The 142,594-nt window shown below is 34.3% G+C and overlaps 16 protein-coding genes, 1 long non-coding RNA gene and 1 other non-coding gene across 22 annotated transcripts; 4 read left to right on the top strand and 14 right to left on the bottom strand.

Annotated features, from left to right (window-relative positions):
* Window positions 1-1,310: 1,310 nt before the first annotated feature.
* On the bottom strand, window positions 1,311-10,068 carry LOC128163852 (neuropilin-1-like). The gene is made up of 10 exons (XM_052827528.1): window positions 9,976-10,068; window positions 5,235-5,393; window positions 4,724-4,889; window positions 4,399-4,565; window positions 4,129-4,282; window positions 3,800-4,024; window positions 3,537-3,671; window positions 3,351-3,446; window positions 2,409-2,487; window positions 1,311-2,277 (listed from the first exon to the last, which is right to left on the bottom strand). The coding sequence occupies exons 1-10, from the start codon at window positions 10,066-10,068 to the stop codon at window positions 1,677-1,679; spliced, it is 1,875 nt and encodes a 624-aa protein (XP_052683488.1). The 3' UTR covers window positions 1,311-1,676.
* Window positions 10,069-20,187: 10,119 nt separating this feature from the next.
* On the bottom strand, window positions 20,188-21,935 carry LOC128187311 (uncharacterized). Its single transcript, XM_052857711.1, has 4 exons — window positions 21,774-21,935; window positions 21,056-21,234; window positions 20,572-20,691; window positions 20,188-20,488 (listed from the first exon to the last, which is right to left on the bottom strand). The coding sequence occupies exons 1-4, from the start codon at window positions 21,844-21,846 to the stop codon at window positions 20,429-20,431; spliced, it is 432 nt and encodes a 143-aa protein (XP_052713671.1). The 5' UTR covers window positions 21,847-21,935; the 3' UTR covers window positions 20,188-20,428.
* A 1,614-nt stretch (window positions 21,936-23,549) lies between these two features.
* LOC128157724 (fatty acid-binding protein homolog 6-like) lies at window positions 23,550-25,969 on the bottom strand. The gene is made up of 4 exons (XM_052820330.1): window positions 25,810-25,969; window positions 25,149-25,327; window positions 23,966-24,085; window positions 23,550-23,879 (listed from the first exon to the last, which is right to left on the bottom strand). The coding sequence occupies exons 1-4, from the start codon at window positions 25,880-25,882 to the stop codon at window positions 23,820-23,822; spliced, it is 432 nt and encodes a 143-aa protein (XP_052676290.1). The 5' UTR covers window positions 25,883-25,969; the 3' UTR covers window positions 23,550-23,819.
* Window positions 25,970-30,154: 4,185 nt separating this feature from the next.
* Window positions 30,155-32,634, bottom strand: LOC128157715 (uncharacterized). Its single transcript, XM_052820321.1, has 4 exons — window positions 32,479-32,634; window positions 31,763-31,941; window positions 30,584-30,703; window positions 30,155-30,481 (listed from the first exon to the last, which is right to left on the bottom strand). Exons 1-4 carry the CDS (start codon window positions 32,549-32,551, stop codon window positions 30,422-30,424), a joined length of 432 nt encoding a protein of 143 aa, XP_052676281.1. The 5' UTR covers window positions 32,552-32,634; the 3' UTR covers window positions 30,155-30,421.
* Window positions 32,635-52,139: 19,505 nt separating this feature from the next.
* Window positions 52,140-53,901, top strand: LOC128164445 (serine protease inhibitor Cvsi-2-like). The gene is made up of 3 exons (XM_052828299.1): window positions 52,140-52,278; window positions 52,744-52,851; window positions 53,796-53,901. The coding sequence occupies exons 1-3, from the start codon at window positions 52,236-52,238 to the stop codon at window positions 53,879-53,881; spliced, it is 237 nt and encodes a 78-aa protein (XP_052684259.1). The 5' UTR covers window positions 52,140-52,235; the 3' UTR covers window positions 53,882-53,901.
* Window positions 53,902-54,479: 578 nt separating this feature from the next.
* On the bottom strand, window positions 54,480-67,923 carry LOC128186459 (tektin-3-like). Of its 4 annotated transcripts, none has more exons than XM_052856238.1 (10): window positions 67,779-67,923; window positions 60,944-61,111; window positions 59,939-60,109; window positions 59,541-59,719; window positions 58,684-58,769; window positions 57,503-57,640; window positions 57,049-57,263; window positions 56,507-56,729; window positions 56,171-56,325; window positions 54,480-55,824 (listed from the first exon to the last, which is right to left on the bottom strand). In XM_052856238.1, exons 2-10 carry the CDS (start codon window positions 60,949-60,951, stop codon window positions 55,593-55,595), a joined length of 1,407 nt encoding a protein of 468 aa, XP_052712198.1. In that variant the 5' UTR covers window positions 60,952-61,111; window positions 67,779-67,923; the 3' UTR covers window positions 54,480-55,592. The 4 variants fall into 4 exon arrangements, with proteins under 4 accessions (XP_052712198.1, XP_052712214.1, XP_052712190.1 ...); XM_052856254.1 differs by lacking the exons at window positions 58,684-58,769; window positions 67,779-67,923 and adding exons at window positions 59,160-59,245; window positions 67,544-67,644; XM_052856230.1 differs by lacking the exon at window positions 67,779-67,923 and adding an exon at window positions 67,544-67,644.
* A 4,472-nt stretch (window positions 67,924-72,395) lies between these two features.
* LOC128170251 (U4 spliceosomal RNA) lies at window positions 72,396-72,534 on the bottom strand. Its single transcript, XR_008241760.1, has one exon. It is a non-coding gene; the product is annotated as a U4 spliceosomal RNA (small nuclear RNA).
* A 1,254-nt stretch (window positions 72,535-73,788) lies between these two features.
* LOC128159509 (sec1 family domain-containing protein 1-like) lies at window positions 73,789-77,179 on the bottom strand. Its single transcript, XM_052822635.1, has 3 exons — window positions 76,306-77,179; window positions 75,955-76,119; window positions 73,789-75,573 (listed from the first exon to the last, which is right to left on the bottom strand). The coding sequence occupies exons 1-3, from the start codon at window positions 77,145-77,147 to the stop codon at window positions 74,679-74,681; spliced, it is 1,902 nt and encodes a 633-aa protein (XP_052678595.1). The 5' UTR covers window positions 77,148-77,179; the 3' UTR covers window positions 73,789-74,678.
* Window positions 77,180-77,304: 125 nt separating this feature from the next.
* Window positions 77,305-87,213, bottom strand: LOC128191592 (protein limb expression 1 homolog). The gene is made up of 5 exons (XM_052863740.1): window positions 86,998-87,213; window positions 86,223-86,494; window positions 80,266-80,429; window positions 79,821-79,961; window positions 77,305-79,550 (listed from the first exon to the last, which is right to left on the bottom strand). Exons 2-5 carry the CDS (start codon window positions 86,491-86,493, stop codon window positions 79,137-79,139), a joined length of 990 nt encoding a protein of 329 aa, XP_052719700.1. The 5' UTR covers window position 86,494; window positions 86,998-87,213; the 3' UTR covers window positions 77,305-79,136.
* Window positions 87,214-88,881: 1,668 nt separating this feature from the next.
* On the top strand, window positions 88,882-94,833 carry LOC128155793 (acid-sensing ion channel 1A-like). Its single transcript, XM_052817657.1, has 8 exons — window positions 88,882-89,178; window positions 89,906-90,449; window positions 91,485-91,583; window positions 92,153-92,330; window positions 92,621-92,677; window positions 92,768-92,930; window positions 93,832-93,926; window positions 94,029-94,833. Exons 1-8 carry the CDS (start codon window positions 88,979-88,981, stop codon window positions 94,175-94,177), a joined length of 1,485 nt encoding a protein of 494 aa, XP_052673617.1. The 5' UTR covers window positions 88,882-88,978; the 3' UTR covers window positions 94,178-94,833.
* Window positions 94,834-98,757: 3,924 nt separating this feature from the next.
* On the top strand, window positions 98,758-107,997 carry LOC128156263 (farnesyl pyrophosphate synthase-like). 2 transcript variants are annotated; one of them, XM_052818327.1, is made up of 9 exons: window positions 98,758-98,806; window positions 99,204-99,410; window positions 100,748-100,882; window positions 102,705-102,785; window positions 104,133-104,255; window positions 104,623-104,787; window positions 104,930-105,007; window positions 105,430-105,564; window positions 105,894-107,997. In XM_052818327.1, exons 2-9 carry the CDS (start codon window positions 99,264-99,266, stop codon window positions 106,092-106,094), a joined length of 1,065 nt encoding a protein of 354 aa, XP_052674287.1. In that variant the 5' UTR covers window positions 98,758-98,806; window positions 99,204-99,263; the 3' UTR covers window positions 106,095-107,997. The 2 variants fall into 2 exon arrangements, with proteins under 2 accessions (XP_052674287.1, XP_052674295.1); XM_052818335.1 differs by having other exon boundaries at window positions 98,767-98,806; window positions 99,215-99,410.
* A 566-nt stretch (window positions 107,998-108,563) lies between these two features.
* On the bottom strand, window positions 108,564-109,583 carry LOC128156273 (complement component 1 Q subcomponent-binding protein, mitochondrial-like). Its single transcript, XM_052818347.1, has one exon. It carries the CDS (start codon window positions 109,575-109,577, stop codon window positions 108,735-108,737), a length of 843 nt encoding a protein of 280 aa, XP_052674307.1. The 5' UTR covers window positions 109,578-109,583; the 3' UTR covers window positions 108,564-108,734.
* Window positions 109,584-112,142: 2,559 nt separating this feature from the next.
* Window positions 112,143-113,066, bottom strand: LOC128188642 (complement component 1 Q subcomponent-binding protein, mitochondrial-like). The gene has a single exon (XM_052859815.1). The coding sequence runs from the start codon at window positions 112,995-112,997 to the stop codon at window positions 112,215-112,217; it is 783 nt and encodes a 260-aa protein (XP_052715775.1). The 5' UTR covers window positions 112,998-113,066; the 3' UTR covers window positions 112,143-112,214.
* Window positions 113,067-115,404: 2,338 nt separating this feature from the next.
* LOC128174049 (probable dolichyl pyrophosphate Glc1Man9GlcNAc2 alpha-1,3-glucosyltransferase) lies at window positions 115,405-122,858 on the bottom strand. Its single transcript, XM_052839719.1, has 13 exons — window positions 122,744-122,858; window positions 122,343-122,421; window positions 121,772-121,965; window positions 121,482-121,608; window positions 120,832-120,900; window positions 118,801-118,921; window positions 117,848-117,951; window positions 117,605-117,725; window positions 117,274-117,407; window positions 116,916-117,055; window positions 116,568-116,665; window positions 115,861-115,933; window positions 115,405-115,658 (listed from the first exon to the last, which is right to left on the bottom strand). The coding sequence occupies exons 1-13, from the start codon at window positions 122,806-122,808 to the stop codon at window positions 115,421-115,423; spliced, it is 1,563 nt and encodes a 520-aa protein (XP_052695679.1). The 5' UTR covers window positions 122,809-122,858; the 3' UTR covers window positions 115,405-115,420.
* Window positions 122,859-124,031: 1,173 nt separating this feature from the next.
* LOC128156076 (ras-related and estrogen-regulated growth inhibitor-like) lies at window positions 124,032-133,290 on the top strand. Its single transcript, XM_052818070.1, has 5 exons — window positions 124,032-124,693; window positions 129,489-129,619; window positions 130,230-130,423; window positions 131,724-131,847; window positions 132,672-133,290. The coding sequence occupies exons 1-5, from the start codon at window positions 124,639-124,641 to the stop codon at window positions 132,807-132,809; spliced, it is 642 nt and encodes a 213-aa protein (XP_052674030.1). The 5' UTR covers window positions 124,032-124,638; the 3' UTR covers window positions 132,810-133,290.
* Window positions 129,555-130,323, bottom strand: LOC128156091 (uncharacterized). Its single transcript, XR_008239674.1, has 3 exons — window positions 130,210-130,323; window positions 129,798-129,997; window positions 129,555-129,689 (listed from the first exon to the last, which is right to left on the bottom strand). It is a non-coding gene; the product is annotated as an uncharacterized LOC128156091 (long non-coding RNA).
* Window positions 133,291-133,941: 651 nt separating the features above from the next.
* On the bottom strand, window positions 133,942-141,717 carry LOC128156084 (uncharacterized). Its single transcript, XM_052818082.1, has 2 exons — window positions 139,712-141,717; window positions 133,942-134,587 (listed from the first exon to the last, which is right to left on the bottom strand). Exons 1-2 carry the CDS (start codon window positions 141,470-141,472, stop codon window positions 133,982-133,984), a joined length of 2,367 nt encoding a protein of 788 aa, XP_052674042.1. The 5' UTR covers window positions 141,473-141,717; the 3' UTR covers window positions 133,942-133,981.
* Window positions 134,703-139,701, bottom strand: LOC128156066 (uncharacterized). Its single transcript, XM_052818060.1, has 3 exons — window positions 139,241-139,701; window positions 136,280-138,188; window positions 134,703-135,960 (listed from the first exon to the last, which is right to left on the bottom strand). The coding sequence occupies exons 1-3, from the start codon at window positions 139,253-139,255 to the stop codon at window positions 135,194-135,196; spliced, it is 2,691 nt and encodes an 896-aa protein (XP_052674020.1). The 5' UTR covers window positions 139,256-139,701; the 3' UTR covers window positions 134,703-135,193.
* Window positions 141,718-142,594: the final 877 nt, after the last annotated feature.

Here is a 142,594-nt window from a genome sequence, read left to right as displayed (position 1 = left end):
GAATGTGTTTGTTTGAAAATTACTCCAGATCGTTTTGTAAAAGGTGAAAGGATTGGCCAGCAGCCGTTGCTTATTCATGGGAAATATATATGTACCAACTTGTTTTACAATATATTATGCGTTAAAATTTAAAAGGGATTCTTTAAACAGTTGTTTTGGGCATGTGTGATTCAACAGTAAAACATTTCATATTGATCAAAAAGTGATATTTCTATTTGTGTTTGTTTGTACATACACTCATATAGAAACGCAAAAATTTCTAAGAGGATTTTTTAAAGCTGCTTGGTCCGATTTTTTTTGTTATTACAGTATTAAATTTGTTTCCATACAAACCATTTATCTTAGAAAGTTACGGACTTTCTCCTATTTACACGAGCAGAATCAGTCTCCTTTCAAAGTTAGTAATATTCAAAGTAAATAAAAATAATTTCTTTTTGGGCAAACGAAAAATCAAACCAAAGTGCATCACGGGAATTCTTAGAAAAGGAAACCGTTTGGTTTCGTCCCCCGAATGATTGGGGTTATTCAACCCGCATGCTATAAATCGATTGTAAAGAAAGCAAACTTCAGAAATATTAGCGAACAAAACGTACACATGTTTATTGTAATTTGTCTGATTATTTCGACCTTTATTTAATGCGATGTCAAAGTCGTAATACAACCATACCCGTCTCGTCGTCAGGGGTGAAATTTAACATGAGGCGAAATAACGCGGTACCCTTTTATGTCGTTTGTTTGTTAGCAAATTTTGTACATATTTTTCTTCATTGAAATTTGGCTTAATTGGCTAGAAAAAACTACTGCAATGTCTATTATTATACATCTACTAAGCATAACCATCGTTTAAAATCGTGCATAAAATTTGATATAAAATCGGACCAAGCAGCTTTAAAGTAAAAGTAAGTAGTTGACATCAAGTTCACAGCCCCTTCACAAATTTAAAGCTAAGAGCTAGTGATATATAATATGCTGAAATTTCATATTCTGTGAACAAAGAGTCATATGTTGTCTACTCGAATAAACAAAATGAAAAGTTTTTTTTTAAAGGAATGCCAAGTTGACTTGATTATAAACATCATAATTCTAAAACGGTTATATATACCGATAACTATTTCATAGGAATTCATACATTGATAGTTTCTTGTTGGCGATGGTTGTAAAAGTTTTTTTCACGGTAATTAATTTAAACGTACAGAGAGAGGGAAAGAAAGAGAGAGAGAGAGAGATCACATCTTATTCTTGTAAACTAAAGCGTGTATTAAGATTCAGTTATTGGGGTTGTTTTTGAGTGGATTAAAGCAGACATATAAGTTGCTACAAAAACATGTTCTCCAAACTTAGTATTTTGATACACGTTTTTTTTTTTACAAACATTATTCCGTTTTATGACAAATCTCAATATATTTCTAAACTTGTAATAAGAAAAAGAGTACTGGAAACTTTTGAAAAAATGTTTTTAAGAAATCATCAGTTTTTATGGAAATAAAGTTTTTGAAGTCATTTACGAAAGACAATAACATCCGATACTAACATTAACAATTGATTGGCTAGGCAATAAATAACAATGCGTGTAAAGATTGGATTATATAAATATAATCAATTTCCCTGATTGGAATATAAAATTAATACTATTTGGTATATCACAGTAAATCGAGTCACTTCACTCTGCATCTGTTTTATGAATCTTCCGGTACTTGTGACAGACAGTCGTGGTAAACGTTAGAACCAGATCCCGACTGGTCTTTACTCTCTCTAAGACTGTTCTTCAACATGGATGTCGTGGTATGATCATAGGTATCATCGAACACGTCGCTCAGTTTACACTCTCGAATCACCTTAGCCTGACAATTGTCGTAAAGAGCCTCCACTTCTTCGTCCGCCTTCTCCCATTTAACTTTAAAAGATCTTAGATGGTCGTAATCCCCATCGCGTGGCTTTTTCCGAATGAACCGATTGTCGTTAAAATCCTCTTTTAATTCCTCATCAACAATGCCATAACCGTCCTCGTCAAAATGAATGGCCAATCGTTTACCATCGCAAAATCTCCTCAACGTTGTGTCCATCGTGTCAAAACTACTGATGCTTCCCGTACATGGTTCTGATTGGTCAACAGCGGCGTCTATGGCGGTATATGTGATCTCTTCGGACGGAACGAGGATGTTGCTGGGGTGGTACTTTGAACGGCCATACCTTGCTTCACCGGAAGTGGAAGCCCCTTCGTCGACAGGATGTACGCCACTTGGGCGTCGCTCATAACTTTCGTCTTGGTTGTTTCTTCTGTGAATTAAAAAGGAAATAATTGATCGATTAAACTGCAAAAGACAAACGCAATTAATATTTTTACGATAACTGAAATATAAAGTATCATTAAGAACCTGAAAAAATATTGGCACGTTAGAATTACTCACGTTTGTCGCCTTTTTGCGGCCACAGCAATCAGTACCATAACTGCCACAAAGAAAGAAACCCCTCCGATCGTGACAGGGACTGTAACAAATACAGACGAAATATTAAGTGTGATCAATGGTCGTGGCCACTTTTAGACCTAATTAATCTCCTTATGAAAAAGAATTCTATATAAATATACATGTATTTTGGCTTTAAGGTCAGACAGGACCTATCTTCCATTTTTTTTATGTTTTCCACAATTTGAAGATTTCCACTAAGTAATTCCATAATTAAGTTTTTATGTTATATGATACTTTATGAATTAAGATATAAAGTGTCCAATGAATGAAAATATGTAATATGACTTTATTTATAAGCATTAAAATGCATTTTGTTTGCTATATTTTATGGACAATTCTAACTATTCTAGTTTTGAAAATAGCATGGTAATGTACCCTGAATTTTTGGGGAAAAACAGGTTTAAATGTAAATAAATAAGGAATAATGAATATTAAAGAAAATTATATAAAATTGAGGAACGTCTCGTGTGTTTTTAAGTGAAAACATTTGAAATTTTTCTTTGCTAATGACAGGTAATGGTTGAAAATATCATATTAAAAAAATTTAAGCAGATCTGATGGATAATTTGATGACCATTCAGTCCCCCTGCCTCAGTTATAGTCGCAGACGACATATTTACTTCAGTTATGACATTCGTTGTCTTTTGCCGATTTTAGACTTTATGTAAAGAGTCATTGTCTGTCTGTCCGTTTAGGTTTTTTCTTTAACCATAATTATATTTTTCTATGAATAGTATTTATTATAAATTACAGTCATTACAATTGATCAGTCTGGAAATGTATTAGTAAACAAACACGTCATCGATAAGCAATTTCATGAACACCTCTCTCTCTCTCTCTCTCTCTCTCTCTCTCTCTCTCTCTCTCTCTCTCTGTTCTTACTCAGTACGTCTCTGTGGGATCCTTGCTGTCCATTTCTGGTATTCACATAGAGCGTGTCGTCGGGTTTTCCGGCGGGCTCTATAACTTTAGTTGTGTCTATTTATAAGTATAATGAAACAGAATCAGCATACTTGCAACAATTATTTGGTTAATAATTTGCTTTCAAACTAAGTTTCCTATCCATACTTGTTTTCAATGCAGTGCCTCCCGTAACTTTATTTGCCTCTGTGACGCCATCTGTTTGTCCGGTATCCCCAGGTTTGACCTTTATTCCAGTACCTGGGGTCAGCGGTTTATGCGTACTGTTGTCTGTTATTTCACCTGTCAATCATATTACATAAACATGCAAGAACTGGGGGGTTTTTTTTGTTGGAGTTTCGGGCTGTTGTTCATTCACATGTGATTTCACTTAAAACTTAAGTTCCATACACTTAATATTTCAAACTTACGACATTTTTCGATGGAACAAAATTCTATCACGCCCTGACTGGTGAAGCACCAGGGGGAAGGGCGGCCATCCGGGTTCCTACAGAAGTTCTCGGGTAGGCGCTGTAATTCGGTGCTGTTACCCGCATCATGCCAGGACATACACGTGGCCCCCGACACCGCAGTACTTTGTGTACCCGAATAGTCTGCCCCAGCGTCCGTTTCAAGGCACTCCTTTATCTTTTCCACTGAAAAATATTCATAATATGATTTTTATATAATTATCTATGAGAACAAATTTCAACAACAAAAACAGAATTGTTTTGGCAATTATGCAGTTATTTAGTGGTACCTTTATATTTAGCCAGGTATCCAGCCTGCGTAAAGATCAAATCGGATTGGAAGTGTAGCCGAATGCCCTTTCCGTATCCATAAACTGTGTTCGGGAGTTTGGTGCCCGATAATTTCACTAGCGTAGGAGAAAATGGATCGATTCCATTTTGTATCTGTGAATATATTTCATGTACGTTTGTATTCGTTCATTGCAGTTGATACAAACTAGAGAGAATCACCTGTTGGCAGATGATGATAATTCTAATCTTTAAAAAGAAAAGACGGATACCTCCAAAAAATCACTTGAATGAACATCGAAGAGAAGGAACTGGAGAACTATTCGCGAGCCCTTCTGGTTTAATATGGTTATGTAGTGATCGGCGTTGTTAGGGTATTCACCATGGTAACGAGGAGACGAAACCTTGCCCTCTGTATTATTAACTGTTTTGTCATAATCTGAAGAAAACAGAAGTGCAAGATATGAAAGGAAGGGTTAATTACCAAAGGAAAAGATTGTTTTTGATTTAACAAATGTAATTTATTTATATTTTTACAATTAAATAGCATGCATATCAAATGGGGTTATTAAAAGGGTTTATTGAATGAAAACGCACCTTCTTTGATCGCTGAGAATTCGGCACGAAACCCTTTACTTTCGTATGAAGAATCTGATATCATCCTGAACGCGCCTTTTGAAGATAAAATGACGACCGAGAACGGATCCCATGTTCCGCAATACTTTGTCAAGAATTTATAGCTCTCTTCGTATCTGTAGAACACCTGGCAATAAATCGATAAGTTATGTAGAGATGCGAGACCTTAGCAATTAACTAAATGACCTGTTCATAGACGTCACTGACGAAGATTTTCAAATTAACGTGTAGTATATATAAAACAGAATGCATCTTTGCCAGCCAAATATCCGTTTCATATCCCCTTTCTAACGAAGGTCTGGCGCGGATTGGACACTTGTCTAGCGAAGATGCCAAAGCAGGCATTTTTCAGCTACTGAAATATTAAAGTTTGTGAACATTTTTTCAACAAGAGTTTGTCTTTTATTATTTTAATAATCTTATTAACAGCAGATATCAATAACAATTTCATTTTTTCAGATTTTTTCCTTACTTCTAACGCGTCTAAAACGCAGTTGAAGCTGAATTGAATTGAGAAATTGGTGAAGGTGACTAAAACTCTGTCCGAGTCCGGAACATCGAACCGGTACACTGTGTTGGATGATTGCGGGTAGTTGGCGGGGAAGTTATCCGAGGTAATGACGCTCGTTGTCTTGGCTAAAACAGAAGTACAAACAGTTAACTAAAACAGGGAACGAGCAGTTAGCTAAAATAGAGAACAAGCAGTTAGCTAAAACAGAGAACGGGCAGTTAGCTAAAACAGAGTACTAAGAATGCGCTAAAACAGATAAGAATCAGTTAGCTAAAACAGAGTACAGGCAGTTACCTAAAAGAGTACAAGCAGTAAGCTAAACAAAGTGCAAGCAATTTGTGAAAACAGAGTACAAGCAGTCGGCTAAAACAATTAGCTAAAACAAAGTACAAGCAGCTAGCTAAAACTTAGTACAAGCAGTTAGCTAAATCAGAGTGCAAACAGCTAAAACAAAGAACAAAGAGTTAGCTAAAACAGAGTACAAAAAGTTAGCTAAAATATAGGACAAGCAGTTAGCTACAACAAAGTACAAGCAGTTAGATAAAACAGAAAACAAGCAGTTAGTAAAAACAAAGTAGACGCAGCTAGCTAAAAGAAAGAACAAGCAGTTAGCTAAAACAGAGCACAAGCAGTTAGCTAAAACAAAGTACAAACAGTTCAAGTCCAGTTATTTTCTCAAACAACGTAATATTGCGACCTTACAATTCACAGAAGTATAAATATGAGATAATATGTAAGAACAATTACGTCTATAAACAATATACCCATAGTGGCAGAAAAAAAAAGAATTATGGAAGGCACTGGTTGTAATTGCGGAAAATTAACCTTAAATTATCAATTTCTTAATGAGGTGATTTTTAAGTAGTTATACTCATTACTACACACATACCGAGACATTCAGTTTATACATGTAGGGTTACTATATTAAAACCTGTAAATTTCTCAAGGTTATTATACTTAAGGCTAAACTGTAAGAAAATCAAAACAATGTGTACAAATGGTGTCATAATGGAAAATGAAATTTTATGTAAAGACATTGATACTGACAACCAAAATAAAATAAATCTGCATTTCTGAATGAAATAAAATTATAAAACTCCGCACCATATCTATACCGTTTATGATTATTTAACGTCATATTATTATTTTCTAAACCTTTCATTAATATTTTCTCCATGGTTTTTTTTCCTCATTCATTTTTAATCTCAAATAACGATCAAAAATTCATTTGTCAAAAAAGACTGACCACCGAAACACAAACATGTAAATAAACAGCTGTTTCCTACAGTTTGTTTTGAGTGTCATTATATTACTTGTAGTAACGAACTTGTAGCCTACTTAATAGTATTCAAATCGTAACACCAAAATAATCTTACCTGCAGAATATAAAGTAATGGAAAAAATAAAAACACAGCCTATGAACAAAAATCGGTCCATTTTATAAGAATCTTGTCCTATTTCTAACGGTTGTGACCTTACTCACAATATAGAAAGGATGCAGGATGTCCAAATAATGTAAGATCCTGAACATTTCCGTAATCAGTGGCGGATCAGAAAGTTTTCTTTTGTTTACACATACATGTATATACTTACATGTGCATGTTTACGAAATTGATGCTTTATTAATGTAGACTTCTTAATCGTCTAAACTGCGCAAATGCATATGATTATGCATGTATATGTAGTTTTGAAGTGAAAATAAAACGGCAAATAAATAAATATCACAACCTTTTTGTCAATGTCACCCATAAAGAAGTCACCAAGTAAGGGGAAAATCTCAGTCTTAAAAATAAACAGACATCTTTCGGGAAATCTTTTCATTTGACAATGACGTCATAGTCAGTAGCCGTTGAGTGAACGATTTGAGCTGCATTCATTATACTCAACACTGATCCAGCGGTACAGGTACGTGAGTAGAGTTTGTGTTGAAATTGTTTCGGTTTAAACAGTTACACATACGTTTATATAGCGGCTGGATGCCTTACGATGGAACATGATGTATTTCCTTACCACAGATTCTTCTGTTTGATTTGTTTTAATCTCAATAAGTCACTGTGTGTGATTCTCACAAGACAAATTCTCGTGATTATGTCATTCCTGAAATTACATTTTTTTTCATACGGCTTCACTTTTCATCATGATTAGGCATGCCGCTTTATCAGTCATTATTTGTTTATAATTTATAAATTTATACATTTGCAAAAGATATAGTAGTATGCAAAGTCCCAGTCAACCCCGTACACATAGACGAGAAAAAGAAAAAACGTGTGCTGTTGTACACAACGGAAAAATTATCTAACCCATGGACTCTTACCTCCTTCTATTATGGTATGCTTATTTAACAATTCAAAGCACTAAGTATTCATTTTAAATCAGACATTACTGCCTGGTGATGAGTAAACATTTTTACACGTGTGCGGAGTAGTAAAAAGATTCAATTATTACGTAATGATCGATCCACGCTGTCTGACGAAGGATATACCCCATCTTGCATAAGAAAATCAATTATAGAATTTGTTCTCCACAGAATATGTTGGCATTGTGTGCTTAGAATAATAAATAGTAACTCTTATTTCAATTTTAAACAATTAACACTGAAGAACAACAGAAACATCTTTCCATCTTCGCCATTTCTATGGAGAATTTTTCTATGTTTTATACTGATATGCGTTAAGTTCTAGAAATTCAAAACTCTCACCTGCTTTTAATATATAAACATGTAATTAAATAGATGTACCAATTAAAGAACACAACCAGGCGCTATCACCAAATTGATGTACCCTCTTCAAAAATATGAACCAACATCGAAACCTTTCATTAGTGTTTATATCATTAATTTATCAGCATATTTATTAAAATAATTCCAGTATCGCACCATACTTTTGAAAAAAAAAACGCGCTATTTTTTAACTTTGAATATGCTGTGAATTCAATTAAGTGCACCTAACTTACATGTATATGTCTGGCGTGCTTTCAGACATGCCTCTTTATTTAATTATATATATAATGTCCGGAAATGACGAATAGCTGTTGTTCAATGATTTAGGATAGTTGGGGCGGAGGAAAGGGGGGGGGGGGTCCGTGATCCGCCACACACTGTGTCTGGGACATCGCAGACATGGCCGGTGTAAATATAAACCTGTCAGAGATAACACGAGAGGAATACTTAAGATATCTGATCTGGGGTCAGCCCTTGTTAGAACGATAATTTAGCTCCTTTTTGTAAACCAAGTGTAGCTATATTTGGGTCATAAACTCCACGAGCATACCGCAGCATGAATTTCAGTTCGATTACGTTTTAGTGGATTGTTGGTGTTTTATTAATATGATATGATTCCTTGAGCAAGATCCTTAATCATGCATTTCAGCGTAAGTATACATGCCTGTATATATTGTATATAGAAACACATTGGTGACATGCGTTGTTTTAATTGTATCTTACGGTTTATAAAAAGTTACGGAGTTGTGAATTCGTGAACTGAAATACCGTACGCGTTATATAGTGCTTGTATCAAAGAACAATCGAAAAAATCTAAAATACATGTATAATGACCCTGGTATGATTTATAAGTAATTGATAACTAATAATTATCATTCGAAATCTTTCACAAAATTGATCAATGATAGCGAACATTTGACATCTTTTTCAATTTGCCCTGCAACAGGTGCAGAATATGTGCATTTTACGTGTGCTGTACGTTCATTTCAAGAATTCGTTTGGAAATGTCTTTATTACGAGCACACAAGAAATTCTTTGGAGCGTATAGCTAAAAAATTAGATGGTTGTGGCTAGAGGTGATTGAATGCCCAGGTTTTTGCAGCAGGTCAATAATATGTATGTTTAGTACTAACCTACATAATCGGAATGTATTCTGGTCTACAGCCTAGCAGTCTTTGAATGAGCAATATATTAGTTTAAAAAGATATAAAGGTATTGACCGGTCCAAATTTGAAATTTGACATATAAACAGTACGGTTGTATAACCTCTCTCTCTCTCTCTCTCTCTCTCTCTCTCTCTCTCTCTCTCTCTCTCTCTCTCTCTCTCTCTCATTGTAAACCGAGAGATAAATATTCCAGCTAAAATTATCTACAGTATACAAGTTCATGCACTGTGTATACATAGTGACGGTAACCATGCTGAAGAGATCACAGTCAGATACAACAATTCCTAACCCCAGATACAGTGTGAATCGCTCTGTGTGCACGTTATGAATCACACAGAGAGAAAACGCATACACATATACTTTCACACACACACTCTCTCTCTCTCTCTCTCTCTCTCTCTCTCTCTCTCTCTCTCTCTCTCTCTCTCTCTCTTTCTCTCTCTCTCTCTCTCTCTCTCTCTCTCTCTCTCTCTCTCTCTCTTTTCGATTTGCCTTTTTACAAATAATGAAAAAATTCACTCTATTTTGCTGAACAGGTGGACAATAAAATGGCCACGCCTAGCAACATCCCGAGCAACGAATTTATAAAGAGGGACCAAACCCTCATTGAAGGTAAACAAAAATAAGCCAAGTAAAACCATTAGTTTACAACAATGCAAAGAGCTGTAACTCTAGATATCCAAAAATAATGATTTTTGAAATGGTGCACTGATTTAATGAATTTTCCTGATATCATAATAGCATGCTATCATTGTCGTTGTCTTTGTCGTCAATACTATATAATTGTTTCTCAATCTGAACGATGTGTGTTACATACTGTAGATATAGAAGAGGAGAAACAGCTGGCCTTGTTTGTGGGGGTGGTAATCTTAGGGGTGTTTTTCGCCGTGGTAGGGGCGGGGCTGACCATGTACTGGATCTACAGAAAGACCCACCCTGGCACCTACAGACACAACAGGCTGGATGACCTTCAGAGGTTACAGTCCACTTCCAGCACTAATGATGACGTCAAAAAGACATTGGCATGATGACATCAGAAAAAAACACCGGCATAATGACGTTAGAAAAGACATTGGCATGATGACGTTAAAGCGACATTGCTGTGGGGACGCCATTTTTATCATACTTGATTAGTTCATTCGAAGGTTGTTTATAAATACGGGTATCAACAAGTTTGTACACATAATATGATGATTGATAAATTGTTCAATATTTCCAAACTGTGTATATGTGTGCTTTTAATTTTGTTTTCGTACATCGAAGTTCCAAGGAATGTTTGTTCCATCAATTGTTCAATATTTTCAAACTGTGTGTATGTGAGCTTTTATGTAATTTTGTTGTTGTACAGTTCCATATAAGGAATGTAAATAAATGATACTTGAGGAAAAGAACTGTTATAAAATAGTTTGTCAGTCTTTTGTCGGCAGATATAAGGGTCGTGGAAGCAAGACAAAAATAATCGTAGACGAAGATTCTAAGATTACATGTATAGAAATCGTGAGACAATTTCGTATCGATGATTAAAGTGTATTCTCTTCATATATTTTTTTAATCTTGAAATAATTACAAATTTTTCTCATCATTATGGCATTCATAAATAAAAAATACATGGTTAATACTGTCTGGAAATATAAGCTATATTTGGGCGAGGGTAAGAAAACGTTTTCGACCCGAGCCCAAATATCGCTTATATTTCAAGACAATTATCATGTTTTTATTTATCCTGGAATATAATATCACATTTTGCGCCACAAATGAGCTTTATTCGACAAATTTCGCTGCATATCTGCAGTTGAAACCATGACGCCATGGCGTAAACGAAGCAAGAAAGATGACGCCACAATGCATCTGAAAGTCAGTTATATGCATAAGGCTATATTGGGGCTTTGGTTTATTGGGTTACCTTTATTCGGTCAATGCATGGGGTAGTTGCAGGATAAAAATTGTAATGGTTTTAATTTTTACAATTGAAAAATAGAAATGCAATTACCGGTAGAATCAAACATTTCGAAATGACATTGCCCATTAAGAAATAAACAAGGTTAAATGTTAACCGGGATTTGAACTTAGTTGGTCACATGATTCAATCATGTGAAGCCCAAAGGGCTGCATGATATATGGTCACGTACCAATCAATTGAATGCTTTTTTTGGAAATCGGCGGTCCCATAAGTTACACGTCAGGTCGTGCAAACAAATTGAATACCGGTATCTCGCGTTACCTCAAAATCCCTGTGTTATTCTGTAGGTAAGGTTAAATTAATGGAAGATCCACTGTAACAGCCACATTCTCATTTGTGACGTCGCACTTAATTATGCATAGAATCATTATTTTTTTAAGCGTCGAGCTAATGCTCGGCAGCCTTCTAGCGATCGTCTGGATTAGCAATCGTCCAATATTCATGCTCTGCACCGCCTTTTAAATGCGCATAAGAAATAAAGTTCCTTTAAGTATCAAACGTATTACAAGATTTTTATTCCATTTATTCAACTAAATTGTGTACAAAAAACCCATCTTTGCCTCCCTGGTGAATGACAACTGATTGTATAAGTATAAATTTGCTTAATCAAGAAATGGCGGATGAATACAATAAGGTGTAAACATTTACTAAATAGTAATTTAGTTTATCGCTTAAATTTTAATTGGAGACCGTGCCCGATAGAAATAAAATTTGAAATGTAAATTTATTTTTTATCGGGCACGGTCTCCAAAATAAATGTAAGCGATAAACGTATCTAGTGATTTTGTTGCAATAAGAAAACACGATGATGCAGTTGGTTTGGTCGAGCATTTTAGATAGCACGTGTTGTGGATTTGTTTGTAAACAATCATACCATAGGTAATCATGTTTCAAACGGGAATTGATATAAATAAAAGTATGTTTTATCATTATAATTGGGGACACACACTGTTAATTATTCAAATTATGAACCTGTGAAAATTGTTTAAAGACTGTTTAAAGCAGGAAGAGAAATATTTTTTTTTGAACTTTGATATTTCTTTGATTTTTGTATCCATGATAAGTTATTGTATTATATAAACGCATCACTACCTATTTTATAAGGAAATATACTGATTTTTAGCTCACCGAGACGAAGTCAGGGGGTGCTTATGCTATACCCTCGGCGTCGGCGTCGGCGTCAGCGTCCGGACCTGGTTAAAGTTTTTGTTGCAGGTCCTGTATCTAAGCTATTACTTGTCCTATCTTCACCAAACTTGCATGGATGATGCATCTGGACCTACTTATGGACTTGAAAGACTTGGATGCTGAATCTGAGTCCAAAATTTCAGATGCTGGATGAGGTTAAGGTTGTTGGACCAGGTTAAAGTTTTTGTTGCAGGTGCCCTTTGATAGCAATATCTAAGTTACTGCAGGTCCGTACTTCACCAAACTTGCATTAATGGTGTGTCTTATGATACTGATGCACCAGACAGGCTTGAGTGCTGAATCTGAGCTATAGGTTTCGGATGCCGGAGGAGGTTAAGGTTTTTGGAGCAGGTTAAAGTTTTTGTTGCAGGTGCCCTCTGATGATTATGTCTTAGTTACTACTTGTCCTAACTTCACCAGACCTCCATGGATGGTGCGTCTTATGATACTGATGCACCTGACAGGCTTGAATGCTGAATCTGAGCCATAGGTTTCAGATGCTGGATATGGTTAAGTTTTTTGGAACAGGTCACATGTTTAATAGATAATAGTACTATTTCAAACTTGCATAGTTGATTAAACTGTAGAATGAATGAATCACAGAGGAAGCATCAGATGCAGAGCTTGATCTCCATTATCAAGGATGCTAAAAAATATATCTTAGTTATTACAGGTCCTAACTTCACCAAACTTGAATGGATGGTGTGTCTTATGATACAGATGCACCTGACAGGCATGGATGTTGAATCTGAGTCAAAGGTTGCGGATGCTGGAGCAGGTTAAGGTTTTAATTGCTAGTGCCCTCTGATGATGATATCTTAGTTATTACTGGTCTGAACTTCACCAAACTTGCATGGAGATGCATCTTATGTATACTGATGCACCTGACAGGCTTGAATGCTGAATCTGAGCCATAGGTTTCGGATGCTGGATGAGGTTTAGTTTTTTTGGAACAGGTTACATGTTTTATAGATGATAGCTTGCATAGTTGATTTAACTATATTATAAATGAAACGCAGAGGTTGCTTTAGATGCAGAGCCTGATCTCCATTATTAAGGATGCTATAGAAATCTCCTACCTCACTCAAACCTGCTCGATAGATAGATGTGTTTGTTGATAAATGATATAACATGATTCCTATGATATAGTATTGTTTGGTATGAAACAATATTGTTTAATATTATTAAGGTCTTCCGTTTCCAACGGAAGACCTTATAGTTTTCGTACGATTTCTTATTATTATTATTATTATTATTTTTTTCCACAAATTTTGTGCACGAGATTTCTCAAAAACTATTCGACCGATTTCGACCATTTTTTCAGAGAAAATGAGTCTTGATGTAAACTTCATACGTTTTTGAGATTTTTCCTGTCGGCACTTCCGGTACCGATTTATCGGCCATTTTGTACATTTTTACGACCTATTTTGTGCAGAGCTGATCTCAGAAACTATCAGAGATATGACTATGAAATTTTCAGGATAGGTAGTCTATAGTCTGAAGTTGTGCACTATTATTTTGTTTTACGCCAGTGGCGCCATTTTTTGGAGCTCGCCTAGGCACGAAAATTGGGTACGAATTTTCATTCAAATTCTTCATACGTTTTCATCTGTATCTTTTTATCAGTTGATATTTTGTTAAGACATATATAACAAAAATAGTAGAAAATTAAACGTTCTTTCCAACAAAATCAAGAAAAAGGGGCTGGCCCCTTAAATTAGGGGCCAAGACACTCGTAAACTCTATTGCAAATAACTTAAAAACGATCAAAATTTTGTAATGCAATATAGAAGCAAAGTTGTTAATTGTAGCAATATTTATCAGGTAAAATCATTTTCACACCCATTTATGACGTAATTAGGGATTTTAAGGGGCCAAAGTACTTAAACTTTGATGCAATATATCTAGAGAAGGAGACATATTTTGTTAGGCAATGTAGAAAAGAAAATGTTTGCATTGATGATTCTAATCAATTACACTAATCAAAACTCCAAAGTCTGTCCCCATTAAGGATCTATAGGGCTGGCCCCTAAAATATTCAATCATTTGTATCTCAAAAATGAACAACAATTTTAGATGGGTGTAAGAACAAAAAATGTTAGTATTCGTGAGAACTTTCGATTGAACTCAAGAAAAAGGGGCTGGCCCCTTAAATGAGGAGCCAAGACACTCGTAAACTATGTTACAGATAACTTGAAAACAATCAAGATTTCAAATATCTTTGGTACTTAGCCTTTTTTACAAAATTGATACCAGCGAGATTTTAGTCACTGTAAGTGATTGAGACACAAACTTTTATAAATGATAGACAATCGATTGAAGATATATTTAACGGGTTTTCTTTTGTCAACCGTCACTTCCGGTACTCACCAGAAGAGTTCAAACAATTCATTTTTATCACAAGTTTACCTGATTATCTTTGGTGTTTCATCTGCTATGATTAACAGTAGTGTACACTAAACATATGTATAAAAAACCCTAGCTTTTATTTTCATAAACCTCTTTTGTTCGTCCGTTTTCGGTCTCGAGACAAAAAACCTAGATTCACCAAGATCGCAGATTTGGCAGAGAATATCGATATTTCATCGTATCATATGAAAACAAAATCGGACGGAAGACCTACTCGTTACTCGTAACGAGATCTAGTATTGTATTATTAATTTATTATTTTATCACATGATACTATTACATAAAATATTGCAAAATATAATATTGTATCCTATGATACAATATTGTATATTCTTTGATATTGTATCATACGATATTGTATAAAATGATATTAGTTTCTGAAATATAGAATTTTATCACATGAAATTGTATAATATGATACTGTAATATTATATAATATTGTATCATACGATATTGTATAATATGATATTGGTTTATAATATGATATATTATCACATCACATAAAATTGTATTGAATGATATTGTAAAACATATTATTGAATCATATGATACAATTTGTATAATATAATATTGTATTATATACTATTTTACTTTATCACATAATTTTGTATCATTTGATATGATACAATGTTGTATCAAATTATATTGTATCATATGATACAATATCATATTATGTATTAAAAATGTTACAGTATCATACAATACCATACTATATTATACAATATAATATCATATGTTTCAATGTTATGATGTATTATGATATTGTAATATAATACTATATTGTTTTATATATAATGATATTGTATTATTTGATCAAATACAATAACGTATAACACAATACAATGTCATATCATACGTTACAATATCATATCTCATCATTGTTTATTATGGTATTTTATTGTATTATATGATATATGTTGTAAATATGATAGGATGCAATATTTAATGTTATATTATTGTATTGGTTAACAAATGAACATATGATTATCATACAATTTTTTAACACATGATATACGGTACTGTCAAAACAGAATCCATGAATATCCAAGATCATAAAGTATGATTATCATTTAATATGATAAAGGTGGTCTCTTAAAGGTGAAGTCTCATAAGGGTGATGTCTCGTCTCGGTGAGCTTTGTAATCTGTGATTACCTATGTTTTTTTTAAAGCAACACAAAACATAATTAATTTGCTTTCTTATTCTAGTATTATTTGATATACGACTATAATTATATAGTAGAGAACTGGCCCTGAAGAAATTCAAATTATTGATATCATATATATTCTATATAAAAGAAAATGTCAGCTCGACGCCTTTGTGGCCGTTCCGGCCTTTGATTTTTAAGTTACAGTCTCATAACTGCAGTGGTGTGTTCATACCAATTGATAAACGCGCGTTAGCTATGAGACTATAATTATCTTTGAAGAAATAATGGTTTAATGCTTATATTTACATTTTTTAAAAACTTCTTGCCTTGTCTGCAAATGTGAATTATACCATTTAAAAATCCTATTTTATCCTAAGGTTAAGTGTGCTTTCCATATAACCGGCATCGCCGGATTTGCCGGTGTTGCCTAATTCGTCGCCGGATGCTGGAACGTGCGTCGCCGGCGAGCGATTTTGGCAACGCAATAAACCGTTGCCGATTAAGCCGGCGAGCAACGTTAATGGAAAGCGCCTAGGGCAAGATCTAGTAAATTAAAGGTGCCTACAGGTTTATGAAATTTAAGATATAAATTCTTTTAATGATGCATCATAACAATATCTTTGTTTCATAGGGTGTACAAGAGTTAAAATATTTGGTAAACACAGTGAAAAATCATGTTTTAAACAACCATTTTCTATGAAATATGAAGGGTAAAAGTAACAAATCTCGGAGTTTTGTTCATTTTTGACCAATGAAATACATCTAGATTGCCTACAGCCTCTCCAAAAACGACATTAAACAAGCTCTTGTCCTCCTCTTAAAAATGAAGTCAAATTGAATATAGGTAACGGACTTATTTTTCCGGTGATTAAATATAGAATGTCAAAATATTGTTTTATTTTCTTCATTATTCCTTTAAATTTAAAGAATTATGATGTCATAATGGTTCTAGCACCAAAAAGACAGTCTAGAATCATTTACTAGATCTTGACCTTAAGGTCAATATCTAAAAAGTTAATGATTCCAGACTGTCTTTTTGGCGCTAGAACCATTATGACGTAATTATTGATTTGATGAATCTTTTTTCCGTATTTTACGGCAAGGAATTGTGTAGAAATTAAAACAATATTTTGACATTCTATATTTAATCATGGGAAAAGTACTCCCGGTACCTATATTAACTTTGACATCATTAATATGTTTTACGGTGTGACCGTTAATTGGGGCGAGCGCAGAAGGAACCACACATCTGTCATCATTGTTAAATGCAACCCGTGGACTTGCCCTAACCAAAAAACTTTGGCTTTGTCTCGAAAACTTTTACCACCGCAAGGAACCCGAAATTATCAAACTTTTATTCCAATGGCCCCTTCCTAGTCTTATACACTTAAACAAACTACCACTGAGCATTAATAAAATGTTAAACAGACTTACATTGTATTAAAATATTTTGATAAACACAACGCCGTTTTTTTTTATGTAGATACAATTATGTTTTATCTTTTCTTTACCTTTTAATAATGATCATTAAAATCAGTAAAGATAAATTTTGTTTGTTATTTCTCATTTTGTTCCTTGTTGTAACCCGTGTTTTAATTATTTTCCTCAGTGACATTAATTTTGTTTTAAATCTTTTTAATTTTTGTACGCTATATAAGCGTTGTAGACATGTGCCCTCACCCCTTTCTTAGTGTGTGATATCCAATATTATTTGACCACATATGCAACTATATAACAAATACATGTACCGGTAGATATTTTAACAGTTTAATTCTTTTCATTTATCTATTCATTACAAAATGACGTGGCTGCACGTAGATCTAATAATGATTAGACTTTTCTTTCTTAATAATTTTTTGTCACCTACCTGACGTATGCATATATGATTAGATCAATATGACAATAAATTTAGCATGGAACCTGCATGTGTATTTACTAAGCAAAAAAATATCATCAAAACAAAACTAATCAGCCAAAGAGTCACCGTTAACACTGATACTGAGTACTTCCTACATGATCCAGTTCATATGCTTGATCCACCTCTAAATGTATCGCGGGAAATTAAAACGCGAGATCTTTGTGACGTCATAGTTAACATTCTTTTGCGCTTGACAGTTTTCGTAAATTGTCGGACAAATTCGGAGAAGGAAATGACGTCATATGTCAGCAAAAGTTCAGTTTTTTTACGTAAGTTTATGTGTTGTTTACTGTAATGTTTTTAGAAGGATTTTTTTTATTGTTAAATGAAAATGATGTATGCGATGTAGAGGTAAGAATTTACGTAGAAACACTTTCTGTTCCACCATGTTGCTATGCACCGAAAGGATCACTGGGATAGTAGAACGTTTTCACGTGGCCTCATAAAATTTTCTTTGAACAATGTGCAGATTTCAACTCGAATTTCCTCCGTTCGTACACGTTGTCTATGGAGCTCGCTACGCGAGCGGCGCTTCGCGCCGCCTCGCTGCGCTCGCTATAAAGAGGCGGTCAAAAGCTTGTTAAATGCCCGGTGTTTTTTTTTTAGAGACCGTAGGCATTCTAGATATATTTCATACGTCAAAAATAATGACGATAATAAATCATCAGGAAATTGCAGGACTTTGCAAATGTAAATGTTATTTTATAAATCAGAGAGATTTAATTTCCAACCATAAAATCCATAGTGTTATGAAATACTCAATAAAATCAACTCAATCTCACTGGAGGGCGCTGTGCTATACGCTGTTGCCATGTCGACTATGTTGTTACATAGACACGGTTGTGTGTTTGATATAAATATTACACCTTCCTGATTATTTTGTTCAGATCGATGTACAAGGGAATTGAAAATCTCCTACTGGCCACAAGACCATAAACTTTTACGACTAATAATGCTTTTATGGCCCAACACCATTTTTTATCATATTTAAAGTATGCCAAGTCCGAAAAAAATATGCTTGCCTTCACAAAATTAGCACAAGTTAATGTGGAGACCAGCATATTTGTCCAGTCGTCGCTTAGTTAAAATATGTTCTTAATCCTAGTCTGGACAACATACGGCATTTAATTGTTAAACTTTTCGATTCAAACAACGAAATGATCATCTAGTCACAAAATAAATTTCATGTTTATTAAACTTTAAGTTGTTTTTTATATATATATATATATACATGTATATAAAACTTATGATGAGTTTAAACTAACAACTACAATGTAAATTAAGGGAAAATTATTTCTTATTAATTCGATCCTAAGTCGTATGACACAACTACTTTTAACGATTTCTTGTGACATTTCATTTGAACAACGAAAAGGAAAGGATGTTTTATTGGCCTGTCTGTATCTGCAACGCTTCATAAATGTAGTTATTTTAACCAATCTCTGAGTACAATAACCCTTAGAAAGAAGCATATTTTACTTATACAGGTCTAGATTGTAGCGGTGTGGAAAAATTTAAAATCCAACTCAGGTACCTGTACTAGTTTTTCCCCTCTTTAGATAAGCACAAACGGTGCATTACATAATCCTCTTATTTCCATATTTCAGCAAAAGGTTTGCCTTTTCGCAATGACCGTTATTAGCTAGTTAATTAAAAACACGCTTAATTATTGACCATGCATGAAATAACTCTTGCAAAATGCATCTTGTTTGTGAATTCATGAAAGTACTTGTAGTTTATTATATTTATTTTGAAATGCAACCTACAATAAATGTTAACATATGTAATTCTAAACCACTTAGTACGCAACAGATTTGTGTCAACATGCAATCAAATTATTTCAACATAAAGCCTATCTACAGTTATGTCATGTTTTAATTTTTAAATTTACCGGATAGCAGTAAACTCATAATTTAAAACAAAGATACGTTTGAAAAAAAAATATCATGCACGGCAAGATAGTATATTAACAACCTTGTATATAGGGGGGAAAGTGGGTCACATGCGGTTTAGTTTTGTTAATATTTTGCTGAATGCGCGCTATTGACATTTCCTATTAAGTTTGTGGATGTGGGAAAAGTACACATATAGTATTGCTTTCAGGTGTTCGATATTTAAATCCCCCGTAGTTAAAACTGTACTAGATTTTACCCTCTTCAAAAGTCGTAACAGGAATTTTGAAATAAACGAATTCAGATTACACAGCATTGCAAATGTATAATTTTAAGTTCATTTTGGTTTTGAATGATTTTATTAAAACTGTTCAGTACTGTCTCACCAAACCTTACTAAAAATTAACAAAGGACAGGAAAAGAAATTAAACAAAGACTTTCTAATAGCTTTATATTGTACAGTGAAGGAGGATTTCGAATTTTTGAGATTAAAAAAACCTACAACACATTCATTACATGTCACAAATTTATTTTACACAACAATTTTTTCACTTGTACAGTAAACGAAACAAAACATACTTGAATTATCATTGCATAAAACATGCAATCTTTACACACTAGCTATATCTTCTTTGTCTTTTGTCATCATATAAATCAAGATTGCATTATTGTTGGCTTATTTCAGAGTCATATTCAAGGCTACTGACGTCACGTAACTCATGGCGACTGACGTCACGTTACACTGTACGTCCACTACTTCTTTCTGTACATTTTCCCTGTCATCTTTGCATTGTAGGACGGAGCTTCGACGAACTGAAAACAGATTAAAGAAATAAAAGTCGTGAATTATCTGATGTAACTTTAATTAGTCACCCTTACTAAATAATAATACTTACTACGTCCATGACATCGCCATTAACTTTTCGTGTAATGACAAAAGACCGATCTTTGCCGTCTTCAAAATTGGTCTTCTCGTCTTCTTTTACTTCGCTGTCACTAATGACCGTCATTGTCGTCTGAAACACAATTTTTGACCGTACAATTTTGTTTTGGAAGAAAACACTATTTCTCAATTTCAATTTTAGGCATTACCAATACATAGTCGTAAATAGCTAGTAATTTAGACTAACTTCAAAACCTCATAAATAATTAAATATATACATGTTACTTATTTTACTTTGTATCTATATGATACAGCGTGTGCTACTTATTGCGAAAATTAACTTATAAACAAGCGGTATGTTTGATTTAATGCGTCATTAGATGTTACTATTTATAAACATACATGCATGCCATTTAGCGATTACTGCTAATACAACTAAATATATTACACAGCTAAACATTATAAATTTACACAATTATATCATGAATGATGCAGACCTTGACATCTGATCCATCGGGGCCCTTTCCATCGAATGGTTTCCCGATTTCGACGTCATAAACCATGGGTTGGTCAGGGTACATGCTCGACAAGTAAGTAATCTTCCACTTGTTCCCGTTAATTTCGTAGGTCATTGTTGATCTCTCATCCTTGTATTTGTCCTTATATTCTCCAAGCCCTGAAACGAGGGTCGTTCAAATGAGTAGGATAGTTGTTTTGCATCAGCATTGCAAGAATTTTTTTTCAAATACACTAAATGCTACATACCCTGTCTTAAGATTTGTTTTGTTCATTTTCTTGTAATGTTTGCTTGATATTTATGTATTTTGACAAGTGTTGAGCAACAACAGTATATTTAGATCTGTCAATTTCAAACTACAGTTTGGTGCTTATGAATATACAGTGTATTTCAGTGCCTTTTTAAACAAAATTTAATCAGGGCTTATTAAAAATATGTTGGAAACTCGGAGGCATTATCGATTACTTACATTATATCATTTGTTAATGATAAAAATAAAGTATGACCGCAATACACAAATCAAATATGTGCAAATTATTAATTTAATAGGTCAATATATAACCAGTGTCAACAAGAAAACATACTTTCTTTATGACTGTTTTTTAATTACATGTATTTGAACCCCCCCCCCCCGAAAAAAATAAGATAAGACCAATTCATTAAGAACCAATTCAACTTAGGTAAAGCAATCAACAGACCTATTGCATCCATGAATGCCAATGCGCTTGGGTCCAATTCCCGATCCTCCCATGTTCCTTGGAACTGAGCCATTTTAAAAAAAACAACCGTTTTTTAAAGTCGGACTGACCTCAATGCAGAGAGAAAAAATTTCTGATCGTTAGGCTAGCACTGTGGCAATTTAAATGCATTGTAACAATCGCTGATTGGCCAGATATATTTATAATTTTCTCTAGATTACCGACGACAAATATTATGAAGCTGAACTGTTGATTTTGAATTTGAGGTAAAGGTATCGATCTTCATTACCACATGAACCTGTTGCAATAATTAAGGTCTTGCTACATGAACCTTTTATTTCTTCATCATAGATTCATGTGAATTATATGTATTTAGTTAACTTTGTCACAAAAAGTGTTAGTTTTTTGGGGTTTTTTTTGCTAGACTTTGCAGCGATGCTCTCTCTCTCTCTCTCTCTCTCTCTCTCTCTCTCTCTCTCTCAACAATGCTGCTTAAATCTATTACATTGCTTTATCAAATTCATACTGTGTATAGAATGTTGAACATTTTGACAACAAACGGATAACTACGATTCAGGAACTACATGTGTCACACACTGGTTTTCACCGTCGTGACTAATTGTTTGGGGAAATTAACTCAAGGATCAACCTGTGTCTAATTGCAAGAAACTTGCTTCCACAGCACCTGATTGAATCAAAATAAAATCCGTAAATTAAATTAAAACTGTCTTTATTTGATTGCCGCAAGATGGAAAGTGACTTTGTTAAAGTCACCTACTATTGCGGTCAATCTACGGACTTTAATTTTGACCAATCAGGTAACTTGTTTTAAAAAGGTTTACGCCCAATTTCGGCAAAATTTCTTTTGATGCTTGACACTATTAGCTGAGCCAAAGAAGGTGTCATAACAATTACTCGTATTTCCGCGGAGAAGGCCTGTAACAAAGACAAGATTAACTCGAAGTCGAAACAAAGTAAATAAGTTTATATATGAGGCCGAAATGAAATAAATAGGTTTATCTATGTGGAATTTCGGAGTGTCAAGCCAAAAGCGCAAAGGAATTTACCTCCAAAGAAACCGAAATAAGAATGTTTTTCTTAGTATTAAGTTTAAATTGATAAATTTTAAACTTTTAATGTAACACATGTGTACTATAATAAACCGATATCATGAACATCATTAAAAAATAGTCAATAAATTTATATATTTTGTAAAATACCTTTATTGCAATACTGGATTTATATGTTTTAACATTGATTTGAAGAAAAAAATCTGTGTCGCATATTCACAAAAAAGTCTCCGTTTTTCAAAAGTATTTGTATACTAGTGTGCTCATTGTTCATAAGCTACAAACATTTTCATGCCAATGATCAGTCTATAAGACTGAAATAGAATAAGATTTGTCTTGTAAAATACTGTAGAATTGAAACAAAATGTTAGGCACTTATAACTGTTCTTATTGTGCAACTCCTTCTTTCTCTATAGACAGATGTACTAGATTTTACACTTCTCAAAATTTGAAACAGGATTTTTTTTTAATAAACAATTTTGGATACAGCATTGCAGAATGTAATCTTGTTCCATCTTATTTTTCTTATTTTGAAATAATCAAAACTGTAAAGTTACTGCCCTGTTAAACGTTTCTGAACATGCAAATAGCTTAATAGGACAATGGAGTTTGTTAAAAACGGTTGTAAATCTTAATGGAGTTTTCTCTTGTTTTAAATTGTATTTTGGAGAAGTGTTCGGAATGTTTGGGATAAAAAAAACCACAACACATTCCTCACAATTTATTTTGTAAACAATTATTTCTTTTGGTGTACAATAATCAATTAAAAAGCACTTGAATTATAATTGCATGTTTATCAGGTAGATGCATAAAACATGCAATCTTTACGCACTAGCTACCTTCTCTTTTAATTCGCTTTTAATTCATCATAAAACTCATGATTGCATTATTGTAGGCTAATTTCAAAGAGTCCTAGCCAAAGCTACTGACGTCACGTTACTCATGGCGACTGACGTCACGTTACACTGTACGTCCACTACTTCTTTCTGTACATTTTCCCTGTCATCTTTGCATTAGCGGACACAGCTTCGATGACCTGAAAGCACGTTAAAAATGGAAATTGTGAATCTTGTCGGTTTGTCAATTTAGTTGTACTCTTTATAGTAAGATATTAATACTTACTACATCCATTACATCGCCATTAACTTTTCGTGTAATGACAAAAGACCGATCTTTGCCGTCTTCAAAATTGGTCTTCTCGTCTTCTTTTATTTCACTGTCACTGACGACCGTGAATACAGTCTGAAACACAAAATAATACATTGTATTTATTAAGAAAATTAAAACTGATTAGATACACCAATACCATGCACAATCATTACATAGTCGTAATCAAAAATAAAAGTCACTATGTTAGCATTTTAAAGTTCTATGTTCTTGTAATATAAAGACTTAAGTATATTTATCGTGAGCGATATTTGGCGGAAATTGATTTCATTGTAAGGAAACGTAGGTTTGACGTATTACTATAAATGTACCCTATGGTGGCATACTTACGAGGATTGTTCGATATGTAATGTGTATTGTAGCACAGCGCAATGACGCTTTGCACTGATTTAGTGGATGGTGATACTCTTGAATAGCTCTATTGAACACTTTTCATTATTTAAAGTCAAATTCAATCAAAAACAATGCGCAAATATTGTTACTGATGACGAACCAAAGGGTTCACTATTTCGAATTGATAAGAAATTTGGATACAAAGTATGGCTAACTTAACTCGGTAGGAGGCATGTAGTTGCCAAAAGAACCACAAAGAAAAAAAAAGATTCTTTATCTATTTTACAAACTTTCTCATGTGATGATATAGCAATGCAACTTCCGGTGTAAAAGTGGTACAGGTCTGAGATGTTACGAGGTCGTATACTAGGCCAAAGAAGGTAACCGCAACATCTACCGTACTCTCCAGATCTAGCTCAATGCGACTTTTTTTCTTGTTTTCAAACCTTAAAAAGTTCTTATCTGATCATCGTTACAAGTCCCGACAAGCCATTGGCTCAGCCATGATTCGGTGCCCAAGAGGTCGACCTAAATCAGCGTACAGTAAGGCATTTCAGAAACGGATTCAGAGATTGATATTACTAGTACATATATCAAACCTCGGAGAACACTTCTGAAGCACTGTAATGCTCATTTGAATGCTATTAAGATATCGTACAATACACACTGCATATCGAACAACCGGCGTATATACATGCATGTCATTTAGCGATAAACTAAATTTTCACAAAAAACCGCTAAAAAGAATACACAGCCAAATTTAATTCGTTTTTAGTAATCTATGTTTATCCCAGTTGATGCTGACCTTGACATCTGATCCATCTGGGCCTTTTCCATCGAATGATTTCCCGATCTCGATTTCATAGACCATGGGTTTGTCAGGGTACAAGCTGTTCAAATAAGAAATCTTCCACTTGTCTCCATTAACCTCGTAGGTCACCGTTGTTCTTGCACCCGCGTATTTTTCTTTGAATTCACCGAGCCCTGAAATAAGAGTTTTGCAATGACGCAGGGTTTATGTTTTGCGACCACGTGAAAGTGACCCGCCGGCATATTCAAAAGTAAAAAAAATGCTGCATTCTTAATTCATCCTGAACTGCTTTACTTTCTAAAAATTTGCTTGATATGTACATATTTTCACCGATATTGAACAACAGTTACGTCGATTATCTCAAATTAAAACTTCAGTCTTGTGTTTGACACTGTGCATGGTGAATCTATCATTTTTATCAGAAATTTCTTAAGACATACATGTATCACCAGTTTAAAGTTCCTATTATGCAATTCATAGGCTGGATAAATCGAAAGCTACGAATCAGGAATTATAAAATGAATGCTATTGTTTTGCACGTTGACGCTCTGACCATCGCCCCCCCCCCCCCCCCACCACCCCCTCCGCAAAAAAGATAAACTTAAGATCAATCGTCAAGCACCAATAAGAGTAAGGTAAAACAAATAAAACAGACCTATCGCATCCAGGAATGGTCCCATGCTTGGATCCATTTCTCGGTCCTCCCATGTTCCGTTGAACTGAGCCATTTTAAAACTGACCTCGAAGCAGAGAGAGAAAATGTTTGTTCTGTTCGCTAGCAGCGTGGCTATTTCAACACGTTGTTAGCGCTCTCTGATTGGTCAGAAAACGTTTGTGATCCCCCGAAATTATCGACGAATATGACAACTGAACTGTTAATTTGAAAATTGGGATAAAATTATTGATCATGGCATTGTTACCAGGGGAGACTGATGTTTAACTCAATGAGCTATGCTAAGAGTTCTTGTTAAGAAAGCTTTTCTTACGGAAAAAGTGGATTTTATTTTCATTTGAATTAATAGCAATTAATTACGTCATAATAAGCGTGAGACTTTTGCAAAGTTATCCAGTGATGTCAAAATGTATATTAACATAAATATAGAATATAGAACCAATTCGTAAACCAATGGAAATGTACTATTTTGAATTATTTTATCTATACATTAACATTACAAACAATCAGCCCACGACCTAGTACATGTAGCAACCCATGCATTATTTCTTTTTTCCTTCCCTTTTGAGGCACCCTAATTGTCATATTGGTACCAAGTGTTTTCATGTCCATTTAAAAGTTCAGTCATGTACTGTTTTTCGAGAGAACTTACGACTTTAGACCAAAGGTGTTAAAGAAAAGTTTTAAGTGCTCAATATTCATAAGCTGCATAACTTTTCAACGTGATATCAGCGAGAGTTACATGTGTGATCGAAATATAGGCCTATAGTTTGGATCAAACCGTATTGTATAAATTGTGCATGACAAGGGTCACTCTGTAACACTGTATGAAATAACGATCATTGTCTTGTAATTGCTAGACGTCTGAAGCAAAAAGCTAGCAAAAAGGTACATAGTATAAAACAGCCTTCTCCGTAAAAAGCATGCAACCACCCCTTCTTTTATTCCTTTGCCCCCTAATTAAACGTTAAACTATAAACATTGATAAATTAACACCAAAAAAGCAAAACTTTTTTTTTTTAATATCGTTACTGTAAGGGGCCTATAGTAAAATAATTTAGCAATAAATGGCGTTTGCAATTATTTAGAAAATTAAGATCATATTTATTTAATGGATTGATATCGTTTGTTTGCCAACCTTCTCAATATGTCAATACCAACTTCACGTGTTCACAATGGAGAGAGAACAAACATACCTACAATGGAAGCGTCTATTGAACAGCGACAAGACGGCTTCTGGCGTTTGTATATAAACAAAGATATCTTTGATTTTCTTCAATAAGTACCGAATCAAAGAACTCTCTCTCTCTCTCTCTCTCTCTCTCTCTCTCTCTCTCTCTCTCTCTCTCTCTCTCTCAGTGTGGGGGTATTTATAGATTTTATTCTAACATTGCAGAATTGCCCGGACACAGCACAAGCACTATTTTTTAAAAATAAGTTCAGAGATAAAACTTTGTCTAGACACATGAGTCACAATTTTTTTTTTTTAAAACGTGACCTCTTACTCGTCTTTAACATGTACGGACTAGATAGTTTAACGATCGATTAAATTCATTCAGATTAACTAACAAATACGTCCTTCATTTTGCACTATATCACTTACATGTATAGAATTAAGACTATTTTCAAAAATGATTTAAAGTAGTTTGCGTTTCCTTTTCTTTAATTACACTCCGAAACTCAACAGCTGAGTTTATCACATGATAGAAAAGCAAATAATGATAAAGAGACAACAGAACAAAAAGTAGGTCACACGATTTACATGTCCTAATGCAAATCTAGCAATTAGTGATTATTACAATATTCTTGCATTTACTGACAAGCATAAAAAAATAAATGAAAATTTACACATATCATTTTAGAAATAATTAAGATGTTTCTTATTCAAAAATCAAAGTATTTTGATAAATACAACTGTTTGATGTAGCCTAAAAAATAAGATCATGAACTATAGATAAGTTGATAAAGGACTGAAAAGAATAGAAGGGGTCCACGTTTTTATGAATGAAAGTTCGTGTAGAAGTGATGATATCGAACTGCTACGCTAAACTAAAAACTGAAAAATACATGTACGGTTTTAAATTCTGTTTGTCTTTAAAAAATATCTATTTTATTTTCTTTAATAAATACAGTGTATAACAAAAAAAGACCATCCAAATACATTGCACTGGTATTCCGGGCCAATCTGAAAGCTAGCTACATCGTGCATTTTTTTTTCAGGGCTACGTAATGTCTGTAGAGTCCTCTTTCAATTTAAAAAGCATGCCCAATTTATTTTAAGGTTGAAAAGATTGTTCTCAGAAAAGTAAATATACATGTATCTCTATATTAAGAACATGATACTCAGACCATGTGGGAACCTTTATATATGGTTGTAAAAGACATCTGTAACCTTTAATCAGAAGAACTTTGTTTTGTTTGTTCAAACCAAACGATCGTGCTTTTAGTATTACTAATAGAAAAAGTACACGTGTTCTCGTTTTTCGCAAGAAACCCCCGACAGGTAAAATAATTAACCCAAAATCATTAGTCATGTTTAAGGCGTGTTCATAGCTTTGTACCACGTGGTATATATTATATAATGTAATTGTGGGGGGGGGGTGCAAGTTGAGTGTGTATAATTATGGAAATATCAAGTATGTACGATGATGTTAACGTATTAATGTCGATAATCGTACAAAAATTGAAAAGAATTTAGCAATGGGTCGTCTTTAATGTCTGGGATACGAATATGATATCGTACAGCCATTATAAAACCATCCGAAACACTCCGGGTTTTTTCTAATCCATATTGCTTAAGTGAGTTTGGTGGGGAAAATAGTGCCAGAAATCTTGAGGAAACATTTTTTCGAGATGTGAGAAATATAATTTTTGATGATGTCAAACATTTAAATAAATTCCTATTCTAAATACCCGAATTCAGTTTTTCTCTTAGATGTGCAGGATTAAAGAGGAAGACTCCTAACAATATGTATGCAGATCAAGGATAAGAGAAAGATGAACCAAAACGAGGATACATGCATTACGGCTCGATAATGAATTGCATCAGAATCATAAGAATAATCTTTTTTTCATTAAGGAAAATACCTTTCACTGATTTGATTTACACGGGTCAGCATGCAATCAAATTACATAGAGTCCGAAGAGCTTGCAATATTTTCAATCAATCCTCTTCGTGTAATACATGGTACAATTTGGTATCCACTGTAAATAGGTTTTTATTTCTGAAATATTTCTAAAACTGTAACACGTTATACACTTCATTCAAATCCCCCGCTTAACTTCAACATTTTTTTACCTTAAATTATACTTCGATAAAAATGAAAATTCAACCTGTCAATGACATGGCGTCCATTAAATTTGCATAAGCGGATTACGTCCCTTTTCAGTGCGTTTAAAGAGGTAAAAAGAGAAGCGTTGTTTGTTTTTCTTTGGATACCAGATACCACAGTGTCAACATAAACTTCCCGTATTCACCATGTCCTTATTGATTATGTAAAACACATGTGTACGCTATCAGAACTTAAGCACACTCCCGGTTTCACAATATTGTTTGTATTCAATTTGACAAGATTATGTCAGAACTTATGGCATGTCTTCAACGTTGTTCTTCAAGCATTGAAATTGAGTTTTTAATATTCATAAGTAAAACTTGGCGCGACCTGTTCAATTCAAATAACATCAAACATACAGAGAGGAGAACGGTACATGTTTATCGGACTTGATAGAATTGATCATATATTGTCCAAATAGGTATAATTTTTAAGTGGTATTAATCGACTCAGGGTTTTTTATGTCCGTTAAAGTTTGTAAAAGTTTGTAAAGGATATTTAGTTGCTTAGAAAAGTTTTGAAAGCACTCCACATTCTTATATACCCTCCAGACTAATGATAGTCATTTACCTAAAGGCCCTGTCACATCAAGCTGCGTCCCCACGGCGTGTTCATGGCGTTGTAAAATTCATGGAATCGCCGTAGGACCGCAAGGAAAAATCAGAAAAAATGCAGTTTTATTTGAAAATTTTACAAGTGGAGATGTCACTGCGTCCTAGATTTTACACTTCTCATAATTTGGAACAGGGTTTTTTTTTAATAAACAATTTTGGATACAGCATTGCAGAGTTTAATCTTGTTCCATCTTATTTTTCTTACTTTGAAATAATCAAAACTGTAAAGTTACTGTCCTGTTAAACGTTTCTGAACATGCAAATAGCTTAATAGGACAATGGAGTTTGTTAAAAATGGTTGTAAATCTTAATGGAGTTTTCTCTTGTTTTAAATTGTATTTGAGAGAAGTGTTCGGAATGTTTGGGATAAAAAACACAACATATTCCTCACAATTTATTTTGTAAACAATGATTTCTCTTGGTGTGCAATAATCAATTAAAAAGCACTTGAATTATAATTGCATGTTTATTAGGTAGATGCATAAAACATGCAATCTTTACGCACTAACTACCTTCTCTTTTAATTCGCTTTTAATTCATCATATACCTCATGATTGCATTATTGTAAGCTAATTCAAAGAGTCCTAGCCAAAGCTACTGACGTCACGTTATTCATGGCGACTGACGTCACGTTACCCTGTACGTCCACTACTTCTTTCTGTACATTTTCCCTGTCATCTTTGCATTAGCGGACACAGCTTCGACGACCTGAAAGCACGTTAAAAATGGAAATTGTGAATCTGATGACAATTATTTAGTTGCAGTTTGTCAATTTAGTTGTACTCTATATAGTAAGATATTAATACTTACTACATCCATTACATCGCCATTAACTTTTCGTGTAATGACAAAAGACCGATCTTTGCCGTCTTCAAAATTGGTCTTCTCGTCCTCTCTTATTTCACTGTCACTGACGACCGTGAATACAGTCTGAAAGACAAAATTGGACAATAATACGTTGTATTTATAAAGAAAATTAAAACTGATTAGATACACCAATACCATGCACAATCATTACATAGTCGTAATCAAAAATAAAAGTCAATATGTTAGCATTTTAAAGTTCTATGTTCTTGTAATATAAAGACTTAAGTATATTTATCGTGAGCGATATTTGGCGGAAATTGATTTCACTGTAAGGAAACGTAGGTTTGACGTATTACTATAAATGTACCCTATGGTGGCATAATTACGAGGATTGCTCGATATGTAATGTGTATTGTAGCACAGCGCAATGACGCTTTGCACGGATTTAGTGGATGGTGATACTCTTGAATAGCTCTATTGAACACTTTTCATTATTTAAAGTCAAATTCAATCAAAAACAATGCGCAAATATTGTTACTGATGACGAACCAAAGGGTTCACCATTTCGAATTGATATAAAATTTGGATACAAAGTATGGCTAACTTAACTCGGTAGGAGGCATGTAGTTGCCAAAAGAACCACAAAGAAAAGAAAAAGATTCTTTATTCATTTTACATATTTTCTCATGTGATGATTTAGCAATGCAACTTCCGGTGTAAAAGTGTTACAATCTGAGATGTTACGAGGTCGTATACTACGCCAAAGAAGGTAACTGTCTTGCAACATCTACCGCACTCTCCAGATCTAGCCCCATGCGACTTTATTTTCTTTTTTTTCAAACCTTAAAAAGTTCTTATCTGATCATCGTTACAAGTCCCGATAAGTCTTTGCCCAAGAGGTCAACCTAAATCAGCGTACAGTAAGGCATTTCAGAAATGGATTCAGAGATTGATATTACAAGTACATATATCAAACCTCGGAGAACACTTTTAAAGCACTGTAATGCTCATTTGAATGCTATTAAGATATCGTACAATACACACTGCATATCGAACAACCGGCGTATATACATGCATGTCATTTAGCGATAAACTAAATTTTCACAAAAAACCGCTAAAAAGAAAACACAGCCAAATTTAATTCGTTTTCAGTAATCTATCTTTATCCCAGTTGATGCTGACCTTGACATCTGATCCATCTGGGCCTTTTCCATCGAATGGTTTTCCAATCTCGATGTCATAGACCATGGGTTTGTCAGGGTACAAGCTGGTCAAATAAGAAATCTTACACTTGTCTCCATTAACTTCGTAGGTCACCGTTGTTCTTGCACCCGCGTATTTTTCTTTGAATTCACCGAGCCCTGAAATAAGAGTTTTGCAATGACGCAGGGTTTATGTTTTGTGACCACGTGAAAGTGACCCGCCGGCATATTCAAAGGTAAAAAAAAATGCTGCATTCCTAATTCATCCTGAACTGCTTTACTTACTAAACATTTGCTTGATATGTACATATTTTCACCGATATTGAACAACAGTTACGTCGATTATCTCAAATTAAAACTTCAGTCTTGTGTTTGACATTGTGCATAGTGAATCTATCATTTTTATCAGAAATTTCTTAAGACATAATCACAAGGTTTATGAATTCGAACCATGGCTCAATAAAGTTCCTATTTATGCAATTCATAGGCTGGATAAATCTAAAGCTACGATTCAGGAATTATTAAATGAATGCTATTGTTTTGCACGTTGACGCTCTGACCATCCCCCCATCCCCACCCCCATCCAACCCCCAACCCTACTCAACCCCCAACCACCCCCCCCCCTCCGCAAAAAAGATAAACTTAAGATCAATCGTCAAGCACCAATAAGAGTAAGGTCAAACAAATAGAACAGACCTATTGCATCCAGGAATGGTCCCATGCTTGGGTCCATTTCTCGGTCCTCCCATGTTCCGTTGAACTGAGCCATTTTAAAACTAACCTCGAAGCAGAGAGAAAATGTTTGTTCTGTTCGCTAGCAACGTGGCTATTTTAAACACGTTGTTAGCGCTCTCTGATTGGTCAGAAAACGTTTGTGATCCCCTGAAATTATCGACGAAAATGACAACAGTTTATATTGTTTGTTTTCAATTTGACCAGATTATGTCAGAACTTATGGCATGTCTTCAACGTTGTTCTTCAAGCATTGAAATTCAGTTTTTAATATTAATAAGAAAAACTTGGCGCGACCTGTTCAATTCACGTAACATCAAACATATAGAGAGGAGTATGGAGGGTAATCGTGTTCAAAAATCCAGACATGTAAACTTGTAAATCCGAATATGCAATCGTGTTGATGTGTGAGCCTGAGTATGAATATGTGTAATTCTGATCGTGTAACCTATAAAACTCGGGCATACACACGTGTAAGATTTGACTCAGTTCCTTTGCATGATGCACATTTTGCAACCATATTGTTTACATTAGTTAATTAAACCTTCAACTTTGCACACTTTCAATCCGTAGTTTCTGCATTTGTAACTTCAGGCTCGGCAATAGCACATCTGACATGATACAAATTGACGTAATGTAAAGTCTACAAGTTTGTCGAATTTTGACATGACCTTATATGGAAACAGGGACGTCACTGATAGAAAAAGGCTAGCTGCAGGTAAAGGCATGCCGTAATCGCCGGAATAGGGACGGAATAAATAAAAAAAAATGTTAGGTAGGCCTATAATCATATTATCTCTGGATAACAACATTTCATAGAGTATTATTTTTCGGAAAATTAAATTATGAGATTGGTGTACATTTTATCAAGAGAATGTATAAAAGATACGAGTAAAGAATTCGATCGGCTTCAGATATCCTCTTAGAACTGAAAAAAATTACATTTAATGACTTTGTTTGAATACAAGTGTATAAAGATATATACGCATTTTTATTCATAGGCGTCGGAACCGGGAGGAGGGGGGGGGGGCTGGGGGGGGGGGGGGGGGACTTAGCCCCACCTACCACTTTTTTGCCAAGTTAGACCTAACCATTAGGAACATAGCAAAAGGGAGGATTCACCCCCCCCCTACTTTTTCCTCGCAACAAACAAAATTGTTCCTTAAAAGACATTAAAAAGAATGAAATATTAATGGTGATAATGAAAATTAGAGTCATAGTAGGTATACTAGCACCCCCACCACCACCACCACCACGGATTAGGAATTTCATGATTGGGGGGGGATTGGGCAGGTAAAATTGGAGATATTGATATACCCACGGATTAGAATTTTCATGAATATGGGAATTCTTGTCAAAATGTTTTATGATTAGTTTAGCCCCACCCCCTTTCAATTTGCTTCAGACGCCACTGTCCATGCGCGGATCTAGAGGGGGGGTCGGGGGGGGGGGGGTCCCGACCCCCCCTGGAAAATGAAAATTTATTAAATTTACATAGTAAAATTATCGCGAAAATATGCCTCGGACCCCCCCTGGCAAACACAATTATCCTTCGGCCCCCCCCCCCCCTGGAAAAATTTTCTGGATCCGCGCATGACTGTCATTAGAGTACATGCAACAAATTGTTAAAGTATATGCCTCGGCTGAATTAAGAAAATATCTCCAAATGCATCCTTATCGCTACCACAAAGTTGTGACAAGACCTCCCTCCCCCACACCCCTGCGAAAAATTACACGGGGTCGGCCAGCTGAGTTGCAAAGTTATCGATAAGAAAAACAAACTATTTAAAGACATTGGTTTTGAGATTTTGATTAATATGAAACATAAGAAGCGACACCCTCTTTAAAAAAAATGAATAAAAATTCTAAAGATAAGGTTAACTGTCGTGAAATTAAAATATGTATCAATATTATTTTTAGAAATGTTTCTTTGCATTGTCGGCAATATATAGGGAAAAAAGCATATCATGCAGGTAAAAATTGACATTTTTTTTTTATTATTTCAAGCAATTATTACGGGATATGAGTATGACGTCCTGAATGGCGGTTCAATACAGACTCACTTTGTGAAGTTGGTTGATAAAAATTTTCTGGAGAGCTATTATAATACAGCTTTACAGCCACTTGTGAACTACCTGCAGGTCTGTAGCTCCCTGTCTAAAAATACAGATGGACTATCTGGGAGCTACAGTGCCTCCCATAGTAAAACTTCATTTTACGGCGCACAAAAAATACGCACTAGTTTTATATTATTTGACTGTTTGACATAGCATAAAAAATAAGATTATGAACTACAGAAAAGATGATAAGAGACTGAAAAGAAGAGAAGGGGTCCACGTTTTTATGAATGAAAGTTCGTGTAGAAGTGATGATATCGAACTACTACGCTAAACTAAAAACTGAAAAATACATGTACAGTCTTGATTTTTGTTTGTTTTCCAAAATGATCTATTTTCTTTTCTTTAATAAATACAGTGTATAACAAACAAAGACCACCCAAATACATTGTATTAGTATTTCGGGCCAATCTGAAAGCTAGCTACATCGTGCATTTTTTATCAGGGCTACGTAATGTTTGTAGAGTCCTCTTTTAATTTAAAAAGCATGCCCAATTTATTTTAAGGTTGAAAAGATTGTTCTCAAAAAAGTAAATATACATGTATCTCTATATTAGGAATATGATACTCATGCAGGAACCTTTATATATGGTTGTAAAAGACATCTGTAATCTTTAATCAGAAGAACTTTGTTTTGTTGGTTCAAACCAAACGATTGTGCTTTTGATATTACCAATAGAAAAAGTACACGTATTCTCGTTTTTCGTAAGAAACCTCCTGATAGGTAAAAAAAACTAATCCAAAATCATTAGTCATATTTAATCATCGATTGTTGAATCATATTTACAACTGTCCTTGATAAAGCGACAAATATAATTTTAACGATATTATAACTTAAAATGGGCGTGTTCATTGCTTTGTACCACGTGGTATATATTATATGATGTAAATTGTTGGGGGTGCAAGCTGAGTGTGTATAATTATGGAAAAATCAAGTATGTACGATGATGTTAACGTAATAATGTCAATAATCGTATAAAAATTGAAAAGAATTTAGCAATGGGTCGTTTTTGTCTGCGATACGAATATGATATCGTACAGCCATTATAAAACCATCCGAAACACTCCGGGTTTTCTCTAATCCATATTGTTATAGTGAGTTTGGTGGGGGAAATATAGTGCCAAAAATCTTGGGGAAACATTTTTTGGAGATGTGAGAAATATAATTTTTTGATGATGCCAAACATTTAAATTTTGGGCGAATGCTTCCTGTTCTAAATACCCGAATTCAGTTTTTCTCTTAGATGTGCAGGATTAAAGAGGAAGACTCCTAACAATATGTATGCAGATCAAGGATAAGAGAAAGATGAACCAACACGAGGATACATGCATTACGGCTTGATAATGAATTGCATCAGAATCATAAGAATAATCTTTTTCATTAAGGAAAATACCTTTCACTGATTTGATTTATACAGGTCAGCATGCAATCAAATTACATAGAGTCCGAAGAGCTTGCAATATTTTCAATCAATCCTCTTCATGTAATACATGGTACATTTTGGTATCCACTGTAAATAGGTTTTTATTTCTGAAATATTTCTAAAACTGTAACACGTTATACTCTTCATTCAAATCCCCCGCTTAACTTCAACATTTTTTCTTAATTATACTTCGATAAAAATGAAAATTCAACCTGTCAATGACATGGCGTCCATTTGCATAAGCGGATTACGCCCCTTTTCAATTCGTTTAAGGTCAGGTAAAAAGAGAAGCGTTGTTTGTTTTTCTTTGGATACCAGATCCACAGTGTCAACATAAACTTCCCGTATTCACCATGTCCTTGTTGATTATGTAAAACACATGTGTACGCTATCAGAACTTAAGCACACTCCCGGTGTCACAGTATTGTTTGTATTCAATTTGACAAGATTATGTCAGAACTTATGGCATGTCTTCAACGTTGTTCTTCAAGCATTGAAATTGAGTTTTTTTATATTCATAAGAAAAACTTGGCGCGACCTGTTCAATTCAAATAACATCAAACATACAGAGAGGAGTACGGTACATGTATATCGGACTTGATGGAATTGATCAGATATTGTCCAAATAGGTATAATTTTCAAGTGGTTTTAATCGACTCGGTTTTTTATGTCCGTTAAAGTTTGTAAAAGTATGTAAAGGCTATTTTCTTGCTGAGAAAATTTTTGAAAGCACTCCACATTTTTATATACCCTCCAAACTAATGATAGTTATTTACCTAAAGGCCCTGTCACCCAAGCTGCGTCCCCACGGCGTGTTCACGGCGTTGTAAAAGTCATGGAATCGCCGTAGGATCGCAAGGAAAATTCAGATAAAATGCAGTTTTATTTGAAAATTTTACAAGTGGAGATGTCTCGGCGTCCTGACGGCGACCGATGCGTTCTTACGGAGCTCCCACAGCGTGTAATAGTGTAGCGGCTTAGGTCATTATTTCAGCAAGATATTTCACTTGTGGAGACAAGCACCAAATTTTGCATGAAGGTTCCTTGAACATTACTTGATCAAAAAATATCGTTGGCCATTCAAGTTTTGGTCATTTTCAAGATGGCCGCCTCTTATTTCAAATGGCGTCTTTTTTTCATATCGTTTTCACGATATTTTCAATATATTTCTGGGTAATGTTTTTATTTTCAGTGAAATTATGAAGAAGAATTTGTGTATGATATAATTTGATGTTCATTTCATATATGAACACTCTGCGCATGCATTTAAAAACATGCTGCAGCTCATTTTTGAATGTACATGATCTAATCGTCTAAAAAGTTGCACTGCAATGAGCAGTGCAAAATAATTCGGACTTGAAACATTTGCATTCCCCAGAACAACTATTATTACATCAACAATTCAGTAGTTCTTAACATGAAGCCGCCATTGGTGGTAAGGATGTCCAGTGTAAAATCCGAAAACGGTAATCTTTATCCCAACCCTATCTGGAAGGGGATGGTGAGTTTTGTCCTTTGAATAGTAACTGACTCAATGTATGTTTAGCTTGCAATACAGATTTCTTAATATGTTCTACAAGATCAGCTCCTGAGGGATCGAGAGATGCCATTGTACGGACGCTGCTTACGAGCAAAGAGGTCAAGGCGCATGTCATTTACTCTATTGGCAGTGCTGGACCGAACGTACATGATGTGTACAAATTGATTATAATTTATGTTCTGTCACACTGTCACAAGGAGAACTTAAGAATCTGTATACCTCTGCAATGCTCTCAAAGTCATTTCAGCCTGCCATGCTGTCATTGTACATGCCCCATCAAATACAGGCTCTGTATCATAATCCGTGAATGCATGAAAGAATTAAAGTGCTCTTGATCTTGGACCCACTGATCAAACATTATCATGAAGTGGTATCGATCACAAATTCCTGCCCTTTTACCCATTACTCATCAACTTTCAAATCATCAAAAACACCCACACCAATAACAACAACAATCTGTATCCGAACTTGAATTGATACTACCCAAAGCTGCATGTTTTGTATGTAGGAACATACAAGTGTCAGCTTCTTCATGGTTTCAAGATGATACAAAGTCTGTATCTATAGCTCTGTTACTGACAACATGTTTTCCTTTGATACAACTATAGTAGTTTCTGTGGTTATAGTGTAACAAAGGAAAAAATGCAAATCAATGCAAAATGCAAATGCAAAACATGCAACCATGGGTAGTACCAATTCAATCATCATAGTAAGTTCAGATACAGATTGTTGTTGTTATTGGTGTGGTTGTTTTTGATGATTTAAAAGTTGATGAGTTATGGGTGACATTTGGAAAGGGCAAGGATTTGCGATGGATACCAGTTCATGACATTGTTAGATCACTGGGTCCAAGATGAAAGCACTGACATTCTTTCATGCATTCACGGACTGGGATACAGAGTTTACATTTGTTGAGACAGAATGGCAGGCTGAAATGTGTTTGAGAACAGAGGTACTCAAATTCTTAAGTTCTCCTTGAGACAGTGTGACAGAATATATAATTAACTAGACACGATCTCGTTGCGAGCAACGAGGAGGTCTTCCGTCCTATTTTTAGAAGAGGAAATGACCTTGCCTTTTATCTTCATCAACGAAACATATCAAGAAATGCAGATGTGATCTAAAAGAGCGATGGATGAAGGATTATAGACCCCGTTGGATTCCTAATTTGAAGGACCAGTCCCACTTTATTTCATATTAAATAAGAGGTCTTTTGACCTAATAACAGTAATAAAAAGAAACCAAAGAAAAAAAAGAGGGTCTTCCTTTGTAAACGGAAGACCCTAATAACAATAAGAATAGAAGGGTGTTCCGCTGAAGACGGAAGACCATAATAAAAAAAAAACTGTTTTTGTCTAAATCTTAATTGAAGAGTGTTTTTCGACTTGTACTACAGTCCAACAACCCTTTTATGTTGAATATTTTAGTTAGAAAAAGAAATAAAAAGGAGAGAAAGTAATAGAGAGAAAGAGCAAATCTTGGCTCCGGCGAGATTAGAACACACAACCTTTGCAGGTATCTCAAAACATGGCTGACGCGAAATAATTCCCGAATTTGTCTTTGAATTTGGGGCGTTTTCGCCCGGAAGAGGAGCTGAGTTTTTGTATGAAATGAAAAACAACCTGTAAGATGTCTGACTATTCAGGTTTGGTAACAGTGCGAGGTCATTGGAAATATTGATGCGTGTTTGTGTCTGGAGGGGGTTGAAAAGACCCGAGCTTGATTTTCGTCCTAAATAAATCGAAAATAGAATTTTGAGGTGTGGATCTCGGATGCGACAATTAGGGGAAGTCCTGAAACAATGACATGCATTTTACCCATGTATTTCAGTGTTGAGATTTTTTAGCTCACCTGAGCCAAAGGCTCAAGTGAGCTTTTCTGATCACAATTTGTCCGTTGTCTGTCGTCGTTATCGTTGTCGTTGTCGTCGTCGTCGTCGTTGTAAACTTTTCACATTTTCATTTTCTTCCCAAGAACCACTGGGCAGATTTCAACCAAATTTGGCACAAAGCACCACTAGGTGAAGGGGATTCAATTTTGTTCAAATGAAGGGCCACGCCCTTTTTAAAGGGGAGATAATTGAGAATTATTGAAAATTTGTTGGTATTTTTCAAAAATCTTCTTCTCAAAAACTATTAGGCCGGTAAAGCTTAAACTTGTGTGGAGGCATCATCAGGTAGTGTAGATTCAAGTTTGTTCAAACCATGGTCCCCGGGGGTAGAGTGGGGCCAAAATTGGGGGATCAAGTTTTACATAGGAATATATAGAGAAAATCTTTAAGAATTTTCTTCTCAAAAACTATCAGGCCAGAAAGATTCAAATTAAAATGGGAGCATCCTCATGTAGTGAAGATTCAAGTTTGTTCAAATCATGGTCCCCGGGGGTAGGGTCGGGCCACAATTGGGGGATCAAGTTTTACATAGGAATATATAGAGAAAATCTTTTAAAAATTTTCTTCTCAAAAACTATTTGGCCAGAAAAGCTCAAATTAAAATGGAAGCATCCTCAGGAAGTGTAGATTCAAGTTTGTTCGAATGATGGTCCCCGGGGTAGGGTGGGGCCACAATTGGGGGATCAAGTTTTACATACGAATATATAGAGAAAATCTTTAAAAAAATTTCTTTTAAAAACTATTAGGCCAGAAAAGCTCAAATTAAAATGGAAGAATCCTCAGGAAGTGTTGATTCAAGTTTGTTCAAATTATGGTCCCCGGGGGTAGGGTGGGGCCACAATTGGGGGATCAAGTTTTACATAGGAATATATAGAGAAAATCTTTAAAAATCTTCTTCTCAAAAACTATTTGGCCAGAAAAGCTCAAATTAAAATGGAAGCATCCTCATGTAGTGTAGATTCAAGTTTGTTCAAATCATGGTCCCCGGGGGTAGGGTGGGGCCATAATTGGGGGATCAAGTTTTACATAGAAATATATAGATAAAAATCTTTGAAATTTTCTTCTCAAAAACTATTTGGCCTGAAAAGCTCAACTTTGAGTGGAGGCATCATCAGGAAGTGTAGTTTGTTCAAATCATGGTCCCCGGGGGTAGGATGGGGCCACAATTGGGGGATCAAGTTTTACATAGGAATATATAGAGAAAATCTTTAAAAATCTTCTTCTCAAAAACTATTTGGCCAGTAAAGCTCAAATTAAAATTGAAGCATCCTCAGGAAGTGTAGATTTAAGTTTGTTCAAATCATGGTCCCCGGGGGTAGGGTGGGGCCACAATTGGGGGATCAAGTTTTACATAGGAATATATAGAGAAAATCTTTAAAAATTTTCTTCTCAAAAACTATTAGGCCAGGAGAGCTCAACTTTGAGTGGAGGCATCATCAGGTAAGGTAGATTCAAGTTTGTTCAAATCATGGTCCCCGGGGGTAGGGTGGGGCCACAATTGGGGGATCAAGTTTTACATAGGAATATATAGAGAAAATCTTTTAAAATTTTCTTCTCAAAAACTATTAGGCCAGAAAAGCTCAAATTAAAATGGAAGCATCCTCAGGAAGTGTTGATTCAAGTTTGTTCAAATCATGGTCCCCGGGGGTAGGGTGAGGCCACAATTGGGGGATCAAGTTTTACAATCCTTAAAAATATTCTGGGAAAGTTTTCGGTCCAAAACTCAGTACTTAGTGTGAAAGCACAGGTTATGAGATTAAAGGTAGATTTAAGTTTGATGAAACCATGATTCCCTAGAGAATAGTGGGGCCACGAAATGGGGAAGGGGGGGGTTATAGGAATAGAGAAAAATCTTCTTACAGGTACAACAACAAAAGGGGCTTTACTAAAAAATAAGAGGTGGACAAAAATTGGCAGATTTTCAATTTTTTTAAGCAAGATCTACTGTACTCAGTTGTCAAGATATTTTGATACTGTAATGCTAATTTGATCAGAATTAAGGCAATTGTTGCTCAGGTGATTGATGTGGCCCCTGGGCCTCTTGTTTTCGTGTCGTTTTCTATTATGTTTGACTGTTCTATTTCAGCAGGATTGATAAAATCTTTATAAATGTAGAAATAACGAAATCAGTATTAAACACGTAAATTTATTCGGTAAAAATTTGATGACAGTAATTTCCACAGTTCTAACATTCATAAGTAGTTCACACGCTATCGTATATACAGACAAAATGGAAAACAAGAAATATACATGCAACAGAAATATAACGCGGCTGCTTACATCCCTTGTACTGTGTAAATTTTAAGTCTCCGTACAGGCTATACTCGTCGTTTGATCTCAGGAATTTCTTCTTAATTGTTCAATCCGCTGCATATTTGGCAGACAATAAGAATGGGGTCCAAGGTTTTTTTCTACAGTCATGTCAAGCACGCCAATCGAAACTCAAATGCCCAAAAATTTATAACTCTCTTAAAAATGAACGAATATGTCTGGTCATAAGTACAGTAATCTAGAATTGAATTAGGTTGAAAATAAAGGCTCAAGATGAAAGATCCAGTAAAATAAGGCCAGAAAAACTAAATGATTTTGTGAATAGGAAGGGGGGGGTCGGTGCGTGTACAGTGTGTAAATTTAATTTCCACGTATAGGCAACAAGCGCCGTTTAATCTCAGGAATTTCGTCTTAATTGTTCAATCCGCTGCATATTTGACAGACAATAAGAATGGGGTCAGAGGTTTATTTTCACGAATTTTCATAAGGATTGAGTGAAGGGCTTGGGAGTTACAATTTTTTTTATAGTACATGTCAAACACGACAATTGAAACTCAAATGCCAAAAACTTCATAACTCTGTTATTAATGAACGAATTGGTCTGGTAATTAGTACAGTAATCTAGAATGGTAATTAGTTGAAATTTAAGGCCCAAGATCAAAGATCAAGTAAAATCGGGCCAGAAAAACTAAATGATTTTATGAATTGGGAGGGGAAGGGGTCGGTCGGTGACTTCTATATTAAACGTAGAATATTAAATTCTAAATATCACATATTACACAATTTCTAAATAAAATACATATGTTAGAACAATGTATAAGCGTTGTTTGAAAGATGTAACTGTTGATTTTTTTTTTTACATCTATTTATTTTTAGGCTCAAACACTCATAAACGGGTGGTCTGTTTTTAAATCTTGTCGCAGTTTGTATAGTTACATGTACGTATATAAAATTCGGAGGTTTTTCTTAATACCGACAGGCAACAGATTTGTATCAGTATAATAACATGCACAAAAAAAAGAAAAAGTACACCATCTTTAATAAAAATGACTTATTAGCATTGACTTCCACTCAGTAAGAAGACAATCATTAAACAATGAATTTCAAATTATCTTAATTCATAGACATTATCCTGTAACTTGAAATTAATACATGTATAATTTTTGGACGCCAATGTACATTTATCCTCTATCCAATTGACTGCATGTTACCTGAACTAGTTCTTATTTAAATGCTAAAAACATTTGTACTTGAGAGAGAGAGAGAGAGAGAGAGAGAGAGAGAGAGAGAGAGAGAGAGAGAGAGAGATTACATAGTGTTTTATAATGTTCAGGAAATCAATATATAAGCAAACTATGTCAATAAACGCATGTATACATGCATGTGTGTATCTATATATGGGATTAAATACTAAGCAGTCCTCCTTTTTAAGCCGAGTAGAATAACGTGGGTGCATTGCTAAATGTTGTGTGCATACAGTCATTGAGATGGTGGCATTTCTTTGATGCCGGCAAAGCGACCCAGCGAACTCTAATGCGGTCGAACTGCAGGGGCACTTCGGCGGCATGTCTTTGATGCCGGCGATGCGACGAGCGTCGGAATTTAGAGAGCTGCTGACAGAAAAGAGCTCTATATTTGTACTGAAAAAAAGCCGCTTTTTTTTATTTATGACAAAAATAAAACGGAAAACATTCAAATCCATCATTTTAAAGATAAAACCATTAATCAAAACATAAATAAGAGAGAAAAAAGATTCGGCACTCAGGGACTGAACCCGGGTCGCATGGGCACAAGTCCACCACTCTAACGACTGAGCTATGCGAACCCTCGCTTCAGAACTTTGGAGTCCCAAATCTCAAGAATGCGTGGATTGATTTTAAAACAAATTTTATATTATGTAGTTTTGAGAGCGTCTCTATCGAATGAAAAAATAAAAAAAATTCAAATCCAAAAAATTGAAAAATTAAGGTTTTTCATTTCCTTCCGGTGACGACCGGAAGTGACGGCGGACGTTTGGATGTGCGAAGGGCACTGCGGCCGTTCACTCTCTACCATCTCTGAAAATTTGAAGGTTCTATCTTAAATACTTTTTGAGAAAAGTCGTGAACAAGCAAAAACGTAAAATCTTTAATATCTCGGTACCGGAAGTGACGACCAAAAAAAGCCATTGTACTTTTCTTACAAATTTTGTCATAAATAAGATCTGAAAGTTTCATGAAAATCGGCTAAAGCATTTTTGAGAAAACGTGACAGAAAAAAAAAAGAATAAAAACTAGACACGATCTCGTTGCGAGCAACGAGGAAGTCTTCCGTCCGATTTTTAGAAGAGGAAATGACCTTGCCTTTTATCTTCATCAACGAAACATATCAGGAAATGCAGATGTGATCTAAAAGAGCGATGGATGAAGGATTATACACCCCTTTGGATCCCTTATTTAAAGGACCAGCCCCATTTTATTTCATATTAAATAAGAGGTCTTTTGACCTAACAACAGGTCTTACGACCTGTAATAAAAAGAAACCGAAGAAAAAAAAGGGTCTGCCTTTGTAAATGGAAGACCCTAATAACAATAAGAATTGAAGGGTCTTCCGCTGAAAATTAGTGAGAAAATTAAATAAAAAGGAGAGAAAGAAATAGAGGGAAAAAACAAATCTTGGCTCCGGCGAGATTAGAACACACAGCCTTTGCAGGTGTCTCAAAACATGGCTGACGCGAAATAATTCCCGAATTTGTGTTTGAATTTGGGGCGTTTCAGCCCGGGAGAGGAGCTGAGTTTTTGTATGAGATGAAAAACAACGTGTAAGATGACTGACTATTCAGGTTTGGTAACAGTGCGAGGTCATTTGAAATATTGATGCGTGTTTGTGTCTGGAGGGGGGTGAAAAGACCTGAGCTTGAGTTTCGTCTTAAATAAATCGGAAATAGAATTTTAAGGTGTGGATCTCGGATTCGGTTAACAACAATCAGGGGAAGTCCTAAAACAATGACTGATGCATTTTACCCATGTATTTCAGTGCTGTGAATGTTTTTTCGTGTCGTTTACTATTATGTTTGACTGTTTTATTTCAGCAGGATTGATAAAATCTTTATAAATGTAGAAATAACGAAATCAGTAACACGTAAATTTATTCGGTAAAAATTTGATGACACTAATTTCCACAGTTCTAACATTCATAGGTAGTTCACACGCTATCGTAGATACAGACTAAACGGAAAACAAGAAATATACATGCAACAGAAATATTACGCGGCTGCTTACATGTACATCCCTTGTACTGTGTAAATTTTAAGTCCCCGTACAGGCTATACTCGCCGTTTGATCTCAGGAATTTCTTCTTAATTGTTCAATCCGCTGCATATTTCACAGACAATAAGAATGGGGTCCGAGGTACATTTACACAAAATGTCATTAGGATTGAGTAAGGGGCTCGGGAGTTAGAATTTTTTTCTACAGTACATTTCAAGCACGCCAATCGAAACTCGAATGCCCAAAAATTCATATCTCTCTTAAAAATGAACGAATAGGTCTGGTCATTAGTACAGTAATCTAGTATTGAACTAGGTTGAAAATTAAGGCTCAAGATGAAAGATCCAGTAAAATCAGGCCAGAAAAACTAAATGATTTTGTGAATAGGAAGTGGGGGGGGGGGGGGGTTCGGTGGGTGTACTGTGTAAATTTAATTTCCACGTATAGGCAATAAGCGCCGTTTAATTTCAGGAATTTCGTCTTAATTGTTCAATCCGCTGCATATTTCACAGACAATAAGAATGGGGTCCGAGGTTTATTTTCACGAATTTTCATAAGGATTGAGTGAAGGGCTTGGGAGTTACAATTTTTTTATAGTACATGTCAAACACGACAATTGAAACTCAAATGCCAAAAACTTCATAACTCTGTTATTAATGAACGAATTGGTCTGGTAATTAGTACAGTAATCTAGAATGGTAATTAGTTGAAATTTAAGGCCCAAGATCAAAGATCAAGTAAAATCGGGCCAGAAAAACTAAATGATTTTATGAATTGGGAGGGGAAGGGGTCGGTCGGTGACTTCTATATTAAACGTAGAATATTAAATTCTAAATATCACATATTACACAATTTCTAAATAAAATACATATGTTAGAACAATGTATAAGCGTTGTTTGAAAGATGTAACTGTTGATTTTTTTTTTTACATCTATTTATTCTTAGGCTCAAACACTCATAAACGGGTGGTCTGTTTTTAAACCTTGTCGCAGTTTGTATAGTTACATGTACGTATATAAAATTCGGAGGTTTTTCTTAATACCGACAGGCAACAGATTTGTATCAGTATAATAACATGCACAAAAAAAAAGAAAAAGTACACCATCTTTAATAAAAATGACTTTTTAGCATTGACTTCCACTCAGTAAGAAGACAATCATTAAACAATGAATTTCAAATTGTCTTAATTCATAGACATTATCCTGTAACTTGAAATTAATACATGTATAATTTTTGGACGCCAATGTACATTTATCCTCTATCCAATTGACTGCATGTTACCTGAACTAGTTCTTATTTAAATGCTAAAAACATTTGTACTTGAGAGAGAGAGAGAGAGAGAGAGAGAGAGAGAGAGAGAGAGATTACATAGTGTTTTATAATGTTCAGGAAATCAATATATAAGCAAACTATGTCAATAAACGCATGTATACATGCATGTGTGTATCTATATATGGGATTAAATACTAAGCAGTCCTCCTTTTTAAGCCGAGTAGAATAACGTGGGTGCATTGCTAAATGTTGTGTGCATACAGTCATTGAGATGGTGGCATTTCTTTGATGCCGGCAAAGCGACCCAGCGAACTCTAATGCGGTCGAACTGCAGGGGCACTTCGGCGGCATGTCTTTGATGCCGGCGATGCGACGAGCGTCGGAATTTAGAGAGCTGCTGACAGAAAAGAGCTCTATATTTGTACTGAAAAAAAGCCGCTTTTTTTTTTATTTATGACAAAAATAAAACGGAAAACATTCAAATCCATCAATTTAAAGATAAAACCATTAATCAAAACATAAATAAGAGAGAAAAAAGATTCGGCACTCAGGGACTGAACCCGGGTCGCATGGGCACAAGTCCACCACTCTAACGACTGAGCTACGCGGACCCTCGCTTCAGAACTTTGGAGTCCCAAATCTCAAGAATGCGTGGATTGATTTTAAAACAAATTTCATATTATGTAGTTTTGAGAGCGTCTCTATCGAATGAAAAAATAAAAAAAATTCAAATCCAAAAAATTGAAAAATTAAGGTTTTTCTTTTCCTTCCCGTGACGACCGGAAGTGACGACAGACGTTCGGATATGTGGGAGACACTGTGGCTAACGACTCTCTACCACCACAGAAAATTTGAAAGTTTTATCTTTGATACTTTTTGAGAAAACGCGTGAACAAGCAAAAACATAAAATCTTTAATATTTCGGGACCGGAAGTGACGGCCAAAAATTTGATCGATAAATTTCTTACAAATTTTGTGCTCAGTGAGGTCTAAAAGTTTCATGAAAATCGGCTAAAGCGTTTTTGAGAAAACGTCAAAGAAAAAAAAATAATAATAGGGGAAAAGAAACAAAGCAAAAACAATAAGGTCTTCCGTTTCCAACGGAAGACCTTAATAATAGTGAAAAAGAAACAAAGCAATAACAAGAAGGTCTTCCGTTGGAAACGGAAGACATTAATAAACTAGAAGCATTTGTAGTCATCATGTACGTTCGGTCTAGCACTTCCAATAGAGTAAATGACACGTGGCCTCTTTGCTCGTAAGCATCTTCCATACAATGGCATCCCTCGATCTCTCAGGAGCTGCTCGTGTATAGCATATTAAGAGATCTGCATTGCAAGCTGGACATACATTGGGTCAGTTACTATAACAAGAGGCCCAGGGGCCACATCGCTCACCTGAGCAACTGATCAAATTAGCATTACAGTATCAAAATATCTTGACAACTGAGTACAGTAGATCTTGCTAAAAAAAATTGAAAAAATGCCAATTTTTATCCACCTCATATTTTTTGGTAAATACTAAGCCCCTTTTGTTGTTGTACCTGTAAGAAGATTTTTCTCTATTCCTATATACCCCCCCCCCCATTTCATGGCCCCACTTTTCTCTAGTGAATCATGGTTTCATCAAACTTAAATCTGCATAACCTGTGCTTTCACACTAAGTACTGAGTTTTGAACCGAAAACTTTCCCAGAATACTTTAAAAGATTTTCTCTTTATATTCCTATGTAAAAATTCAAACCGCCATCACGGTCCCGCCCTACCACTAGGGACTGTGATTTTGCAAACTTGAATTTACACTACCCGAGGATGCCTCTACACGAGTTTAAACCTTTTCTGGCCAAATAGTCTTTAAAGAGAAGATTTTTAAAGATTTTCTCTATATATTCCTAGGTAAAAATTCATCCCCCATTGTGGCCTCACCCTACCCCTGGACTATTATTTAAACAAACTTGAATCTACACTATCTAGGGATGCTTCCACTCAAATTTGGGCTTTCCTGGCCTAATAGTTTTGAGAAGAAGACTTTTAAAGATTTTCTCTATCTATAGAAATTCATCCCCCATTGTGACCCCGGCCTACCCCCAGTGACCATGATTTGAACAAACTTGAATCTACACTTCATAAGGATGGTTACATGCCAATTTGAGCTTTCTTGGCCAAATAGTTTTGAGAAGATTTTTAAAAGATTTCGTCTATATATTCCTATATAAAACTTGATCCCCCAATTGTGGCCCCACCCTACCCCGGGGACCATGATTTGAACAAACTTGAATCTACACTATCTGGGGATGCTTCCACTCAAATTTGAGCTTTCCTGGCCTAATAGTTTTTGAGAAGAAGATTTTTGAAGATTTTCCCTATATATTCCTATTTAAAACTTAATCCCCCAATTGTGGCCCCACCCTACCCCTGGGAACTATGATTTGAACAAACTTGAATCTACACTACCTGAGGATGCTTCCGTTTTAATTTGAGCTTTCCTGCTCTAATAATTTATGAGAAGAAGATATTTAAAGATTTTCTCTATATATTCCTATGTTAAACTTGATCCCCCAATTGTGGCCCCACCCTTCCCCCGGGGACCATGATTTGAAGAAACTTGAATCTACACTACCGGAGGATGCTTTCACTCAAAGTTGAGCTTTCCTGGCCTAATAGTTTTTGAGAAGAAGATTTTTAAAGATTTTCTCTATATATTCCTATGTAAAACATGATCCCCCTATTGTGGCCTTACCCTACCCCCGGGGACCATGATTTGTACAAACTTGAATCTACATTACCAAATGATGCCTCCACACAAGTTTAAGCTTTTCAGACCGAATAGTTTATGAGAAGAAGATTTTTGAAAAATACCAACAAATTTTCAATAATTCTCAATTATCTCCGCTTTAAAGAGGGCGTGGCACTTCATTTGAACAAACTTGAATCCCCTTCACCTGCTTTGTGCCAAATTTGGTTGAAATCTGCTCAGTGGTTCTTGAGAAGAAGATGAAAATGTGAAAAGTTTACAACAACGACGACAACGACGACGACGACAGACAACGGACAAATTTTGATCAGAAAAGCTCACTTGAGCCTTTGGCTCAGGTGAGCTAAAAAAGGTTAAGTTAACAATACAATAAGTTGTTAAAGTTGGTTTCTGGAAGAACAGACTTTGAAAATTTTCTGAATAAATATTGACAATTTTTTTTTACTTTTTTAATCTTTAGTTTTTAAGATCTGTGTACAAACATAGAATTGTGAGCAAATCTCTGTATCTTGCTCATAATTCGAAGCTTAACACTCAAATATGGTTAGTAAATAGAAATTGTAAACAATTAAACACAAGAAACATGCACTATAACAAATAAAGAACACAATTTATTTTTTCGAAATGAATCATATATATACATGTACATGTATATACCTACATATTTCCGACATTGATATCAAAATCTATTTAAACTGAATAAACTCGAGAAAATGCCGAGCATCTCAACAAAACCTATTGCATTAATCTAACATTACGCAAAAGATAATGCCGAATTACCGATAGAATGAACTGTATTTCAGTACTTTTTTGATACATCAGAATTTGCTTAATTTGCGCAGGTAAACAGTTAACTGTTTGATTTACCGAAGTCTCTGTTTGATTTGATACGTAAAAATCACGAAATACAGACGATAGTTCCCAGGTTACAAAGCATAAATAATGAAAACGAAACGAAAATCAGAACAAGTTAACACCAACGTCATGTGTGAAAACTGTCAACGCATTGAAATATTTAGCCTCAATTTACTTCACGAAATCGGCACCAATATATATTTTGCATGTTTCAAAAATTTCCCTTCATTCGCGAACTGTTGCACAACAAGCAAATTCATCATAGTCAGATCAACCCTTTTTCGTATAATGTCATGGCTGCTTTAAACAAAGAACCTCGTTTTAGAAGTATGGAATACGAGTCTTGGTAAAATGGGTATGCAAACCCGGGCCGTGGCAAAATAAAAGCCGGGGCAGATCGGCAATCGTCAATTCCAAATACGCATTATTTTGCAGCAATATTTACAGCAAATACAAATATACTGGTCCATCAAATATCCTGAAATTTTAATGAGATTGGCAGATTGATAACTGCCAATCTTTTGTTTTGCCCAGGCCGAGTCTTGTCTACCCATTTTACCGGATGCCGAACCCGAAGCTATTAAACTGATTGAAACACGCCTTTCCTTTATTATTATTTTCGTAATAACTCAGATTTGAAACAGAATTAGACCTTAATTTTTGCAATTTATATTTTCCTTCCCATAAGGATAATTTATGCTAAACTACGTTGAATTGGAATCAGTAGTTCTGAAGATTTTTAAAAATGTACCCCCCTTTTTCTACAGTTTCAAGGTTTTCTCCGCTTTGAATACAGATCGGACTTTTATTTCTGCAATTTATATTCGCCCTCCCATAAGGAGGCTTTGTGCAAAATTTGGTTGAAATTGGATAAGCGGTTTTAGAGAAGAAGTTCAAAATGTAAAAAGTTTACAGACGGACAGACAGACAGACGGACAGACAGACGGACGGACGGACAGACGGACGACGGACAAAAAGTGATCAGAATAGCTCACTTGAGCTTTCAGCTCAGGTGAGCTAAAAAACCACAGCATCCCCTTCCAGATAGGGTTGGGATAAGATTGCAGTTTATTGGTTTCACAAGGGACATCCTTACCATCAATGGCAGCTTTATGTCCAAAAACTACTGAAATGTTGATGTAATATAAGTTGTTCTGGGGAATGCAAATGTTTCAAGTCCGAATTATTTTGCACTGCTCTTTGCAGTGCAACTGCTTAGACGATTAGATCATGTACATTCAAAAATGAGCTGCAGCATGTTTTTAAATGCATGCGCAGAGTGTTCATATATGAAATGAACATCAAATTATATCATACAACAAATTCTTCTTCATAATTTCACAAAAAATAAAAGCATTACCCTGAAATATTTAAAATATCATGAAAACGATATGAAAAAAGACGCCATAAGAGGCGGCCATCTTGAAAATGACCAAAACTTGAATGGCCAACGATATTTTTTGATCAAGTAATGTTCAAGGAACCTTCATGCAAAATTTGGTGCTTGTCTCCACAAGTGAAATATCTTGCTGAAATAATGACCTAAGCCGCTACACTAGTCGCTGTGTGAACGCAGCCAAATGAAGAAAAAAAAACTTGTTCAAACGCTGTGGATGCGCAGTGAGAGCGCAGTGAAAGCGCGATAGAGACGCAGTGAGATCCGAAAGGACTCCGTGAGGTCTCCGTGCAAGCGCAATTGAATTATCACTGCATCTATACTGCGATTAGCTTCGTTCCTTGAGCGCGCCGACGGGGCTCTCATGGCGCTGTTGGAGATCTTACGGCGCTGTGGACGGCGACCTTACTACGCTTCTACGGCGTGTTTGTCAGAACGCTGAGCCACGGCGCGTACTTTGTGCATGTTCATCCCACCGCGACGGACGAAGATGCCGTTGTGTTGTTACGGCGCTGTAGGAGACTCTACTGCGTTTACCTTGGCGTTTTACATTATTTAAGGACGCAACGGGATCGCCGTGAGGACGCAGCTCCGGTGTGACAGGGGTTTAAGTATTAATGGAAATTAACCAGCCAAGCAGTACTGAGGAATAAGTCGGACGAAATTTAAAATGTTTACAACGATGACAACAACAACAATGACTGACAACAAACAGAAGAGGAATTCATTATGATCGAAGAAATCCCGCTCCATCCTTTTCTATGTTAAGATTTACTCCACCGGTATACAGATGAAGTTCATCAATGTCATAGATAAAATGTCGGTGCCAGGAAGAAGACTGAAGGCCAGCAGATGGAATCCTTTCTCAAGCACTAAGTAACATGTGCCATACCGGTATATATATTGAATGACTCGCCCACGCGCTCTGTTAGTTCATTGCAACTGTTCTGCACGATGAAGGTACAAGTGGTTCTCCTGATCTGCGGGTTGGCATACGGTAAAAATTATCATTGGTCATTTTTTTCACGGATTTCACACTTTGGAAGGTGATTTGTCCCTACTCTTTTTCAGACATTAATTTCTGACGATTTAGAGACTTAATCTTAAAAACATTTGGTAGTTCCAATTAGATGTTTTCCCTTTAGACGAATTTAAGAATAATTTGTTTAGTTCGTAATTCTTTTTGCTCTACTGGTATTTTTAACCTTAACAAATGTTTAATACGAGGAGTCCTTTTTCTAGCAGATTTTTTTTCTAGATTTTAAGAGATTCGAGACATAGAGGACAAAATGCATAATTATGTCCGACAGAGGGACAGACAAAGCTAGAAATTAAATTACCTTCGTTTTCAATAGATAAAGATTTGTTTCAAAATCCCAATATTGATAAACTAAATCATTTCTACTTTAACTTCCATATCGCTAGTCTACGTACGTGCACGTTTCCCTTTGTGTTCGTCTAGCTTACTGTGAGGCCTGCCATTCCACAGCCGACTGTACCCTGGCCTGTAGCGATGGAACACTAGCCTGTTACCACGGCAGCTGTAGCTGTATCAAAAGCTCAGGAGCATGTACGTACAGTGTATAAGTAATAAGTACATGTATATCTCTTGGAGATATTTATACATACACAAATGAAAATTACAGTAGTCGTTGAATGTTACTCATTCAAATAAAAATATCTATATAATGATAAATATTTCAAAATCCATATGTCGTGAGTAAGAAAGGCCACTTGTGATGTGGTTAATGATCATTCATGAAGAAATTTTAAAAAAATGCGATTAATGAAACTGACATTTTATTTCTTTATTGCAAGTGTTGCAAATGTTGAAAATAACGCCTTTTTTTATATATGTGATTAACATGTTTTTTTCTGCACATGGACATAAAATAAGTTATGTGATAGGGGTTTTTCTCTTCTATTTTAAAATTAAAATTCTTGGTAATTTCAATTTAAAAATCATACCTATAGGATAATAAAATCACTCTTGCGTTTCAAATTTCACAGTATGTATTAGTTTATTTTCTACCAATTACATAGATCTATGTAGATGGTAACAAGGGAAAGAGTCGGAGTTATCATTCTTGGTACTTATAAAAGTTAAAATCCAAATAAACAGTGACAGTAGTTTGAGAGACTTAGATAATAATTAATGCTGATTTGGATTCATATGCACTTGAAGCTAATTCAGAATTGATTTTAAAGCTAATTGTAAAACACTGTATATAAGTACTATACTTATCACCTAGTCTATCGTGTAAAGTTTAATTAATATTTGGAATAACAGTTATGATTAACCATTCATTGGTCGTTTTTATAGCAATGTAGGTAATAGTACCTTTTGAAGATATGGGACTTTCACCAGAAATCATAAAACGCATGTCGGGATAATGCCTGATTTTTTATTTATTTTTTTTTTGGCTTACAAATTTTTATAAATTTTGATATGAATTTTATGGGATTAGATTATAGATTATAGATTTGACTTTCACATTTATCCTTTACCTGTAGCCTGTGTGACAGCAGACACGTGTGAAACTTGTGAATTTGGCCGCGCCCACTGCTGGGGAGGAATATGTCATTGTTTTGGTCACTGAATAAACTCATTAACCCGGAACTCGTGTATTATGTTTTATAATTGATACTAATATCTTGTAAGTAGTTATAATGTAACTTGTAGATTTGATTCACACGCATAAAACAAATCAAGATTAAAAGTTAACACTTAATATCTAATAATTTTTCCACCTTGTGGATTCATAATTTGCCATTTAGTTTAGTTTAGTTTAAATTTTCAATCAAATAACAAATGGATAGTTTTGCAATTAATACCACTTAAATAAAAAATATAACAATATTTATTTACACTTGATAGAATAATGTTTTTTTAATCTAGTATTTTAGATTATCAATAGTATTGGTAATCAATCCATTTAGTTCCCTTCTACAAGCAGATAATTCTTTGTAGACTAAATACCGGTATTTACTAAGATTGATAACAAAAGTTGATTCATATGCTTTAATGCAATACATAGTAAAACCTTCCACCCGGTCAATGAATATAATAGTATTGTATAAAAGAAGCAATTTACTTTCACAATCCCTGCACATAAGACAAACTTGACTGACACGTTCATTAACATTATTCTGTGTCTCCAGGGTAAGTTTTCTTTTAAAAAAAGACACACAAAATGATTTGACGAAGAGGTTTTTTTATTTGTGCAAACAACATAAGCATGACATACTGTGTGCGCTACCACGGTATATAATAATATATACAAAAATTAACAACCAACCGCATCTATCACAGTCACTGATGGCAAGGGGCTCTGAATTAATCTCCTTGAGCAATATTAATACTCTGCAGAACACCTTAATACTGATATGGTGTAAATAAATAAATGTTTTTGCGATTTAATTGTAATTCGATCGGGTTCGGCATTCGTAATAATTATTTTCTTGTAATTTTTTAATTCAGACATCCTATGAAAAATTAGTATATCCATATCCCCCAAAACATACCAATATACATGAGTAATATGTTATAGAATACCAATAAATAAAGTAAAATATTACAAATTTATCAACAAACATTGATTACAATCACTGATAAGTGATTATTTCATATATTTTAATGAACATCAGCACAAAGAAATCTTCCCCAACTAAATGGTATGCTCTTTGTAACAAAACTCGAGCTGAAAACAAACTAGATAGTCAAAGCAACATTCGAAAACGATTTCATTTAAATCAACAGACATAAAAAAATTAATAAAGATAAATAAATAAAACATTAGAACTATAACTATTAGCTAACAAAATTACTTCAAGTAGCAAACATACTTATCACATGTAAAACAATGAAACAATTTGATGACATTCTTTAAAAAAAACAACAAATGCAAATTGTATTTGCGACAATGAAATTGAGAAAATGAAAACATCGAACAACTTGTCGTAATTGACAAAACACAGAGAGTGTCATTGTGTACCATGGAAATATAGAAGAATGTATTCCTTTTCAACATCTTCATACAGCAAACTAGAAAAAATACACTACAAAACAGGATGTCTAAGGCATTAAAATGAAAGAAAAGTTTATAATTTTGATTGATGAAATTCGAAATAAAAGGAATACACCCTAACTCTCTAACTCATATATATAGATACAGAATAACATTTATATGTTATTTATAATACTTTACAATAACAAAGTGTTTAACCCTTATATGATTAGTTCATCAAAATCGAATCAGTCGGTGTCCAATAACTCTGAGATAAAAATTGTTCCTAATTAGTTAAAATCACCTAGCATGTTGGCATTTGAAAAACTGGGCCTATTTTAGGGTCCATGGGGAAACCCTTGCGCATGCCCATACAGTAAGATGTGTCGATCTTAACGGTGTTATCCTTGACTCCAATGTCGTGCTCCAGGGTGGCCTTTGTCTTCATCAGGCGAGCTAAGCTGAGCTCGGATGCCTTTAGCCTCTCCTTCAGAATCCTCACGGACTCCCTGATTTCGGTCACCTCTCTCTGCAGTCTGTTGAAAAAGTAAACGAAAACATCATTGTTCATATCATTTTCACATTAAAAACGTACACTTAATGAATTATAACTGTTCTTAATATACCATATACCATATACTTTCAAATATTCAGAAAAGAATCTTTCTGCGAAGATTTTAGAATCCCTGCATTTGTTTAACAATTAAATCATTCCCGCAAACAAGTTTTTTCTTAAATTTCTAAATTCTTAATAGCAAATTAGATTATTTTTATTAGAAATTTCTAAATTCTTAATAGCAAATTAGATTCTTTGCTGACTGTCGATCAGTACAGTACTTTGATTATTGGCAATACATGATACTAAGGTTCTGTTTTACGTACGATTTCATCACGGGGTCGTTACAGAGCTCCACGTTGATACGCCTGGTCCTCTCGTCCAGACGGGTCTGAGCCACCTTCATCGGGCTCTCCTTGTCCTGGATAGCCTTGCGCAACAACTCGATGTTCTTCTCCATGTCGAAGATCTCCTGCATAGTCTATTGAAGAAATACAGAACCATTTAACTAATGGTTTACATGAACGATACAATCCACCCATCTCTGCTGATATAATTACATATATATACACGATTGTATAATATAGATTTTTGTTATTTTATTTTTCAGTGCTTTTTGCATTGTGCTCAGGTTGGAGAGAATTATTCATGATTTTGCTTACTCTCTGCAGATGAGCCTGCAGTTTGTTCCTGGCATCAGTTGTCTCCCTGATCCTGGTGTTGAACGAGTTGTTCACAGAGTTGAACTGGTTCCACATCTCGTTGGCGCATGCACGCAGAGTGCTGTCGATTTCTCCTCTCAGGCGTTCAGAGGCGGCCCGTTCTTTCTGGGATCTTGCGATGTTCTCCTGGGTATACCTCACCCATGAATCGGGAATTGTAATTCTGTGAATCAAAGACGTCGATGATTGATATTGTACAGTTAAAGCACGTTCTTATGCAAAATGTCCAAGATTAGCGAGACATTTTCTGGTTACTTTTGAGCTTCTTTACTTTTTCGCATTTTTTTTAACTTTTATTTTTTAGGGATTTGGGTAATAACAATGCACCGGCCTTTTGTAAACAAAAAAATTAACAAAGCTTCAATGTTTGCATGTTTGACCGATTTTGTACAGCGCAGCCATATCTGATGAACCAAAATGTGACAAAACATCAAAGATTAAGAACTAAAACTTGACAGGGTGCCCCTTTTGGATCGCCTTACGTGTTGTCGATGCTCTCGATGCCTGGGTAGTAGCCGATGCCACTGGAGGAGTTCCTGAGCTGCTGCATCCTGTCGTCCAGGCCCTGGGCGTGGTGCTTGTCCTTGGCATCAATCTCCATGGCGTGCTGGGCGGCACGGTTCATCTTCAGCTGGACGTAGGCTTTGTCCAGAACCTTCTTCATCTTGGCCTGACACTTCTTGATGCAGTCTACCTCCTGTAAAGTAGTAAATAATAGGGTTTTATGTTTGTTTCTACATTTGGTGAGACATTTTTCCCTTGTAAAAACTTATTTGAAGTTTCGTAGATTTTGTTTTTCTATCAATTTCTTCATTGGATGCAGTGAAAAGTTTAGTGAGGTTAAAACTATTGCTACATTTATGTTTACCTAATTGACTGCTTTTAACCTACTTTGTTACACTTTTGGATTATTTTTTAATAATTCATACACTGTACCTTGATCAGAGTGCGTTCCACATCATCGTGAACAAGGTCGATGCCCTGGCGTTTTTCACGGTGCATCAGACACTCCTCGGCGATGTGGAGGGGGTTAGCAGTGTCTCCAAGAGCCTTCTCCAGGGTACGGCGGTACTCCTACAGACATACAAACAATCATGACCATCCATTATAGTACTTTAATAGTTGAAGTCATGCTCTCAGTGAAATTAACCAAAATGGAATCTTACACGTAATTTTTTTTCATTACGGTATTAATGTATTTAATGTCAAATGTTAAGGTTAATTGTGTTGAGGAGAGAGAAAAAAAATATTAGTACAGATTAATATTTTTTGTTGAGTGTAATTTATTTATCAGTATCTTTTAAAGCTTGATAAAAAACATTTGGATCATACATTTACATAAACATATTTTTAAAAATCTGCTTCCGTTACCAGCCTACAATAATATTTCTTTAACGAATAAGCAATGTGACTTTCCCTTAACCAATACATATTTTCCATTGCAATCAGAATATTAAATGCACGTTTGTGTATGTGCATAGGTATATTTATGCTTACACAAAAAAGAAGACATACAATAGATACACGTACAGAGAATGGTCAGCCATCGCTGTTGTTGTAAATTCCAAGCATTTTTGAAACTTTTTTATTTTAATTGTATCAATGTTATTGATTAATGTTTCTAAATTTCAAGTTAGGCTAGGAATTTACAACTGTTAAGCTTTGTTGAGTTAAGAATGCATGCAAAATGTATCAATGTAGTCAAGCATAGACATGTATGTTTATTGTTTAGTTTCAGCAACTGCTATGCTGCTCCCAAGTTAGGAACCCAAACTGACCCCCAAAATAGTTAAAAAATGTCTACAATTAACTTCCACCTATATTTTTTGTTGATTCTTTAAATAAGAAATGTATAGCCACATTAAAGATGTGTTAATAACTGATAGCGCACAAAAAAGGTTTTGTAAGTTTATAGTGTGTCTTAGAAATACGATAAGAAATGTGAAAGTTTTTATTTCTACATTATTAAACCTTACAAAAAAATCAGACTAAAAGTGTCAGAAAGAGTCAAGATTGGTGGAAGGTGAACTTTTTATCGCCATGACAGAAATACAACAAAATAAGTGGAAAGAGGGATTTTTTCTTTGTATTTGTGAACATTTGTCGTCGGTCGTTACCTTCAGGTTTTCAATTTCTGTTGCCATGGCACTTATCTCGTTGTTTAGTTCACTTTTCCAGAATGTAATGTCATAGACTCGTTCCCCTGATGAAATAAAATGTATGTATAACATGGTGGATGAACTAAAACAATTACCCTTCATAAATATTTCAAAGGTCTGTAAATTCCCTTCGCACTTGGATAAGCAATCGTTGAACAATTTGATTAATATTTTACACCACCCACATACCACATTTTATTGGCGAAGTTTTACATGCACTTTGAAATATCTATGATGTAAAAACTGTTCCATGTTGCAAAATTTGAAACTATGTCCTTTACAGCTTCGCTGAATAGATGTAAAAGGTGTCAATGTTCAAATTTTACGACAATAGACCAGTTTTCTACATATCCACCATGTTGGAGGAAGCAGCAGTTGTAGGAAGGAAGAACGGACTACCCATCATGCAACCGTAGACCGGTCTACAATGATACCTCTAAATTATGACTCTCCGTTTCCAAGTGACTTATTTCAGATATTAATTCGCTCTTCCAAAAAGCTATGTCGCTGACTCGCTCGCCTAGACAATTTCATGAGCAAGAAAAAGAAACAGAAAATTGTTGAAATTAGGAAAATGTTAAATACATTTTTTGTAAGAAAAAAGTTGAAAACTACTTCAATATCTATATGTATATAAAATTATTATTTTAAACCTAAACTATCTAAATATACATGTAAGAATTTAGATTGAAAGTCGAACAAGAAAATCTGTTCTTGAACCGACGAAATATAAGAATTTTTAAAATGTATAGAAAAATTATTTGGCTTCTATTCTTTGACTTGATAGCAGGTGCTTGTTTGGTTCAAGTGTTCACCTAGTTTCTTGGTGATGTCGTTCTGCCTGTTGCGGGTCCTGGCATCGGTCTCCTTGACTGCTCTCCAGGCGTCGGCCCTCAGTCTCTCGGCGAACGACCTCTCCTTATCGGAGAGGGAGAAGTTCATGCTGTTGGACATCCCCCAGTCGTTGGTGGAGTAACGGGAGTAGACGGCATTCCTGTATTAGAGAATTTGGTATCATGATATTGGAGTTAGAATGTCAAGGTCTATTGTGAAGCTTTTCCACTTCAATAACAATTGGGATGTACTAGTATACAAACGTTGATGTTCTTAATATTTATGATACAGATAGTGGGTCTTCCAGTTTGAAAAAATAAAAAGACATATATGCGTATGTACATTAAGTAAGAAATGATCTTTCAGTTAGAAAAACTACCTGGCCGGGTTGTAGTAAGCCTTGGCGTGACCCATATCCAGAGATCGTCCAGCGTAGCCGAGATGGCGGGAGATGGTTTTGTCACTGACGTAAGGGAGAATCTTGGACATTTCTGGGGTGAGGGGCGTTGCACTGCGTGAACGCATGATGTTGTAATCGTTATATCCCAGTCTTTAAAAGATAAAAGAGAAAATGTACATCTCTGAACTACTTATGTGTGTAAATTATGCATGGTGGTACCAGTATAATAGAATATAGCCGACTTTGCCTGTTGCGTTCAATAAGGATATTGTTGTTATAGTAGTGTAAGGATATTTGACAATTCGCTTTGAAAATTAAATTCCTTAGACTAAATAATGACATGTTTGTAATGAAGTGTATCTATTTTTCATTACTAAGCAATATCGAACCATTAACCAATATTGCCTAAAAAGGCAGCACTTCATGTACACGAAAACAGTTTAACTTGCAAACCATTTAAACTGAGTGTCTCTGTTTCAAGAAACATTTAGATAAGTGTTCAAAATGAAAATTTCAACGGCCATGTAACTCTACACTAGCAATTATCGGAAAGCCTTTTGGGGGGATTATATATATGAAATACGTCTTTGTAATATTAGTGAAATGTCCTTCTGATAACGGGGTTGAAAAGATTAAAGAGTCGATTTCAGAAGATGACTCGCAATATATTTGAAAGTTAAAAACGGTATATTGATATGCGTTTTACATTGAATTATTTATCTTAATAAAGACTCTCGATCATAACTTACATTAAGATACACAACTGCTTAATTATATTTTGCAGTTTTTGATAAGGTACATCGATCGAAAGGTACATCTGATCTTGTGATAATTTGATCAGTTATTCAGACTACAAAATCTTTTCGGGTCTCCAAAATTTCACAAATGTAAACAACCTTATTTGAAAATATGGCCTCAGAGAAATTCAATTTCTTTTTCAACACAGGTTCAATTCAAGATAAGATAAGTAAATTGAGAACATACCTGCTCATGTTGGTGTATTATCAAAAGTTTGATTAAATAAAACTAAAAGGCTGAGTTCTCGGTGACGATTTCTACTGTATGTACAATTCTATTTCCCGTTCGAGAGGATGCGTTGTCATAGAAATGCACCTAGCAACCTGTCACGTGTTTTTTTCCGGAGCAGGAATTCTGAAAGAGAGATGAATATCATTCGTGTAAAACTTTGTCATGTCATTAACTATTTATCAAGTGAATGGTTATTTTTTTTCGAACAAAATAACCGCAGCATGAACAATGTCTGATAAGCGTCCCTGGTAACGAATAATCCGAATGGCGCACTAACGATATGCAGGTGCAACCTTTTGACCTGCGCATAATCCGTTTTTCTTTATACTCAAATAATTTTAAATTAACGTAAGCATCGTATTTGAAGCAAACACAAAAAGGAAACATGAAAAAAATGAATGTAGTATAGTTGTACATGACAAATACGGTTTACATAGTGACAACGATATGCTTTTACTGAAATGTAATAACTCAAGACAATGACCGTCAAATACAATATATAAAACGTATGTGTGTTTTGAAAACCGTAGAAAAGCAATCTCTTGATAAAGAATAGCACTTACTACTATCATTATGAAATTTAAATGTCATGTCTATGTACTTTTTCAAATTACAAGAAAATATCCACAGAATCCGTAATGCCAAAATAGTGTAAACCTTATATAACCAGAGAAAACAAACGTGTGTTTTCCTAAATATTTCCAGTCGACCAACCGACCAAGTCAGCAGAGTGTTTGTATTGACTATAAACCTATATTTTATTTAGTTAAGGATTAAATGATTGTACAGTGAAATGTTCATTAGAAAAAGGCCAATACAATGTCAATATATTTACATTTTGTTTTATCTAACAGCAAAGAATGGAATGTAGATGGCAATTCAAATGGTTACACACAATATTAACATATTAACCTATTTCTTTTCTTTAAAAAAACCCTGTTTAAATTCAGTTAACTTATGCAGAAAAAATAAATAAGGAAGGGCGGCCTCAGGCGAAGGCAACTCGTAAGTCAAAACAAACGTACAAATAACCGTAGTTAAATGAACTATACAAACATTTGTTTCGCTGGGTAAATAAAATATAAAGCATTCGCAGTAGTGATGATCACGGGTAGTTAGGTGTGTTGTAATGTTCATGGAACTCCGTGTAATGATAAAATATTCATAGTAAATAATCATTGGCGTCGACAGACACTGAATTGGGTAAAACTAGGACTGTTTCGATCAATAGAGGCCGGAAACAGCCATATATATTGGTACCGGCAAAGCTCCTATTCTAAAAGAACTGGTTCCGTATAGTAGTCAGCAAAGGCAAATCAAGTTTTTGAAATATTAAAACCACTTTTTCGTGTTGACATAAGCAAAACCTCATTGCCTTTTCTTGAATGCTTTCAAAAATTCAGTTTCACTGTATCAAACAATGATGGCAAATATTTTGAAGTGTTTGTAAATGAAGCTTATTGACCAAACTCTCCAATGAATTCACTTACAAACTGTACATTCTATTAATTTTGTTCGAAACTTGTCTCTTAACACTTCAATACTAAACCTTTAGTTTGAAAATACATGTAATCCCATTGATTATCAATGTCGAGCAATGCAAAAGGTTAAAATAAATGCTATTAATCTCTTATTCAAGGTTTAATATGCATTTGGCAACTAATACTTCGAAATCATTAACATATTTACCTATAAAACAACATGCATTTTATTTGTTTGAAGTTTTTAAACCACCTTTCTATTCAACTCCTTGAGTTAGATGGATTTTTTTTTCAATAAAAAGAAAAAGATTTACTTTAGTAAAGGTGTAAGCTTTGGAAACGCAGCAATACTCCTCCGTAAAACCTATTTAGCGACAAAACAAAAGAGCTGCAGATTAAATGAACGGCAGTAATGCCCCGGGATTTCGAGGGGCCCAGACTAAATTGCTATAATCTTTGACCACCTGATCTAATCCGTCTTTCGCCAAACTTTTGCCGGAATCGATTGTGAAATCTAAAAGGATTCATTTGGTCGTCTTTGAAAATGCACACTGTCAACGCATTTGACGTGTGTGAAAAGTAATGATAGACTTTACAATAGACAAAGACCCCATACTCGAGTGTAAAAGGTCTTGATTTCAAAGACGGCTTCCAATTAAATAAGTTTTTCGTGTCAAACTTTTGGCAGGAGAGAGTTTTTTTTTTATCATGCAAAGACAGACGGTGGTGTTAAAGCGTACCAGTAGACAATGGACTTTTCATATCCAATTTTTCATATGCTCTAGTTCCTGTTGAAAATGAGATCCTAAAGTATGTCATTAACAAAGTAAAAAGATAATTTATATGGCCGAGTAATCATATCATTTTTTTCACATATTGATTTCGTTCAAACAAATACGAGATGAAAGAAATAAGATCTATGAATTAAATCCGCCATCAAGAGTAAAATTACGCTCAATAATTTCCAGACGAATTCACACCGTATACTCATCTTTATATCATATCCAAGAATATATCAAGTTTCACTAGTAGGTGTGCATTACCTCACTACATGTATTCCAAGTTGGAAAGAATAAAAACCAAATTTTTATCACCGATGACAAACGTAATCAATTTCGAAGGCTCGATAAATCAAAGTAATATCAATCGAATACCACTCACCCAATACAATATCAATCGAATACCACTCACCCAAATATTCAATAGGATGAACTGGGCAGGAAATATATACGTCTATGTTGCGAGAGGTAGCTAGGTGCAGCTAGACGACTGAGGAACAATTGAGTTGCACTGTGACAACGACAGAGTGCATTAAAGGATTAAAATGCACACCGACTATAAACTAGTCCCAGCATTAGGGATTAAAAATCACAATCGTCTGTTATTTATGCCGCTGAAAAATTTAATCTTTCATATTAATCTTATTGTTCTGATATTAAAATTGGTCGTCCAAGTTTCCCGAGCTAAGGCTCCTCGCCTTAACGACCTTATCAATGTCGCTTGGAAACAGGCATGAAAATGCAAGTAATCGCGGCTACTTTTTACTTGCAGGAGGTAATTAATTTAGTCACTGAATGAAACAATGCTACCGAATTTCTCCGGGTGTTGAATTTCGCTCCTTTCTCTAATAGATTTTAAACGTGTTCCTGATAGGCTCTGCTTCGCGATTCAAGAGTACATATGACATAAAATCTCTTCTTGTCTTTTTAATTCTTTTGACAGATTACTGTAATTTATACCATTGGCTGAAATTCAACCACGTGCGCAAAAAAAAAAAACTGTAGTAATATAATGTGCAAGGCACAATGCATGCCAATTACTTTGCATAATTTTTACACTAGCTAAAACAACTTATGAGGAATTTGGAATGAAATTCATTTTTTTAATCAATGGATACCGTTGCGATGCAATATCAATGGCGAGTTTAATTTGTAGAAAGTATATAAGGTAAAGTGAGTCTGATTTTTTACCCCTGGTGTTTAAATACTTCATTTTTGGACCTTTCAATGCCATTCATGTTAAGAAAAAATGTCGGAGTTGTATACATTCTTTGATACTGGATCAGAACCAGATATTGAAAACATTAAGAAAAACCATGATATATGTTCTATTCTACTAGAATCACCATAAAGATATTGAAATTTTATTTGTATGTTCACTGTAAAAGAAGCCTTATTGAACAGAGCAGATGGTGTGGATTTTCAAAAGATTCATAAAATTGCGCAAAAAACTAATAACATGAGATTTGTGAGCTTACTCTGTCTTTTATACACAATGACCAACCATTATATTTTAGGATACGATTAACATTTCACCAAGGATTATATTAGCCGTGTTACACATTAAGCTGTTAATGGAAACATACAATATCGTTTTCCATAGGGGAAGTCAAAGCATAAAACAGAATGATAGAAGTAGGTTTACAAAAGTTCCAAAATGAATTCGAGATAATAACGGTTCTAATTTAAAAAGCATTATAAGAAAACTTGAATATCTTATAAAGGTCTCAACACCATTTCAGCGACACAAGCAGAACGGTTGAGAGAACAATCTACCAGCGATGAAGCATAACTTTAAACTTGTGAATAGAGGCATAGAATACCTCAACAAGAGCTACCAAACGTTATGCTTAGGAACTGTTTTAATAGAACAAAGAGGTTTATATTTCGCCTACCCTGTTCGTTCGATAACGACTGATATTGAGTCAATGACGTGGCATAGTATGGGCTCTTTGGTCGCCCGGAACAATCGGTTAGGCACAGATGACAAGATAAGAGTTTCAAGCAATAATTGTCTCTGGGTTGCATTAAATGTGTTTATATGTTTATTAAGAAGCATTGGACGCGACGGAGGCCTAACTGCGCACACGGAGATTGTATACAGCCTTTTTGGGGGGTTGTTTACATAATGCTTCAGTATGAAGTGTTCCATAAACTAATCATCGTTTTACGGTAACTGTTTTGGAGAGAGTGATTGCGTTCAATGATGTTATTTATAATTTCGTCTCAAGACGTTGTTAATGAGCTGTCAAATTGAGAGCAAAAATACCCCAGTGTCAGTATCAAATATGGGAGAAATGCCAACTCAGCACCCAGTGGCATTAATGATGAGAAATTTATTTAACACGCATTGATTTTATTGAAGGATAGCGCAAAGTTTCCTGATGCTACCGTGGCAGATTGTCTAGCCATAAAGACTCTAGAGACACTTTGTGACGAAAAGCGACTTCCGGTGTTTTTTCATCAACCGGAAATAGGTCATCACCATGAAGATGACGAAATGAGGTCCCCATCTATTTATTTTTCACGGTTACAAGACGTATAGATATAAAATTAGTCCCCTTTACAATTGAACTTTCTTATTTTGTTTTTGGGGGTGGGGTTCACGAACTACATGTATAGACACAAAACATTAGCCAGCTGTTTTGTTTATTTGTGGCTTGAGAAGGTCCATATATTTTTAATATTCCCCAGCCCTAAAGTATACCCTATTCATGATCTTGCAACCATCGAGTTACTGTAAAACTTATGTATTATTAATTTTTACGACACCCGGTGATAAACCGAAGCCCCTTAACCTCCCAACAAAACAGACAGCCCAAATAAAGTCTGCAGAGTCAATATTGTTGCGTTATAAAGCTGACGGTTTTATTCATGTGGTTTTAACACAATGACACGAATGACACTTCTGGACTACTCCAGACATATTTTACGCTGCTAAGCTTCAAAGGGAAGGATTCTTATGACGTGTTTAAGTACGACAGAGCGACCACATTCTTAATATTACAAAACTAACTTTTGTGGGTCGGTCCCTTGTTATCAGTTCATAAGCCCCACCAAACAATTCGTCAAATTTTAAAGTTCATATTTGTTGCGTGACCGGATCTAAGTTTATTAACTTATTGTATACTTCTAGCGGTCAAACATTTTTCTCTCTAACTGGCCTTCATAACACGAAGGTGTGAAAACTTTTTGTAAGTAAAATCAATGGGAGAAAAACAGATCAAAGAACATGAACAAAACATGGCCGACCAAGAGACCAATACACACAAGTGTTATTTAAATTGTTCAATGAAAAGTCCTCCCCAGTAGATAATCTATTTAAGTCATCGACGACAGGTTTAGAGTGTTCAGTTAGATATTGAATGCCGGGACTATGTCCGAATCGTTGAATACTTGGTATTCCTATTGGTGTATTGGTAGTGGGCAGTGTATTCGCTCACTAATCCAATTCTCTTATCTTCCTAAGATCAATCAAACAAATGGATTAGATGGGGGTTAAGTCTGTATTTGTTACTGAATTGGCTTAGTCTGATCAATGCGGGGCAAATTTGTTCAGAATGGCTTTTATTGGAAAGTGCGTTCGTCTATATTTTACATACGTCGTACAAAAAGTGCACTGAACATACTCTATTTAAACAGCTTAACAACGAGTACGCGTTCTTTGGGGTTTTTTTTTATTTGATCTGTTTATATAGGCTTATATTGTTTTTAACGTTTGATAGCCTAGTTGGCAGATGGATTATCTGAATACATTGCATGGTTGAAAACTAAGTATAACAATGATATATAACAATCAAGAGAGAAATGCATAGAAAACATTGTCAAATCATGTACATGGGTGCAAAGAAAATACTGGTAAACTCTATAAATACACATTGCATGAAAACTTTTGTCTGCATCGATTTTAAAGAACGAAACTTGTGAAAAATGCTACCTTGAAAACAGTATGCTAAAGTCATTCCAATTATGAAAAATTATGTTTCATTTTAAAACCGTTTCATAGTTTATTTCATTAATATTCGTGATTATCTTATTCCACTTAATTCTCTTATAGCTGTCATTTAAATTTCATTTTTCTTTTTACATAATGTGCTTTAAGTGATACTTGATGCCTTATAGCCCTTTAAATCTCAATCATTAAAATCTATTAAATTGTAACGTTTTTCTACTCTAAAATGCATCCCCCCATGATCTTATGGCGGAGAAATAGACCAAAGTCGTCGATTATTGATAATTTTTCCCGTTAAAATTCTGATATGTTAAATTGATACTACTCAGAAACCTCGTCTTACCTTTCCCTCGTTCAGCCTTTGCAATCAATTGGTTGTCAACGACATGGCGTCCCGTTGCTACGGGTACTCGTTTCATAGACACGCACATTTCGCGCATGCAATGCAACATCCGGTCAACCCCCCAAAGTTTCGTTTCTTTAAAATGTCTAATAGTTTTGTTTTTACAGAAGCTGAATTCTTAAGGGTCATCGATTGCTGAAAATACTAATAAGTAAATGATATTTATAAAGCTTACCTTGCAAAACCCAATGCTTTCTATAATATGATCCTCGGAAAACTTGCCTTACAATTCGCCGTCAGTCGCGAGCAAAATGTTAAGGTTGAAGGGTTTTCTTTTATCCAAAACCTTATTTAAAGTCTCTTTAAACATTCAATACATATATCTCTGAACCGCTTATTGAACATTCTAGACAGCATTTGTTTAGATTAATAGTTTAATTTCTAAGTCCGCTGAAATGTGCTTGTACCTCTATTAATCACTTCATTCATACGCAAAAGTGTCCACTTTCACTCATTATTTACTCTTGGCTGTTTTTAAGGTTTCTCCAACTTGAGACATATACAAGTATTTCAAGCAATAAGAGGTTTTATCTTTGTAAAGAAAAAAATCAATATAAACACTTCATTTTTTTTTCGATAAAGAAACAGAGGTAGAATGACTCCTTCTTTGCCAACATTGTTATCTGGCTAATACACCTTTGAAACTGTAGGAAAGGTGTGAGAGTAAGACAGACACTGGAGGATACTGCATGGTGTGGGGTTACCTGCCAGTCTCGTAATTGATGGTCCTTTCTTTTCATTCATAATTTAAATACACACAAACAATATTTATATAAGGGGTTTTTAGGGGTATTGACTGTTACACACCTGTCTATCTCAAATTTCGTGTATTTCTGCACCGAAACAAAGCATACTTATATCTGGGTCACCAAGCCTTAACCTGACATCAAATATTCATTATTTCCCTTTCCGGGCCACCGCTGCTAAACCAAAAAGGGAATATCTTATAAAAAGGGAGAGTGAGGAGATCGCTCACATTAAAGCATTCATTTATTTATGAAAAAAGGAAATTTTAATCAATTCGAACGATAATACTGAGTATATTTACATAAGGTACTCTCTCTCTCTCTCTCTCTCTCTCTCTCTCTCTCTCTCTCTCTCTCTCTCTCTCTCTCTCTCAATATTACAGAATAGCTTTCAAATTGAATTTGAAATGACCGAGCTGTCCATTTACTTACATACGTCTGGTAATAAACACTGTGTATCTAGATACTAGTATTCAGTGGCACCTCAGACTAATTTCATTTTAATGATAAAAATGGGTATCTTATGAAATGGAAAAAAAACAAGACTGCAACTTGTTTTAAATGTAATAAATGTTATGTAAGGTAGTCTACACAACACCTCAAGCTATTGTCTGGAAACAGCTTGGATCGACAACTAACTTTACTCAGCGCTCAATGCAGTAATAAAACGCCATGGTCTATGTCAACAAAAAAAGTTATATGTGAACATTCTCAGTGTGCCGACTTTCACTCGATTTAAATACATGAATTAATTAGGACTTCCCTTGAAATGTTCTCTGGAAGAGAACAGAGTCCTTATAAGCGTACTCAAGCAAAGAAAAATAAGTAAACTAAACATTTACTCACAATATCACTAATGCTGGGTTTTTTTCTCCCCATTTTCTTTTTTTTTTTTCCTTACTTACATTCTATTATTAACTTTCCATTAACTTGTGCAGTAAATTATTTATTATTTAGATACAGTTAAAATCTGTAATGATCCTGAGAGAAATCATACGTGCATTACTTGCATCATTATTGTAGTCAGGATGATGATCCATCGCTCTCTTCTCACAAGAATAAGAAGAGGAGCGGGTCATCACCTACGGTCAGCGAAAACAAGAACCCAACATCAGCTGTTGTTCTTTTTTTTTTTTAATTCGATGTTGAGGTAAACGACAAACAAAATCAGAATAGGCGTCCACTTTTTTTGAGAGAAAATTTTTTTGAGGATATACATTCTTGAACTTGTATCACTACACTAGTATACATGTACTTAATACTAAATTTGTTATATTGGAAAGTGAATGCTCTAGTATAATAACAAGATTCGTATTTCAGAAAGGAGTAAAGTTCTCTTTTAAATAGTGAAGAGAACTTTGTATAAATAGACCTTGGAAGCCACATTTTAAAATACATGTATTACCGTATGTGTATATACTTTAATTTTTTTCATTTAATGTTATGGCATCAAAAGAATTAACGATCCCCTTTATAAAAAAGCTGACATCAATATTATAAGTGGAGTTTCCTAGCATTTCCTATGACTTTGTTTTAAGAGTTTTGAAAGAGCGTTAATTAAGAGAGTTTATGGTTTTCTGCCGTATTATGGAGTTAATTAATACTTTATGAGTTTAATGCTTTGATGCAAATGAAAATACCCAACATGAAATAGGTACATTTTAAGTGTAAAATCAATAAAAGCTGTAGTTTAACTTTTTTATGTTTATTACCTATATCGGTGTGTAGTGTTCAATTCCAAAACTTGTTTTAAGGTTTGGGCAAGGGCAAAATCCCGCCTCCTCAGTGTATTCGAGATATTGTTAATTCGATTGTTAAAATTCTTTTACGAGTTCATAAAATACTCTAGTGTAGTTTTATAGTTTTCTTGAATTATATCCGGGGGAGGGGGTCCGCCGAGGGATAATTTAGTTTTTCGGGGGCGGAGGGGGGGGGGGGTTTCCGAGATATATTTTTTGGTAATATAACTACATATATGATTTACCACGTTTAAATTTTCCAGGGAGGGGTCCCAACTCCTCCTCTCCTGCTCCCACTAGATCCGCGCATGAAGGGATTTGTTGAACTATACGATGACAAAAGTTCAAACCAATCTATGACTACACTGTATATAGAGAAAAATGGTTTATTTATACCGATATGTCTATAAACTTACAGCGTGGAAATGAGGGGTAGGCTAAGGTTACCGATTCTCTTCGATTCTGTATCAAAAAGGGGTGATTAAAAAACAGATCTTAAATTACAAATGAAAAAAATAAATATGAAATTAACTTTAATTGTATCTTGTAAAGCTCACCTCAACATTTGGTTTAAATGAGCTAAGAATTAGAACTCTGGAACGAGAGCAATATCCATTAATGTTGGCCTTGAATGGTGCATATTGAATAATGTAAACTTTTCAAAGGAACAGACATGTACATGTGATCGAAATAATAACTTTTATCTATTTCACAATTATTGCTCGGTTTTCAAATGCTTTTTAAGGCCAATGCCTGCATAAAAATTAAAAATTATTCAAGCACGAGAAAATAAAATATTTGTTGCTTGCAAACTTTAAAGACTATTGCGTTTTAATGAGAATATTCGATAGATAAATAATTCTTTTTCATCGGAACCCACATAAAGTGTAATTAACAATAACTATTGAGTGTGTCCTACGCGTTATTTTATTGCAAAGCAATGTTTTCACTTCACATCTGCAGACATATCTTTTTTTTAAGTTTGCACCTATTGTTACAAATCAATAGAGTGTCATTCGTCTGGTACACACACACACATATATATATATATATATATATATATATATATATATATATATATATATATATATATATATATATATATATATATATATATATATATATATATATATATTTACACCTAAGTGGTTTTTGCTATGTACGTTTTGGCGACACCGGTTGGTTTTTTTTTTCTCGCAGGCGTATAAATATTTGATAAGCTAATGATCTGCCATGTTCCCCAACATTGTAAAACAAGTTTGGAATGAGATTGGCAGAACAAATATTTTGAAATCACATAATCAAGAGAATTGACAACAACTGAGCAAGGGGAATGAATGTCCTTTCTCTGAATATAAGAAGTTGCTTTTGTAGTGAGAATGCATGTGTGTAAACAAAATGATAACAATACATTCTCCCGGTAAAGAATGAACTTGAATTTGTAAAAGAGGACGGCGAATCATGAAAGTACGTTTGGAAAGTTAATTTCGGAGGAAGAATAATAAGTCTTTCAAAAAATATCGATTTCTTTTCATTGTTACAAATGCATCTTGTTAAACAGATTATGTAACTGTATTTTTTTTTTCGATGTGAGTGTTAGTGGTGGGATATGATTAAGAATTAGTTTAGTTGGAAAGGCGTTTTGTAGTTACATGTACATTGAATAATCAGTGTCAAAAAATGTAATTTATTGACGAATCAAAGAATAAGACAAATGATAAGACAAAAAGAAAAATTAAACAAAAAATTAGCACGTCAAAAACTCACCATTCTTGTTGTGGTACTTTCTTGGTTTCAAAGACGTACGCGTAACAGCATCAGTGACGTCACAATTAAAATCATTGCCGAGAATCTTGCCAGAGTTACCTATCTTTCTGTCATTATTCTTTCACCATTTTAAAATAATAGCTTGTGTGTAATAATATTTTCACTTTTGATAAATTTCAAAATACATGCATAAATATTTGTTATTCCTTAATGGGGGGGGGGGCGTTTTTTGTACAAAGGCTCCATGACTAATATCCCACATTTATGTACTGGTACTGTACCAGTACATTATTGTCAAAATGTTATGTTAAGAAAAATCTCCAAAAATTCACTTCCATTTCTTGATATAGTATAGAAAAAAATTCTGTATGTTTTATACATGTATACTATTTCAACTTATGAAAAACCATCTGTCGCCATTCATGTTTCATTATAATAACGTCATTTCCAATATTGTTTTACGGTTCGCGCAATGACATGATTCCTGAGATGAATTTCTACGATGTGGTGTTATGTGCTTATATTCAGTTTTTATGATTGCTCCCGTAGGAGCGTTCAAAAATTGCGCTAGCGGCCATGTTTCAGGCCACTGCGCGGGGTATTGGGTATAGTTTTCAACTAGCAATAACCACGCCTCGGATTAACCTCATCGGCTATGGTACCGCCACTGCGCAAAGCTACCGAGTAATAGTTTAATACGTAATATGTAGTATCCAGCCATTTACCTGAGATGATTTTTTCAAGACTAATTTTCAAAATTTCGTGTTTATTGTTTAAATTTTTTGATAAGTTATCGTTTATTTTCAAAATAAATACAATTATTTTATTTTATTGTAAATAATTAAAACTAAAGAAATACATATTTGTGTAATTACATAAAGATTTTTAATTATTATACGCATACATTTCTAAGGGAAATAACACACTCTGGCGTGTACATATTAATGGAGTGAATGTACATTGTACTGTACATACGAGTTGTCTTTCCTGAGAAAGCAGACAGTATGACATAACTGGTACATATACACGTACACACATTTAATTTTAATGTATATAATAAAGTACTATATAGAATGTGTACCTTTTTTATTTCTTAACTTATATTTTAATTTGTGTGCTTTTGAACAATGGGTTTTTAGGAGAATTCTAAAGTGGTAGTATTTCATGCAAACAACTATTTCCACATTTGCAGGGTTTTTTTGTTTGTTTTTTTTACTGTTTTTTAATGACTGACAAATAAGCAAATAGCTTCTTGCCAAAACAAGATTTAACGTATTGTTCTATTGATACCAGAGACATAAATAACAGAGATTGGCAACGCCGCCATTAGCGTGTTCTGTTGTTGAAAAATGGTACGGGACCAACCTTACTTTGAGAACTACATAAAAAGTGTGCATATAGGTTTTAGACATTTTGAAATGTACGTCTTGAATTGAAACAAATACCCACGCAAAAAATAATTAGAATGTATTGTATACATGTACAAGACATGGTCAATTATATGTCTCCTGAATACTTAGGAACAAAGAAACTATTATGATCACATTTTATTTTTCAGGGGTGAAGGGGGGGGTGTCGATACATGTACCAACCCATCTTAATTTTCCTTCGGACCTGCTGTAACAGGATAGAGACTGTCTCCTTATTTATTGGTAATACAAGGATAACTCCAGAGCAGTAAACCTTTGCATTTGCTGAGAAAAACAAGAGATCTACATTTCTCTTTGAGCTAGCTGATATTTTAGAGAATTGCAATTTATATTTCAATTTTAATTCCTACTAGCATTACATTGTGCATAATGATCAATGACATCTGAATTTTTGTTTATGTCATTGTATATGTACTGGATTTAATTAATTATATTAACAAAATTGTGATACACAAATAATTTTACAATTCCATAACTTGTGTTTACAAGATTTTGAAAAAAAATTTCAGCTTCACATCAAATTTCGTGATGGAATCAACCTTTAAAACATAAAATTTTAAACATTAAAAATGTGTCAAGTCCACAATGCATACGACAGTATAGAACTCAACTGTATGCTAAATTTATCTTATGTCATTATATCAAATAATTAATGAAATCATGAAAGGTGGTGCGTAAAAATAACATACTTGTTTTTTATTCTCCAATTTTGATTTTTTTTTCTATAACATTCTGAAATCTCATTGCTGTGACAACCTATGATTTTGTGTGCCTCGATTTAAATAAATTTGAATCTCTTAACATATAATTAATCATTCATTTGTAACATATTAGTATCCCTTCTTAAACCCATCATTGGTTATGTGAAAAAATATATCAAATATTTTAAAAAATAATATATATCAAGGCATAAAGGTTTCATAAATTTAATCCAAACTTCAATAAAGTTAAAATCATCCTGCAAACATAGAGGTTGTCATACAAATACTAGTACGATGCATGCAGTAGTAAAGTACATGTACTATATCTTATTTTTAAAACAAGCAATCTTTTTGTTTCTGTGAATAAGATGTTTCTCAACAAGGATTTGAAACTTGCTTTGCAGGAATATGCAACTTGCATATGTGCTTTGCAATAGATTTAATGCTTCCTTAAGAAAATTCATTGATAAAGCAATAAAATTCTACAAGAACAGTTGGGCACCAGAACAAAAACAAAAATATTATACACAGTTACACTGACAAGACAGGAGAGATGCATTGATACAATTTCAAGTAAAAGTTTATTTTTTAATAAATCTTTTATACACAATCCAAATTAAAAGAAAAAAATGTTGTTTTAAAGTACATGTTAATACAATAAATAAATTACAACACATTTAAAATAACATATTTTAATTCTCTGAGCCAAGCCTCTCTAACTGCTTCAAAAATTGTGTAGCACTGGTTAAGTCACTGCAACCATACACCACTTTACGTGGTGCCCCTGCATTTGACTTGTTTTTAGCATAGTCCACAAGATTCTGATATTCAATGTAGTTGCCTCCCCCTACCATGAACACATAAGCTTCCTGGAATGGAGACTTGTTCCTGGGAATACCCGAAGAGTCTGAGCGCAGGAGTTTGGGATCAAAGTAACGGAAATCATCCACATCCTGTAGTGATTTCATGTCCATTAGAGCATCCACCACTCGAGTTGCCGGGAGATTATGTTTCTTGATGACCAAGTTTTTCACTCCCTCCATCAAGAATTGGGAGCCCTGGTTCATCAGTTTGGAGAACATTCCCACCGTTTTGGTTCCACCTCCCGCATACTGGCTCGGAGCTGCGGTCATTTTGGTATAAGCCTTCCACTTGCGGATGTAGCTGAGAGCAGATGTGTCACAGTTGGCGCCAGTTAAAGCAATCAAATATTGGTCAATCTCGGCATCGGACATGGGTGGTCCGCACAGCAAAGCGATGATGAACAATCTGACTTTGTCTTGTGGTGTCCCACACTCGTGGTCGTTTATCATATCCATCAATGATTGATCCAAGACAGATTTCCCCATCAGCTTTTCTTCAGTTTCAAAATAGACATCTAGTTTCCTGGCCTTGATCTGCTCTAGGAGAGCCGTAGCGATGTTGGTGTGCTGGTCAATGAGGCGTTTTCTCTCTAGTAGCTCTGGCAGAGAGCTCACAGTTGATGTGAGTTTTGCTGTATGGTCAGACAACATGCTTATTGCTGATTCATCCTCTCCCTCAATTCCCATGGCTGCTTTTAGCTTCTTCACTTCACCCTCCTGAGTCCTGTAATTTGAAAATTCAGTTCTTTACTTTTTTATTTCTTTTACTTAATATAAAAAATAAATCATGTGTAGATCAAGTGCGGTACTGATTTCTCTGAGAAGTAAATTAATAAGAATTAAATGCATGTAACATTATACAATTCAATAAAAGAAATCGAACTCATAATGAACATGCAATCCCTTGATATCTTTGAGCAAATATACTTTTTCTGATGGCATTTTTATGAAATTCAAATGTTTTTTATAATAAATGTTTTAATATCATTTTCACATTAGAGAAAATTTTTATCACACTAGAACATTTTTCAAGAAATAACACAATAAAGTGATTAAAATAAGAAAATCATATCTCTTTTAAGATCTTCATGTTCAAATAAGCTACCTGTAAGAATCTAATTCCACTTGGACAGCTTCTGCCACAGCTGGGAAGGGGCTTCCTTTCTGTGCCTGCCAGAATTTGTCAAATGGCTGCAAGTCATATGTTTTCTTCTTCTTGACAACTCCACCTGCAGGTGTTCTAGACTCAACAGATTCTTCAATATCCACTCTGTAAAAATAATAATTTTTATGAAACAAAATTAGTGAAAGTAGAGTTAGATTTTATTTTAGATAACATTTCCAGGTAAGAACAATTTTACAGGTAGGTCACTCTGTAAAATTTAAATTTCATACAGCTCTTGTATATATCAATAATATATCCATTTATTTATTGATTTTCATAAGTTTCTGTTACCTATTTAACTGAAGATCAAACACATCATGACTAAGAGCCTGATATGTCCAGGTATGATGAAGCATGGTGGCTAAATCTAAATTACGATCCAAGAGAACAAGCAATGGTCGCTGAAATGAAAACTGTCCGGCTTGAATATTGTCACTGGTGAAAAAACTACTTCTGGCATCTCGGATGTTCTCTCGGAGCTTTTTGTCCAACTTCTCTGCCACCATCTCTGCCGCATTGCCTCTTGGGCACCGAATGATAGGAACAGTTCCCAAGGTAACAAACACTGAAAACAAGCTGTCAACCACTGTATCCATGATGTGTTCTATTTCTGTGTCCTTCACATCGCCTTTGTTCAGGGCATAGTACGATATACTGTCTCTGTCTTGGTGACGGAGAGTGAACATGTCGTCTTCGAGAGAAATAAAATTCAGATATTGGTCAAACACTTTGGAAACTTGACTTACACAGTTACTGTGAATGGCAGCACTGGCGATTTCTTCCAGTCTTTGGCGAGATATGGCCGAGATAAAGTTAAGGTAGTATGTCTCGTACAACTGACTCTGGAAATCTTGGCCGATCCGACGAATATTGTCGTCTGTAGGCATAACAAAGTAAATAGCCGGTACGTCAGGTATAGGGTCGCGTTCCGAGTGTAATTTCAGATGAAGTGTTACACCCATGTCTCGAAGTTCTTTCACCGTCAAAAGTGGTGAAATAATATCCTGTCCAAATCTGTCGTATACCAGTACTTTCCATTGTGGTTCTGTGGTGGTAGCTTTTGTGGCAGGGACGTTAAAATTTAACATACGTTTCAGAGCTAAAATTTGTTTCTCTCGTAAGGAGGACGCCATCTTGAATAACAGCGCCGTCTGTCAGGCGACGTGGCGATTTTGACGCAAAGCTCAGGAAAGACAACCCAAGTCTTACTGCAGTTATGACCCTTAGACTCATGACCAGCTGATGACATTGCCTCAGGCAATAATTAATAATATAACAAATCAAAACAAATATGCTTATAATACATCTCTTTATTGAAATATAATTCATATATTATGCATAATCTAGATGTGCTGATGAAAGCGCTTCATGCAGAAATTATTCAGAGAGAAAAAAAATAAAATAATAAAAATCACAACACGAAAATAATCACAAGTGAGTGCAAAATCCTAATTCATAAAACAGATAGACAACCTCTGTAAAAAAAAACCCATGTATTTCTTACTGCATTTAAGGTATCTCTAAATTAAAGATTAACAATTTTTTCTCATAAGAGTCACTCATACATTTCATACATTTGTGGGTTTTTACCCCCCCCCCCCAATTTAATGCATTTTAATATCAACAAATTGTACAATAGTTAACAACAGAAGATTTTTTACATTAAATGATACAAGTATATAATGAAGCAAGTACTGCATGATTTTAACTGATTCTCCTTAGTGACATTCAAATCATTTAAAATGCAGAAGAGGTCTTAAATTAACAACAAAAATTCTTAAAGTATGTACATACATGTAAATCCAGTTTAGACCAAAACGTATTCTGTGTCTATGGTAAAGTAAGTAAACCAACATCTTCGAGGAAAAAAGAAAAAATAACAATATACTGGCATATATTCATTCACCAAATTAAAAAATAATCTGTCAAAAAATAATATTGGAAAAAGGACATCTCACCCACTCGAGTTCTCATTATATTGTATAAGAAGATATGTCAGAACCAATTTTAATATATACACATTTAAAAACATTTACGGTACAAAGTTTTTCAAAAGATACAGCTGCAAAAAATATTTTCATGGAGTGTGAATTAATTATAAATCAACACTGAATGTCAGATCTATTTTAGTTTGAGATTCTTGATTTGCCTCCTCAAATTTATTTCATTATGATTTTTTTAAACAAAAGGATGAATTGTTTATTAGCAATCAAAGGATTTTTCAACAGAATTTAAAGGTTCAATCCATCACATTTAAAACATGTTTTACCTATTAAATCTATGCAATACACCCCTGTTATTATATAGTTATATGGTATGTTTTATTCCTTTGGTCAAAGCAAATCTGAAATGCATTCTGGGATTTATACACATACATATTGCACTAAATTTTCAACAAGCACATGTATTCTTAATTTAAGAGAACAAAAAAAAAATACAACCTTGACAAATGGATGTTTATCCTAAAATAGCTGTGCACTCCAGGCTTGTATTCTTAGAGTTATAAGAATGGTACATGAGATGATATACACACTAAAACCTCCTTTGATTAATACAAGCGTTGTTCTAAACAGTTAGGCACTGATGTGTTTACATTAAGAAAATGGAAGACCTTACTTCGGATCATTATTATGAAAACAGATTTAATGGTAGTCTTGGTTAATATAATTCCGAGTCATAAATTCTACAATTTCTAAAGGAATATTAGGAAATAATGATCAGTAGCAGTAATGTTATAATATTGTTTCTTCACACACAATATCAAAACAATTGTCCATAATTTTTCATAAAACCATATACATGAAGTTCATCCCCCGTATAATTAATATAAAATCTTGTGAAAATCAATCCACATTTACTGTTTCTAAGCTGCATAATCCTGACATCAATACCATCTTTATTTATTTTTTTACAATGTACACTTCCTTGCATTGTTTATAAAATACTCTTCCACACACGTCTTCTTTATTGTATTCCTTATATTGAACTACTCTCTTAAACTAAACACAAAGTGATATTTGGGGTGAACATCAAAGACAAGAAACAAAATAACAAAAATTGTCTCAAGGATAAAATGTTATAACACAACATTTGTACATAAAATTAAAATGAAATACTTGTGGCTATGCCAAACTTTCTGCTGGCCCTATCTGACTAAGAGCCAACATTAGAATGTCTCGTTTCTCTTTGAACACCCTCAGTTCTCTTCCAGCAAGTCTAGCACTCTCTAGTTCACGTTCAGCTATTTGAAGTTCATGTTTGATAATTCCTCCTGTTTCCTGTTCACGGGCAATCCAATCTAGAGCCATCTGTGACCTCATGTCATCGTCAAGGGAACGGTGCGAATAATGAGCCAGCACTTCCTGTCGAGAACAGTTTCTGTCACGCATGGCTTTTAAGCTGCCGTTCCAATGAAGGAGCTGAAAGACTGTCATAAGTTCTTGAAACTCAAGCATTGTTCTTCCTTTGTTGGCCTCTAACATAAAACGAAATGCTCCTATACCAGTAGCAGGATTATCCGCATCAGCTAAATTCCCCTGAAATATGATAAGGAGAAATTCTTGTCACAATATTCTATAAACATATAAAAATATGTTACAATATGTTATGATTTTTTCTAACTAAACTTATATATATGAAAAGTGTATTCTCTGTCTGAATCATTAATTAATTTGTCTAATCATACCAGAGCATGCATTTACTGTAATTATACCTGTTTATCAAACATACTTTACAAAGAAATTAAATTCACTTTTATTAAGCTTCTGCAAATATTTTCAATTGTTGACATGCTCCAAATAATTTACCTGGAAAGACCCTGCAGCATCTCGTACTGCCCTCTCAATAAACTCATCCGAGATCTTCCGAGAGGGGTGCTCGTTGAATACGGAATTCATTAAGGCAATTTTAGCTGCACTACGCCTTGCCTCAGCTTTTGTTGGACAGTGCTAAAATATGGAAAAGCTCAGTCAATTTTCCTTATGAAACAAAACAAGCATTTAAATAGAACAGCGCTATGTTACCAAACAAAGAACAAAAAAACTTTGTACAATGTTCTAGCCGAGGCATTAACTTTTCAATGAGTGAGAGAAAATTAAACAGATTTTGTGTTCTGTAAAGTATTACACAAAGATAAATCTTTATCAAACTTTACTTGAAGATAATTTTCTAAAACCTTTCATCAAAAATGTCTTGTTTAGTAATTTTCTTAAACACTTTGCAGAAAAAAATCCCAGATCTATCACATAGTACCTGAAAACTGCCAAAACAGCTTCCCCCGGGGAGGGAGACAAAGCACACATAGGGAGGGGAGTTTGAGGGCTGGGACTCGTACACCACCAGGGCTCCGTTCTTTAGATCTGCTCCTCGCTCCAGCTTCATCTGCCAAAATTCCTGCAGGGCCTCCACAACATTCACTGAAATAGACAGATTGTTTGATTATACAATGTACCCTAGAAGGCATAAAAACTGGCTAATAAATGCTGAACAAAAATGTTGTCATGCCATTGAGATTACACAAAGGCCTTTTTCAAGGATTTAAAAATAGGGAATAAAATTAAGACACTGAAATTATGGAAAAGATATTTTAAAGTATCTGTTATCATGTAGGACATTTTTTAAATATATTTGTTTACATAAGTACTTTTGAGTTCATTTGAAAAACATTTTAAAATTCTAATAAACAAATACATGTATATGTGCACATATTCCATAGAATTGGCAGTTTAGAACTTTATGACAGAATGCTTTGAAACATTTCTTAAATGCTTTAATATTAAACCTCGATCGAGTCCATCCCTTTTCCTTTGTGACTTTCCCATATTCTTTGAAGAATAGTGCTTATTTTATTAATAATATATAAATAAATGCTTAAATAATAACCATTCAGTGAATTTTTGTATTAGAAATTAAGTCATAATTATGAAAGGCACTTTGCATTTCATTTGAAAATGAAATGTCAAAGCTATTACATATATAATAACATCAATAGTGCTGTTATAATTGCAGTATACTGGTAATGACTTCTTTTAATGTAAAACATTCTCTTGTGAAAATTTCTTTGCCCATCTTTCAATACATTTATTTCTCAATGACATCACGTCTGGTTTGACAATTAGATCACCCAAGTTAAGTCATGCGGACTAATCTCTGTCATAATGGCTGCTTTAAAAACCTGCACGAGAAACTTATATATGCGGGAGAATTTCCTGCATTCCTTGACAAATGTCTTTAGAAATCACCTTGAAAAGATGCACCCAAGGATAACAGAGTTTAAAGGCAGGCGAAATCCCCAGTGATTCTGTGATAACCGACTACTGTATTGAATGAACTGGCAATTGATAGTGGTTTCCCCCTAAAGGATAGCTTTAATAACATGATAACAGTTCATTTATGAAATGAAATATTGGGTAAAGATGACAAATAAATCCTGAATGGCATCAATCTAATGGACATCTAGTGGAGTACTAATGCAGGATGTCGTCAAACGGACTGAAAATTTTGTTTTATGACCTTTAATATATAGACAGTGGAATAATCTTGTGACCACATCTGTTTATCTACATTTCATCTCATTAATATACATGTGTTTGCCTAACTATTGATTAAAAGATATTTCAGATAAACAAATGTTTTATTTTAGGTCAATCTTAAAGAGTAGGAAGCAAATGACTAAATACAGTGATCCAGCTGATATCTGTAGATACAATCTATTGAAACAATCACTTAAACTGCCCCAAGTGAATAGCATATGTAAGCTAGGCCATCATTCTGATTCATTCATGATACCTCAGTGGGTTTTTCCCACCAATTTGGGACTGGAGGCTGGGGGCCTTTCAATTGGGAAAAATAGCACAACAAAACAGGAACATTGGAAAAATTCTTTTTTATTTGCACGATTGTAATGAAATTTATGATTTCTGTCATTTATTCAAATACTAATTAAAGTACAATGATTCTTTTTCTAGAGTTTTTGAAATTATTTATTACCAGGTATTCTGTTCAGTCTTTCCTGAAAATTTTGCAAACTCTATATCCATTAGTTTGAGAGAAAAAATAATTGTGGCCAATGCCCATGTTAGAAAAATTTGTGGAATTGACTTCATCGTACCTGTAATTCAACCGTATCTTATTTTTAATTTAAAGTAACTCAATGAGAGAGAGAGAAAAAGGTGCAAAGGTTTTGATAACTTTTTATTTAAAAGAGGGGGGGGGGGGGGGGTAGGAGGGTGTCTGCAGACAAATGAAGATTATTGTTCAAGCACATAAAACATGATTTGCCATCTGATCTTTATTTCATGCTGCTACATTTAAGTATAACTGAATGTAAACAGGTAATTTACTAGTGATTTAAGGAGAGTGATTGAATGTTCAATATTGTAGATGAAAAGCCATTGCTTTCTTAATTTCACTTCTGCAGATTAAGTGACCCAGATAATTCACACTCTTGACCCTCTAATCCACTAACACCAACCTTCATTATTTGATGTGTTCTGTATCAATATCAATATTGAGTGAAAAGTTATAAAACCCTCAAACCCTCCCAAAATTGAAACCCCCATGAATCAGGGCTTCTGCAAACACCCCCCTTCAACCAGTCACAAATGTGTGTCAACAAGGAGGGGGGATTATAAATACATGAGGCCCTGGATTATCAGGAAACGGCCTTTTCTTCTTGTCCCTGCCTTTGTCTTGCATTGTGACATGGGGGTAAACAAAATCAACTGGTCATTTATGTGTCCTTAATCCGTGGCTTTTAAGCCTGATTGGACTTTAATTTACCATGTTTATCTTTATTTGTAACACCAAGCTACCTGTGAGAAGGGTCTCTTTTAACATTTAAAGAGAGTGCTTGTTGCGAGAATTTCTTCTTTTTTTATATAATCACCCATTTATGAGTATTTGATGTCCTCTCAAACAAAAAAAGGTTTTATTGATCCCTTTGTTTGAAGTTGAAATTGTTTAAATTTCAGGTTCTGAAGATGAAAATTGATTCTTTATAACAATTTGTTGTTTCAGGTTCTAGGAACCCTGCCAAATCAGTCTCTAACTTTTTTACATTGAAAAGAAAACAAAATTAAGTCAAATGCCTTCACGCTTATCAAGGATATTTGCCCTCTTATTCTTATCACTTTCCCTCTAATAAATGGGCAGTAAACGAGACATTTATTACTTCAAATGTGACGATAAAACATGATAGGGGGGAAATGTCTCCATGTACATGAGACATGGAGTCCCTATTAAGTAGAATACAACAAAACTATACATTTACATATGCATGTATACCCGAACATCCACATGTTACATTTACATGTTAAGATAGCTTTCAGTAATATAAACTCCATTGAAATCATGCCTGCAGTTGACCAGACTAAACATACAATTCAGGATCTCCCAACTTACATTATAAAAATACCAATGTGCATATTCCAGCCTGTAATCCCATTGCCTATTAAACTCATTTCAAATTCAAATCAAGCTAGTAGATTCAAGTTAATCAATCTTGGAAGCTTGAATTATTTGTTCAGTCTCCATGTGGGGCAGCAGTCTAAGTATTTGTTGGAATTCATATTCACATATAGCATGTACAAATCTATTAGAATTTTTTTTTTGGGGGGGGGGGGGGGGTAAAGGAATAAATTGTATCAATAAACATGTCTGTTTTATCTGGTTTAGCTATTACCATGATCGTAATTAGTACCAGCAATAAAAAATGCACAGAATAATCTAGTATTGATATACCAGTAAGTGGTATACCTGTGATCAAAATTGCACAAATTAAAGATAATATCTATAGGCTAGACCAAATTTCTTTTTTTTAAAAATCAGCAAAAATTGCTATTGAACTAAAACCAGTGTATGCCATTAAAAGAATGCATATATACCGGTAGTAAGGAAAATATCTATTTGCTGTTGCCAACAAGCCTGTTGGGATAATTTTGAGTAAAAGGACCATATATCTTTTCTTTTCATTAAAAATCAGTGAAAAAAAAAAGCTACATGTATTAGATTAAATGGACGAGTTGGTAAATGCAAGCATTATATGTCATCAGTGCATGCATTTAATCAACTCAGGTATTTATATACCTGGCACAAAAGACACCATTATTGTATCAAAGTCTGTACTGTTAGGTTACATAAGATAAGAGAAACCTTGATTTTTTTTCCCCGTCTTACCAAACCAGGCCCCACTACCTAGAGGTAAATGGAGTACATTTTCTCTTCACCTGTTCTATGAATCAGGTGCAATTTTACCTGTATCTACCTGGTCACCAATTCATCAAAAATGATAATCAGATATGAAATTTTGATGAATACAAAGAAGCTATCTATTGAAGCTTGCCCCCTGAACAATACAACACACCTATTTTAATGATAAGTTCCATTCCTGTGTGGATTGAAAAGAATTGTCTTTCAATTGATATAAAATTTACAGGTATGAATTTGTGTGTGTTGTGCTTTAGCATTATCAACAAGGTGATAGATCAAGCTAAGTGCCTTACTGTAACAGGTGCTGAAATACACATAACATGTACTTGACTTTATAATGATGGCTTTGGCACATTTTCAATCATACATGTATAGTGAAGCCTATCATTATCAATGATATTGAAAGAGAGATAGAGGCTTTTTACAATATAAATGACATTGTAGCTGTTTATGAATAGGAAATTGGGATGGTTCATAACATGCATTGAAATATCAACATTTCTATCTGAATCTCAGCAACATTAATCACAAATAGCCTCCAGAGATCATTTTTTTTTATTTTCTACAGTTAATGCATAAAAAATCAAGCAGACGTGTGATCGCATTTCTCATTTCTCGCAGCCTCATCAAAAAAAAAAAATGCACTACATGTATTATGAAATTTATCACCTACGGGGAATCATATTGATTACTCATGTTTTATGGTGAATCTTATTAACAAGGTTTTCCATAGAGGCCATATATAGAAGAGGTCTTAAAAAGTATCATTATGTTGTGTTTGAAACATCAAATTTTACAAATTAGTTGTTCAAAAACTATTTCAATGTATGTTAAAAGGTGCAAATTGATTCTGACCTTTAATCAATATAAATTTCTTCAAAATCTGACAAAACAAGATATCTGTGAGCCAATGCTCACTAGTGATACCCCCGCTCTGATGTGAATATGCAAAATAAGCAAAGTCGACATTTAATAACAGAAAGCTGGCATCCGATTGGTACAGAAATATATCCAACAATATGGCATGCCTAAACAAATAGTGTGTTAAAATTTCAAGCTTCTGCGAAAAATAGCTGCTGAGAAATCTTTGACGAAAATTTGTTTGAAAATTTTGGCTAAAAATAAACAAAGTCGTCATTTAACAGGAAGTTGACACCCGATTGGTACAGAAATATATCCCACGATATGGCATGCCTATACAAATATTGTGTAAAAATTTCAAGCATCTGCGATAAATAGTTGCTGAGAAATCTTTGACGAAAATTTGTTTGAAAATTTTGGTTAAAAAATAAGCAAAGTCGTCATTTAACAGGAAGTTGACGTCCGATTGATACAAAAATATATCCCACAATATGGCATGCCTAAACAAGTAGTGTGTTAAAATTTCAAGCATCTGCGATAAACAGTTGCTGAGAAATCTTTGACGAAAATTTGTTTGAAAATTTTGGTTAAAAAATAAGCAAAGTCGTCATTTAACAGGAAGTTGACGTCCGATTGGTACAAAAATATATCCCACGATATGGCATGCCTTAACAAACACTGTGTTAAAATTTCAAGCATCTGCGATAAATAGTTGCTGAGATAAATGCGACAGAAATTTTTGTTACGGACGGACAGACAGACGGACAGACGGACAGACGGACGGACAGACAGACACACAAGGGTAAAACAGTATACCCCCTCTCCTTCGGAGCGGGGGTATAAATATTAAGAACATAAATTTTTTTAAAAATAAGTCTTGTTTTTAATGAAATATAGAGGGAAAAAGAAAAAAAATTGACATGCTATTGGCACAAGAGTGTATATCTGATATTTTTATATAAATATAATTATATTTCCATAACCAAGTGATGGTTTCCAGGAATATTAAAGGCAATGCTTTAAAAAACCTTTTGCCTTTGGCATGGTTTGTCAGGATTGAACAATGAAACCATACATGGCTGAGGAAAAACTGCATGACGAAGAAATTCTTATTTACTACATGTATATAAAGTAATTACCCCGTCCGTATCCATGAGAATGCTTAGCAAAGCTATTGACCACAGCATCCACTGCTTCCTTAAGAACAGTCTTGGCTTTGGCGTCTGACATTGAAGCTCCAGGCTGCTGAGACACAGACATCCCAGCTGCAGCAGCTGCCATGATTTGTGAGGGAAGGGGTCGGTTCATCTCGGCGTACATTGTTGGGGACATCGGAGAGGAAGCTTGGCGGGGTGCTGGGACAGGCTTACCGTGCCCACCCATACCTGGGTGTCCCTTATACATGGCCATTCTGAAATCATGAAACTTACAGATTAATTTTTTAACACTGTTTGAAAAGAATTCTATAAAGGACAGTTTGGACCCAATCTCTCAATTTAGCTCCATATTATACTTTAATTTAGCTAATATAATTTCATTGCGGATATTTCAAATAGTTCGATATACAAGTACAAGAGAATATTTCAATGCTTGGTTTTTAAGGATTTAACTGTTAGAGCTACGGAGATCATTATGTAAACAGCTGCATTGAGATAAAAACTATGAACATCTTCATAGAAGGTAAATAAAAAAAATCAACATAATTTCTTTTAATGAAAAATGTAAACAGCTGCATTGAGATAAAAACTATGAACATCTTCATAGAAGGTAAATAAAAAAAATCAACATAATTTCTTTTAATGAAAAATATCATGAATATAGCTGATTACTAATCCACATGATTCAGTGAATTCACTACCCTGATCTGTAAACAAAATGGAGAATGCAAACATCGAAACAATCTAAGGATCTTACCTGTCAATTTTTTGTTTTCATCACGGTTGCGGATAAAATATATCCCAGTAAATAAGTTCAACAGATACCAATCCTTCCCACGGATTCTTACATAGTCGATATACACCAATCAATAATTCATGCGACACTAAAATTACTGATAACTATTTGAAGAATTTCACTTTCATGTTGATCCAAATCTAATCTCCTTCATTGGTAAACTGCCGAGGCATTCCAAATTAAAAATTCACGGTCCATGAGTTTTCGTCTCCCTATCGTTTCGCACCGAATTTAGTTCCTCAAAACGCCAAAGAAGCAAAATTCATATTATTATAAATAAGTATTTGTTTTATATTGAAAGTTGAAGTTAATGGAAGACTAGAATTAAGCAGGTCATATTTAACAGATATCAGGTTTGGATTTGGGTATCATAGATTCTCTTTTGAGAAGTGGACAGGCATATAGCCGCTATGTTCAACAGATTTTTCCTTCTTTTTTGATTAGATATATTTAATCTGCTTCGTTAAAATATTTAATACTGCCGGATTATTATGACGGTGCCAGTGTGACTTTTTCCCCACCCGTCTATAAATCTTTTTTTACGCCGTGTCTCTGTCTCACCTGTCAGGTGAGATATTTATCTTTATAAAATACATCTGATAGAAAATAATAATTCCTCCTCACAGGGTAAAATCAAATTCGCAGAGGACCTTAAAAAATTTAATCAGGAATTTCCATTAGAAATAATTTTCCTACTGATTTTCAAACCCAATATGGAATCTCTGTTAGAATTTTATAGGGATTGATTTAAATTCCAGTATGAAAAAATGAAGAGAAAATTATTCTTCCTTTGGAGTATTTTCTTCTATCTCACCTGTCAGGTGAAACACACCCTGGGTCTAGACATTAATGATCTTGCGGAAACTGCACCTATATGACTGCTTTTCTTAAAATTGTTTTTTATTAATTTATATTTTCGAGGATTGTTTAATTCGTTACTGATCGAATCTGTAGCTACATTTTTTACATAGAGGGAGCCTGGGTTGAGGTCGGACTTTCGAAACGATAGACTACAAGTAATTTTTTTCGGCTGTCCATTCAGTAGCTGCATTAAGCATACCAGGCACGAAGCAAACATTATTTCTGAAATTTACATATAGAAAATTGAATTAACATAAACAAAGTTACCCCCACCCATCCTACTTTAGAAGAGCATTTAAAAATTGAAGTGGAAATCATGAAATTAAATTCACAATGAAATTGAAGATAGAGTAGGTATACGCTGTCCACCCCCTCCATGGGTTAGTATTTTCACTTCCAAAAACGATGCTACGTGCCTGAATCGATGGTAAAGGTAAATTTACATACTTTTACTCAATTAGATATTCAAATGAATAATTAATATATATAATTAAACTAAAATATATAGATTCCGAATTTTTTTTTTAAAACAGACAATAAAATGCTTTCTTTGGATTTTCATGAAGTGGGCTTTGTATGCCGAGAAAAATACTTGCATATAATCAGTTTTTCTGCAATGTCTGCTACCTTACACTAAAATGACCCACCAAAGAAAACGATAACCACTGATTGAAAAAACGTTTCTTACGAAATTTCGCTCAGTGATGTAAATATATATAAGAAACATAATTGATTGCTTGGTTGGCCTTTCCGACATGCGCTACTTCGATATTCTAATGAAGGCACAATCAATTAAACAAATGAAATCCTCAAACTAACAACACGACAGTATAGAGATATTACTTTGAAAATAATAATTAACGTAAGTGATAGCCTTGTAGAACTTTATAGATATTAATACAAGCTCGATAAATCAAGGGAACAATTTAAGTTGATTGTTGAAATTTATAAATGAGGTCGATATATTTCTCTTAACAATAAATTACGATTTTTAAAAATGTTACAAAGAGCAGCATTGATTGTCATTGCACATTACATAATTTAAAACTACCAAACGCGTGCGATGCTCTGAAGAAAAATCATGATTCCATTTCCAATACATTCTCAAAAATCTGATATTTCTTCAGAAAATGGTGGAGATAAAACGATAGATCATGGAGAATTCAACGAGAAAGAAAATGGCAGACAATCTCTTCGCGAGTTGTGGTGGGAATTTCTTTCGGAAACGACATGTCATGGATTAGGAAAAGTTGGCTCGATGCGCAGGAACAGACTCCGAGGGTAAGCAAGTATATTAGACAGAGTTACATGTAATTCCATTTTTCGTTATGCTGCATGTTATTAACAATTTCTAGTAAGTTATTTAAATGAAATGCTATACATTTAATTAAATCAATTTTTTTTAGAGATTGAATTTTACAATTTGCTTTATTTATACAAGGATTCTTAAACGGAAACTAAATTGTTCGTGAATTTCAGCAAAATTTCTCAAAAGTTGTCTTTTGATCATTACCTTTGAAAGTTTTAGAAAACAATTAATGAAAATATCTTTTCTCAAAAAGAGTTGTATCCCACACCAGAGGGTCATTGTACCTCAAACAGAATCGTAACTATATATACGTTATTTCTTTCGAAAATTAAGCCTTTCCATTCAAACAATATGCTAAAGATTTCTAATCTAGAGGGGAGTCAGGGGGACACCCCCCACCCCACCCCGGTAAAATTTAATACATAGTAATGTCATTAAAAACAAGCCTTGAACACCCCCATCCCTGCAAACAAAATCATCGCTCTGACCCCCTGGGGAAATATCTGGAATCTGAGATTGAAAAAACATTTGGCAAATGAGCAATGCATATGTAAATATATGGCTGACAATATCATTTAAAACAAATATTTTTTTTTTCTTTTGCTATTCAAGAAAAAGTATGAATAGTTACATATACTGAGAAAGGATATAGATAACTTGAAGTCGTAAACGTGTACACTGCACCGATTCTTGTTTCAGAATACTTTGGATGGTGTTTTTGATTACGTCAATGTCGACCATCATCTGGTTTCTGGTGGACGAAGTTCGCAGCTACTATTCCTATCCATATCTGAGTAAGACATCTCTGGAGACCTTTAAACGGATGCCCTTTCCAGCCGTGACCATCTGCAACATGGGCTCCAAGAACAAATCAAGATCCTCCAAAACAGAAAAAGACGAACTGTATTGGCTATCTATATCCAGTATGTCTGTTTTCTCCTCAAAACGAGTCAATTGGACCGACTCCTATTACGAAGAAAATGGTTATTTCGAGCCAATAAGTCTTGAGCAAGAGTTAAGCATGGGCATGGATGTATCCAAGTTCATACTGTCCAGCGCTTTCGACTTTATGGGTGAGCTTGAGTTCGAGCCCATTCTGACGTCACTGGGGGTGTGTTATACCTGGAATGGCGACGGTAAGGCGACGACAAAGATGAGCGGTTCGCTGTATAACCTCCACCTCATACTGGACATCAACAGAGAGCTGTATGAGGCGGGTTTAACCACCTCAACAGGCGTGAAGGTAAATGTTATTAAAAAAAAAAAGAAAGAACTAACAATAGCCACTGCATGTAAATCAGTGTCACAAATTTGTCATATCATATCAATATTTGATCCCTTTTATAATTGAACCACACGTTTTCCTGAAATAACAACCACTTTTGGCTAAATCCCTTGAAATGGATTCAAAATAACAATTTAATTCCATTAAAAAAGTAAAAAACTGTTGGTGTTTTCTATGCAAGAGTTGCCTGTTCTTTGTAAGAAAAATCGTTTAACAATTTTTTTTCCCTAGATAATTGCAGTATAAAAATGTGTGCCACATGTCACTGATGTCCTTGTTATCATGATTATGTCTTGAAGTTATTTTTGTATATCCTTGTTATGCCTCCAGTGGGCCATCGACTGAAAAAAAACCTCAATTATAATCTATTGATTTACACATAAACAGGGCCGCTGCGGGACGTATATGCTAATATAATGTCCCTGATATAAACTACTTTTAAAATTCGCTGTAGACTAATATAGATGATTTAATATATTTTTAAAAAATATCTTACTACTTACTATAGATGAAAAACACGTGAAATACTTTGAATTGACCCCTACCGCGTTTTTTTTAATTCATGCACATTGTAAAATGAGAAGAATACTGCTTTTGAAGTAATCAAGTGCCAGTTAAATTAAATGCACTCTTCTACATAAAAGGACACATTCGCAAATTAGTTTTAATTAGACTGATAAAATATATATACAACTGGGTAATCTTTACTGTCATAATTTATTGAAAACTAATATTTGTGAATTTTGTAGGTATTCGTGTATTTCCTCAGTTGGTTAATTTTCAATAAGATTAATGCCATGAAATCGTTATTAAGAAAATCGTCGATAATTACTGTCCCACAAATATATATATAATTAATAATATCAAACGATGCCAGTAGTTCAATTTTATCAAAATCAGACTTGTATATAGTCACATCCCTACTCCTAATACATACACGAACATTGGATATCAACATTACTATTACAATATATTGTTTTCCTTATTTGGCAGGTTATAGTACATGAGCCGGGTACCATAGCGGACCCTATCAACCAGGGGTTTACTGTGGCCCCGGGGGTGTCAGTCCTAGCATCGGTCAGCAAGAAGCGGGTAAAGGTCAAAAAAGAAAAAAAGTCGTTGGTACTTTTTACAACACATCTAATTTTGAATACAACTCTTGGAAACGGTGTTATTTTTAGCATTACAGAGATCAGCAAAGGAGTAAAGAAAGTTGCATTAATTTTATCTGCATTAAATAGTTCCACTCACGTGCACGCGCGTACATACATCGACTAATTATAAACATATTGATCGTCTATGAAATCCCAGTCTAAATACCGTACGAAGGTGGTTACTGTTCGTGAAGGAGCTATAGCTTAAATAATAGAAGGGAAAAGGGTACACACGAAAGTAACACACATAAATACACAATTATCATTAATTAGTGTAGACCTAGTGTAACCATGCCTACCCAGTCTCCGTCATCCTACTTTCATTGTATATAATGTATATTTATGCTTATTTACTATTTATTTACTACCTATCTAATATTCATTTGTAAAATGTACCTCTGACTTTTGAACTGTATATACTTGTTGACCCCATGTACCATTTCATGGTTTGAGTGAATAGAATGAATTGATTCCGTTTACTAGTTCATTAATACTTTTTGATTGTAGTTTACGTTCCTGCCCTACCCGTTCCATGCATTTGTAGAAGACTACTGCCTGGACACAATGGCCCCGGATTTCATTAACAAATTCCACCCGCTACCCTACAGTGTTGGTGCCTGTAAAAAGTTTTGTTTCGCTGAGAAGATTTTCAAGAGATGTGGATGTGTACAAGTGGGCGATTTAGGTAACCAAAATAAATTGGCAACATTTGCAACCTATTTTTACTATTTTTTGCAATGTTTACAAAAAAGACGACAAATAGCTTATCTATACAAATCAAGTGAGTAGGCACTCTAGGTTTTTGAAATCTAAATCGTTTGACCTATGCATACTGAACATCGATGAGTGCAAATATATCATCTGTTGCTTCGACCTCTAGATAAAATGTTTTTCTTGATACATGCATTTACTTGAATTATAATTTTTCTATTATGAGAATTGTAAATAAATTTCACTCTTGGCTTTGAAAAATAGGTAACCATTCCATATGCTCGAAGTACCAAATTTCTACATGCTACCTAAAGGAGATGGGTGAGTCTTCTCCTTTAATTAAATCAAATTTTATAATCGATTTTTAAAAACGTTGAGACCTACTTTAAGTCTTAAAGTAAACATTTTCAGTTAGACTTTTATACAAGGACGTTAAAGATGATGCCAGCTGCGATTGTCCACATCCATGCGAGCAGACGACATATGACGTCATAGTATCAACTAGTCAGTTTCCGTCTGACCTCTTTGTCAAGACTCTGGAGTCTCACTTGAATATGTCTGAAGAACGGATAAGGTGAACTGTTTTATTTACATTTAATACGTGTACATTGTTGTCGAAAAAATATTGACAAAACAAAATTTCCTTCTGTGTAGTTTTACATAATTTAATTAAGTAAATGCTAAATATAGATCTTTTTTCAATCATTTGTTATTGATGCAATTCTTTTCTTCTTAATGTTCCTTCCTCATCAGTTCTCTCTTAATGAAAATGGTTGGGCCTGGGGGGCTCGAAAACTAGTTAAAACTTTGATGGGCTCTTTTTCTCTCTAAAAAAAAAGAACATTTAATAAGGTCATTATGAGACAGATGAAATACGAGTTCTGCAAAATATATAGTATTCCTCGAGAGAATACAGCAATATCTTTCATTTATTTTAATTTTTATAAAAACCTATACAGCGAGGATTCTTCATCGTGCTTTCACCTATCATTCCACATGACCTTGGTTTTTTAAAAGGTCCTTCCGGTATACCTTTATAATCATAACGCTTGGCGAAGGACATTTGCTACCTTTTTTGAAAGCCCAATATCTGTTGCAGCCAGGGAATGAACTAACAGCCTAGCTCTCGCGCATAGAATGATAGCTCAAATCAGGCACGTAGCATCGGGGGGGGGGGGGGGGGTATTTTTTAAAATTTGCATATAAAATGGAGTTGTCCCCTATACGCTGTTATCTGCCCCCTTCCCTTGGATTTGGATTTTCATGATTAATTTTGAGATTTTTTTTTTTGACTGACATGTCAGTCCCACTTTCAAAAACGATGTACGTGCCTGCAAATCCTTATAAAAGTCTACTACATGTAGATTAAATGTGTGTAATCTTACATGCGATATGAAGACATTTAATGCTCCTTGGTTGTCTGAGTGGTGATCATGATGGTATGTTGAATTCGATATTTATTTTTACTTACATAGGTCCAATCTTCTGGAAATAAACTTATTCTACGACAAGCTATATTATTTATGGGTGAGACAAATACCAAAATATGAAAGGATTGGAGACGTTCTAGGTATAATTTAATTTTTTCTAAAAAAAAAAAAATGTTTAAAGTTATGAATATTATGTTAAAGCATAGTTGTAACCAGTAAAATCTCTTTGTCTTTGCTTTCAGCCAGCATTGGTGGCCAGATGGGATTATTCATTGGAGCGAGCGTTCTAACCATTATGGAATTCATAGAAATCATATTCCTACTGCTGTTTTTTATTTTAAAACGACTGAGTTCTAAGCATAGAAATTCTTTGGAAAACGCTGACATTTGAGCTGACATTCGCGTACACCGGAAAAAAATCGTGCCAGGAAATCCTTGACGTTGAGCGTTCAATGCGACAACGAACTCTTTAATTTAAAGATATCTTTTATAACATGCAAATCTAGATTTTATATTCGTTTTACGTTTGTTTTTCATTTCTGGAGAATATGACGTACGGCGCGACGTCGACTCGTTGACGGAAGTAGTTTTCCTTTTAACGTTTGGGGACAAATAATTCGTCGTCATTAAGATATTTCTATGGTGGTTAACAAGGCAGTTTCAATTGATGTCTGAAAGAAACTTAGAGGTGTCTTTTCGATGTGACGTTACTCTTGGACCCAGAGAGAAACGCTGGGGATATTTTTATTTTATGGAACTGTATTTTTCAGCGAACGATTATGTTGAGATTTCCTACTCTTGTAAAATCAGCATTACGTGGAATGTTTACTTTATTTCAAGTTATCAAAAGATATGCTATAGATTGATAAAGTAGTAATGATAATAAGAAAGCTGATGGTTATGCTACACTACATAGCATTCGATTTATATGTTTTGACAAGGCCGAATTAAAAAAAGCCAGATCATTCTTAAAATATATATATTCAATTGCTACTAAGTATTGCATTAAATAAAAATTTCACAGATATGACTTGTAGCGGCAAACAAGGGAGCTGAAGGAAAGGGTATTGTCACCAAAGTAGTTCAAAAGGATACACATAGATACACTTAAGGATATTACACTATAAGAAAGAGATACTATTACTTATTAGGTTAGTTACTGACTCACTACGGAAATATATTGGGTTGATCAATCTCATAGATGGCGAGGCGAAGCCGAGCCGTCTATGAGATTGATCAACCCAATATATTTCCGTAGTGAGTCAGTAACTAACCTAACAAGTTGCTGTCCTTTAAAAAAGGACTACAATACGTGGACCATTTGCATGTGTTTCCAACGAAAGCGTGAAAGCCTTAAGATTATCAGATATTCCACCGACTCTAGCTCTCTGCTTTTAAGCACTAAATTTGTACGTTGTATTACGTATACATGTATGTATAGCCCTGACTTTTATCTCAGAATTTAAAGGGTTCATACTTCTAAAATAATTATGATCTATCTACTAGCCTGGTTCCCTGAGCTACCCATTACGCACAGGAACCAGGCTAGGTCATGCGCAGGCTTAATTTTCTCCATAGCATCCGGTTTAACCTCGCTTATATATTTTCTGCGTGGACCTCAGGGTCCACGCAACAATGAATGAAGTTTGCATGTATAGTATCGGGCATTCGGTGAATTCTACTATTTGCGCACACATTACGATTCGCAATACTTTACTATGCAGTGACAGCTTTGTGTAAATTAAAAATTTCATATTTTGATGCATTTTTCTTGAGATTTAAACTTTAATACAGTGACATAATTATTCAATCATACTTAAATGCTTACAAAAATTTAATCGGGAAGTTCTCTAGTCTCGCCTACAATAAAAGTAAAGTTAAGTCACTTGTGTATTCGGAAAACAACAAAACATTGAAAATTATGTTATTTGATGCATGTTGTAATTTCGGCATAACATTAACTTATTTCATAACACTGATAGTTCATATCACATGCCAATCATTTCTTTAAAAGGAATACTTTGTTTTTGTACTGTTTACCGACAACTTTACAATTACAGCGCCTTTAAACTTTATTATATGTGCACATGACACGGAATTCCGATCCCGATTCAGATAAACGTGTGCTAGCCTGGTTCCCTGAGCTACCCATTACGCACAGGAACCAGGCTAGCTCATGCGCAGGCTTAATTTTCTCCATAGCATCCGGTTTAACCTCGCTTATATATTTTCTGCGTGGACCTCATGGTCCACGAAATAAGTGTTTTGTTTTCCCGAGGACTATCAAGCGACATATTTATTCACAAATAGCGATGATCTACGTAAAGCCATGTACAAGATGCCTAACATCTCGTCCAATTTAACCCATTTAAACTCTTCAAAATTTTCAACCTCACCTTTCAAATACTCTTTAAAAATCCTTGCTTCACCCATGTTTACTTACAATGTTTTGTTGCTATTCAATTTTAAATGTTTTCTCCCTTTCCTCTGCAGAGATTTGAGCAAATTTCGACGCTGCCATTTTGTTCTGCTCCAGACAAAACAATGTGACGTCAATATTCTCAGGGCAACTACTCTAATTTTAAAGAATTTCAAAGGGCAACTACTCCAAATACTTTAAGAAATGAGTAAGCGAAGCGTCGACCAATGACGGCCATATTGCCTAATATTATTTCTCACAGAACTAATATAGAGATATATGAGGCAATCACGTGCTATGTTTAAACCAATGAAAATGTGACATTTCAGTCCAAGGGAAAACAAATGGGTTTAGATGTCTATATAAATTATATTAAGTTAAAAATTTAATCATAGAGCTGAAGGAAAGGAAGAGTGGGTACAAAGGATACACTTGGAGACACTTAAAGCTGCTTGGTCCGATTTTATATCAAATTTTATGCACGCTTTTAAACGATGGTTATGCTTAGTATATGTATAATAATAGATATTGCAGTAGTTTTACCCGTCAATTATGCCAAATTTAAATGAAGAATCAAAGTACTGAAGTACTGACGGGAGTTGATTTCAGCAATTGTTATCTATTTATTTTGCATGGCAAGTAAATTCCTATAATTAAGTATTTGAATAACGCACATTTTTATAATATGAATCCTACAGGAATTTCGTGAAAATCCAATATCAATCATGTTGTGTAATATTCAAAGAATTATTCCATCAAACTACGTATTAGTAATAAATAGTTATGAGAAATTGTATGGATCCAAGCAAAATTGAACTCTACTCTCGTTCAACCATACTCTCAGCTGTATCCGTTAATCTCCGACAAGCAAGAGAGACTCTATCCGCTTGTCGTAGATTTACGGAGACAGCCGAGCGTCTGGTTGAACGAGACTATATTGAACTCTGGCGTAGGAATACATAAAATGTACGACTTAAAAAAATATCTAAATTGTTCGTACCATTTAAGATCTGACTATTTACAAGGTATCTATAAATGAGTTTCCTTGAAGAACAATGCTTAAGAACTCATAACATCGAATTTATTGATTAGAACTAAATGTTGTCAGCGGTGTTGATTTGTGCTTAGGTCCAAACACTGTTTCACTTTCGGTTTGCCAGAGTTACTGCATAGGAGAGTTGATTAAAATCAACTCCCAAAAATACGTACAAAATTTGCTAACAAAACAAACGACATTAAAAGGTACCGCGTTATTTCGCCTCATGTTAAATTTCACCCCTGACGACGAGACGGGCATGGTTGTATTACGAATTTGACATCGCTTTAAATAAAGGTCGAAATGATCAGACAAATTACAAATAAACATGTGTACGTTTTTTTCGCTAAAATGTCCAAAGTCTGCTTTCATTACAATCGATGCATAGCATGCGGGTTGAATAACCCCAATCATTCGGGGACGAAACCAAGCGGTTTCCTTTTCTAAACATTCCCGTGATGCATTTTGGTTTGTTTTTTCGTTTGCCCAAAGAGAAATTATTTTTATTTACTTTGAATATTTCTAACTTTGAAAGGAGACTGATTCTGCTGGTGTAAATAGGAGAAAGTCCATAACTTTCTAAGATAAATGATTTGTATGAAAAAAAAAATTGATTCTGTAATTACAAAAAATCGGACCAAGCAGCTTTAATATGGTACAACACAACGAGAAAGACATACAAGGGTTTAGAAATGTTTATGTGTTTTTAAGTTTAAGTCAAATATTAGGAAGCTGAAGAAAGGTCCAAAATGAAATCCAATTTTTCATGACATAGGAAGAGTTGTTAACCTTTTGAGTAGTCTCCCTTTATATAGAATACGAAGCATGTACATGCATCGCTAAACAAAGACATTTCCAAGATTATTTCATACTCAAGGATATAACACAGGTACCATATATGTCTGCTTTGTCATTTTTACTTAAATTCAGGTGATGACGAGACCTGAGTAAGGTTCAACGTCGACCATTTTGAGAACTCGTTTATGGCGAACTACTGTATTTTGCAAAAATATACGTTTGTTTGGTAAATCAAATTTTACATGCTGTCAAAGTTAGTCAATTCTGTTTCCGATGACGATGTCAGTAAAAGTGAAAAAATTAATGTTTTTCCATGATTTTAAAATGATTAAAGATGTCTTTCTGTGCTTCGGTGTGAAATAAATTACTATACCTTGAGCTTTGTATCCCGTTTGTAGTCACTCAGTTGTTATAGATAGTTTTAAATTCTCTGAATTTTAACAGTTTAATGCAATATTTATCGTAAAAAGTCTTATTCCGTTTTTAAAACACTACAATGATTAAAAGCTTGAAACAAATACTTACATAAGTACAACATTGAAATTTCCTTCTCCATACTTCCAAGTTTTTATTTGAAGTCTGATTTTATGATTTTCTAAATCCTAAACACGTGATGTAAATATATATTATTACTGATTTGCTAGAACTTTATCTATTAGGCCTTTGCATTTTTTCATATTTATTGGCTTTTAGTACTTTTAGTTCTTTGATTTAACAAGGGCAGGCTACTCTAATATCACTTATCGGAAGCAGCATGATGATGATGGGTGTGTTAATATTAATTTAAATGAATTATTTTTAGAATTTATGTGGTAAAATAATAATTATGAGAGGAAGAAGAAGAAATAAATTTTATGATTCTCATGTGAAGAGTTTCGCACATAACGTTAGACAAATCGGAAACATTGAGCGCGTGTATATTGGTTCGAATTTCCTCAGGAAGATAAATGACCTGTAATTTTAATTAATGTTAGCCTTTATTATCATATCCTATAATTACACAAGTCAACTAGGGCACAGTTTATCCCTAATAAAATTACTTATATTTTGATGCATGACATGAATATAGCAAGTGTTAATGAACTGTTTTTGTAACATTACGCATGCTCTAGTGTTCAAAGGAATTGTCATAATAATATGTTTCTATTAATAGAAAAAACATAGTTTCTTTTCAGAAATAGGGAAGAATTTAACAACATCACAGAACTGACCATTGCCAACAATATGAATAACCACAACTCTGTTCCAAAGAAGGCTAAATTGGATGAGCTTGGAGAATTTGACAAATTATTCCCTGAACTACTTGAATGTTTAAATGAAGGATGCTCAAAGGAGAAAGAGCTAGATAAAGTATTAAGTTGGTTCAAAGAGGTAAGTCTTATGTTTTAGATGATATTATATCGTATAGTTATAGAAAATATACTGGCACTGTACCAGTTATCGGCTAAAATTCAAAGTTTTCTTTTCGTAATTCCTTATTTCTTGATATTTTTGGATAAAACTTGACATACCTTAAATAGTGAACTCCTTATTTATCAATCTGTTAGTTTATATCATTATTAAGAACCCAAAACATCTCTTTTTGTGCTTTTTAGCACGCCCCGAATTTGCCGAGTTTTTGCGATTTACTGTACCAGTTATCGGCTTCGTGATGATAACATAGTAAAATCCCTGTACATGTTGATTTTATACTCTGCTAAATGTAATTTGAATTATGCCCCTTGTGGGGTCAGACTAAAGTAGTTGTGATTATGATGTATTATAAACAAAACTCATAAAATTGTTCTTTTATTATCATAAGGTAATACACCAAATCGTATACTATTCAATACATAATTGTGCAGTCAGGCGTTCAACTGCGCTACGAATCTCTCGGAAATTAGTGAATTCCTTTTGTTTATACATGTTACATGTATTGATATTATATGTCAAATCAAAGAAGGGATATAATAACATATCACAAAGAGGTAGTATTCTAGTTTTAACTTATTACGTCACTTCCCCCTGCTGAAAGTGCAAAGATGTAAAATCAGCGGTAAACAATGATCGTTTAAGCTCATGTTTAAATCATATTCAAGAAAATTTTCAAGCAAACTTACTTTTCTTTATTCGAAAAGACGACTGAATGAAAAAATCTTGGAGTGCCGCGTGCTATAAACCTGAACTTTCAGTTTAGCCGATAACTGGTCTTAGCCGATAACTGGTACAGTACCAGTACCCTTTTCTGCCTTGTGCTATATAAACAGAAAATTCGCCTACCGGGGCTACCCTTTTCACTTTTGAGAAGTGGACAGGCATAGCCTACATGTACATCCACCTCTCTTTGCAAGCCCTCATATTTTAATTTTGGAAAACATGTAAATGTCGGAACCAAAGACGGTTTACAGTTCGACCCATGTTTCGACTGTCTTTGGTTCCGACATTTACACGTTTCCAGAATCAAAATATGAGGGCTTGCGAAGAGAAGTGGACGCTGTATATCAGCCCTCGAGTCTGAAGGCTTTCTGGCTGATATACAGCGCCTTTGGGCTGATATAGGATGCAATATGAAAATTGTCATGTGATATTCTATACATAATAGTAACCTATTCTTTGTCCCAATATATCCCCATATCAAATTTTGATAGATTATTCAGTGTTGTTTTGCATAACTATTAAATAAAATGACTGCAAGTTCATGTTTAACAATATATATTCTCCATTTTCAGGTTTCAGAGTATAATGTTCCACATGGGAAGAAAAACAGAGGCCTATCTGTCATTGCCTCTTTGAGATGTTTCAAAGAAACTCTTTCAGAGGAGGAAGAAAAAATTGCCAGAATATTAGGATGGTGTATAGAATGGGTAAATAATGAATAATTCTAGTACCGGTATTTAAAACCATTGGTGTTAAAGATAGTGAGCATTGCCAAAAATACTTAACCCATGTTAGCAGGCAGTCTGATTAAAATCAAACATCCACTAGCTCTTTTATTTTGATGGTCACAAGGAAGTGAAATAAAGGAGCTTAAGTGGAAGGTTTGATTTTAATCAGACTGTGTTAGCAGGTTATGAAAATTTTTCGTTTGCTACCTTCATAGCCTATAGATACCGGTACTTGGAAGTCTCTCAGGTCAGCTCATGGAAGTCAGTGGAGTTTGTGCCCTCAATATAGCTAAAGCTTCAATTCTTCATAGAAAATTCCATGCTTTGTCATTAAAAGTATAAAACAAGACACCATGAAACAATGTTAACATTATTAATTTTAGGTATTAAATAAACGGTTTATTCCCACTTAGCCAACATTCTGAAATTCTCGATTCCCACCTGGCCAACATTTTGATTTTCACACCTGAGTGATCAGGAGGCTATAAGTCTGTTTTCACATGTTATGTATTTGTATTCAATTACCCGAGAATAGTTTGTTGAAAAGAAATTCAAAAAATAGCATTCATTTGCCTATAAGATGATAATCAGAATAAGTAAATAAAAATAATCATTTTTTTTAAAATATAGATCAGCAATCTTCTGCAAGATCTTTGCCCTAAACATTTTATATGTTGAAACCAATACGGGCACTTGCATGTTTAAACGTTTATGTAAGTAATTTTAAACTGTTTAAATTGGATGTATATAATATATATACATCACTAAGATTGATCACGGTTTTTAAAGAATAGACTAGAAACACGTATTACTATGTTGTAATATGATATCATATTTGATAAGACCCTTGACATTACAATTTAATGCAAATAACACAATTTTGTATCTCATGTTCATGTGTATTTTAATGGTTTGACAGAATAAACAAATTGAAATTGAGAAGCATTATTAAGGCCATTAATTTACAGAATCAAAAGCCTGAAAATTATGAGTTCTTAATTGTTTATGGACTGTTAGTTGAAAGACATAAAAAATCAAAATGCCCACTGGCGATCTTCAGGTGCAGGTCAACTTTATAGAAAATGACAAAGGAAGATTTTATCTTCATAACTAATGATGTATTGATCATGCATCATACACCATTAAAATGTAAGCACTTTAATCTAGCTTTTTGTGTTTTGTTAATATCATATACTGTAGCTTGGAATTAATCAAAATAATCATAGAAACCAAAGAAAATTGGAAAAAAAATGAAATATGACCCATATGATGTATAATTAAAATTTCAAACGTGATTCTTATAATTACAAAATTTTTACAATGCAAAGTTTAAGTTAAGTCAGCTTATATAATTATCTCAATTTATAATGAAAATATATAGACAAACCATGATATTTGTACCATAATTAAGGGCATTAATTATAGGGGAATATGTAACAATTCATTTTTAAAAATTAACATTTTCATCTGAATTAATTAAATAAAATAAAGTACGGGACAGAAGCTCAATTTATATGTATTCTTCTGTAGGCTAACAAATAAATATTATTTCTCCTACTTTCATCTGAAAACAGACTATAGCTTACCTGTAATTAAATTCTTTTGTTCTCCACCTGCACCCCATTCCCACTTAGCCAACACAAATCTACCTGTATTTTACCTGTATTTCTTCAAAATGTTGGCTAAGTGGGAAGACACCGAATAAACATTGTTATTAAATGAACTTTAAAACAATGCATTTGAAAGCTAGTTTAATAATAAAATTTTATGTTGTCATTTTAATTTGATGGAACATTTTTAGTTTCAAGCATTTTTCCTTGTTGCTGATGACGTAATGGATAGTTCAATAACAAGAAGAGGGAAGCCATGTTGGTACAAGAAGGTAATGAACACACTGTAGTTGTATACATTTTGTTTTATGTAATTCTGTGCAAACCACACCTTCACTAGCCACGGGTCTCTGAACCTTACTGCTCCTCTGTTTTTGAGGAGCGATGCGGATCAGAAACCTTTGGCTAGTGAAAATATGCAAACCACTGGTTATTAGGGCCCGCTCTGCAGGCGCCCTATAGTGATCAGTCTGTCTGTTCGTCTTTCCATCTGCCTGTCTATCTCAGATCACTTGTCTGGAGCATATCTTCTCTCCCCTTGGCCCAATTTGGCTCATACTTCACCCATAGAGTGCCTTTGAATAAAGGGTGTGCAGTGATCTTGAAACATGTTTGGAAGTTAAGGTTTATGTCATAGCAGAACTATATAAAAAATCCTTGTCCAGGGCATATCTTCTCTCTCCTTGGTTTAGTCTTGCTCATACTTCACTCACAGAGTGTCTTTGGTCAAAGGGTGTTAAGTAACCTTGAATCAAGTTTGTAGGTCAAGGGTCAAGGTAGAAAATCCTTTTTTCACAGCATATATACTTTCTACTTAGCGCTATTTGGCTCATATTTCACATAAACAGAGCTTTTGATTAAATGATGTGTTGTGACCAATTTTTAATGTCAAATGTTTTGGTCATAGCAAAATTATATGAAAAGTCCTTGTCTGGAGCATATCTTCTCTCCCTTTAGTCCAATCTGGCTCATACTTCACCCACATGGTGTCGTTGATCAGAAGAAGAATGGATCTCTTTATAATCAATTTTAGATGCTAGATTATTTCCCATTTGCTTGATCTTGCGCAGATTGAACAAAAATGCCTGTATTTATTAAGGGGTAATGAGATTGAATTAGAAGTTCTTTGCCAGCTGGAAAATTTCAAAGTTATAGGTCAAGGTCAAAGCATAATTGTCTGAAATTCTTTTCATCCTGTTGTCCATTATTAAAGCGGGGTCCTTTGAGATGGTCACCTTCTCGATGTTGTCTATTTGAAATTAAATTCCTTTGAGAAATGTATTGGAAAAGAGATGAAGAAGAAAAGATAGGAATCAATTTTTTGAAATAAAAATTGCTACATGTATTTGTTATGATGATAAAGGATGATGAGATGGAAATGTTTAATCATAACAATGTATAATTTTATATCATAATTTGATACATTCACATGAACAAATTAGTTTCATGTAATAACAACAGATGCTGACAGATTTGCAGGTTTTAACTATTGATATGTACAGTGTATATTTGGTGGTTGTATGTCATTGTAGTACAGTATAATTCTGTAACAAATGCTTGTAGTGCACAAAACAGTGATGTCTTATTTGACTTTATTTACCGTTTTATTATTTCCGAAGGAGGGAGTAGGTCTGGTGGCCTTGAATGATGCTATTTACTTGGAGTGCTGTGTGTACCACATCTTGCGTAAATACTGCAGACACAAAACATACTATGTTGACATAGTGGACTTGTTTCACCAGGTAAAAACAGTTATATTAGACAATGTCTTTTGAGAGTCATACATGTACATACCATTAACTGTATTATTTATTATGATATCTCTTTCATATTACGGTAATTAGTTTATTAATCTTATTAACCATGTTTAAACAATCAGCTTTTTATGATTTAAAGTGGATCTCTCAGCGTTTTCATGTGAGCTAGGTTACAAACAGGGCATGGCCAAATAAAAGTCTGATCATTGCAAAAATGTGAAAACTCAGTTTCTTGATCATTGTTTAAAGTCAGATCTTCTATTATGTACCTATATATTCCAGTCCCTCAAGATAAAGGAAAGTATTTACTGGTACCTTAATGAAATCAGTGGTACGATTTTCTGTTTTATAGACATGTATGCAGACAGTGAGAGGTCAGTGCCTTGATCTGATCACAGCTCCCTCTGGTGGTAAGGTAGATTTCAGGGACTTCACCGAAGATCGCTACAACACCATCGTAAAGTGGAAGACAGGTTACTACTCATTCTACCTGCCTGTGGCGATAGCAATGTATATGGTAGGACATTTAATTGTCAAAATGAGGGATATTTGAACATTACATGGGTAACACATGTAATGTTCAAATATCACATATGATGTGTTACTGGTTATATTGTGCACAGTCTGTCACCCATCTTGTACAACAATTGTATTTGTAGAGTAGTATAACAGATGATGACTCCCATGAAAGAGCTCAGCATATCTTGCTACACATGGGCAGATATTTCCAAATACAGGTACAAAAAGCTTTTGCTTTCAGTTTATATATTAATTGTTTATATGTATCTAAATCTGTAAGAAAATTTTAGTTACTGTAAACCAATTTTTATCTGCGTGTGATAAATTTTCGCGATGTTAGCGAGAGCCTCCTCATCACGAATATTTCTCGTAGCGAATTAGTCCTTGTCATATGGTTGCTATAACAACATGGGTCTGGATAAGGCTTGGTCGCGAACATTAGTCGTTGCAAACCAGTTTATCGGAAGTTAATAACGCAATAAAGTCGCTGTGAATATAAATTGGTTTACAGTATGACAAAATCATAATGGTGTAAGATTTTATTTAAAATCTGTATTGTAGGTATAAGTGGTATTTTTAATGTACTGTACATTAAAAATACCACTTATACCTACAATACAATGTAATTTTTTATTGTAAGGACGACTATTTGGATTGTTATGGAGATCCAGAGGTGATAGGGAAAATAGGCACAGACATTCAGGAAAATAAGTGTAGCTGGTTAGTCATACAAGCTCTGAAAAAAGCCACAGAATCACAAAGAGAGATTTTAGAGGTACATGTAACATTGTTATATAACAGCTTCAAATTTCTGTTACCTAGTTTAATAGTATGTGTTGTGATTTTACATGTGTAATTATGTCATTCTTAAACAGCTTCACATGCTATCATGCAGTACTTGAATTTATAAATCATTTTAATTATGGAACATATTTTTAGTTCCATTAATTTCTCATATAGATTTCCTGATTCAAAATGGTCAGCCCAGCATGTTTGTTGCAATATTAATGTAAAATACGACAATTTTATTTACCGGTTATTCGTTATATCTGTGTACTGTATTATAAATTCTGTCCAAAATTCTAATTATTTCACATTTAACAGAATAATTATGCAGACACTGATCCCTCTAAAGTGCAAAAAGTAAAGGATTTATACCAAGAATTAAAGCTGAAAGAACTGTACCATGAATTTGAAGAGGAGAGCTACACTGAACTGTTGACTTTGATAGAGAACTTTAGTGGAAGCCTGCCAAAATCAGTGTTCCAGGGCTTTGCCAAGAAAATATACAAGCGTGACAAATAAGAAAATAGTCTTATAAATATATAAATTGGACCCAAAACTTATACATGTAGAACTTTTTTACATATAGGTATTTACGTGCATGTGTTCTAATGTGTAGAAATACCATTTTGAGATTTGTATTGTTGTACTTTTATCTGTATACACAAGTACATTGTATACAAGTATTGGCAAATGTGAGTGGATTTAAAAAAATACTTTTAGCATTTATATTTTTGGGAGAAATGTTGAGAAAGAATGTAATGTTGTATGAAATCTTTTACTGTATAAAAGTTTTATAGTAATTATATCCCTTTGCATTTAGAAAGTATGAACGGGGAAAATGTATATGCATTTAAAACGGTAAAAAAGGAAAATACAGCATAATACTAGAATGTAATGCAAGACATTTTTATACATGTGTACATGCATGTATATAGCTACATGTATGTTGAAAAATTTACATCATGATCATCAAATGATATTTTACTTTTTTTTGCCATTGATCAATACTAGTCTAATAAACTTATTTATGACAACAACAAATTTTGATATTATTCACATTCATGGACATCACATTAATATCATTTATATCTTTTACCATGCAGCCAGTTGTACAATTTTGAACAATTTGAAGGTATTATTTAATAGACATATGAATGTAATCTTTAGATTATCATCCAATAAGTGAAGGTGATAAACCTTTATTTTATGCTTTGTATTACAGTACATGTATGTGATTTTTTTTACCAGTAAAATTAGATGTTAAATGGTCTCACATTGATAAAAAATACATTCCTAGCCTGGGAACAATTTTTTGATGCTTTTCACTTGAATTTTCTGATCAATTGAGAATTTTTAATGGCCCACTAGATAAATCAGGAAAAGACATTGGCCCATATTTTTGCTTTTCATAAAACTAGCCCAAATCCAAAATTTGGAGTTTTTTTTTTAATTGTTCTATGTTTATATTTAGTTTATTATATATTTATTGTTATTACTAATAAGATATTGGTATTTATCTCTACAAAAGAAGCTTTGTATATGTAATTCTTTTAGAATTAATCTCTCCGGATCCCAAGATATTTATGCAGCACATTTGTAGACAATTTAAAAAAAAAAACCCACATACTTGTGAAAGAAGTGTAATTGAAACCGATGGAAGGAAAAATATCGAAGATATCTTCATTGACATATAATCATTTTTCATTCTGAAAAATTCATACGAAGGAAAAGTTTTCTTACAGAGATATATGAGAAATGTTAACGGGTTTTCTCCATTCAGAAGTCACTTTAAATATCTCACACAATTTTTCAACATTATCATCTGTGTACTTTCACCTCTTGCAATGCAATATTCCTGAGGCTTTTTGTTTTTACCTGACAAGCTATGGGGGGCTTTTCAAAAGGGAAATCTTAAGATTTTTTCATACTATTGAATGAACATCGTTTGAACCCAGAGGTACATATATTTATAAATATAGAATAATTTAAGAAAATGTGCAGCATAAAAATATTGGGATAGACTTCTCTGTCATCAGTATGCTAGCTAGCATTGAGTTATCTCCCATGTCATGTGTAGACATTTTGTCATTAATATCAATCATGAAATGTTGGCCTAAGCTTTTCTATCTATCTAATATATCTCATTCTCAATTGAGTTTTTTGTTTTTTTTGATTTTTTTTTGGGGGGGGGGGGGGGTGGGGAGTTGGCACATTTTGATGTACATTATAGTAACAGGAAAAGAAGTACATCCAATTCTAATTTACAAATATTTTCAATTACCGGTACTCTGCATATACATGTATTATAGTGCCATGACTGAACTATAAAGATCACAAGGACTAATTTACTAGTTTTTTGTAATGATTTATGGATTTGTAATGTACATGTATAGTTTTGTAAGTAAAGATGGTTGCATTTGAACACTCTTGTGGCCCTTTAAGGTTTGAATGCCAGAAGGACAAAATAAGATCTGCCGAGAAGTTTTTCAGATGTGTTACTCATTCATGAACCAAATCAAGTAGTTCTTGTAATCAAACTACTCTGGTCATTGACCAGCTCCAAATTAAAAGCCCTTTGCTGGACATATATGTATAAAACACTTGGTATCCCACCAAAGGAGTAAACAGCACCTTTTACTTTGAATGTCATTGGTTAAACTACTCAGGACTTTATTGGTAGTCTGTTATACATCTGATTAATATCTTGTTAAAGAACCATATGCTGGACATACTGGTATATGATCCCTATTTGATTTTAAGGTTAACATAAGGCCAAGCAAATCTAATGGGTCATTCTTCTCCAAGTATATACAGTATACAGACCAACCACAACCTAAAATCATGCAAAGCAGGTCATTTTTTTCTGAATAGAATCTACATATTAAATTTATCCCCATTGCCATTCAAATATGTACTTCTGTTATTCAATTTCTGATCATCACTGAAGTCATTTTAATAAAGTATGTGCAGCAATAAGAAACAACTATATTGCAAATTTCTATGATCATTTATTAATATACTATTAAGTTCAACTTAGACTGACACATTGAAGCATGATATTGGACAAGTCTGATTCAGTTTAGACTTTTTCTTTCCAATCAAGAAAAGTATATTTAATGGACAAGTCTCTATTTAAAACAACATTGTATCTGCAACTAATCACTTTTCATCCACAAAAGATTTGAATTTGGTGAGGAACTTGATGTATTCGCCGTGCTCATAACCAGTGCTGAATTCGATCAACTCATTGGCAAAATCATTGTCAATTTTGCGCTCGTCCAACATGTCCATCAACTTTTCGTACATTTCTCCATCCATGGTTTCCCCACTGCACACATAAGTTGCTGGGCTGATTTCCTTTTGGTAAACACTGAACTGTTCAATTTCAAATTTGTCCCTCACTTCATTTTCATCTCCATCGTCTCCTTCATATTCACTGAGAAACTGGCAAGATATACGAACTTTGGTTCCACTTGGTTTCTTGATTTCTACAATAAATGGTGGTCTGCATATCATGTGTGGCATACCTTCCTCCGATTTCAAATCTTCCTCCACCAAGTCTGTTGCATTGTTCACGTTGAATTCGACTGTAATTGTTTCATTTCCTTCAGATTTTGACATCGAAACTTCGCATCCATTCGAATTAATTTTCCAATTTTTGAAGTAACTCACAGTGCTAGCACCCATCTTCTTCTCGTTTTCAATTTCCTTCTCTATGTGTTGAGACATATCCTGGTCTGTCTCGGTGTACAGCCATCTCTTCTGGAGAGGAGAACATTCGAGTTTTCTCGACAATGCCGCTGTCACAGAAAGTTCGCCTTTGTTAAATACTGCGGATGACAAACCTCTTTTGAACGATGAAACTGTGTATAAAGCCCTTTTAGACTGTCTTGCTGAGTTAACGAGAGATTTGGCGATTATAGACGTCATTTTTATCAAATTCTTCACACGAAGGTTACTGCTTGCTCGCACACAACGTGAGTTAATGCGTGTTTTTTGCATTCCGAGCCCGATCGTTCTGTTTCGACGCTCAGTACTACGTACATTTACAATATATGTTACAAAAATAAAATTTGCTTGTACTAGGCCTTTATTATACACTGATATACAAATGGCTTACAGCAGTATTTAAACTGATAAATATATTTTTTTCTCTTAAAACTTTTTGTCATTAAAATGTCCAGAAATCCATATCTTTAAATAAAACATGTCATTGTTATGAATAGAATCTACATATTGCGTATATCCCCATTTTTATTAATCATAACACGTTTTCTGACAGCCAATTTTAGTTTTTCGAAGTTCTAAATTTAAAAAAAAAAGCTAGATATATTTTAAATCATGTACATGTAGGTACTATGTTTGAAACTCATTGCATTTGTATTTTTATTTATATTCAACTAATGAAAAATACTTATGTGGAAAGAATATCAAATTGAAAAAATAAAAGTTAATTGGAAAATTGAAACATCTTAATATTTTTTTGTAATATGATGGCTTATTTTTCTCTTTAGAATTTTAGATTTATATATGTTGCGTTTGAAAAGTTTAAAATTATATCTTTATTTTCTTTCGACAACTATTAGAACGTTTATGCCCCCATTTTGCTCAATCAACTTGACCTTTGAGAAATTACTTTGTAAAATTTTAATTTCTGTGGACAATTACAGTTCTATATGGATAAGTTTGTATGTTTTGAAGACTATAAAAAATCTTTCTTTTATTTTTGTGATAAAGTGGTGTTTTTGTAAAAACTGTGGGAATGGTACCATGGGTCCATGTATGCATGTAGAAATACAGTATTTTAAACCTATAGTAGTTAAAGATATCAAAACCTTAGTGTGCAGCTAGAATATTACAAACAGGACTGCTACTAATTGTAATATTATCAACTCAGGGTGCATGTATATACTGCGACTATCCAGTAATGATAATTACATATTTTCAATGATGACGTCCATGCGCGGTTCCAGAAAATTTTTCCGCCGGGGGGGGGGGGGGGGGGGGGTCCGACGGTTATTTGAGTTTGCCGGGGGGAGAGAGGGGTCCGAGGGATATTTTTGATCATACAAAGAAATTTGAATTTTGCAGGGCGTCCTCGAGTAAGGACCAACCTTAAATAATTTATAGAGCAAATTCCAGGCAAGTAGTGCAGTCTCATTAAAATTAGAGTGACACGTAGCATCGTTTTAGAAAGTGAGCAGGGGAGGGGGTTAGACTGAACAGAAATTTTGACAAGCTAAATAAAATATACAAAATAAACCACTTTGTCAATCTTCAAAATCCTCATGCATCTGCACGTGTGGTGGTGGCTAGTAACCAATATAAGATTATATTAATATTTTTCAAATCGTCTTTAACATTTTCAGCAAATTAAAAATTCAATTTTAAAAAAAAAAAAAAAAGAAAGAAAAAGAAAAAAAAACACACACACACAAAAACGATGCTTAGTACGTGCCTACATTTCATGTCATGATGAAGATATAAAACTTGCCATATTTTGCAGGCATTTAGACCCGATTTTAAAGTATATGAACTAGACCAGGTGTTTGTTGTTGTCTCTTTTGAGGCCTGTTATTGCTTAGCCAGTTCCCTGGTTTTGGATTTACCATGCAAAATTTAGATTTGCAATGACACTTTGTTTTAACTCCAGTACCTATGTTATAGTCAATAATATATTTCTATTATGCAGATTAATTCATTTATTCTACCCAATATTTCAAATCTTACTTCCAATGGTTTACAATTAAATTGCATGTTAAATTAAACTCTTTTATAATTAATCATGACAGCGTAGTAGGACTAATAAATTTAACCTGTTGTACAATCTATAATAATAAATATACATGGAGGTGTTGCTACTTGCCTGGGGCAATATACAATTATGAGACACTTGTGTACAAAGAACTATATATGATAAGAGTTAAATTTGGCCCCCATAAATCGCCATTTTTTAAGTGTTTCGGGTACAATAAAATGTTAACTAATTTTTTAGAAGAGTTGATATAAAATATATTTTTCATCTATTCATTTGATTTGTTTGCACTCACTGGCAGTATATGACGTCAGAAGTGACGCCATTTCTATAATTCAATCAAAATCAGCCAAAAATTGACATTTTTCTTATCTATTTACGAATGGGAAATAAAGAGCGCATGCTTGAACAAGAAAATTTTTTTTGTCACTTATTAGTCTTGGCTAGATACATCTCTGATTAAAATATTTTATTTGTTCAAGAATGCGCTCTATGTTTTCGGAAGGAAAAACTGCTTGAAAACAAGCTGTTTTAAGCTAACAATGCAAAATGGCGGGAAAAGGCTGTATTTACAATGTCATATTTCTAAATTGTGGGCACTTGAACCAAAATGAATATTATGTAAACACATCACATACATATCTGTACTAAGAAAACAAAGAATGATAGTAAAATGATGATGTTCATTTTAGGGGGCCCATTTAAGGCCCTTATCATATATAGTCCTTTCATAGTTTTATCGAACCAGTGCTGTGACAGTGTATACAACTGACTATGCTTATAATTTACATCCAAGAAAATCAAATTAGAAACTAATGGTAAAATATTTATTGATGGAAAAGTCTACATTCCCACTGTGTCACAAATACAATTTTACATGTTAATTATTTCTCAGTTAAATGAGACTTCATTTTCACCAAGAAATCTATATAAAGCTGTTGTTCATAGTTTGTGCAAAAATCAACAAGTTCATCAACAAATTCATTGTCTATCCCCCTCTCCATTAGGATGCCCATAAGGTTATCATGCAGTGGTCGATCCAAAGCTTGGCACACATAGTTTGTTGGCAATCGCTCGTCTCTGTAAACCTGAACACTGCTGATTTCATATCCTGCATTAATTTCATCATCTTGCATTTCATCATCAATTTGATCCATAGGTTCCCTATTTGAAGAACATTCACACTCGATAGCCATTTTCATTCCACTCGGCTTCGCAATTTCTACTATGAATGGTGGCCTCGAGGACATCGGTGGCCCATCATATTCATCCTTTTCAATATCATCGTAATTGTCTGCCAGCGAGTTGTTAACATTAAACATTACAGATATGGTCTCTGATGGAAAAGCTTTGGTTATTTTCACGTCTGCTCCAGACTTAGTCATTTCCCATCCGTCGAAATAGGACTTTTCTTTCGACAAACTTTCCATTTCATCTTCGATTTCTCTCTGTAGACTTTTTGCCATTTCCTTGTCAGATGCCTTTGTGCAGTGCAATAGACTGCTGGATCCGAATTCCCTCAGATTGATGTTGATTTCACTTTGGCGCGCAGAGACTTTCTTTGCAAACGATGTTTGGAATGACATGGTTGATGATAGTCTTATTTTTTGAAAAACAACCATTCTTTTTCCAAGCACAAAGTTTGCTGTTTTCCGAAGAATTTCCATTTTGATGATTTTGCTACCTCACACGCTGGATGGATAACAAATATTGCGTAAACGTCATTTAGATTATTTTGTAGACCGAACCCGATCAAAATTACCCCCTTCCCCTTTAAAAAAATTCTGGCAAGATTCAACCTCTGCCGTATCAACCTCTGTTGTATGATTCAACAGTTTTTGGTATGCCTGTATTTAATATGTTTTACGGTGCGACCGTTGGGGCGAGCACAGCATGTGATCAAACAATGAATTATAATAAATTAATAAAATAAAATTAACAACGTGAAATTTGAATGCCAAAAAATAAAACATACCTATTTTTCAGTAAATTTTCATTATTCATAGTTTATAAGATTTGTTATAATTTATTTATTTATATGTAGAACAATAGTTTAATCTCAGATACAATGTTGTTAAATAATAAAGATTTTAATATATAAATATTCATTGCACTGCATCTCCATGCTAAATTTTTTTTCATTTTTGTCAATTTATACATAGAAAATCGACTTACCATGGATTTGCCCCTCCACTTAAAAAAAAATAATTAATGTTTAATTTTATTTTTAATTTACGCTTAAAAATATTTGCTTATCATGTTAAAAGAATATGGTGTTGTCCCCCCCCCCCCCCCCCCCCCCCCCCCCGGATGTAATAAATGGAAGTGAAAATAAAGAAACCATTGAACTGCTAAAGAGCTGAAGGATTAGAATTTTCATGATTTATTTTTCTTTTTGCTTGCAAAGATTTTTTGGATGAGGCTGCCATCCACCCACCCACCCCCTTTAAAAAAAAAAGGCGCTGCTACGTATAACGTTACGTTTCAGGAAATTACCGTAATTATAGTAAATAAAATATTTGTGAGCATTCATCCAAATTAGTGCAATTTACAACTGTTTCCTGTATCTGAAGAAATGTCCTTATTCGTCAGCTGTTCTTTATCTTAGCCTTTGCAAGATTTTAAGAGGATTTTGGTCATTTCAGCAGATTTACAATAACTTCAATTAGAGTAATTTCCCCTTATCAGTGCTTATTGTGACGTCAAAGCTGACGTTGGTTAAGTGTCGTCTTACTCTTTAAAACTACCCTGAGAAATAAAAGTATACTGTTTTATTTACTTAAAAAGCATGATGTTCTTAAAATTACACATCTTATAAGCTTTTGATTCTCGGGAGAACGTGATGTTGGAACGTGAGGTTGGAAACCATTGGTACTATGAATTGTGGGTCAAAATTTACTGACTCCGAAAAAATATATCGGATCAATGTGTAAACGTTTGTGACGTCACACGATTATTTTTTATTGAAAGTGTACTGAGGTGAACTTTAGAGGTAACATTGACTGTATGTCGCTTACATCGTTATTGTTTTTACTGTCTAAATTTGTCTTGCTGATTCTCGTGAGAGTGTGAAGTGATAAAAATTGCCATGATTACAGGGAACTACTGGGACGATTAAAACGATGCATTACTGGTCCGATTTACTGACGCCAAAAAAATCCGTTGAATGAATGTGCAAATAGTCCGAATTTTCTATTCACACACGCCTTGCCGGTAGAGCTCGCTTCGCGCCGGCGCTGCGCGCCGGCGAGCTGCGCTCGCTATTAGTCAACATACAGCTTAGAAATCACAGCCTGTCTCTGTGTGTGTGTGTGTGGTTTGGGGGGGGGGGGGGGGCAAAGGATGACTAAATAACATGAATAAGGTCATACTTTTATGCACATCTTAGGGTGCAAAACACAGTTTTATATGTAACGTTATAAGGACGTTTTCAGATGAGGGGCAAGCAAAACTGCCCCCTATAAAAATAAATAGTTAAAACATGTTACATATATTTCTATATATCAATAGAAAGATAAAATCGTGAATTTTTTAAATATTTAAAAATAATGCACATGTAACTTAATGGTAGAATTTATTTGGTACTCAAATCATGCGGAAAATAGACAAAAGAATGCCTCTAAATGCAGTACACCCATGCATTTTAGGCTCCCCCTAAAAGCAGAATGCAACCAAATCAGCCATTTTTATTTCTGTACATTTTCAAGAACAAGTCCTTAGGCATCATTTCATAGTATTTTCAGGGTACATTCACCAGCTTTTTAAAGAGCTATGTTACCCACTAAAAAAATCATGAAATTCTGCATGTGTAAAATCCGGATGTTTTTGGAGTTACCGCCCTTTATTTTAGAGTCTCACAAAATTAATTTTTAAAATTTTTCTACATACTTTTTTCATGTATTCGAAAGATAATTCACTATATTATGCAACTGAGAATTTAAAAATTTGATTTTCATGTATACCGCATAAAAATAGCAAGAAAATCCCTACCCATCATGCTTTTCCCCAGAGAAAAACCCCCCTGGATTTTATACGAAACTGTGTTTAGCTACCTTAACAACAACAAAAATTGAATGCTGGATTTCATTTTTTATTGAGATTTCAATTTTCTATCAAATAAAGTTATTTTATAAAATTTGATCCAGGAATATACAATACCAAATGAACAATAAACTGAGGTTAGCATTAAAGGTAGGAATGGAAACTGTTCTGAAAAGTCTAAAAATGGAAATATTGCACTGTTCCACACTTCTAATGGTATAAGTCCAACTATATACAAGGATTCAAGTGAATTAAGAAGAGGAAGGGACCGCCAGCTCCAATTTGATCTGCAAAAGTTGAAATGCAATAAATAGCAAAGAATACAATAATTTTGTTTGACAACAGTGAACTCAGAAATTAGAATAATAACTAATAAACTGAAAAAAAAAAATCATATGGTTGTGACCCACTGACCTACCAGTATTCAGATAATTATGACCTGTTACATTTACAAATTACGAAAATACATGTAAGCCTTTAAACACTCACTTGTATATGTATCCTAGACTAGAAAAGGCAAACACAGAATATGCTAGCATCAATAGAATCTTTGTTGTTGTTTCTGAAAATAAGAAATTAAGGATATTGTGTTATAATATTATAGACGTATTAATTTTTGGAACAATAAATATAAATTCCTTTTAGAAAACAATTTGTATCAAAAATTCAAAATGCAATAAATAAAGAAGGGTAATAGGTAAAGAATGAATAATTTATTGTGAATAATGCTGTAACAAGTAATGCAATATACATGTATTTACTCTCTTAAGAGAATTCTTATGACATCATAACATTAACTATTTATACATGTTGACACATAAAGACCAAAGATAACAAAATTCAACTGTAGATTTCCATGAAAAGATAATACATGTATATTATATGTGATTTTGTCCCCCCCCCCCTTCCCCCCCCCCAAAAAAAAAAAATAATTAGAAATAAATGAACCTGAAATACATTATCTTTTCAATATGTTGGAATTTAACAAATGTCAACCTGATGAAGGATATAGTGTTAATGATGAAATAGTCACCTTCCATTCTAAATACAAGTTAATTATTCTTGTTCAAGATTAAATACATGTACAAATGTCAAACTGATGAAGGATCAAGTGTTTCTGATGAAGTAGTCACCATCCATTCCAAATACATGTACAAGTGAATTATTCTTGTTCAAGATTAAAAACATGTACGTACCAGCTGATGTAAAAAGTAATGGAAAGAGGGAATAATGTCCCGTAGTGGAAAGGATCAGAAAAATCGAGGCATCTTCTCTCTTGTTGAACACTAGCAGGCTGTGGATGTAATGAGAAAAATGATATACAGTTTATCACTACCCTACCTAATTTAAATTAGAACTTACCGTACATACACTCCCCAGTTTTTGATACATTGAGAAACAAATCGATACCATTACCGGAAAGCGGAGGGAAGTTCTAAATAATTTAAATTTGATTGACTTGTAATCACTGACACAAACATTGATTTTGATAAAGGATAGGGTCTTGTATACTTAAGAAGACAAGGTGAATAAACAATACGTACCATAATGGTAAAATGATGATAAGAATGGCCTTTTCATGAACATGCCAACCAAACAAGTAAGATCCAAAAGCACACAGTACCACTGCCCTGACAAAGCCCTCCGGACCCTTGGACTTACTCCACAGGTAATACATGGCAGGCTGAAATATGGTAAATATCAGTATATTGAATAGGTGTAATAAGTGAAGTATTTTGTCCTGCCATTGCAACATACTGGTTCTTGAAATATACTTGTACGTGTACATTATTTTTATTCATAAAAAAAACCCAAATACATGTTAGTGAATTACACATATAATGAGTTTAAAAACATATTTTAATATGTAGGTTTGTGAATTTTCTACTCTTCTGTACCAACCAGAATAGAAGTAACTGTAGCCAGCAATGTAACCACAGGAGGGACTGATGGCAACACCACATGGTGGAACTCTTGTACTAACCCCCCAGTCATCACAGCTGAGGGGGTGCCTGTTGTCAGATGTAGCCTTGACCCTGTAAAACATGTGCTAAAACTGAGAATACTGGTACATCTATCCCTACTTTCCCTCTATATTGTAATTTTCGTTTTAAAGATATGTCCGATTACAATTATAATCATATTGCTAATTTAAACAAAACTCTTATGCCTTTTATTTGAATTCACAGGGTTAATGTATCTTGATTAAAAATGAAATATATATTATTCTTACCCACTATTGTTAAAGTTTTGTCAACAAAGTTATATAAAGCCCAAAAGTTTGGAGCCCAATAGGCATGACACAGTCCTCTCTTAAAGGGAAACAACCGAGACAAAACTTGTGGCACTTGTTTCTGGAGAGAAAAAAAGTATCTGTACTTGACAACGTATGTGTGGTGACAATAAAAAAACTTGAACCAAATAATTATTTTCATATTCCTCTCCCCTTTCTGTTTACAATTTGAGGCAGACTTACCAAATATATGAATGGTCCAAAAGACAAGGCAAACACATAAATAACAACAAAACCAAGAGTTATGAGACGAAATGGAGAAAACGATGACCACTGGAGACTTCCCCCTACAATTAAAAGAAGTGATGAATACATGCATCCAACCATGTCTGAAATCAATAATATAAGCCTTGATCCAATAAGAGAATCACACAGGGCACATAATCATTACAATAAGCCTTCAAATTCATTTCAATACTTGCCTTCAAAGTCTTTTTAAGTTTTAAGTAAGATTTATATTAAACTTAAAGCTGCTTGGTCCGACTTTTTTGTAATTACAGTATCTATTTTTTTTTCATACAAATCATTTATCTTAGAAAGTTATGGACTTTCTCCTATTTACACCAGCAGAATCAGTCTCCTCTTAAAGTTAGAAATATTCAAAGTAAATAAAAATAATTTCTCTTAGGGCAAACGAAAAAACAAACCAAAATGCATCATGGGAATGTTTAGAAAAGGAAGCCGCTTGGTTTCGTCCCCCGAATGATTGGGGTAATTCAAACTGCATGCTATGCATCGATTAAAGAAAGCAGACTTTGGAAATATTAGCGAACAAAACGTACACATGTTTATTTGTAATTTGTCTGATCATTTCGACCTTTATTTAAAGCGATGTCAAATTCGTAATACAACCTTACCCGTCTCGTCGTCAGGGGTAAAATTTAACATGAGGCGAAATAACGCGGTACCTTTTAATGAGGTTTGTTTTGTTAGCAAATTTTGTACGTATTTTTCTTCTTTGAAATTTGGCATAATTGACGGGTAAAACTACTGCAATGTCTATTATTATACATATACTTAGCATAGCCATCGTTTAAAAGCATGCATAAAATTTGATATAAAATCGGACCAAGCAGCTTTAATTATCTATACATCTGACCAATTAAAATGAGGCTAAATCAAATAAAGTTAATTACCTGTTGCTTTAAAGCAGTAGTTTCTCAGAAGGTATATGAAGTATGCTGGAGCAATGTAGAGATAAATGTGTTTGAAGTTGAGCAGAACAGCAAACCATAAAGCCGACCAAATGAACTGATCCTGCAAAGAAATACATGTATGAACTCTAATAGTTTTATATTGATTTAATGATTTAGATGGTTTCTAAATTATTTTTCAATAATTTAATTGGTTTCTAAAATATTATTTTTGCATATTTATCAAAACTGAAAACAAAATTATTGGTCTTATATAGAAAACTTTTATTTAACATGTAAGGCCAGCATTTTTTTATTTTTAGGTTTGCAAACAACAAAATGATAAAGTTCCGTAGGAGGAGGAAATAAAAAAAAAAATAAAAATCTCTTTTGACCTAAATTTTTTTTATTTTTAGGTTTCCGAACCACAAAATTTTAAAGTTCTGTAGGAGAAAAAAAACCTTTTATGACATCATCTTTATTCTAATAATATAACATGCGCGGATCCAGAAAATTTTTCCAGGGGGGGTCCGAAGGATAATTGTGTTTGCCAGGGTGGGTCCGAGGCATATTTTCGCGATAATTTTACTATGTAAATTTAATAAATTTTCATTTTCCAGGGGGGGTCGGGACCCCCCCGACCCCCCCGATAGATCCGCGCATGAATATAATGAATGACAACTTCATGATAGTGGTGTGTAACTGCATCAAGTGTAGCATGTGAAAAGTATGTCATCTGTGTAACATATCACTGAAATAGTACAATAGAATATTAGACACACAGCTTTGATATTACATGTACATATAGCAATGTCAGGGGTGTGCAATTACAAAATTTGGCCACAAATTTACTAGCCCAAGATTCAAAGTTACTAGTCAGACTATTGTTCGGACATGTCAACATTTCATTTAAAAAAAAAACCCTAAATTTTATGTACATAAAGTCATAATGTTTTCTCCTGTATGATACTAGTATATAATTATTAATATACAAAATATTTATTACTTTCATGTTTTCTGCAGTTAAAAAATATTCAACTTCATTGATCTCTCACATTTTATTTACAAAATTGGTTTGGGTGTTTATATGTGAGAAAACTCAAATATAACATTGTGAATGTGAACAGACTCTATAAAATCACTGCAACTATATGTGTGCATGTATTTTATCCTGTTGAATTTCCATGTACAAAGTACAACTTTGCAATTAATTATGTAATGGTAAATTTTAATTGAAAATTTGAAAATAACGGAAAATGCACCAAAAATAATATTATTTTTTTTTAAATTCACTAGGCAGGTCACTTTACAATGTGTTCATGAGAATAGTTACTGCAGAAATTTATAATATATCTAATACATCTCTCTCTCTCTCTCTCTCTCTCTCTCTCTCTCTGTAAAATAAATTTTTAAAAAGGCCAATGAATACATATGCCAATTCAACACAAAATGAAAGGGAATCATTTTACAGTGATGTACTTGAAAACAGCTGCACAGGTAACTATCGAAGCCATGTTCAGTGAGGTGTGACTATCTTGTCTAGCCACTGGTCAACACTGTCGGTAAAACTTCAAAGTATGAAACTTACAGCAGAGTGTTTGTAGAAGCTTCTCTGAAGAATGTAGCACGAGAAAAAGATGCGTAAGAAATTTTTATGCCATCATGACACAAAAAGAGCAGATTTTATGCCTCTGTGATAACAATAGCGATACACTTTTCCTACTAGGAAAAATTTGCTGTCGGGGAGAAAAAAGAACTTTTTTGTAATTTTATTTTTTTTCTAAAAACTCAGAAAACCGAGCGGCGGGTTTGTAAACCTAAAAATAAAAAAATGCTGGCCTAATATTTGGCATGTAAACTAGTACTTGTATCAAATTTTGAACACGTAATTCCATGAAATAAAGGAAGAGCGATTGATTAAGTGAGTATGGTGTGTTTCCAAAGCAAGTATGTTTTTAAATAAAAAGACGTAAAATTGTGCACAAGAAATGATTGAGATATCGTAATATTATTGTATACAGTCTTCTTACATACCTGTAACATACATGTCATCGACCATATAAGAATTCCAAACATGAACCCATTATACTGGAAATGAATATGTGACAGTGTTAAGGGTAACAAACAATTACTACTGGTAATAATAAAAATTTGTCATTTTCACACATCTACATCTAATTATCTCAGTCTTCTCGCTCTTACCTAAGGTCGAAATAAGAGATGCAAAACTGAGTTTCAATATTAATGATGTTCATCATCATAACAACTACAAGTATATGTATGATATGGACAATATATATAAATAAAATTCTAAGACCTTGACCATCATCAAATGACCTTGCCTAAGGGTCAAGACACACATCCATTATGACCAAATTTGAACACATTTTGAGTTTCTGGTGTTTTTTTAAAAATATATTTTGAGATATTCAATTATGTTTACACATAAATGGACAGACATGTTGATTACCCATAAACACAATAAATGTTGATCAACAATCTGATTTACTTTAAAAAAAATTAAATAATGTTCCAGTAAAATGGTAATGATTTAAGAAATAAATCTGTTAATCACTGCTTGGATTTCATACCAAATAAGACATTATTTGTTTTCTGTTACCATCAAAGCATGTTGAGAAACATTTAACAGAGAACACAATTTTTTTTTATGCAAAAAGGATATGATCCACTATCAGGAGTCCAAAGTTGCACAAAACAAGGACAGAAAATATCAAGGATTTATTGTTGAATAAACTTTCATCAGAAGTTTTTGATTTTTTCCATACAGAGGTCTTCATGTAAGCACAAAACCTGAAAGTAACACAAAACAATTGCTAGTAAATATTAAGATTACCTTTTATCACATCAAACAAAAGGAATAACATCTCAAGGTAATTATTATTTCAACTTATATATGTAAACTGTACATGATTTAAAAGATTGAAAACTATCAAATACATTAAGAAGTTCTTACTTTTTGACAGCTAGCACCAGTATAAAATCTGTTACAATAACAGAAAGTCGCTGGAAAAGTACAGTTGCCTCACTAGCATAGTTCAGATTCTCAACATTTAGCATGTCTCTATCAAAGTAATAGGCCACCTTGGCAAGGAAATGTTCAAACCATGCAAAGAAAGGGGGATAATCCAACGTCCATTCTGAGGTTTTCTGCAATGAAAAAATTAATTTGACTTATCTATTATTTTACAATTTTAACAATTGAAATCACAGTTATGCTTCACAGTCAAAATTCAACCATGTCATACTCTGTCTTTGTTTTTTCCTCCAAAAGTTATTGACAATTTTCTTCTTTTTTATTAAAACATGAAGAACAGATAAAGTTGATCAAATGGAAATTTCAAAGCTTGAAAACAGATTTTTTGTAGTTTTTTAGAAATGAGAAAATCTTATTTCTTTGATGGATTTCAAAATTAAGTTAAAATTCTTCAGACTTTTCCATGTAAGTGAATTAATGTATATTTTGAGCAGAAAAATAATTACGAAAGTGTAATCAGGTTAAATTTCCAATCTGGAAATTTATTTACCTCATAATACCACTGTTCAATTGGTCTGCTGAAGGTTATTGCTAACCAATTTCTGTGAACTTCAAAATCTGTGGAATGACTGGAGGAAAAAGAGGAACATTATTATGATAATTTCATATCAACATCAAGAAATCTTATCATATGTTTCTATTAATCACTGGCCAGAGAATAGAGATTTATGATTTTAGAGGCCATAAATATATCTTCATTTATGCACAGTAAGCTCTCAAACAGAGTTTATGTTTTGGTGTGAAATACTAGTTACTGCGACAAGACTTGCGCTCAACTGCTCAAAGATTTTCTGCATATATACACAGTCACGAAATATTTGTTGTATTATGAAATACAGCGCAGTAAATGTGATTAAACATACATGAAAAATATGCAAAAAGTACACTTACTAAGAAGGAATCAGGAGAAGCTTGATGCAACTAACTGCAAGGGAAACTTGCCACACTTCTCTCATTTTTCTTCAATGTTGATTGAACACTTTACTTCTCTCTATTATTTACTTACTCCATAAAACGTTTGAATGACCAAATGTTTCAGATCAAACTTTGTAATTCCGGAATAAATATGTGACCCCTCCCCCCTTCCATAAAAATCCACCAGGAAACAAAATCGCTATTAAAAATCTAAGATAATCTTGCGTGCTTCTGAAAATTCCCAGGAAATACTTTCAAGATGATTGGGAAACAAATCATCTACAAATTAGTATATATTTTGCATAGTAAGCAGGCACGTAGCATGGTTTTTTTCTGAAAGGGGAGTGGAGGGGTAGGGGTGGGCTTGACAAGCAAATGAAAAAGAAAAAAGAAATAGGGAATTCTCCATTCATAAAAATCCTAATCCGTGGGGGTAGGAGGGGTACTACATCATACTTATAAATCTTATATTTCAATTTTAATTTTATTAATTTCATCACTTAGTTTTTTCACATGCACCTAATGAGGTGTGTGTGTGTGGGGGGGGGGGGGGGACTCCTCATAAATCATTTTTTACGTAAATTTAAGAAAAATGTTTGCAGAGGGGTATTCCTCCACCCCATGCATTAACTATAATTAACTATAGCTTGAATACATCCTCCCCACGCCGGATTTCTGAATCCACGCATGTGCTATGTACATTTGTTTCTGCAGTATCCGATCGCAAACCACCACAAAGTTGCATATGTAACAGAGTAAATTTAAACTAGAGTGCATTTACGAAAGAACTTACGACCGTAGTGGTAAATATTTACTATCTTATCTCACAATTTATTCAAAACTTTACTATCTTAATCCATAAATTCAATCTCGCTGCGGTTGGGGAACAAAACAAATATTATTTTATGAAAGCTTAGCATTCTGTTATTTGGTTGTAAGTCGTAACTGAATTCTGTAAAACGCACTTAGATGTTTGAGCGGTTCATGCCATTTTTACCAATTGTTCTTTTCTTCTAAATACTACCATAGTGATTCAATTTGTTTAAATATCTACCAAATTACAAACAAGCCAGGAAATCAAAACATGTATAGATAAATTTTGTTTGATTTAAAGAGGATGTTTTATTTCAATATCAAAAAAGTAGTTTCTTTAGATTAAAGGTTTAGAACGATACAGAATAACGGTTTAAGCGAACGCTAGAATTTTTAGCGAAATTTGCCAATGCACCTTGCCAAGAGAGAAAGATAAATCGACTGTCTTTGCCAACAATCGAAGAGGAATGCTGGTTTATTTACATGGACTGTAAATTGACGTGAAATGAATTGTATGATAATCGAGGCTCGTCTTGGACTTTGCTCGACATTCTTAAATTCAAATCCGGGAGGAAATTCTTTAAAACCGCAAAGTTTCCCCCATCTACCTAGACAGTTGAGATTCACCCAGCTCAAAGCCTTAGCTCGTATATATTTATACCACGACCGCTAGAGTTATGTTTGCTCATCCGCGGTCTTTATCTAAATAACTACTCGCGTATTTTGTAAACTACAGTTCACTTTGTTAGTTCCAAAACGAAGCCTTGACCTAGGAGAAATTAATCAAGAAGAAGAAAAAAATCAGAAGAAAAAGTTATCGGATCCTTTAAACCTGAATTTTTTCTTTCGTACAGTGATAAACGTTATACAGGCCGACCAGTGATTCAGTGTTGACATAACGTTGCTATTGACAAGAAGGACCTTGTGTTGTCTTCGATGCATATATACATATAGTTTGTGTAAATTACTTTCTTTTTTTTTTTTAACTCGAGGACTCTCAAAACAAAACAATTCGTTCGACACGGAAGTAAATGTGACATGATTAGTACCACCAAAAAATGAAAGGACCGATTAACATCCTGGTACTGGGGAAGGAAGGTGTCGGCAAAACAGGTAACTTTGTAGAGGGATGTCGTATATTGTAATTCCAATTTCACGTGGTTATGATTAATTAAAGCGTGTATGTTTCTGCACGAGTGTCCTATTCATTTGAATTTATAGAACAGGAAATAAATCGAACGAATATTCCATTGCCAAGTTTATGGAAAGTTTCCATTTGCGATTGTGGTTTCCCGCAAAAAATAAAACCCCTGGACACTAAAAACCCAGAATTCTTTGAACTTTACCGTTACTGTACATACAAATTAACTGACTCGAGTTTAATAAAGATATTATCATGCTTTGCTGAATGCGTCCAAAGACTACCTTGAAGTTCTTTGTTACTGTAATGAAAATTCGAAGAAATTATGCAAGATACTGAAGAATCAGATTTGCATGCCCCATAAGTCATCAAAATCAAATAAGTTTTAAATGATAAGTTGATTGTGATGAACATACATCATTTGGAAATGCTGCAATTAAGAGAAAAGAAAATCTTTCAACCTATTGCACTGTTGTATTTTTTAATACACATTTTTCTAAATTCTCTTCTTTACAAACTAATCATCTTGATGTCTCTCGTGTACTTTTATGAGCTTTTTCTTAATAAATTTACTTCAACACGATAGTACACGCACGGAAGTGCAGTTGATTGAAATGTTTAAGTCATTAATGAGATAATTAGACCACATGAACAAGCTGGCCTCCCAAAAAAAAAAATAGAGTTTCCGTGCAAATGTACAGGATTGAGAACGATCTGTGTCTAAACTAAATTACAATTAAACCAGACCTTCCTTGTCTGAATTAGAACGTAATCAATCTTTCGAAAAGACATCTAAGTTAAGTTGGCATTCTCATGAATGAAACGGGTGAAACTGATGTTTATAAAGGAAACACTTTTGAATAAACATATTAATTTACATTTATAGTCTTATTTTCATTAACACCAGTATAAAAATTTGTTACAAAAATCTGCGAGTTTCATGTAATGGTGGACGATTGAAACCAAAATGTATAAATTAAAGAAAATCTGATATACTGGTGTATATATGTATAGTCAGTCAGAAAGTGTACGCAATTGTCATTAATTTGAAGTGATCTATAATCTGGTAAATTTCGTTTTGTGGATTTTCTTTCCTCTACTTACTAAAGGTTTAGGCAAAAAGATCGATAAAGCATGAAAACTAAGTTTTACAGATACTTTTTAATGCGAATTCATGTCAAAAATAAGTATAATTGAATTGCGGTATATCGCTTTTAAGTGCATCTCTCTGAGAGATAAAGCTAATGAAAATCATCTTTAAGTCTGCATGGAATGGAGAACTTGTACATTACGAAATGTGAAAATGCACTGTAGGTTTTTGATTAATTTTCTTTCAATTTCCGGTATAATCCAAAATTGATTGAAACATCTAAAGTTTAAGAATTAAAGAGAACCCTTTATAGAACTAACTTAGATGTTGAACCGATCAGAGAGCACCTGTGAACATCTCAAATAAATCTGCGCGCTAAAACCGGCACGATATGCGATGAATTTTTCTTTGAAGTTATTTCTGATAGAGGCAAAACCAACATGATGCATGTTTCCTCCTCTGGAGAGAGAGAGAGAGAGAGAGAGAGAGAGAGAGAGAGAGAGAGAGAGAGAGAGAGAGAGAGTTTTTTGGATAGGTACAATCTAATTCCAGTGAAGTATTTTAAGAGTTGTACTGGTTCAAAATATCCCATTTTCCTTCATTGGTTATTTCAAGTGTTCTTATTCTGATCGCATTGTCTTTAATGTTACAATGTACGCAAGTATAGGATTGATGAATGAACGAAAGATTTCTTAATGTGTTCCCTGTTTAATCTGCACTTGAGTCCGTTCCCTATAACGGGTAAATTCAATCTCCGACACTTTTACAATAACTCACGGCCTCACAACCTGTCGAATATTGCACCTTTCTCGCTGAATCCATCTCCATTCTTATATTATCAGACTGTCGTATTTCATTCACAAGCTGATTATTCGAGGAACCTCGTATTTAGCCGGGATAAATTGAATAGTGATAGGGAGTTCCTTTGGATTTGTGGGGTTGTAAAATTGCTATTTGATCGATGATGTTGTTTGTTTTTCAATGGGCATTTTAAAACTTATGACGATGACGGACATTACGACGCAGCATTATACGAAATGAGGCCTTAAATGACATTATAATACACAGGGAAAGGGAAATAAATGGTGATAATTTGGTGCTTGGTTCTAAAAGTTATAGTTTTATTATATACAAAGCTAAGGATAGACCAACCCACACTGTACATTTAAGATTAAATTTGCATAAATTATAGTTTTTTCTACATTTTTTTGCAGTATGGGTTTATGGTATGCTACACAGAAAGATTGTAACTTTTTTCACACCTGTGAATGAATGAATGAAAAATTGAAAGAATTCATGAATGAACGGGAGTTTAAGCTTTACATGCAATATTATTGTTGTCAATTTAATATTTGTAAAAATGAAAAAGCTAAATTACACAGGAATAAAATCACAATCCCCCCCCCCCCCCTCTTCCACAAGGAAACCCGGTTGCTATATAGTTCAGATGGTTTTCAATGTTTTTGAATTTCGTGGAGGTAAATTAAACCATTTTCTGCTTGTTTAAACTCAGCTTTTATGATTATGTAAAGTAAGATCATCTTGTCTTGATCGAAGATAAGCTTTGAAGAACCCGATAAGATACCGGTTAAACATTTTAAACAAAAAAAAAACCCAGTAGGAAACGGGCACGATCGTTTTATTGGTCAAGTCTAACCCCAAAGACTCTTTATTATACTGAATAATAAGGATACAAACATTAGACCATCGAGATAAGAAAGCACAGAAGACAAAACTTTATGGTTTGTTTTGATTGTGAAATACATTAAAGTAAGCCTTGAAAGATAGATAAAATGGTCACATATATATTGCTATTTGTCTCTAAATACCCATGCAGAATTATTACCTAGGATAATGCCCTCCTTTCTCTCTCTCTCTCTCTCTCTCTCTCTCTCTCTCTCTCTCTCTCTCTCTCTCTCATTGCCATGTTTCCAAAGAGCTATAGAAGACTAGTCTTCAAAGCAAACAACACGTGTCTATTCAAGTGGTTATTCATCTTCGTCAGTTTTTCTGACTGATGGATGTTGTTTTTGATTATTCCCACAGTAATTACAAGAGGGTTCGCGACTTCTCACGAGATCTACCAGTCAATGTCTCTATTTATGTCTCTTCCGATGAACTTACACTGCATGTGTTAGTACTCGCTTATGTGTCATATCATATTAAAAAAAAAGGCATTGGATAGGAAACTCGAAATTGCTCAAAAAGAGGAAGCAATCTAGCTTGGTTTTTTACACTTCACAAGATTTCAAGTATTTGGTAGAATAGTTGCGGAAATTCCATTAAATCTAATTTCAGAATAAAACATTTACACATGATATAACTATTGAAATACACTTGCAACACCTGAATTATATATAATATAATTCTCTCTCTCTCTCTCTCTCTCTCTCTCTCTCTCACCGATAATAACATTCACTTGCTTTAATTTGTAACAATTAATGCAGTTGGGTTTGTGTTTCTGTTGGCTTGAAAATTAAAAACATAATATGATAATATTATTATTTGTAAAATGAAATAATAGCTATACTGACATTGCATGTGTAAGAGAGAGAGAGAGAGAGAGAGAGAGAGAGAGAGAGAGAGAGAGAGAGAAATAAACAAAATTACTTTACAAGTGCACTCTGTTTATTGGAAAACTAAATAAGCTAAAGCCTCCATTTGATTTTCCCGAATCATAATGAAAAAAAAAACCCGCAATATTTTTTTCATTTGCCTCATAATCCAGATATCGTAATTATATACAAAGTAGCTACAGAGCAATATTCAAAAAGCAGCTTGAACATCATTCTGTAAACATTTGTAGGAATATATTTAAGTTATACGTGTTTAGAGAATTAGGAATCGGCTCAATAGTCGGAAAAAATGGCTCAATTCCAATTCATTATAAAAATAACGTTATCAATTGATACATACCTTGAGCTTGATCTTAGTTGACATAAACAAAATATATAAGAAAAAAGCCATTATATGCTATCCTTTCTGAAAGCAATTAAAACACCAATGGATAGATATATATATATTTAGGGTGTATAATAAAATCGTGATGTAGAAACTGATAAATCTTAAGCCTGATTTATATTAACCAGAAACAGCAATTAAAGATCACCCCTTCTCTTAGCACTCATTTTAATTTTTGCCGCTGCGCGGGTAATTTTCCAAATCTAAAACATAATTGGAATTGCTCATAACCCCAACTAGCCATGGATCTGCCAGATATTGATCTTAACTATCGTATTCAAACCAATGGATAGAAAACCCGAGGGTTCCGAGGAAGACTTAAAACAGTCATGGTCATTTATCAGTTATCCCTCAAATCAGGGTTTAAATGTACTTTAAAGAAACACATCCAATGATAGCTATTCTTCACGATACTTTATAGACTACGTTATGAATATCTCATACCATTGCTTCCATGATGTATTTTACATAGCGACATACATTGTTCAACCTCTTTGGTCACATTCGCGAGCGAAAGGAACCGTATACTACATGTATATATTAGAAGTATATAAAACATGATCAACAAGTCTCAATTTAAGCTAATCAGAATTGGACACTTTTTTATATCAAAATCATTATCAGGTACCATAAAACAAGCATGTTTTTTGGAAAGGGTGGGGAGGGCGTCACTAGTTGTGTTGCAGTTTTTTTTCATCGTGTGTTTTAAATTGCAGCAGTTGTGGTGCGTTTTTTGACCGGAAGATACCTCAGCGAGTATGCGTCCCCGGAAGAAGTGACGTATGAACGAAACGTGTTGGTGGATGAAAAGCAGGTGTCCATAAAAATAACGGACGTAGCAGGAAAGGTAGGGTTGTTGTGCCATGTTCACGTATAAGAGAGGGTACCTGTGTCGAATAGACCCATATTGTTCTAAGCTGAAAGTAATCCAGAAAAAGAAAATTTCAAACGCAATTTCGACTAATCTTCATAATTGTGAGATTTTTATCGTAAAATTGAGGGAATGGAGATGAAACATGACTCACTGTGTATTATTCCCCCATTTGCTATATTTTGCAAGAGTAAATTTGTTACGTAAACAGCAATTAAAGCTTGCTGAGATGATGGCCACTTCACAGCATTCTTACACACTTCCTTCCCTGACGCGTGAAGATGATGTTTGAAATATTGATAGGACAAAGATCTTCTTTCAGTTTTAATCATTCACCACCTTGACTGCGATTTGCTAAATAAAAAACACGACCAAATACATTAAAAGCTGTCGAATGGTTTAACTATATAAATACTAGTAAAATGCTTTCAATAGTTAAATTGTTTGATATCAATTGGTTGTAAACACATTGTACCTTAAGAATAATTCCATGAGATTGAACGGATTTACGACTTATTCATAAGTTTAGTTATTTTGTCAAGAATAAAAAAAAGTCCAGTTTTTACTCTTTTTGTCTTCTTTGCAGAATCTTGACCGGAAGTCGACTACCAGAGACTGGCTACACAAGGTAGATGGCGCAGTGATCGTCTACTCAGTGACGGACCGGAACAGTTTTGACATAGCGGAAGTCGTCATGGACTGGCTAAAGAAAGAGAAGAAGCCAAACCAGGTCATCCCCATGGTTTTGGTTGGAAACAAATGTGACCTCGAACACTCCAGGTGGTTACAATTACGAAAACAATTTTGATGGAAACGCGAGAAAGGGGTTGGGGGGAAGGGGGGGGTTCAATCTGAACATCTTTTTGTAGAAATACTTTTCCAACAGTTGATTAATTGCAAAGAATATCAAATTCTGAAATTAAACAATAAGCGCACGCATACTACTGCAGTACATATCATACAATACGGGTATTTAATTAATGGTCACCGTATTTATACAAACTTTACTGAAATTAGCACTAAGACAAGACTGATGTGCTGAGTTCGTTTAGTAAGTACTATACTAGTCTGTAATTTGGTTTACCCACGTTGTCAATTCGATTAAATACAACGATCATCGATTGTATAAAAACAATTCAGGTCATACAAAATCACTCTTGAACTTAGTCATTTTTTGCATAATAATGCATATAGGTTATTATTAGGTCAATCATTTCGTTTCTGAAGCTTTTTAAAATACAATTGGCTTGGTTTAGTCTCAGACAGACAGGTAGAGGAATACTGTGTCTACTTAAATAACGGTCTCCATAACACTTCTGTAATATAATGGCTTCACATTTCGATTCGTTTTCATTTGGGAAGTAAAACGTTATGTTTCATTTTTTTTCTTTTGAAATCAGGCGAACAACGAATCAATTCATTGAAAGAGGTAGTGAATTTTTGCAACCTTGAACAACGTTTTTCAGGGTGTTTAAGTGAAAAACACTCCTTTAATTGATATAACATATAAATAAATGGATAAGAAAAAAAGCCTATCCAAAATACTCATAGTTATTCAACTAAATACCTTAAGTAAACTTAATTCAGATATAAATGCTTTTACCGAACTTTACACTAGTTTTTGTAAATAAAATAATAATTAATAAGAAAACACGAATAACCGACGACGGCAGATTTATCGGAATTTTCAATTTAAAGCAATATGAGCTGTATTATTTAGATTTTTATTTTGCTGCAAAACCTGCTAGTATGATAAGTCTGCATATAACTTAAGCTCTAATGATAAATAAGACTTGAAAAAAAAACCCATTAACGTTTGTCCGAAGAAAGATTTTTCTTCTAAGGAATATATAGCAGATCAAATTTTATACAGGATGACAATAATTCAATTTTTCTCAAATCAAGACTTCTCAACAGCTTTCCCACAAAAATATGGCAAACAGAAATATATAAAACATGATATTTTTTGTCAATTTAGTAGAAAATAACATTTTCGTATAAAAAAATTCAACATGAAAATTGCAGCTCATATTGCTTTGAGAAGAAAAGCATTTTCAGCAAGATTTGACTAAATTTCCAGGACTGTTCCAAAGCAACCCCAGGATGGACAGGAATGGCGGACGGACGGTTATATGGTGACAGAGTGCTCAGCCTCGGCCAACACAGAGAGCATAAGGCGGGTGTTTCACGAGCTCATCAGAAAGGTATTGTACACAAGGAAATATTCGCCCCGTTTTATTTTTGACCCTTTCGCCCTCGTTACCAGCGGGCGAATTTAAGACTGGGCGAATGCCAATATCTCGTATTATCTTTCTTTAAACACAACTGTGTCCGGGCGAATTCAAGACGAGTCGAAACTGTTTGCATGTGTAAAAGGGCGAAAATTACACATGGCAAAAATAACCCTGTATACAGTAGGTATTTCTTGACACGGCCACGCGACCATAAAACTTAGACGGCCACAATGTTTATCTTAGCCTCTCATTTTCCAACAATATATGTCCTTTCTTTACTGTGGAATCTTTTTTTATTCGTAAGGGATCAATGCGTAGTCACTTTTTTCCTGGTTCGTTGGGACTTAATTTCATTGATAGTGTAATTTGGATAATTTTTATAAATATGAAACAAATGGTTGTGAATAGTTTCGTGCGGGTGTAAATTCGTGGGCAAGTGTTACACACGAAAGCCACAAACATTGCCCCCCCCCCCCCCCCCCCGGAACAATGATGATTCCACAGTAAGTGACAACGCATATATCAAATGAATACGTTTAGTCGCTTAAAAAGCAAATATCATTAATTGCGTTTAATAAGATTAACTAATGAGATTACTGTTATTGCATTAATGCGTTTAATAGCAATTCTCAATAACTTTAAACGCCAAAAACCTTTGCATTTATACGCAAACTTAACATTGCGATTGAACGCAAAGAATTTCATTTAAAATAGTTTCCTTTTACTTGCCTAAACAAATTTTTCAGTTTAAATTTTCTTATTCAAGTATTGAAAATCTTTTTTTCTTGATTTAGATAAGTGAAAAAAAAGATGCAACAACAAAAGGACATCGCAAATTATCGCATGCCCCCGTTGGTTCCCCGAAACTAATTCGAGCATCATTAAGGAGGCGTTTTAGTGTGTTTACTCGCGAACGGACATCAACAATGTGAAAAAATTAAAGTGCCCTGGATTTCGTTTAAAGTCGGATGATTCAACCGGAATCCCGCTGAAGATTTCCGCATAAGCAGTCTGCCACGAGAGATGATGGCGACAATTTTACATTCCAAATTTCACAGGCATTCAAGTACGCTCAAGTGCAATTGTAACTTCATGCTGAAAAGTTTTGCTGCTTGGAGCGGATAGTTCTTGATATCCTCTGTGTTTTAAGCAGAAATTAAAGGTCATGAGATTAGAGATTTATTTTCTTTAAAATTTGGGTGGAGAAATATTGTCCTGATAAAGTTTGTGTTACAGAGACACGGGGTAGTTACCTGTTCAAATGAATACTTAAATATGACCATGGTTGTACAAAAGTTATTTTCAATTATAATTTATGTGCACATTAAATAAAAATTAAATATGTATATTTACATATATGCAATATAATAAAATACCTTGAATTTGGAAAAAAACACTTCCTGTCTTTTTCAATTGAGAAGTCTACATATTAATTATGAGTAACATCCGTAATAAGAGTGTAAATAATAGGGAAACATTGTTAACAAAAGTGTGGCGCAAGTCGACGGCCACTCTCGAGTTACTTGTTTCAAGATTTACATGTAGAGATCTCTACCAAATTGTATAATTGAAGTAATTTTTCAAGCAAATCTGAATGTTATACTTTAAAAATAAACTGTAAACTGCAAATTGATAAGTGAAACGAGAAAACGATGTAAAATCAGCAAGACCAACAGTTACGATATGGCATCTAGAATAAAGTTATTCACATTAAGTTTTTTTTCGATTTTTTACGAATTATAAATAATACTATACCTAAGTAAAAGAACTACACATATTAATCTTAATTCCAACTACATAATTGCAATCGTGCATTTAGAATATCAGCCACATTTTCTGAACATGTTCGCTCCAATACATAGAAGAAAAGATATAAAAAAGTGACTGATGATTCAAAATTCGAACTCTTTCTCACCAGTGGGTCTGACCACTGTTTTTAATTTGTTTCATACATAAAACAGAAAAGAAACGTATAATATCAGCCTTTTATATATATATATTTATATATCAAGCTATACAAAACATTGAATACATAAAACAAGACTGGATTATATTCCGATTCTGTGTAAACTCTGCAATTTAGAAATAAACTTGTTTGTTGAATTTATAAAACTTCAAGATTAGAAACGTGTTCCATAAAGCCGGCTTCCTTTGATCGTTGACAGTACGTTTTGATGATGTGTTTGATTTGGTGAGACTGACTGTGGTGGCGTCGGTTTCTGAACACGGAGCAGGAATCCCCGAGGAACTTCGGAACGAGGCAGACGATAATCGTAGCTGCGGCTTGCGTCAGTATGTTTAAGTTTCTATTCGCCGAAAATTCGTACAAAAGATCCACTGAAATGTACAACACAATTACGATCACGATTAGTTTTAGAAAGGACATGAACACTTGGTGTCTGATCGGCAAGTACTTTTTGACGACGAGAAAGAATAGGTCACGTGGTATTCCTTTGCATTCGTCTTCTCGTTTGAATAACTCGACATCAGGATATTTATTATATTTGTGCATTTTTTTGCAAATTTTTCGGACGTGGTGGAACAAGTGATCGTAGACTTTAGAGATGGTGTGAACACTGTCAAACATGTACATTAGGACTGTGGAGGAAAATATAAGGTATCCATAAGTGATTTCTGGATGAGCGAATAGTCCTGCATATGTATACACTGACACATCACACATAAAAATAAAGCTGTCCACAAATATAATTACGTCGCGCACGATACTGGTGTTATTTAACGTTACGCTTATAACGTCAAACGACGCACAAACGTAACGTTGCATTTTAAAGAAACTCAACTTCTTAATAGCCGTGAATTTTGAAACTAAAATAAATACAAATGTATTCATATCTCCTGTATCTCCAGATTTGCACTGCAAGCAAGTTATGAATTAATGCACAAACATTGCCAGTAATATGGTAGTAAATGTACTTAAAATAAGATCACAATTTGCACGCCTGTAACTCAGGCAATATTTAAGAAATATAAGTAATAACTTTAAAAAGTGTATATCTTCATTTAAATAACTCAATCATAGTTTATGAAACCAAAAAAAAATTGGCAGATTGGAATGTGATTTCCTTTTAGAAAATTTCAAGCTGCATGGTATAAACTATAAATTTGATCAGCGAATTCAAAACATTCCACATTCGATATTGCACTTTTATCCCAGACAATACAGCTAAATGCACAGATACATGTATTTGGATAATATAATTATACAATCATGAAAAATTATATTCTGGTAGTTTATTCTATTTACTAGGTTTTTCAATCTTTGAAGTTTATGTATTCGATCATGTACAATTCATTTTTAAGACATAATAATGTCGTTTATTGCATGCAATATGTTTAAATGGACACATTCGTCCAAAACAATATTGGCCCGAGCATCTATTTCTGAACAGATATAAACTACTGCACTGGCTGGCACTACGGCTCTTCTCCTGGGTATAAGTTTGTATGACAGAAGATTCTTGTTATCAATATTGTCGTAATAAAGTCCTGTGATGACCTTAATACCAGCTGGAAGAGTTGAGTCCCAAGCGTCAGTGCTTTCGCTGTTTAATGTTTGAATTGCTTCCTGAACTTTTAGCAAGAAATAGTCATGGTCTGGGTCATCCGCATATACGGCAATTACCTGTCCTTTGGATACCATTTCGGACAAGGGCACCTCTTCGTCATCTTCTTCAACATCGAATGTGTTGTTTGTCTCCTTGACCATTTCATGGTGTTGAACTTGCCCAATTCTTTGAACATTTACACATTCGTGATAAATTTGTAAACTGCATTTTTCACAAAAGCAGGACAGTTCGCGTAAAATGATATGGGGAGACGAGTTATCAACGATGACTTGATGGACAGATCTGATGTTTGAAATTGGTTTGAAACTTAAATTGCCTTCTCTTGGGATGAAATCAAGAAAACGGAAAAGCCGTCTCCGGCAAACAGATTTTGTCCGCGTCAAATTCGAAACAGCAAATTCATACAGATCCCGGGCATTTTGTATATGGGCTTGTCCACGCAAAACTGCCAGATCTGCTTGTCTTTTTAACAGTCCTCCAGCAGCATCTTGAGGTCCTACATTATAAACACAATCATGTAATAATACAAAAATATTAAATTTTAATTGAAACAAAAATGCTCATATAGTAAATGCAAAATAAACTTCAACGCGACATGAATGAATTAAATAACGCACGTTTTACTTCTTTATCTTGTCAAAATGAAAGTAGTGATCAACAAGTGGCTTAATTAATGTATAAATCAATTCTGTTTTCATAAGAAAATGCTAATAGAATAGCTACCATTTACAAGTTTAAAGTACTTAGTTCGATCTGATGGACACTGTATTTGTATCCTTAAGAAGAAAGTGTGCAGAAAATATACATGTAAATACCTTTAGCATGTGCAGTCTCAAAATAATTTCTGGTAAAATGTTTGAAACCGAAATCCCGACTGGAGTTGCTGATATCCCCAAAGCAATGTCGACTCTTATATTGGACTGCACATCCATCTGTGAACTCGTGCATGGTGTCAACCGGGTAGGAAATAGATGCCAAGTACTCGGATATTGTTTTACGAACTTCATGGACGAAATACTGGTCATGCTGTTGATCATCACTAATAACAAAAAAATGTTCAGTGATTATTTCTGGGTTCTGCTCAGTGCTCTCCACTCCATCAATGTCGGGTAGTGCATGGCGATGTATAATCGTAACGTGAACAGAGACTTCAGTTTTTTGAAAGTAAGCACTTTGAAGTTGTTTTAATTCTGTGCAACGGTAATTTTCAGAAAAGTCATGAACACAGATGCAGTGGTTAAGTGGAAGATTAGATGAATGTTCTTGAAATTGGTTGTTTTGCCAAGTAGCTCGGTGTTGATGGAATGGAAACGATTTTAATAGTTGCAAAAAGTGTGAAAATAAATCACTGACTTTTGATTCCTTTTTAACCAGAACGAGTTTCTTTGTTGTTTTATTGCCCTTCACTTTGATTTCAACTTTTTCAAATTTTTCCCACTTGACTGTTTCGTCTGTCTCCGCGTCTCCAGTTTCTTCTGGTAATAAGTATAGTTTGTGGATACCACATTCTGCACACTGTCGCTTCATGCATTGCAAAGTAGGATTTATACACAATGTGACATCCACCACATCGCTTATGGACTCGAATACTTGGACGTCAATTCCAATATCATTTGCATTTGTTTTGATGATCTTTTTCCGAAAGTCCATACATGATTTGAAGGCACTCTTTATTTCAACATGATATCTACAACAGCATGTGTGTCTGTCCTTTGGGCGGGCCTGTCTAACAAAATAGGGCTTGCAATTTTCAAAGGACCTTTGACAAATTTTGATATCCGGATTTTCGCTTATGAAATCCAGGTAAACTTCAGTTTGGGTCTTTTCTAAAATATACACTGCGTGGCTCGTGTATAATTTGGGTCCAATTCTTTCTCGCTTGATATCTGCTTTATTTCCAGTCGGTCGGGAGATACCTGGACGCAGCCAAAAGTCGTACGCAAGTTGTTTAGTTTCCGTTGAAATCGCGTCAGTGCGCGTTTTTCTAAACGTGTAAGTCCAACAAGATCTTTCAGTTTTCAATACAGTGGTGCGAATTATGTTTCCCTTACTTATTCGTCTAACTGGTAAACCAAGTTTTTTAGCTAGATTTTTTCGACATCTGCTTTGGGTCACTTGTTCACCACTTATTGATGCAACAAGCACGTTCATAGACGTAACCGAGTCTTTCGATCTTTTCATTTTGCAGCTATCAATTGTTGTTTTTAAATCTTGCAGAACCGCTTTTTCCGTTGATTTTTTACTTTGTTCTTCTGGTGATAATACGACATCAGCATCAATTAAAATTTTTGTCGTTGGAGAGTTTGAATTTTTCAAATATGCTGCCAGTGTAGCTGACCGCTTCTTTGGTGATTGGGGTAACGAATCCTTTAATTTTTTTAATGCTCTGTGTTTACTTGTTCTGTTTTTAAAAACATGTCTTATCATTTCATTTGAATTTTTCGTGTTCGCAGAGAGCTCGACGTTTTTATTCCTCGCTAAACTTCTACATGTATATTTTCTTTTTCGTTCTGTTTCCTTCTGTCTCGTTTCAGCTTGTTTTGCTCTGTACATGCGCTTTCTAATTGCATCAGAAGTTTGTTTATACTCAGTCTGTTTGACAGTTTTGTTTTTATGATACGATGCTAGCTTTTGTTGTCGTCGTTTTTGAAGTTTCTTATTTCTATAAAACTCTAATCTTTCTCGTGGGGACATTTTCGTATCCATGGTATCATTGTCATTCTTCTGAAAACCGCAGCAGATAAAAAAATTAAAGACCCTGTAGATTTGTAAAATCCTAAACACAAATACTAGTACTGAGACATATGGGGCGCCATGCAGGTTTCAATGATAATCCTCATTTCCTATCAAAGTATTTATCTAATTAATACAATAATGAATAAAACACGAATGCTTTATTTAAAAATATAATTCTGTAAAGTTCTATTAGAAAATAGCGGGCTGGCGTCGTTTTTGAAAGTGGGGCTAGACTTCTTGACAAACGCAAAAAAAGTCGGAGGGGGGATCTCTATGTTGATTCATTTTTACATGTCCCCCCCCCCCCTCGATGCTACGTGACCTCTAGCAGATTTTGTATGACCGCTAATGTCCGCTTTTAAATTACTTTAATATTTATCACGCGTGTAGGATATTTTTTTAAACGGATGGATCGGTCTATAAAGATCTTGACTAAAATGGAATAAAGAGAATATGGGTAGAGTGTTAGGATTTGATTACATTACGTCTTTGCATCATCTAATTTTTTTAATCAACTTAGTCCAGATTAGAAAAAAACGGGTATTTGGCAGAAAATGTTATTGTTGCTATATAATAAAAACAATTACGAAAAGGACCCGCATCAAAACTTATATAATAATTATTTACCAAACAACGTTTTTCGTTTGGACGTTATCAGTTTTAAGTACTAGTATATCAACGTCACGTCACAGTCACGGAGCGTCAAACATAAAGTGGGCGTTTATTTGGACATTATATAATTTCTGTCTTCCTTAAACTAATATGGGGATTCATAAAATTTTGATATGTCTCTGTAGCAAATTTTATGTACTTTGTGTCTGTTGTACTTATTTTAATAATTGCGATTGTATATTGCTTGAAATTTTGCACTAAAATCGTCAATTGCTTAAAAGTGCAGTATTTTTTTAGATTGGGACATTTCACTGGACAACTTAAAAATCAACCTGTCTTATAAATATTGTTATTATAAAATAATAGTCGTTTGTATCTTATTATACAATACGTGTGCAATATATCTGTATCAAAAATAAGCAACTTACCTTCGTTTTAGACATAATATTGATGATTGAAATGTCAGTCTATCTGAATCTTCAAAAAACGGGACACCGAGTACTTCGCCATTTCAAAGGCTGCAATATTATATCTATCAACCGAACATTTGAAATGATTATGACGTCATACTTTGATATGGATGTTACAATTATATTCCAAATTTCATGCTGTTTGGCGCAAAATTGATTGTTTTATCAACCTGTGCATAAAGCGCATAGCTACTGAATGTAACGCAGGACATCCATATATCACGTCAACTACAGATAATTAAGACCTGCCATTCCTCAAAAAGTATGTAAAATTCATTTTATTTAAAATATTTTCATTATTTACAAATTTCCCTTGCCATTGATACCCAACACTTTCATATTTTCCTTTTAACGGCTCTTCCTCAACCCCTCAAAATAATATTTAATAGCGTAGGTAAAAGAGACAGCAGTATCGTGCGCGACGTGAATGCTAAACATATACATTGTGAAAATCACAAAGAAGATCGAAAAAGCTCCAAATATGATTTTTACTGGTACACCAACTGAAAGACCTCTCCAAGGGGCGATGACGTAGGCAATTATTATCGTTTTGGCAAAACCGACCCAAGGAATTCCGTACCGTATCAAACAAAGAAGGAGCTCCAAAATACATATCATAATATACAAAGGAGTAAGAAGTAGAAACAACCTCCCAAACAACGCAGATTTTCTCCGAAAAACACGAAAGTATTTCCTCCATCGGCTACATTGTGTAATGACAGAAAACTTCCAGAAAGAGGGGTTCAAAATCATGAAAAATTCGGACAAAAGGGTACGAAATATTTCATGATAGCCGTTGACAATGTCCGTTGTTTTCATGGCTCCAAATCTTACTCTTATGGAATCCATGACCATAAGCGGGCTAATGAATTCAGATTCTTCCTTCACTAAGCCTTTGGCAAGAAATTTAGCCAAATCTGAAGGGACACAGGTACTTATAGTGTAGCATACAGCATAAAACAAGCAGGCGACATACGGTCCCCCAAACATCCGGAGAAAATTTTTTCTACTTTTTTCATATCCTGCTAAAATGGACTCAAAGTCTTTTGGCACGCCTTTATTGACACTGGCAATTATATTATCGTACTGAAAAACCCCATGAACAAGCAATTTTAATCCAAGAACGGATATGCTTGCAAAAAGGAAAATGATTCGAACAATTCTTGATATCAAAATAGGATATTTTAAGCAGCAGCCCCGGAATACATGTGAAATAATTGTTCCTATATGTACAGGATTATAAAAAATCCAGTTCTCTGATTTTTCATGGACTTCATAGTTAATGGCGTCAAAATCAGACAGCTCAAGGTAGTTTGAGGTATGGCTAAAGGTCAGTTCGTGAACATGCTTAAGTAACCATACCAACATTAGAGGACAAAACATGTACAGAGTGAGACCAATAACAAACGGTAGTAGCCATCCTACCTCTCGGTATTTTATGTATCTTCCAGAACATTCCAAAGTTCTCGTCTGATTCAGAAAATGCCACTTCCAACGACAACATCGGTATCCAATAGCTTCCAGCGGACAAATAACATTCAGACATAGCATATACAGTAAATGACTATCAATGTAGATCCGCTCTCTGTAACACCAGTAACTCTGGTTGTAATACTCGGTCAAACTATCCCCCTTATCACCGCCTCTTGTGTTGGACACAAGGTAGTCTGTGAGGTTTGCCAAGGCCAACGAAATCCGCTGCGTTGTCTCGTTAGCGCCATATTGAATGCCACTGCAGTCTCCGTGAACTGTTAATGGTACAGAGAAATCATCGAGGGTGTACATACTCAGCAGACCTAAGGACCACACCCTGTACTCTAGCGGCCAGTCGAGATATTGGCGAGCTCCTTTAGGCCCAGGGAATGTCCATGTCCACTTGTTCCCTTGGATAACACATCTACTCTCTGTGGTGGACACATTGTCGAAGTGGAGCACGAAGTTCACTAGACTGTACGAGTTTTTCGAAACCTCGTGAAGGAATTTTTTCTTCGTATCATACGACACAGAAAACCAGCATTTGGAGTCGACTCCGTTGGAGTATGGGTACGTGGTGTCCCAGTTGGGACATTTCTTCTGAGTCGTGTCTCCCTCTATAATCGAATTCTTTTTCTGAAGGCTGGATTCCCCTGCTTCAGTTTGGAGAAAAAGAAGCGTGAATGCAGATACGATATGAAATCCTGCACTGACCATCTTGTTCGTTTGTCGATGTTCAGTTGAATTATGGCACTTTTAATGTTTTACTTCCCAATTATACTTAATATGCATTTGAGAATTTTAAGCCTGGTGTTTAGCACAGCTTATTCAAAATTACTGCATCCATCTGCGCGTTCACTCTTCTACTTCCTTGTTGGAAACAGGGATGAAAAAGAATACACTTCCTAAAATCCTTCCACGGGCAGGCAAGCATTACGATTTAGAGCTAAATAAATGCACACCTGGATATAAAACGCGGAAGAAATTTGCAGCTTGGGTTTAAGAACTGGAAGACGGGTAGCTCTGATAGGAAAAATGAAATTTTATGTGATATAATAAATTAATCTAAATTTCATCCTCCACTTAGAATCAAAGTATTCATTGTACAAATAACCGGGCTCATTTTGGCGTCGGAAGGTATTTCATACTGGGGCGGCGAATTTGATCGATATGGTGGGTGGGGTGTAAATTGAACCGGATTTGAAATTGAAAGTACGATAGCAAATGGTAAGATATCTTGATAAATTAAGTTTTTTATTGTCACTTAGATGCTGGCACTACAAGAAACAAATCAAAGTAGATCTTAGTTGTTCATTTACGCTTGACGACATACCACCAGCTAAAATGTGTATCAAGATAACAAAGCTCAATTAAGTTTATATGCATGTATAAGCGTCACTTGAGTCCATATAGAATTGATTCAAGTACTGTTCTATGTAAGATTCAGGAAGAGGGTGGCACATGTGCATGATGAAAAATACATTTATATTTGATTGTATTTATGTAATGTATGTTCACAGACTTGAGTTTGAACATAACATTTTTTTTCATTGTTAATTGTTGCTATGGTTACCAACTGGATATCATTCTTGGATGAAAGAACAAACAAATATGCAGGAAAATTACAATTTTACTGCATTTTCAACACAAAATGCATCAAACACCTCAAATTTCGTAAAGAAATTTTTGTTATTTTCAAAAACTATAATACAAAATGTATTTATTTCAACAATCCAAATTTTGATTTTTAGTTAATGTTTCTAAGTAATACTGATTCATGAAATCTATAAACAGCCCAGTTGAGTAATTCTCAAAAAATGCCTAAATTTTAATTACTTT

Source organism: Crassostrea angulata, chromosome 1, assembly GCF_025612915.1.
Source record: "Crassostrea angulata isolate pt1a10 chromosome 1, ASM2561291v2, whole genome shotgun sequence".
NCBI classification, from domain to species: Eukaryota; Metazoa; Mollusca; class Bivalvia; order Ostreida; family Ostreidae; genus Magallana; species Magallana angulata.
This window is presented reverse-complemented; position numbering and strand designations above follow the sequence as displayed.

Bases quoted from the DNA above. Each gene is read 5' to 3' on its own strand.
- LOC128163852 (XM_052827528.1), bottom strand. From the start codon at position 10,068: ATGGTCAGCCCCGCCCCTACCACGGCGAAAAACACCCCTAAGATTACC. The intron at 4,890-5,234 runs GTAAGGAAAAAA...ATTTATTGCCAG, and splicing joins GCGTTTTAGACGCGTTAGAA to GTGTTCTACAGATACGAAGA. The intron at 3,447-3,536 runs GTATGGATAGGA...ACTTATAAATAG, and splicing joins AGGCACTGCATTGAAAACAA to ACACAACTAAAGTTATAGAG.
- LOC128187311 (XM_052857711.1), bottom strand. From the start codon at position 21,846: ATGGCTCAGTTCCAAGGAACATGGGAGGATCGGGAATTGGACCCAAGC. The intron at 21,235-21,773 runs GTCTGTTGATTG...CCCTCGTTTCAG, and splicing joins GGCATTCATGGATGCAATAG to GGCTTGGAGAATATAAGGAC. The intron at 20,489-20,571 runs GTAAGTATTATT...ATCTGTTTTCAG, and splicing joins ATGGCGATGTCATGGACGTA to TTCGTCGAAGCTCCGTCCTA.
- LOC128157724 (XM_052820330.1), bottom strand. From the start codon at position 25,882: ATGGCTCAGTTCAACGGAACATGGGAGGACCGAGAAATGGATCCAAGC. The intron at 25,328-25,809 runs GTCTGTTTTATT...CTCTTATTTCAG, and splicing joins ACCATTCCTGGATGCGATAG to GGCTCGGTGAATTCAAAGAA. The intron at 23,880-23,965 runs GTAAGTATTAAT...ACGTGCTTTCAG, and splicing joins ATGGCGATGTAATGGATGTA to GTCATCGAAGCTGTGTCCGC.
- LOC128157715 (XM_052820321.1), bottom strand. From the start codon at position 32,551: ATGGCTCAGTTCAACGGAACATGGGAGGACCGAGAAATGGACCCAAGC. The intron at 30,704-31,762 runs GTCAGCATCAAC...TTTGTCTTTCAG, and splicing joins CAGATGGATCAGATGTCAAG to ACTGTATTCACGGTCGTCAG. The intron at 30,482-30,583 runs GTAAGTATTAAT...ACGTGCTTTCAG, and splicing joins ATGGCGATGTAATGGATGTA to GTCGTCGAAGCTGTGTCCGC.
- LOC128164445 (XM_052828299.1), top strand. From the start codon at position 52,236: ATGAAGGTACAAGTGGTTCTCCTGATCTGCGGGTTGGCATACG. The intron at 52,279-52,743 runs GTAAAAATTATC...GTGTTCGTCTAG, and splicing joins GATCTGCGGGTTGGCATACG to CTTACTGTGAGGCCTGCCAT. The intron at 52,852-53,795 runs GTACGTACAGTG...CTTTACCTGTAG, and splicing joins TATCAAAAGCTCAGGAGCAT to CCTGTGTGACAGCAGACACG.
- LOC128186459 (XM_052856238.1), bottom strand. The intron at 59,720-59,938 runs GTAGTTTTTCTA...TCTCTAATACAG, and splicing joins GCTTACTACAACCCGGCCAG to GAATGCCGTCTACTCCCGTT. The intron at 57,641-58,683 runs GTAACGACCGAC...GTATGTCTGTAG, and splicing joins CAGAAATTGAAAACCTGAAG to GAGTACCGCCGTACCCTGGA.
- LOC128159509 (XM_052822635.1), bottom strand. From the start codon at position 77,147: ATGGCGTCCTCCTTACGAGAGAAACAAATTTTAGCTCTGAAACGTATG. The intron at 76,120-76,305 runs GTAACAGAAACT...TTATTTTTACAG, and splicing joins TTTGATCTTCAGTTAAATAG to AGTGGATATTGAAGAATCTG. The intron at 75,574-75,954 runs GTAGCTTATTTG...TTCAAATTACAG, and splicing joins GTGGAATTAGATTCTTACAG to GACTCAGGAGGGTGAAGTGA.
- LOC128191592 (XM_052863740.1), bottom strand. From the start codon at position 86,493: ATGGCCATGTATAAGGGACACCCAGGTATGGGTGGGCACGGTAAGCCT. The intron at 80,430-86,222 runs GTAATTACTTTA...TGTCTATTTCAG, and splicing joins TTCTCATGGATACGGACGGG to TGAATGTTGTGGAGGCCCTG. The intron at 79,551-79,820 runs GTAAATTATTTG...ATCATATTTCAG, and splicing joins ATGCTGCAGGGTCTTTCCAG to GGGAATTTAGCTGATGCGGA.
- LOC128155793 (XM_052817657.1), top strand. From the start codon at position 88,979: ATGATTCCATTTCCAATACATTCTCAAAAATCTGATATTTCTTCAGAA. The intron at 92,331-92,620 runs GTAACCAAAATA...TTTGAAAAATAG, and splicing joins TGTACAAGTGGGCGATTTAG to GTAACCATTCCATATGCTCG. The intron at 92,931-93,831 runs GTGAACTGTTTT...TTACTTACATAG, and splicing joins ATGTCTGAAGAACGGATAAG to GTCCAATCTTCTGGAAATAA.
- LOC128156263 (XM_052818327.1), top strand. From the start codon at position 99,264: ATGAATAACCACAACTCTGTTCCAAAGAAGGCTAAATTGGATGAGCTT. The intron at 102,786-104,132 runs GTAATGAACACA...TTATTTCCGAAG, and splicing joins AGCCATGTTGGTACAAGAAG to GAGGGAGTAGGTCTGGTGGC. The intron at 105,008-105,429 runs GTACAAAAAGCT...TTTTATTGTAAG, and splicing joins GCAGATATTTCCAAATACAG to GACGACTATTTGGATTGTTA.
- LOC128156273 (XM_052818347.1), bottom strand. From the start codon at position 109,577: ATGCAAAAAACACGCATTAACTCACGTTGTGTGCGAGCAAGCAGTAAC.
- LOC128188642 (XM_052859815.1), bottom strand. From the start codon at position 112,997: ATGGAAATTCTTCGGAAAACAGCAAACTTTGTGCTTGGAAAAAGAATG.
- LOC128174049 (XM_052839719.1), bottom strand. From the start codon at position 122,808: ATGAGAGAAGTGTGGCAAGTTTCCCTTGCAGTTAGTTGCATCAAGCTT. The intron at 120,901-121,481 runs CATATCCTTTTT...TTAACACTGTCA, and splicing joins TTGGACTCCTGATAGTGGAT to CATATTCATTTCCAGTATAA. The intron at 117,056-117,273 runs GTTGGTACAGAA...ACCATATTTCAG, and splicing joins CTACAGTTACTTCTATTCTG to CCTGCCATGTATTACCTGTG.
- LOC128156076 (XM_052818070.1), top strand. From the start codon at position 124,639: ATGAAAGGACCGATTAACATCCTGGTACTGGGGAAGGAAGGTGTCGGC. The intron at 129,620-130,229 runs GTAGGGTTGTTG...TCTTCTTTGCAG, and splicing joins TAACGGACGTAGCAGGAAAG to AATCTTGACCGGAAGTCGAC. The intron at 131,848-132,671 runs GTATTGTACACA...TTCTTGATTTAG, and splicing joins TTCACGAGCTCATCAGAAAG to ATAAGTGAAAAAAAAGATGC.
- LOC128156066 (XM_052818060.1), bottom strand. The intron at 135,961-136,279 runs GTATTTACATGT...TTTATAATGTAG, and splicing joins TGAGACTGCACATGCTAAAG to GACCTCAAGATGCTGCTGGA.
- LOC128156084 (XM_052818082.1), bottom strand. From the start codon at position 141,472: ATGGTCAGTGCAGGATTTCATATCGTATCTGCATTCACGCTTCTTTTT. The intron at 134,588-139,711 runs ATTCACGTCGCG...GTGCGCGACGTA, and splicing joins TCACAATGTATATGTTTAGC to ATTATATTTGTGGACAGCTT.